Genomic DNA, 128,520 nt, shown 5'->3' with positions numbered 1-128,520 from the left:
CTTTAAAAAAATATGTATTTTATCCCTAACTGGTGTGGCCCAGTGGATAGAGCGTCGGCCTGCGGACTGAAGGGTCCCGGGTTCGATTCCTGTCAAGGGCATGGACCTTGGTTGCAGGCACCTCCCCAGTGGAGGCAGCTGGTTGATGTTTCTCTCTCATCGATGTTTGTAACTCTCTATCCCTCTCCATTCCTCTCTGTAAAAAAATCAATAAAATATATTCTTTAAAAATGCATTTAAAACATAATTATAATTACAAATGTGTATTAGAATGCGGGTTAGGGACCTCAAAGGGAACACCCCCTGGGAAAGCTAAACACCCAGCTTGGTCTCAGGGGGGGCGGTCCCTCTCCGGGCACCAGGCGGGGGATGGGGGGGGCACTCCAGGGAGGATGGGTCCCCACCACCCGCCCCCCGCCGCCCGCCCGGGGTGACCCTAAAACCAAGGAGGTATCTACTCACATGCACCCAGGCCATGGGGAATCTGGAGGCCATGGCTTCCCCTCCGACGTGTCTGGTGGGAATGGCGGTGACCTGAGAGGACAGAATAGGGGTGGTGTGAGGGGCTTGAGGGCGGCGCCCCGAGCCCCCCTCCCGGCCCAGACACCGCGGGGTCCGCCGGAAACGCCCCGAGGGGTGGTCTCCACGGGCTCCCACACACGCACCGGAGCGCCGGCTCCCGAGGGACCGGGCTCCCCGCACTGGATTCCGCCTCCGTTGCCTCCGGGCCTCAGCCAGCCCGCCCGCCCGCGCCCAGAGGCGGGGTGGGTGTGGAGGGCGTCGGCCCGCCCACGCCCGCAGGGAGTTTGCCTTCGGGCCCGGGACCTCCCAGCTACCCCCGTCCCCGCGGCGCCCCTCCCAGCCCCGCGGGCAGGGCCGGCGCCACAGGGTCCCCGACGGGCGGAAGTTTCCCTCCGAACTCACCCGCGCGCAGCGCACAATGGCAACCGTCGTTGCCCCGCGGCCAAGTGCGTCAGCGGGGGCCGGACTACAACTCCCAGGCACCCCCGCGGCGCGGCGCGCCCCGCTGCTCCCAGGCGGCGGCCATCTTGTCGGGGCCACTCGGGGCAGCCGACGAAGCCAAGGAGACCAGGAAGAGAGCCTTCACCCGCGTCACCCTCCCCCCACCCCCGCGGCGGGGCAGCAGGGCTAAGGGACACCTACGGGGGAAGGGAGAAGGGGGTCGGTGCAACGCCAGGCCGCAAAGTCCCAACGACCCCTGCGTGGGCGGCGACGCAGGCCAAGGAGGCAAAGGATGCCCGGCCGCCCCGAGGGCGTCCACGAGAGGGGTGAACCGGAAGTCGGAGCAAGAAGGAGCTGGAAGAAGACTGTGCCGGAAGTGCCCAGTGGGTTAGAATCGTTTGGTAGGAGACGAGACTGGTGATTGATTACTCCTTTAGGGAGAAAACTGGGCGCTTTGGGCCGGAAGTGAGCCGTGGCTAATTCTCCGGGGTAGGACGGGAACAGGAAGAGCAGCCTGTGGGGGGCGGGGCTAAGGTCCACCAAGTTCCTGGGATTGGAGGAGGGGCAAGCCGGAAGCTTGGGGCGGAGCTAACGTCTGTCTTCTGGTTGAAGGAGCGATAGGAGAGGGGCACGCACGCGGGGGCGGGGCTAAGTTGCGTCCACGGCAATTGGAGGCGGAAGGGGCGGGGTTTGTGGCGTGCTGGAGGCGGGACTAAACTCAGCCCAAGGTCTTAGGGGAATTTTCCTGGGAAGCCTAGGGTGCTTTGGTGAGAAGGTTGGGATTCATTGTGACCCTGACTCTGGCGAGGGTGGGTCTTGTCCAAGATAAACGGGAGCTGGATAGAAGTTAAATTGATGAAAGTAGGTTTTAAAAAATATATGTATTTTTGTTGTTTTCAGAGAGGGAGGAAGAGGGAGAGAGAATCACTGGGCTGCCTCCTTCACACCCTCTACTGGGGATGGAGCCCGCAACCCGGGCTTGCTGTGTCCTGTCCTGGTTCACAGGTCAATGCTCAACCTCTGAACCACACTGGGCAAGGCTGAAAATAGATCTTTATTTTTTTTAAATTGTAGCTGATGCTGGTTTTGCTCAGTGGATAGTGCGTCTGCCTGGGGACTAAGGGGCCCAGGTTCGATTCTTGTTGCTGGCACATCCTTGGTTGGAGGTGTGCAAGTGGCAGCTGATGGATGTTTCTAACTTTATCCCTCTCTTCCTCGCTGTAAAAAAAATCAATAAAATATATATATTTTAAAATTGTAGCAGGGGAAGGAGACTGCCTTATTGAACCTGGCTTAATTCTGAATACAACCAGAACAAGTGGGGGTTTATTGACAAGGACCAAGTTGGATTGGGGTGGGATGGAGTTGGTGGGGGGCAGTTTGTTGGTGGAAAGTTATAAAGAGGAGATATCTAGTCGTTTTAGGGGAGGTTGAGGGAGTTCTGGTTGAACCCACCTGAAAGGATTCTTGCAGGGTGGCCAGATGTCACCTGGGGGATAAGGAGGAGGAGGAGTCTTATTAGATTTCAAGGTTAGGGAATTCTTGACAAACGGGATTACCATGATTCTGGCTGAGAAGATTCCAGAGATGAGCCTTGGTGGGGAAAGGGCGCAGAGAGTTTTCGGAAGCAAAGAATCCTAGGACAGTGGTCAGCTATCTCATCAGTCCACAGAGCCAAATGTCAACAGGACAGCGATTGAAATTTCTTTGGAGAGCCAGATTTTTTAAACTTAGGCTTCTTCTAACGCCACTTCTTCAGCATAGACTCGCCCAGGCCGTGGTATTTGGTGGAAGAGCCACACTCAAGGGGCCAACGAGCCGCATGTGGCTGGTGAGCTGCAGTCTGCGGACTAGGAGCCCAGGTGCCCATGTCGCTAAGAAATGGAACAAGTCTGTCACTGCCGGGACATGACCTGTGTTCTTCCTTGGGCCCGGATGAAGCATTCTCTGGCCTTCCTTAGACTCCAGCATCCAGTGTTCTCTCATCTTTCTCAGGTCCCAGGTCTCTGATGTTCTCTCTCTTGGCACTCTGGGCTCTCCCAACTATTCAGGCCCAGGATCTGGGTGCGTTGCAGAATTTATTAGGTTTCATGGCTGCTGCGGAGAGCGTCCACTTGCAGGATGTGTGATCCAGGAATTCTGTTGATTTTTGCAGGTAAATATTTACTCATAGACCATCCAGATGTCTTTGATCCTAATAGCATTTCTTTGGATTTTTTTGGCCATTATGGATAAAACACCATCCCCATTCCAGGATCATTTAGGTTCTTCCATTTCCATAGTTGGACTTAAAATAAAATGGTTGATATTCTATTGCCCTAGGTAGTGTGACAGAGCCATGTTAGTCAGCCATGTTGTTTTATTGTGTGTGTGTGTGTGTGTGTTTTATTTTGTGGATGTGTCTGGGATGCTTCCAGTGGATCACCATCAAAATTTTTTAATTTAATTTAATAAATCTTTATTATTCAAGTTATTACAGTTGTTTCTCCTTTTTCTCCCCATGGCTCCCCTTCCCCCGGTTCCCACCCCACCCTCTGCCCTTACCTTCTCCCCACTGTCCTCATCCATAGGTGTACGATTTTTGTCCAGTCTCTTCCTGCACTCCCCCCCATACCCCTTTCCCCCTGAGAATTGTCAATCCACTCCCTTTCTATGCCCCTGATTCTATTATATTCACCAGTTTATTCTGTTCCTCAGGTTTTTAACTCACTTGATTTTTATGTTCACTTGTTGATAGATATGTATTTGTTGTTCCACCATCAAATTTGAGGGAAGCTTTTACTATCTTAAGGAAGCAAACCCCCTGGGAGGTGCTTTTACTAATTTCTTCTTACATAATATAGAATAAAAGCATGACTTTAGATTAAAAGGTGATTACAAATTAATATATTATTGAAGGTTGGTTTATTAAAGCCACTTTAATACAATTTTTAATGATTTGTTCTTTTTTCCTGCTGAGTGAATTAAGCATGCTATTTATGTTATCATAATTTTTTAAAATATATTTTATTGATTTTTGTACAGAGAGGAAGGGAGAGAGAGAGAAAGTTAGAAACATCAATGAGAGAGAGTCATCAATCAGCTGCCTCTTGCACACCCCCTACTGGGGATATGCCCGCAACCAAGGTACATGCCCTTGACCAGAATCGAACCCGGGGCCCTTCAGTCCCCAAGCCGACGCTCTATCCATTGAACCAAACCGGTTTTGGCTAAAGAAGCATTTCTGAACAAATATTAACTATTATGCACGTAAGATGTCAGAAATGTTTTGCACACAGGGACCCAAGCCCTTGTTGAAAACCTTAAGGGCCAGTAGTATTTTGGAATCCACAAGTGTTTGGATTTCAGCAGGATAGTAAGGTACAGACATTACTCAATATGTACATACCAAGAGGTCTGGGCCACCTCTGGCCATGAAACATGCGAATACATCTGTGGCAAAATATGTGAAGAGTCACACTAGGTTCGAGAAAGACAAAGGTAGCTTGTTAGTTCAGGTAAATTTTGCTGATACATAATACAGGAAGAAATTTTTCATTAGAAATGTATTTGGAATTTAGAATTGGAGCAAGGCATTGTGGATCATGTATGAAAATGAATAGATTATCAATAGTTTCATTCAATTGCAAAGTTTAAGTTGTACTCTTTTTTTTTTCCTTTTTCTTTTTTAAAATATATTTTATTGATTTTTTACAGAGAAGAAGGGAGAGGGACACAGAGCTAGAAACATCGATGAGAGAGAAACATTGACCAGCTGCCTCCTGCACAACTCCCTCATGGGATGTGACTGCAGCCAATATACATGCCCTTGACTGGAATCAAACCTGGGACCCTTCAGTCCACAGACCGATGCTCTATCCACTGAGCCAAACCGGTTTTGGCTACTTTTTCTTTTTTAATATGGTCCATGTAGTCAGACACATGTTTATTAAAATACTGAATTGTCAAAATATATCAGCATTCTTCATATGCTTTCTTTAATCAATAGTCCACTGTTTGTTTAATTTAAATAACATATGACTAAGAATAACAGATATAGCTGAAACCAGTTTGGCTTAATGGATAGAGCGTTGGCCTGCGGACCGAATGAATGGTCCCGGGTTCGATTCCAGTCAAGAGTGTGTACCTTGGTTGCAGGCATATCCCCAGTGGGGGATGTGCAAGAGGCAGCTGATCGATGACTCTCTCTCATCGATGTTTCTATCGCCTTTCCTCTCTGGAAAAAAATCATATATATATATATATATATATATATATATATATATATATATATATATATATAAAGAATAATAGATATAAAACTGTATACTGTCCAAATCAGTATGGTAGTGAGTGACATTCAGTTGAGTCATAAACCAGTCATGTGACCAAGTCATGAACTTGTGATTTGATCACCACTCACCATTATCTCTTATTTCATTGCACAGAGCATCTCAAATCTTTTCATGTGCAGAGGAATACATGTTTAAAATTCATTTAAAAAAAGAAGAAAGACACACCTTTCTGTCTTTAAACCATGAACCTCTAGGACACTTCCTGGGACTCCTCAGACCTTGAGAACTAAAGGTTGAAGAAGCGGGAATTAATTATTTGGCATTTCACCTGTACCTACCTATTGCCCAGAAAATATGCTCTGGGGTCTGTTTATTCTGGCCACACATTTCCTCTTCACCGGTTCTCCACACCATCAAAGATAAGATCAACGTTAAGGTCATCCAGTCCTGACATAGTACTTGGGGGAAGGTGAGGGATCTGAGCTCTGAGCAGAGGCAGACCACAAAGGGCTTCCAGAAATGGCGCATCTCCCAGAGGAAAACAGCAAGTACACAGAACTCTGGGCAAACCAGTCAGTCCAGTTGGGAATAAGCCAGTGCTTGCTTGCCTTTGTATCCTGTATCCCACAGTGTGTGTGTATTATTGAAAATAACTGAAAATCCAACCAATTTAAAGAACAGACTGTGTTCATGCAGAACTGGAAGTCTTTAAGTAGGTGGCTCCTGATACTGGTTACGCTGCCCCCCAATGTCACCCAAGGACCAGACGCCTCCTTTCCCTCTGGTGATCCTCCGTGTGGGAGTGACTCATACTTCTGCCACGGCAGGCGGTGTAGACAGAGGACAAGCTGGCCGCGTGCTCACTGCTGGTCCTGGGTGCGAGCCATGGCAACATTTCAGCCTTAGGGAGTCAACTTTCCTCTCTGATAAAATTCTACTCCCGTCTTCTTTTTTTTCTTCTTAGTTTTGTTTGTTTCTTCTTTTCTATCTTTCTTCTGGAGTCTCTCTTGTTTGTTCGCACCTCTGCTCCATATCCACGAATAGATACAGAAAATGAAATAAATGAAAGAAGGATCTGCCCTCAGCCGTCTGAATTGAAACGTTTCTGGACTTCTCGTTACCACAAATCAAATATAAAACAGATCCAAAATGCTTGCTGGAACTATCTGAAAGGTAAAATATATAAACAACATGAACACACTTTGCCGAAGCTGGTTTGGCTCAGTGGTAGAGCGTCGGTCTGCGGACTGGAGGGTCCCAGGTACGATTCCGGTGAGGGGCATGTACATTGGTTGTGGGCACATCCCCGGTAGGGGGTGTGCAAGAGGCGGCTGGCCGATGTTTCTCTCGCATCGATGTTTCTAGCTCTCTATCTCTTTCTCCCTTCCTCTCTGTAAAAAATCAATAAAATATATTTAAAAAAAAAACAAACATGAACACACTTGAAAACAATCTTAATATTTTATCAATCAATGAGATGCCAATAAAACCAGGCAGAATCGCAAAGATTCAGAAATCAACACACTTGCCTACTCACAAAAACATCTCTATAACCTTCACGGGTATGTTGAAAAGGAGATTTCTTTCACCGTAGACTCATAAAATTATAGGACGCCTGGGTTTGTGGGAAATGCAGGGGGCCTACAGGAAAATAAGTTTCTGGAAAGAATGGCAAGGGAGCTGGCCTACATGAAACAATGCCATGATGGGAAGGCCGGCGGTGAACCCTAAATCATCATTGCACTCAACACAAGAGCAAATGGGATTCTGTCAGACGCTTTGGGAGCCTGGCCCTCGGTCTTTGCTCTTGCTGCCTCGAATGTGAGGGAAGGAGATGATGGCCACTCTTCACAAGAGCCGACAAGTTGGATTCAAACTCATCTTGAGGAGAAACGTCCCCAGAAACTATTGGTTCGAAAGAAGGCTCCTTGTCTTTTTTGGCAATAAACCGGTTTGGCTTGGTGGATAGAGCATCGGCCTGTGGACTGAAGGGTGCCTAGTTCGATTCCGGTCAAGGGCATGTACCTTGGTTGCGGGCACATCCCCAGTAAGGGGGGGAGGTGCAAGAGGCAGCTGATTGATGATTCTCTCTCATTAATGTTTCTGACTCTCTATCCCTCTCTCTTCCTCTCTGTGAAAAATCAATAAAATCTATTTAAAAAAACAGAAACAAAGCCATCAGTGCTGTACAGTTACAATCACAGGATGGTTTTTTTGGAGGTGGCTGGGAAGATTCCTCTTGCATGTCAGCAGGTTGGCACAACTGTTTTGAACCGAGGTGTGTCATTTGTATCAAGCACCTTTTTATTTTTTCTCACCCAGAGAGGACTCTTACTGTCACCAGTGATGGAGGAATAGAGATTGAGGGCTGAAGCCACCCCATCCTCTTGGTCCCATTATGTATTTTTATTGTTGTTTTATTTCTTTTACTAGATGCCCAAAGCACAAAAATTCCTACAAGAGTAGGCCTTCCTTCCCCCGGCCGCCAGCACCAGCTTCCCTCTGGCACCTGGGACCTGGGCTGCTTCCCTCTGACCACCGGCAGGCACCTGGGACCCAGGCTTCACTCCTGCCCCAGCTTTGTCCAGGACTTCCGGAAGGACATCCAGTCTAAGTAGCATACTACCCTTTTATTATTATAGATTGATTTCCGAGAGGAAGGGAGAGGGAAAGAGAGGAACATTAATGATGAGAGAGAGTCACTGATCAGCTGTCTCCTGCATGCCCCCTACAAGCCTGCAACCCAGGCATGTGTCCCCCACCAGAATCGAACCTGGGACCCTTCACTCCATAGGTCAATGCTCTATCCACTGAGCCAAACCAGCTAGGGCATGCTGTGCTTATATATATATATATATATATATATATATATATATATATATATATATACATATATATATATATATTTTATTGATTTCAGAGAGGAAGGAAGAGGGAGAAAGAGATAGAAACATCAGTGATGAGAGAGAATCATGGATTGGCTGCCTCCTGCACACCCTCTACAGAGCACAGATTTATCATCTCACAGCTCTTGAGGTTAGACATCCAAAATGGGTCTTGCCAGCCCTATCAGGTGTGGCTCAATGGATAGAGCATCGGTCTGCAGACTGAAAGGTCCTGGGTTTGAGTCCCAGGTTCAATTCCAGTCAAGGGAACATGCCCGGGTTGAGGGCTCAACATTGATCAGTTGCCTCGTACACCCCTCCTACTGAGAGTGTTCCTGCAACCAAGGTACACGCCCTTGACCCGAATCTATCCCAGAACTCTTAAGTCCACAGGCCTGACGCTCTATCCACTGAGCCAAACCGGTTAGGGCTAAGTCAGTCATTTCTATGAGACGTTGTCGTTCAGGCCTAGACTCTGAGTCCCCTTGAATGGTGTCTCTGTGGCGAATCAAGGGGACACGTAGAACATAACTGTTCATACCTGCTCATCCATGATTGCAGGGAGCCACAGTGCAAAGTCTCTCTACAGCTTCGTTGTCATATCCAGCTAGAGGCCCAGTGATCGAGGCCTGACCAGTGATCGAGGCCTTCTGGGGGACTGGCCAGCTGAGAGGAGGGACCTTAGGAGATTAACTGGCCAGGCCCCCAATTGGGAGCTATTGCGGGGGTTGGCTAGCAGAGGAGAGAGACTGAGGGAGGTTGGTCAGCTAGCTGGGGGGCCGGCCAGGCAAGGGAGAGGCTGCGGGAAGTTTGTAGGCTGGGGGAAGAGGCTGCAGGAGGGTGGCTGTGGGAGCACACAGACCACCATGGGCCAGCTCCTGCATTGAGAGTCTGCCCCTTGGTGGTACATGCCCATATATATATATATATGTAATATGACTTTCTCTATTCTATATATGAGCTTCCTGGTGTCAAATAAGGTGAAAGTCAACCTTGAAATCCTGCCACATTGACCCTATGCGTCCTGTTGTCGTCCAGTATGAGTCCTTGTGTTGAAAAAAAGCGAGGACACCCCCTGAAATTTTTCCACACCGACTTCAAGTATAGGGCTTCTCCCAGTAGGAGTTCTCAGACGTCGCATCACAAGTGCTGAGCCGTGTTCGATGACCACACCCATGTTTCTCTCCAGTGCATGTTCTGTGATGTGGAGTAAGAAAGGCGAAAAGGTTGAGACCTCTCCCCGAAGACTCACGTTGTAGGGTTTCTCTCCTTGATAGGTCCTTTGGTGTGAAGCAGCCTCTCCTAGAAAATAACATCCTGAATTGACCGCAAATGTAATTTCTCATAAGTGTCAATTCTCTCCTACCAAGAAAGTGGTAATTTGTGCCTTTATGCTGGTAGGCTTTTTCTCCTATGTGAGTTCTGAAGCATACCGAAGGGCAAACTTTCTCCAACGCTACCCCACACTCAACACATCAGTACGATTTGTCTCCTGGCCTGGCTGGTGTGGTTCAGTGGGTTGAGCATTGTCCCATGCACCAGTTCGATTCCCGGTCAGAGCCCATGCCAGGGTTGCGGGCTAGATCTCCAGTGGGGTGGGGGGAATGCAGGAGGCAGCCAATCAATGATTCTCTTATCAATGATGTTTCTATCTCTCCCTCTCTGAAACCAATAAAAAAAATTAAAAAAAAAAAGGTAAACCAGTCCTAACCAGTTTGGCTCAATGGATAGAGCTTCCGTCTGTGGACTGAAAGGTCCCAGGTTTGATTCTGGTCAAGGGCATGTACCTTGGTTGCACATTTGGTATGGGGTGTGCAGGAGGCAGCTGATCGATGTCTCTCTCTCATTGATGTTTCTAACTCTCTATCCCTCTCCCTTCCTCTCTGTAAAAAATCAATAAAATATATATATTTTTAAAAAGAGTCCAGTTTTTTGATGGCTGTAAAGCTTGCGAGATCCAGCAGGCCAAGGACGTCGGGTCCATTGTCCTCCCAGTGCTGCAACCCTTCCCTGAAGGCTCTCAATAAAACAGAATGTTCCTAAAAATAATAATAATAATAAATAAAAATAAAAAAGAGTCCCAGGTTCGATTCCTGTCAAGGGCATGTACCTTGGTTGCTGGCACATCCCCAGAAGGGGGTGTGAAGGAGACAACTGATGGATGTTTCTAACTCTCTATCTCTCTCCCTCTTTGTAAAAAAATCAATAAAATATATTTTTTAAAAATTATAAATAAGATCAGCCAAAACCGGTTTGGCTCAGTGGATAGAGCGTCAGCCTGTGGACTGGAAAGTCTGAGTTCGATTCCGGTCAGGGGCATGTACATTGGTTGCGGGCACATCCCCGGTGGGGGGTGTGCAGAAGGCAGCTTGTCAATGTTTCTCATCAACGATTCTTACTCTCTATCCCTCTCCCCTCCTCTCTGTAAAAAATCAATAAAATATATATTTAAAAAATTATAGACAAGATCATATTTTTTTCCTGCTTAATTTCAAGCAACTGATTCATCTTGCTCTTAAGTATTTATCATTTTCTGGTAGAATATCCAGCTCTACTTGCTGTTGCCAAATAACAAGAAATACCAGCTGAGACCAGTTTGGCCCAGTGGATAGAGCATCGGCCTGTGGACTGAAAGGTCCCAGGTTCCATTCTGGTCAGGGGCATGTACCTTGGTTGCAGGCACATCCCCAGTAGGGGTGGTGCAGGAGGCAGCTGATTGATGATTCTCTCTCATCGATGTTTCTAACTCTATCCCTCTCTCTTCCTCTCTGTAAAAAAATCAATAAAATATATTAAAAAAATACCATAACTCCTTGATTATCTCTTTAGTCCCAGCATCTGGTTTGTTGACCAATTGCACAAACTCACTTGCACCCCTCACTGCTTCACACTTGAGTGCTATGCAGATGACTTCCATGTCAAGATTATTCATGCAGCCGAAACCAGTTTGGCTCTGTGGTAGAGCGTCGGTCTGCAGACTGAAAGGTCTCGAGTTCGAGTCCGGTCAAGGGCATGTACTTTGGTTGCCAGCACATCCCCAGTAGGGGATGTGCAAGAGGCAACTGATCGATGATTCTCTCTCATCGATGTTTCTAACTCTCTATTCCTCTCTCTTCCTCTCTGTAAAAAATCAATAAAATATATTTTTAAAAAAAGATTATTCATGCAGTCTAAACTGGTTTGGCTCAGTGATAGAGCATGGGCCTGCGGACTGAAAGGTCCCAGGTTTGATTCCAGTCAAGGGCATTTGCCTTGGTTGCCGGCACATCCCCAGTAAGGGGTGTGCAAGAGGCAGCTGATCGATGCTTCTCTCTCATCGACGTTTCTAACTCTCTATCCCTCTCTCTTCCTCTTGTAAAAAAATCAATAAAAATATATTATTAAAAAAAAAGATTATTCATGCAGGAGGCAGCCAGTCAAGGATTCTCTCTCGCCGTTGATGTGTCTATCTCTCCCTTCCTCTCCCTTCCTCTCTGAAATAATTAAAAAGGAGTATTCTCTCCCAACTTGCAAAGTTGTCTGCCAGGGCCAGCCTGACGGTTGAACTGGGCTGAGGTGAGGGAGGTGGAAATTGAGAAAAGAAAGAGAGACAGGAAAGCAGGGCCAGGAGGACTACAGGTAGCCATTGACCGACTGTAGCAAGTTTATTAACTGCACAATGCTTTTTATACACAAAACACAGAATAGGAGGTCTGTCAAGAGGAATGTAGTCTTTGTTCCTCTTAATCTCTAAGGGACAGGGCAGGAGGACAAATTCTTGGTACAGCAAATCTCAGTAAATAGTTACAGACTTCTTGGCACGCCATGAAAGGTTGCACTTATTCTACTGATAATCGCCATCCAAACAAGCCTGGGAACACAGTGTGGGTTGGGGGCCAGCCTTGCTACCCCCTCGAGTGCAAGGACGTTGTCGGCTTACACCCTGTCTCCAACAGGCAGTGAGCTTCTAAGGATGTAACTCGGATCATGTCACTCTCCGCGGTAACCACACCCCACATTGGCTCCCACTGCATCGGAATGAAGCGGGAACCCCTAAGGAGAGTACTCAAGGCCCGGTGCTTCTGAGCTTTTCCCCTTCTCTCTCTTCTAACCTGTCCCTCACCCACCTCACTGCCTGCCATCAGCTTCTTCCTTCAACAACAAGTTTGCACCCCTGGCCAGCTTGGCTCAGTGGATAGAGCATTGACCTGCTGACTGAAGAGTCCCAGGTTTGATTCTGGTCATGGATTGTATCTTTGTTGCAGGCACATCTCCAGTAGGAGGTTTGCAGGAGGCAGCTGGTCTGTTTCTCTCTCATCAATGTTTCTGACTATCTATCCTTCTCTCTTCCTCTCTGCAAAAAAACCAATAAAATATATTTTAAAAAATAAAATAAAATAGCCGAGACTGGTTTGGCTCAATGGATAGAGCGTTGGCTTGGGGACTGAAGAGTCCCGGGTTCGATCCCGGTCAAGGGCATGTACCTTGGTTGCGGGCACATCCCCAGTGGGGGGTGTGCAAGAGGCAGCTGATCGATGACTCTCTCTCATTGATGTTTCTAACTCTCTATCTCTCTCCCTTCCTCTCTGTACAAAATCAATAAAATATATTTTTAAAAAAATAAAATAAAAAAATAGAATAAAATAATTTTAAAAAAAGAATGGTAGGGCATATACATTGAGGGTTAGCGTGCCCAGAGCAATTCCAATATTAGGGCGTGCCTGAACAGAGGCATGCAATGGTGTGTTCACCTAGATTTACAGAAACAAACCAAGTCTTAGAAAAAAAACTTTAATGTGTTAGAAAACCCAGTCCTCTCACAGCCCTCTAACTATCCTGATTAAAAATAACGAAGGTGCATTTTGGAGAGTTCAAGTCTTTTGTTCTAAGTTTTGGAGTTAGAAAGCATCCGTGCAAATCTGAGACAGAAGCTTGTGTCTGAAACCATAGCCACTATGCCCTAGCTGGCTTGGCTCAGTGGATAGAGCATCATTGGCCTGTGGACTGAAGGGTCGTGGGTTCGATTCCGGACAAGGGCACATGTCTGGGTTCTGGGCTAGATCCCCAGTGTGGGGCGTGCAGGAGGCAGTCCATCAATGGTTCTCTCATCATGGGTGTTTCTGTCTCTCTGTCTCTCTCTCCCTTCCTCTCTGAAATCAATAAAAATATATTTAAAAACTAAAAATGAAACCATAGCCACTCAATCCCAAAATATACCTAATAATGGATTTGTGGACAGTGACAAAGCACATGTTGTCAAATGCTAAGTGCCTTATCTAGGGGCTGGGTACACAATTCTGATGAGGTTTCTGAACATTTGAAAATGTTCTTCTTCTTTTTTTAATATTTTTTCTTTATTGATTTCGGAGAGGAAGGGAGAAGGAGAGAGACAGATAGAAACCTGGGATCCGTCAGTCCGCAGGACAAAGCTCTATCCACTGAGCCAAACCATTTAGGGCTGAAAATGTGTTTAATAGAATGCTCAGGAAAAGTCAATCCAGTCAATGCAATTTTTTTAAAGGTTCACACATCTTTAGCTGAGGAAATGACTTCATTAATTTTTAGACAATCAATTCATTGATTCTTCTGTAGGGGGTGTGCAACAGGCAGCTGATTGATGTTTCTCTCTCATCGATGTTTCAAACTCTCTATCCCTCTCTCTTCCTCTCTGTAAAAAATCAATAAAATATATTTAAAAAATACTCTAAACTCAGGGTGATCACTTAAGTTATATAAATGTGCAATCACTCTGTTGTTCTCCTGAAACGAATACTGTATGCCAACTGTCATTGAAAAAATTAAATATTATTGAAAAATTCTGGTTAAAATACCTAGGGTGGCAGGAAGTACATTTCAGCCATGAGATAAATAGTCCTCTACTTCCCCCTATAGGCCATGGCTGGTCCTGCGTGTATAGCTTCAAAGTGTGAACCTGGAGCTATGGCTGCAGGGAACCCTCACCAACAGTTCTTGCTTTGTGAACTTCTCCGGGCTACATCAGGTCACAAATATTCAAGCTGAAAACAACCAAAACAAAACAAAACAAAACCACCAAAATTGAACTTCTAAGGCTAGAAAAATATACCGCGGATGTTTCTTCATCTTTTCTTTTTTGGCTCAAAAACATTGTACTTTGCAAAGCAAGAATTGGACCTAACCGGTTTGGCTCAGTGGATAGAGCGGACTGAAGGGTCCCGGGTTCGATTCCGGTCAAGGGCATGCACCTTGATTGTGGGCACATCCCCAGTAGGGGGTGTGCAGGAGGCAGCTGATGGATGCTTCTCTCTCATCCATGTTTCTAACTCTCTATCCCTCTCTCTTCCTCTCTGTAAAAAAAATCAATAAAATATATATATTTTTAAAAAGGAGTTTCTCAGGCAAAGACAAAGTCAGGAAAACCTGCCAATTGAAGCTATTTACCACAGGGACCTGGTACATTTGCTGGAAATTGGCAGTAACTTTTCCATGAGAGATTAGAAACCCATCTTGACATAATTAGGAATATTTCTCATTTATTTTTTAAAAGAAGTCCTTTATTTATTTTTATTTATTTTTTTTACAGAGAGGAAGGGAGAGTGATAGTTGGAAACATTGTTGAGAGAGAAACATCAATCAGCTGCCTCCTGCACACTCCCTACTGGGGATGCGCCCTCAACCAAGGTACATGCCCTTGACCAGAATCGAACCCGGGACCTTTCAGTCTGCAGATTGACGCTCTTATCCACTGAGCCAAACCGGCATTGGCTCCATTCCTTTTATTAAGATTAAAATTATAGGATACACCCATCTCCCCTAGGCAGGAAACTCCAATAAAAGCCAGTCAGTGAATTTAGGACTCACAGGTGGGGGCTGCTTCAACTACCAATATCTAGTAATTAGCTCTGACACTAGAGCAATTAAGGTTGACCAGCCCTCCGGATTCCCTGTCCACAGCTCTCTGTTATTAAAACAAAGATTGGGGTCCCAGGTTCGATTCCGGTCAAGGGCATGTACCTTGGTTGCGGGCACATCCCCAGTGCGGGGGGAGGGGGGGGTTGTTGTGGTGCAGGAGGCAGCTGATCGATGTTTCTTTCTCATGGATGTTTCTAGCTCTCTATCCCTCTCCCTTCCTCTCTGTAAAAAAAAAAAAAAATCAATAAAATATATATTTAAAATAATAACCAATATAAATACTTTTATTGATTTCACAGAGGAAAAGACAGGGTTAGAGAGATAGAAACATCCATGAGAAAGAATCACTGATCGGCTGCCTCCTGCACATCCCCTCTGGGGATTGAGCCCACACCTCAGGCATGTGTCCTTGGCCAGAATTGAACCTGGGACCCTTCAGTCTGCAGGCCAAAGCTCTATCCACTGAGCCAAACTGCCAAGGATTCATTCCACTTTTCAATAAAACTCATGAAGATAAAACAATAAAAATAACCCTGGCCGGTTTTGCTCAGTGGATAGAGCGTCAGCCTGCAGACTGAAGGGTCTCAGGTTCGATTCCAGCCAAGGGCACATACTGGGGTGTGGGCTTGATCCCCAGAGGGGGCGTGAAGGAGGCAGCAGATCAATGATTCTCTCTATCCCTCGCCCTTCCTCTCTGTAAAAAAAAATCAATAAAAAAAATATTTTTTAAAAAAAAGGAAAGGAAGAAAGAAAGAAAGTCTATTTGAAACAAACAGACAGACCTGACTGGTGTGACTCACTGGATAGAGTGTCGGCCTGCAGACTAAAGGGTCCCGGGTTCGATTCCAGTCAAGGGGATGTACCTTGGTTGCGGGCACATCCCCGGGTGTGTGTGTGTGTGTGTGTGTGTGTGCAGGAGGCAGCTGATCGATTGATCGATGTTTCTCTCTCATCGAAGTTTCTGGCTCTCTATCCCTCTCCATTCCTCCCTGTAAAATAAATAAATAAATAAATAAAAATATATTAAAAAAAAAAAAAAAAAAAAAGCCTGAAAGCAAGCCTGGTGTCTCAGGGCTTCTAGGCCCCTGGCTTCCAGGCCCCGCTGTTCTTTCTCCTGGCGGCCGCTAGGCGGCGCTCCGCACCAGGCAGCGGCGATCCGCAGGGAGAAGGGGTGCGCGCGGGTCCCTCCGCGCCGGTGCAAGCCCGTCGGCGCCTCTCCTCCTCGGGCTGCAGCGGGTCACAGCACAGTCCCCGGAGAAACACTCCGAACCTCACACCTCCGCGGGGGCCCTCACAGCACGCTGCGCGGCGGGGCCTCCGGGGACGCGCTCATCCGGGCCCCTGCGCGCGCACGCACGCACACGCACACGCACACGCGCGCACGCGCACTCGCCCCAACCGGGTGGCCGCCGCCGCCGCCGCCGCCGCCGCCGCCGCCGCCGCCGCCGCCGCCGCCGCCGCCGCCGCCGCCGCCGCCGCCGCCGCCGCCGCCGCCGCCGCCGCCGCCGCCGCCGCCGCCGCCGCCGCCGCCGCCGCCGCCGCCTTCCCGCCCGCGGTGAGTCCGCCGCGCCCCTCGCGCCTCGGGGTCCCGTTCCCTCCGCGGGGAGTGTCCGTCGGCTCCGCCGGGCGGTGGGCGTTGCGGGCGGGCGGGCGTCGGGAGGCGGTGGGCGCGGTCGGCCGGCTGGGCGGGGTGGGCTGGGCCCGCCCGCCCTGGCCTCAGGCGAGGACGCCCCCGGGGCGGGTGGGGGTGCTCCTTGGGGTTTGAGGGGACCCCCCCCCCAAATTCCCCGGCCTTCCTGTCCCTCGGGGAGCTCAGCCGTTCCCGCCTCAGGGACCGTTCGGCGCCCGCCGCCTGGTGCCCGGGCCGCGGGGGGACCCCTCTCCCCCTCTCCCGCCTGGGGGGCCGCGGGGGGACCCCTCTCCCCCTCTCCCGCCTGGGGGGCCGCGGGGGGACCCCTCTCCCCCTCTCCCGCCTGGGGGGCCGCGGGGGGACCCCTCTCCCGCTGGAGGGCCGCGGGGGGGACCCCTCTCCCCTCTCCCGCCTGGGGGGCCGCGGGGGGACCCCTCTCCCGCCTGCAGGGCCGCGGGGGGACCCCTCTCCCGCCTGGGGGGCCGCGGGGTGACCCCTCTCCCGCCTGGGGGGCCGCGGGGGGCCCCCTCTCCCCTCTCCCTCCTGGAGGGCCGCGGGGGGACCCCATCTCCCGCCTGGGGGGCCGCGGGGGGACCCCTCTCCCCTCTCCCGCCTGGAGGGCCGCGGAGGGACCCCTCTCCCCTCTCCCGCCTGGAGGGCCGCGGGGGGACCCCTCTCCCCTCTCCCGCCTGGAGGGCCGCGGAGGGACCCCTCTCCCCTCTCCCGCCTGGGGGGCCGCGGGGGGACCCCTCTCCCGCTGGAGGGCCGCGGGGGGACCCCTCTCCCCTCTCCCGCCTGGAGGGCCGCGGAGGGACCCCTCTCCTGCCTGGGGGGCCGCGGGGGGACCCCTCTCCCGCCGGAAGGTCCCGGGCGCCGGGCACCGTCTGTTCACCTGCTCCCCACCTCCCCCTCTCGTCCCCCTGAACGCCCCTGCGTGAGGCCTCGGTGAGGTTCCCCATGAAGGCCGTGTTTTTCCATCTGTTTTATGGCCCTTTTTTTGCGTTTTCTCATCTTTGGTTTTCGGGGTTCATTTCCTTAACTCCTTTCCCCGCCTGCAAATGGAAAGGGGGAAACCCTGGCGCCCCCTTCTACCCACCCGTGAGTGCCTCCTGTACTTGCTTCATCTCATCTACGGGATGTCCCCCCCTAAAAAATGGATACACACTTGGAATCATCATAAAGGCAGCATTGATTAAAATGCGTTCTATTTTATTTATTTTTAATTTTATTTTTTAAAATATATTTTTATTGATTTCAGAGAGGAAGGGAGAGGGAGAGAGAGAAACATCCATGATGAGAGAAAATCATGGCTGGGCTGCCTCCTGCACGCCCCCTTCTGGCGATGGAGCCAGCAACCCAGACATGTGCTCTTGATGGGAATCGAACCCGGGATCCTTCAGTCCGCAGGTCAATGTTCTATCCACTAAGCCAAACCAGCTAGGGTGCATTCATCTTAAAATTGTAGTAGAATAGCCGAAACTGGTTGGCTCAGTGGATAGAGCATCTCCCTGCAGACTGAAGGGTCCCGGGTTCGATTCCGGTCAGGGGCATGTACCTTGGTTGCTGGCATGTCCCCAGTGGGGGGTGTGCAAGAGGCAGTTGATTGATGACTCTCTCATCAATGTTTCTAACCATCTATCTCTCTCTCTTCCTCTCTGTAAAAAAATCAATAAAATATATTTAAAAACTAAATAAATAAAAATTGTAATAGAATAAAAAAATTGTAATAGAGCCGTAACCGATTTAGCCCAGTGGATAGAGCGTCGGCCTGCGGACTGAAGGGTCTTGGGTTCGATTTCGGTCAAGGGCATGCACCTTGGATTGCGGGCATATCCCCAGTGGGGGGTGTTCAGGAGGCAGCTAGTTGATGATTCTCTCTCATCGATGTTTCTAGCTCTATCCTTCTCTGTAAAAAATTAGTAATATATTATATATATATATATATATATATATATATATATATATATATATGTTTTTTTTTAATTGTAATGGAATTAGCTGTTAAAGTGTGTATATACATTTTTTGGGGGGGTGTGTGGAACCCGCTGTATTTCCCTGTCATCCATTAAATCTTTTTGGGGGGATACATTTAAATTAAGTGGCAGGTACCGTCAAGCTTTCCCCTTAAATATCTCATTGTGCTTAACATCGAATTAGAGTTCAATACTATTTTTAAAAAAATTTAAAAAGACTATTATTATAACTACCATTTCAGAGATAAACATTAACTTGTTCCGCTTATTTATGTATTCATTGGTAGATTAGAGTTCAATACTATTGTTTTTTTAAAAATATATATATTTTTTATTGATTTGAGAGAGAGAGAGAGAGAGAGAGAGAGAGAGAGAGAAACATCGATGATGAGAGAGAATCATTGATGGACTGCCAAAAACAGCCTCAGCAACCAGGAAAAGGAGACTGGTAGGGCTTTCATTGTGAGTGGCGAGTAGAGTTGGGATGAGGGTGACCTCACCTTGCTGGGGCTTTTGAGGTTAAAACTTCCTGCCAACTCCAAGGAGAAAGCATTCAGGCTTTGTTACAAGCCTCCCTAGATGTAGGGTGGAAGGAGGGGCTGGGTAGGGAATGGTGCTTGAAAACTGGCAGCAGTCAATCATCAAAAACGGAGTCAGACTTTATCACAACGTGTATTCGGGTGGGTAGCTTTGTTAGGACAGGGCTCAACTTGGTGGCCAACCGTTTATCTTTGTTAAAGAACGCATCATTTGAACAAGCCAACATTATCATGCTTGGTCCACAGAGATGGCAGGGACCATGGGAAGGACTTGTACAGCTGAGGTCTGGCAGCCTTTGATGTTGACCATTCAGGCACTGGGCCTCAGTGGATTCCTCTGCAGGGTCAGAGGCTGGGGATAACGCCCTGCAGAGATGAGTGCCTGGGAAAGGAACTTTACACAGTCTTGGCACATCCTATAAAACTGTTACTTTATGAAGTCTTAACGCACCAGAATCGGGCCTGGTGGGGTCTAGACCAGTGGTTATGACCCTGACGGATTCAAAACCTTTTTTAAAAAAAATGCAGATTTATTGAGATATAATTCACAAACCATTACCATTCACCGTCTTCTTAAGGTATAAAATTCAGTGGTTTTCACCGTTGCCAATAACGACTTTAGAATATTTTTATCATCCTCAAAATGAAAGCGTGTGCCCATTAGCAGCCATTCCCTCTCTCCTCTATCCTTTTCAGCCCATGGCAATCATTAATCTACTTCCTGTCTCTGTCTTTGTATATTCTAGACATTTTATAAAAATGGAAATACAATATGCAGTCTTTTATGTTGGCTCCTTTTGCTTAGCATAGTGTTCTCAAGGTTCATCCACCTTTGCAGTGTGTATTAGTACTTAGTTCATTTTTATGGATATACCACATGGTGTTGATCCATTCACCAGCTGATTAACCTGCCTAGCCAGTGTGGCTCAGTTGGTTATTATACTGTAATCAGTTGATGGACATTTGAGTTTCTTCCACTTTTTTTTTGATATTATGTATATCCATGTACAAGGTTTTTTTTTGTGTGTGTGGTGTGGACATGTTTTCATTTCTCTTGGACAACTAGCTAAGAGTGGAACTGGTTATAGTGATCCTAGTGGGATTGAAGTAGTATTTTACTGTGGTTTAAATTTTCATGCCGAAACCGGTTTGGCTCAGTGGATAGAGCGTCGGCCTGTGGACTGAAGGGTTCCGGGTTCGATTCCAGTCAATGGCATGTACCTTGGTTGTGGGCACATCCCCAGTAGGGGGTGTACAAGAGGCAGCTGATTGATGATTCTCTCCCATCAATGTTTCTAACTCTCTATCCCTCTCTCTTCCTCTCTGTAAAAAATCAATAAAATATATTTAAAAAAATTTTTTTTTTTCATTTTCTTGGTGATTAAGCATCTTTTGGTGTTGAGCATCTTTTCTAAAATGCAGTTATGTTGCCGGCACCTGTTTGGCTCAGTGGTAGAGCGTCGGTCTGCGGACTGAAAGGTCCCGGGTTCGATTCCGGTCAAGGGCATGTACCTTGTTGCGGGCACGTCCCCAGTAGGGGATGTGCAAGAGGCAGCTGATCGATTATTCTCTCTCATCGATGTTTCTAACTCTCTCTCTCTCTCTCTTTCTCTCTGTATAAAATCAATAAAAATATATTTTAAAAAATAAAATAAATAAAATGCAGTTATGTTTATTGGCAGTTTGTATATCTTCTTTGGAGAACGTTTATTCAAATCCTTTGCTCATTTATTAAATGGGTTATTGATTTTTTTTAAAAAATAATCTTTTAAAAAATATGTGTTTTTATTTATTTCAGAGGGAGGGAGAGAAAGAAACACTGACCAGCTGCCTCCTACGTACTCCGTAATGGGGATTGAGCTCACAACCCACCTGGGCATGTGCGCTGACTGGTAATCAAACCAATAACTTCCTGATGTTCAACCAGCTGAGCCACACTGGCTAAGCAGGTTAATGACCGTTTTATTATTGAATTGTAAGTTACTTATTTACTCTGGATACCAATGCTTTCTCAGGTATATGATCTGCAAGTATTTTATCCTATTCTGTGGGTGACTTTTTACTTTCTTACTAGTGATGTTATTTGAAGCACAAAAGGTTTTAATTACCTACTTTTTTTTTTTTTGTCACTTGTACTTTTGATGTAAACAAGTTTTTGAAGCTTTATACCTGTTTTTCTTTTAGGAGTTTTAGTTTTAGATCTTAAATTTAGTCTGTCATCCACTTTGAGTTAACTTTTGTGTAATGCTCACTCTTTATGATCAAGTTTGTAGTGTGCCTTTTACCATCCTGAAAGGAATTTTATAGATGACATTACATAGCCACATAATTAAAAAAATTCTCAAGCCATATGTGCAGGTAAAGAGTCAATGAAAGGAAAGTATTAAAATATATGTTTCTATATTTAAGTACTTGGGCACAGCTACCCTAGAAGACATAGGAGGCAATCCTGTGTTGGAGACTATTGGTTTGGATTATGAGAAATAGGACAGTCAGAATTCATTGTCTTCAGTGCAATTGAATGTGGTGAGCTATGGGTGGATGCTGCTGAAACAGTGAGTATCGAGGAAGTGGATCCAGACCAGGTGTATGGAATAGGAAAGGAGAAAGGCAGTACCTTGGTGGGGGCAGGTTCTAAGTAGTTTACTAGAAGGCATCCCAGGCTGTCCAGATGAACTGGGTCTTATCCACAGGCGAGTAACCTGGTACAGCATCAAGACAAGTTATCACAGAACGTTCTTCAGACCTGAGGTCTCAGCATGTGCTGAGGCAACACTCAGTGTGTCAAAAGCCTTTGATGGCCATGGGGAAGAGAAGGACAGACTGGGGAAAATTAGCAATACTGAATTTCAGAGAAGTGGTATGCAGGATATCCAAGGACAGGGTCAGAGAATGGGGGAAAATAGGGGTACTCACTGCCCTGGCTGGTATGGCTCAGTTGGATATCATTCCATGAACTGAAAGATTGCCTATTTGATTGCTGGTCAGGGCATACGGCAAGGTTGTGGGCTGCCTCCTGCACATCTCCTGTTGGGGATCGAGCCTGAAACCAGGGCACGTGTCCAGACTGGGAATTGACCTGGTGACCTTTCATTGCACTGGAGGACACTCAACCAACTGAGCCATACTGGCCAGTCCTATGGAAACATTTAAAAAAAAATTTTTTTTTTCCTACGGCAACATTTTATATGGTTTATACTGGATATATTTAAATACACATTTATCATTTCCTTTTCTTTCCTTTTTTCTCCCCCCTTTTTTTTTGGGGGGGGGGCAGTGGTATGTTTTCCTGAAGAACAATTTCTCTAATTATCATTTTTAAAAATTCTATTTATTGATTTTAGAGAGTGAGAGAGGAAGGGAAAGTGAGAAACAACAATTTGCTGTTTCACTTATTGATTCATTCATTGGATGAGTCTTTTATGTGCCCTGACCGGAGATGGAACCCATAGCCTTGGCATATTGATTGGGACAACACTCTAACTTACTGAACTACCCAGCAGGGCTTTACTTTTGAACAATTACATATTTGATAGTTTTCCCCCTCCGCACTTTGAAAGGAGCCTGCCATTACCTGCAGGTTTCTATTTTGCTGTGGAGGGTTCCATCACGATACTTGTTATTTCTTTAGCAGTGGTGAGTCTTCTCCATGCTGGTCTTTTTTTTTTTTTTTTTTTTAATTAAATATATTTTATTGATTCTGTACAGAGAGGAAAGGAGAGAGATAGAGAGTTAGAAACATCAATGAGAGAGAGTCATCGATCAGCTGCCTCTTGCACACCCCCTACTGGGGATATGCCCGCAACCAAGGCACATGCCCTTGATCGGAATCGAACCCGGGGCCCCTCAGTCCCCAAGCCAACGCTCTATCCATTGAGCCAAACCGTTCCCGGCCCTGCTGGTCTTTATGACTATCACCTTGCCCTGTCGTTGTGGCTCAATGGATTGAAAGTTCATGCACCAAAAGGTCCCTGAATCAATTCCTGGTCAGAGCATATGCCCACGTTGTGGTTTGATCCCCAGTGGTGGGCATGCAGGAGGCAGGCAATTGATATTTTTCTCTCTCTTTCTCATTTCGCTCTCCCTTCCACTGTCTAAAATCATAAAAAATTTTTAAATTAATTTTAGCCGAAGCCGGTTTAGCTCAGTGGATAGAGCATCAGCCTGTGGACTGAAAGGTCCCAGGTTTAATTCTGGTCAAGGGCATGTACCTTGGTTGCGGGCACATCCCCGGTGGGAGGTATGCAAGAGGCAGCTGGTCGATGTTTCTCTCTCATCGATGTTTCTAACTCTCTATCTCTCTCCCTTCCTCTCTGTAAAAAATCAATTAAAAAATATATATATATTTTACATATTTTATTGATTTTTTATATATTTTTTAAAATATGAAAAAAAAACATTTAAAAATTTTTAAATGTGTCACCTTAGTATAGAATAATGTGCACTTATGCTCGGGACTCATGCTTTCTGAGCCTAAGATGCCTGCAGGTGGATTCACTGGGTGAGAAATGTGCCCATTTTATGTTTTGACTGCTGCTAGCAGATCACCAACTGTTTAATCACTTCCAATGCTCACCAACTCTTCCTGCGTGACCTGCCCAAGTTTTATATTTTCATACCTTGTTTTATTTTTTATTTTTTCAATTTATTTATTGATTTTAGAGGGAGAGAGAAAGAAACATTGATTTGTTGCTCTAGTTATTTATGCATTCATTGTTTGATTCTTGTATGTGCCCTTGGATCATTCCTACAACCTTGACGTAGGGGGACTACACTCTAACCAACTGAGCCACCCAGCCAGATCCCTTGTTTTACTTTTACTAGTGTGGAATGTGCATATATGTGTTCTTTTTTGTTGTTGTTAATCCTCACAAAGGATACTTTTTTCCATTAATTTTTAGAGAGAGTGGAAGGGAGGGGAAAAGGGGAAGAGAGAGAGAAAAAGAGAGAGGAAGAGGGGGTGGGGAGAGATGGATTTGAGAAAGACATATGGATTGGTTACCTCCCCTGCATATAACCTGACCTGGGGTCAGGGATCAAGCCTGCAGTCCTCGACCCAGAATCAATGCATGGGCTAATACTCTAACCACTGAACCACCAGCTGTGATATATTTTGTGTTTTTGTAGTTGCACTTTGGTCTTGGGCAGTGTGACTTAGAGATTGGAACATCATCCATACATTCAAGGGCCATGGGTTTGATTCCCAGTCGGGACACATGAGAGGCAATTGATTGATGCTTCTCTGTCACATCAATATGCCCCTCTCTCTCTCCCCACTCCTTTACTCTCTAAAATCAATAAAAACATGTCTTTTAGTAAGGATTAAAAAGAAGTTGCAGTAGCCCTAGCTGGTTTGGCTCAGTGGATAGAGTGTCAGCATGTGGACTGAAGAGTCCGGGGTTCAATTCTGGTGAAGGGCACTGGCCTAGGTTGTGGGCTCAATTCCCAGAAGGAGCATGCAGGAGGCAGCCAATCTATGATTCCCTCATCATTGACGTTTCTATCTCTCTGTCCTTTCCTCTCTGAAATCAATAAAAATATATTTTAAAAGATTTAAAAAAAAGTTTCCTTGTATTTTCCCTTTAAAAAGCAAATTAAAAAAATGCTTTGTAGCTCTCTCTGACCCCATTCTTCTCTTCATCCCCTGATTGTACGCATATGAATTTGAAAAAGAAAACAAGTAAAAGAACACACCCATATCCCTGCCTGTCACCACTTTTTATTATTCTTGAAGACATAGCTCCATGTACTAAAGTCCATCTTTTTCCTTCTTCACCTTTCAGCCTGCAACGGGAGACTGAAAATGACAGCTCAGAATATTTCTGAGGAAGCACTACCGTGTGACATGGAAATGGAAGGATTTGCAAGAGAGGGTCCCCATTTCACCATCCCAGGTGACAGGTGGGACTGTAAGAACTGGGAGGGACACCTGAGACAATTAGCTTTAACTCAGGAAAAGCCAGGAGCTCAGGAAGTAATTTGTGAGTATCCTGGACTTGGGAGGCCTTTGAGTGCCAGCTCTGACCTTCCAATATCTCGGAGGATTCCTACAACAAATGGTTTTCATGTACATGACTCAGAGGTTAGAGGTTTGGATTGTGACCCAGCTTTACACAGTTCTCAGAGAAGTTGTATCACCACAAGAACTGGTGACAGTGCTTCCTGTGAAAAAGCCTTCTGCCATTCCATGGAAGTGATTCAACCACTGGGAAGAAATCAAATGAGAGAGCAGCTCTATAAATACCCTGAAAGTGTTGAGTCTTCCAGCCATTTTACCCCTCTTGGTGAACAAAAGCTAACAAAAAAAGGGAAGAAACTGTCTGAAGACAAGGACTTTGGGGATATCTTTACTTTGACTTCATCTCTTAATGAAAGCAGGAGAAGTCACCCTGGGGAGAAGCTATATAAATGTATGGAATGTGGCAAGAGCTTCAAACGGAATTCTTCTCTCATTTTGCATCACCGAACTCACACTGGAGAGAAACCTTATACATGTAACGAGTGTGGAAAATCCTTCTCCAAGAACTATAACTTGATTGTGCATCAAAGAATCCACACAGGAGAGAAACCCTACAAATGCAGTAAGTGTGGGAAAGCCTTCAGTGATGGGTCAGCTCTGACACAACACCAGAGAATTCACACAGGGGAAAAACCTTATGAATGCCTAGAATGTGGAAAAACCTTCAACCGAAACTCATCCCTGATTTCTCATCGAAGAACTCATACGGGGGAGAGACCATATCAATGTAACGAGTGCGGGAAGCCTTTCACAGACATCTCCCACCTCACTGTGCATCTCAGAATCCACACTGGTGAGAAGCCCTATGAATGTAGCAAGTGTGGAAAGGCTTTCCGGGATGGCTCATACCTCACTCAGCACGAGAGGACTCACACAGGAGAGAAGCCCTTTGAATGTGTGGAGTGTGGAAAATCCTTCAATCGTAACTCTCACCTCATCGTGCATCAGAAAATCCATTCTGGGGAGAGGCCCTATGAGTGTAAAGAGTGTGGGAAAACGTTCGTTGAGAGTGCTTACCTTATCAGGCACCAGAGAATTCACACTGGCGAGAAGCCCTATGGCTGTGACCAGTGTCAGAAACTTTTCAGAAACACCGCTGGACTCATCCGGCACCAGAGGATTCATACTGGTGAGAAGCCCTACGAGTGTAGTTGGTGTGGCAAAGCCTTCAGGGACAGCTCCTGCCTGACCAAGCACCAGAGAATTCACACTAAGGAGACCCCATACCATTGTCAAGAGTGTGGGAAATCTTTCAAACAGAACTATCACCTTGCAGTACATAAGAGAGTCCACAGCAGGGACCGTCCCCACCAGTGTCCTCAGTGTGGGAAAATGTTTAGAAGGAGCTCAGCCCTGGCTCGACATCAGAGGACACACCCTGTGGAGAAACCCATGGAAGCATAATGGACATGGGCACACTCATTTCCTTAGTGCCCTTGAAAAACCTGTGTGAGGGAGGGTGTCTTCAAGGGTGATTCCTCCCAGTCAGTACAAAATAATTTTTTTAAATTTGGGTGATGAAATCTTGTGTCTGTGTTTGTGTGTGTGTATTTATTGATTTTTTGAGAGAGAGACAAACAGACACTGGTTGTTCCACTTAGTCATTCATTGCTTGATTCTTGTTATGTGCCCTGACCAGGGATTGAACCTGCAACCTTGGTGTATCAGGATGTCGCTCTAACCAACTGAGCTACCTGGGTAGGCCCAAGAATTTGTTATTATTTTCTTAAGAAAAAAAAATCACCTGCAATGCCACCCACTGGGATAATCATCATTAGTATTCTAGTAGACACCCTTTCCCCCATCTCCTTATGTGTGTGTAATTTTGCATGTATGGAGTTCCATCACACATGTGGCTTTTAAATATAGAAACTTATTTTTAAGTGTTTCTCTTCCCTATCCAGTAAGTGGAACGTGAGGCATTCCTTACCCATATTATTAACTCCAGGAGGGAACCAAGGATGGTGGTAAATGTGGCAAAGGCTTCAGGGATGATCACCCTGTCCTGTACGGAACATGATACACTGGAATGAAACCTTTGGAAGTCAGGAAGGCGCTTCTCTGGAGACACTCGGCTGCTCCTGTGTTAACTGGAGAGAACCTGTGAATGTGTTCAATGATTAATCAGTCTGACGAATCCTTGAAATCGGGAGTGTCTGCCTGTTGTTCGTAAGCAAACTCTTGGCAGAATCAAGTGCTATCAGTGAGAGCAGCTTTCAGCAGGAGCTGTATTGACTCGTCTCGTTCAGCAGTGATGTTTGGTGAGAGACCCCCATGATGCTCCACACCACAGCAGGCACAGAATTCAAGGAGATTGCAGTTTGGATGTATCCCCATCTGCTGGGTGCTGAGGACTCATTTCAGAAGAGGCACTTGGAGATGGATGTTGCTTGTGAATGAACAGTGACATTACCCCTCTTAATCATTTGTATGCCATAAGTGTCTATAGATGAAAAGACGGACCTTTTTAAATTAAATTCAATATATCATGGCAGTTAACTGGTTAAGGAAAGACTGCGCACTAGTAACGGGCTGCCAGCTGCTGTAGAAATGTGCTTTAGTCAGTTGAATCAGAATGACTGAGTTGGTATGTTTACCTTTTGTTGTTTACTTAGGACACTTCTGATTTGTTCAATCCTGAACCATAATTTCGTTTTGTTGCCATTTTGAATGTTATAATGGGGCAGGCGACGACAAAAAATGGCATAAAGTAGGTTTGCCATGTGAAGATTTGTTTACATATGGATGTTGTTCATGGAGAAATAAATGTGGTTTCCTTAGGGAACTGCAATTGTGTGTGATATTTTTTTTCTCTATCCCTGTTACAAGTCCTACATTGTTGCTGTGATAATTTCAAAAAGAATACAAAGGCCCAGGACATAATAAGTTTCTTCTTAGGAACTTGGATTCTGAGGGGGTGTCACTGTGGAGGAGAGGGTGGGCCTCGGAGAATGAGGAGTTAGGAGGCTACAGAGAGGTGAGGGATGACTGAGAACGTCCTGCCTGTGGCAGGTGGCCAAGTGAGAGCCACTTAAACTGGCCAGAATCACAGTGAAGGCCCCTGAGGTCATTAAGGCTAAGGTAGCCCTAGCCAGTTTGGCTCCACGGAAAGAGCATCGGCCTGTGGACTGAGGGTCAGGGCATGTGCTAGGTTACGGGCTCAATCCCCAGGGTGGAGCAGCGCAGGCAGCAGCCAATGATTCTCATCACAGATGTTTCTCTCTCCCTCTCTGAAATCAATAAAAATGTTTTTTTAAAAATAAGGCTGGGATTGACTTGTGTGGTCATAAGCTGCTAAGTTTGTGGCCATTTGTTCCTGCAACAATAGAAAACTTACAGCCTTGAAGAAAATTCCCACCTGCCCTTTCCCCTTCCCTTCTGGCCCACCTTGCTCCCACCGACACTCCCATTCACGTCTCACTTTCATACGAACTAGGAAAGCTCTCCCTTTGCAGAGCCCACGCTTTGGAGACCCTAAAACTAAAGCACCAGGGCTCACAGCTGGAGCTGCAAGAGGCTCATGGACTGTGAGGGGCCCAGTGCCTCGTCCCACAAGCCCTTTCTGACTCATGATGCTAGTTTGTTAGTCCTGCTTGCTGGAGCAATGACATTTATTTTGGGCTTTTGAGCACATTGCTCACCCCAGTTGCTCCTCTCTTAAAATTTCCTCCATTTTAGCTTCTCTCTCTCTCTTTAAAGATCTTTTATGCTTCTGAAACCGGTTTGGCTCAGTGGATAGAGAGTCGGCCTGTGGACTGAAAGGTCCCAGGTTCAATTCCGGTCAAGGGCATTTATTTACCTTGGTTTTGGGCACATCCCCAGTAGGGGGTGTGCAAGAGGCAGCTAATCAGTGATTCTCATTGATGTTTCTAACTCTCTATCCTTCTCTCTTCCTCTCTGTAAAAAAAATCAAAATATATTTTAAAAAATAATAAAATCTCTACTTAAAAAAAAGATCTTTTATGCTATTCAAAGGAGATTCACTTATTTTTTGTTATTAATTCTCACTCGAGGATATTTTTTTCCATTGGTTTTTAGGGAGAGTGGAAGAGAGTCGGAAAGACAGAGAGGAACATCCATGTGAGAGAAAAACATCGATTGGTTGCCTCTTGCAGGAGCCTGTAACCAAGGTACATGCCCTTGATCGGAATAGAACCTGGGATCCTTTGGTCCACAGGCCGATGCTCTATCCACTGAGCTAAACCAGCGAGGGCGAAAATTTACTTTTTATTCGTTAATATTTTTATTTTAGTTTTCTGAGGATATTTTCCCATTGATTTTTAGAAAGAGTGAAATGGAGGGGGAGGGGAGAAACAGCGTTGTTAGACATAATTGTTTGCCTCTCACTCATGCTGCGGATCTAGCCTGCAACCCAGGTAAGTGCCCTCGACTGGAATCAATTCTGAGACCCTTCAGTCTGCAGCCAACACTCTATCCACTGAGCTAAACAGGCTAGGGCTTTAGCAGCTCTTGAAGTCCCCAGCATGGCTGGTCTTCAAACTTGATCAGTTCCCTGGATAAGCAGACTGGGCCCCCACATCTCTGTGTCACCACCTCCAGCTCTCATTTCTGTCATCTGCTGCTTCTGCTGCCTTCTCCATCTTCATTTCTTTTATTGACTTCAGAGAGGAAGGGAGAGGGAGAGAGAGAAACAGAAACATCCATGATGAGAGAGAATCATGGATCACCCGCCTCCTGTGCGCCTCACACTGGGGAGGGAGCCCGCAACCCAGGCACGTGCCCTGACTGGGAATCGAACTGGTTCAGAGATGGAAGCTCAGTCACTGAGCCACGCTGGCCAGGCCTCTATCTTCATTTCTTTTTCTTTTTAAAAAAATATATTTTGTTGCCGAAACCGATTTGGCTCGGTGGATAGAGCGTCGGTCTGTGGACTGAAGGGTCCCAGGTTCGATTCCGGTCAAAGGCATGTATATTGGTTACGGGCACATCCCCAGTAAGGGGTTGTGCAGGAGGCAGCTGATCAATGATTCTCTCTCATCGATGTTTCTAACTCTATCCCTCTCCCTTCCTCTCTGTGAAAAATCAATAAAACATGTTTTTAAAATATATCTTGTTGATTTTTTTACGGAGAGGAATGAAGAGGGATAGAGAGAAACATGGATCAGCTGCCTGGTCCCAGTCTGAGGGCTGATGCTCTATCCACTCAACCAAAACCGGCTAGGCCTCTATCTTTATTTCTAAGTCGTCTTATCTCCCCAGTTCTGGGTGTGACCCTGCCTCTGGGTCTCTATCCAGGCCTGGGTTTCCTCTCCTGAGTCTGTCTCTGTCTCATTCTCTCTCTCGCTCTCTGTCGACCTCTCTCGTCTGCGTATTTCTCCGACTCCGGAGACTCCGGGTGTCCAGGCCCTGCCTCCCCGTCTCTGGGTCCTCACGCCCCTGCCGCCCTGGCCCCCTGTCTCTGCGCCTCTTTCTCTGCGTGTCCCTTCCTGTCCCGCTGCCTGGCTCTCCCCAAAGAGGCTGCGTCTCTGGTTGTCAGGGCGATGCCTCCTCATCCTCGTTTACCGCGTTGCCGTGGTATCCATAGTGACGCAGCGCGCAGGGATTGGTGAGGCGCCGCCGCTGATTGGCTACCTCCAGACGCGCGTCGCGGAGGACGCCCGCTGCGTTCTGGGAGTTGTAGTTCGCGGCGCTGAGGTGGGTCTTCCCCGCGGCCGTGCGGCGCCCCGGCCTGGCTTTCCTGAATGGTTCCAGGGGGTCGGGTCCGAGGTGGGGGCCCGCGTTCCGGGAGGGCCGGGGCGGGGGGTAACGCCTGGGTCTGCGGGGGAGACGCGGGGGTGAGGGGGACGGGGTGGGGCGGGGAGTGCGGTTCCTCCCGGTGACCTGAGGGGGTCGGTTTGAGGTGGGGCCCGCCCGGCCCGGGGACCCGCCTGGCGAGGGAACCCCCGTGGGAGAGGGCGAGTGGGTGCTGCCTGTGGGGAACCACTGAGGTGTTCTTTATTTTTTAATTATTTTATTTTTTAAGAAATATATTTTATTGATTTAAAAAATATATATATTTTATTTGCCGAAACCGGTTTGGCTCAGCGGTAGAGTGTTGGTCTGCGGACTGAAAGGTTCCAGGTTCGATTCCGGTCAAGGCATGTACCGTGGTTTCCGGCACATCCCCTGGTAGGGGGTGTGCAAGAGGCAGCTGATCGATGTTTCTCTGTCATCGATGTTTCTAGCTCTCTATCCCTCTCCCTTCCTCTCTGTAAAAAAAATCAATAAAAAAAAAATATATATATATATACTTTTTAAAAATATTTTTTTTTTAAAGAAATATCGATGATGAGAGAGAGAAACATCAGTGATGAGAGAGAATCATTGATCAGCTGCCTCCTGCACGCCCCCTTCTGGGGATCGAGCCAGCAACCTGGGCAAGTGCCCTTGGCTGGACTCGAACCTGGGACCCTTCAGTCCGCAGGCCATCACGCTATCCACTGAGCCACACCGGCTAAGTCTGTTTTGTTTTTTTAAGATCATTTTTTTTAATATATATATATATTTTTTTATTGTTTTTTTACAGAGAAGAAGGGAGAGAGATAGTTAGAAACATCAATGAGAGAGTGTCATCGATCAGCTGCCTCTTGCACACCCCCTACTGGGGATATGCCCACAACCAAGGTACATGCCCCTGACCGGAATCGAACCCGGGACCCTTCAGTCCCCAAGCCGATGCTCAATCCATTGAGCCAAACCAGTTTCGGCTTTAAGATAATTTTTTAAAATATATATTTTATTGATTTTTTTTTTTTTTTTACAAGGAGGAATTGAGAGGGATAGGGAGTTAGAAACATGGATGAGAGAGATTTTGTCTACAAGAGTACAACCCTCTCCATCGATACTTAACAAGGCGATTGCATGAAAATAACCTCGCTGGGGCTCTGGCTGCGGAGGGTGGGGGCTGGCGCGTTCGGATGCCCCTGCGGGTTCTCGGCTGTGGGTGCCCCTCGGCCTGCTTCTCACCACCCACGCGGGCACGCCCTTGTCTGTCCTCTGCAGGTGCGGACTCCGCCGGCTGGCTGCCGTCTCACAGCCTCCCGCTCCTTGTTTTGTGTCTTCCTTGGAGCCATGGGTACGTGAGCCCGCCCTCCACGCCGCTGCCCTGCCCCCGGCTGGCACGGTCACGTTCCCCAACCCAGAGATGGGAAGATGCCTCCTTTGGAGAAGGCCTCGGCCCCCCCAGGACCTCCCCGACTCCCCCTGCACTGCCCGTGCCAGGATGGCGGCGGGAGACCCGCTGGAGGACCCCAGGACCACCTGCAGGAGGATGCCTGCCATCCCGGACGTCTCCCACCTCCTCCGGAACCTCGCCCGCCAGGCCCTCGCCAGGCTCTGCCCACTGTGCCGCCCGCCACGGCCGCAGCCAAAGGCGCGCTCCAAGGAGCGGGCGCTGGAGCGGGATTCCTTCTTGAAGATCGGGCCCAGCGAGGCCAGTCCATCGGCGCACCCTCCCCAGGGCAGCCAGGTGAGGGGAGCATGCTGAGTCATTTGGTCTGACCCTGCCGAGGCGTGAGGGGTGAGTTAATTAAACGTTGGACCGAATACAGCCGGCTCATGTTGACGTGGATGATTCTGCATGGCCTCTGGACGACGTGCTAAATGCCCCAAGGGCCCTCGCCAGAGGAAGGCTCCCGCCCCGGGAGTTCAGTTCCCCCGCGTGTGAGAGGATCAGAGGTGAGCACCCCTCAGCGGACGGCGCAGCTCTGCTGTCTGCAGGACCGGGTCCCACCACCCACCACCCTCGACCCTCGGTTCTGTTACAAAACTGTTGGCCTGGGCCCGGGGTCGGCAAACTGCGGCTCGCACGCCACATGCAGCTCTCTGGCCCCTTGAGTGTGGCTCTTCCACAAAATACCACCCCCCCGGCGAGTCTATTTTGAAGACGTGAGGTTAGAAGTGTTTTTCAACCTTTTTTGGGCAAAGGCACACTTGTTTCATGAAAAAAATCACGAGGCACACCACCATTAGAAAATGTTAAAAAATTTAACTCTGTGCCTATATTGACTATATATAAAGTAATTCTCTTGAATAGGAATCAAATAAACACAAAGAAAGTATTTTATAATTACTTTATTATGAAATATTAAGTAAACAAAATAGTGAAAAATTATAAAATTCTTGTCTTGTCTGCACCTACGGCACACCAGGCAACATCTTGCGGCACACTAGTGTGCCGCGGAACAGCGGTTGAAAAACGCTGGGTTAGAAGAAATTCAAGTTTTAAAAAAATGTGGCTCTCAAAAGGAATTTCAATCGCCGTCCTGTTGGTATTTGGCTCTGCTGACTAATGAGTTTGCCGACCACTGGCCTGGGCAACTGTGACTCCCTCGTGGGTCTTCGGTTGGGACAGCGCGGCATGTTCACTGTCTCTTTGAGCCTGAGCGTGAGATGAGCGTATTCGATGTGACCTTCCATGAGTTTACCAAGGTGCCCACCTTGGTTTCTGCCCTCCCCGGACCCTGGCGCTCACAGCCCCTGCCTGTGAGGCCTGCGGCTCCCGAACCCGGGCCGGCGTCGTGGCCTGAAGGCATGGGCTTTCCGGGCCTCCTCGGGGCAGAGACAGGGTCGCTTGGCCTTCCTGGGTCTCCCCTCTCCTGTGGACAGTAGGTCCCAGAACCCCCCTTCCTAGGAGGCTCCCAGGCTCCTGAGCTCCTCGTAGTTTTAATTTTAGATCCTTTTCAACGTGGCTTTCCTCTGGATTGCCACCACTTCCCACCTGCCCACCCCGAAATCTCTTAGCCCAGGGGTCTTCAAACTTCTCTCATTATGAGAATCACCTGGTGGAGGTGTTAAAACACAGATTCCTGATAGCACTTCTTATAGTTGGGATCCGGGAATCTGTGTTTTAACAACTCCACCAGGTGATTCTCATAATGAGAGAAGTTTGAAGACCCCTGTTTAGCCTGTCCATCCCCCAACCCCAAGCTGGGTGTGGCTCTGGTAATTAAAAAACAAACACAACAACTACATTTACTGTTTCAGCTCTTGTTGCTAGCCGGACCCATAGAGTTCCATTCTGCCTCAGGGAGATCCCCCCCAGAATGCATCCCACTCAGCTCTCAGGCCCACGGGCACCTCCTCTGTCACCATGACATCCCTCCCTCCCTCGGTGTCCTCAGCTCCCTACCCGATGTCTCTGTCCGTGCACAGCTGATGTGCGTGTCTTGTTTACTTTTTTATTTGGAAGTGACTTAAACCTTATAGAAAAGGCACAAAAATCATGACAGTACAGAGCTCACAAAGATTTCCTCACCCAGACCCACCTGTTCACATGTTCACACACACACACACACACACACACACACACACGGGGGTGTTCGAAGTCCACATAGCTCCTGTTGGTGATTCTTTTGTTGCCCAGTTTCTCTACCATCAAATTACTGCTTCTCCTCCCCCCCCTCCCCAGGCAACTAATAGTTGATCTATGAGGAGACCTTGAAGATAATGTAGATACCCAGTTTCTTACCAAAGTACACTAGGTCCAGCCTCCATTCATTCTTTTTTTTTTTTTTTTGTAATATATTTTATTGATTGTTTACAGAGAGGGAGAGAGAGAGAAAGCCAGAAACGTCGATGAGAGAGACATCGACCAGCTGCCTCCTGCACACCCCCCGCAACCAACGTACATGCCCTTGACCGGAATCAAACCCGGGACCTTTCAGTCCGCAGACCGACGCCCTACCACTGAGCCAAGCCGGTTTCAGCAAGCCTCCATTCATTCTTGCTGAATTCCTCCATTCAATCAGTCTTCAGCATTGAAGGCTGCAGGGTGTCCATGACCCAGTGCCAGCCCTCCCTCCCTGTTGTCGCTCAGCCCTGGGCACCTCTTTTTGCCCATTTACTCGTCATTATCAGAGGCATTCATGGGCTCCCGTTTTCTCAGTGGTTTGTAACTCACTGCCACCCTTACTGGTTTCGGTGCTCAAGTTGTGCCAGATGTCACGAGTCTTACAGGAAACCTGCACCCTGTGGCATACCCCCACCACTTTTGGAAACTTAAAAAAATATATATATTTTACTGATTTCTTTAACAATGTATTTTATTGATTTTCTACAGACAGGAAGAGAGAGGGATAGAGAGCTAGAAACATCGATGAGAATCATTGATCAGCTGCCTCCTGCACACCCCCAACTGGGGATGTGCCTGCAACCAAGGTACATGCCCCTGACTGGAATCAAACCCGGGACCCTTCAGTCCTCAGGCCGACGCTCCATCCATTGAGCCAAACTGGCCAAGGCTAAACCTATCATTTTTTATAACTATATTTTCAGTTCCCCGTATCTTTATGCCCCTTTAACGATGAGAACTCAGATCCACACAATTAACAAAAAATTTATGGATGCTCAAGTACCTCTAAAAGTTTCAGGCCTTGGCTGGTTTGGCTCAGTGGATAGGGCGTCAGCCTGCAGACTGAAGGGTCCCAGGTTCGATTCTAGTCAAGGACATGTACCTTGGCTGCAGGCACATCCTCAATAGAGGGTGTGCAAGAGGCAGCTGATCAATGTTTCTAACTATTCTTCTTCTCTGTAAAATCAATTAAATATATTTAAAAAAAATAAAAGTTTCAGAATTGCTTTTTCAAATCACTACAAACCTACCGAAAGGAAATTATTGCAAAATAATGCAGATAAGTAATTTGATTGTTTAAAATACACTGATACTTCACATAGGATTCAAATCTGTGAGACTGGTTGCCATGTATTTTTTTTTAGGTAAAATTTTATTTTATTTTAAAAATATTTCTATTATTTTGTCTTGTAAAGGTGGGGAAAAGCATCCTAGGTTTGTCTTGATGGGGCGAGAAACAATGCATAGATGCAGTCAGGGAAGGGGAAGTCAAGGGGAATTGTAACATCATCACTAGCATTCCGTGCTTGATCGTTCCCTACTTGGTACAGATATTTCAGGGAAAATTCAAACCTGAGATGTGTTCTTGGACCAGGGAAGTGATTCATACACAGACCAGAAGACTTTGTCATGAGATGGTGGTGATGCACTTGCATGTGGAACACTGTGTGTTATTTTTTTTTTCCTTTAAAAAATTTTTTTAATACTTTATTTTTTATTTTATTTATTATTTTTAAAATATATTTTATTGATTTTTTTTTTGCTTCCCTCCCTCCCTCCCTCCCATCTGCGTGTTATTTTTAGAGAGTATGACCGTCAGTTGGCACCACTCACAAACACTTCCCAACCCAAAGCATGTAATGTGAGTTAATGATCAGGTCGCACTGCCCTTGGATCTTGTATATGAAAGGCACCTGTTGGGTCTTCAACAGTTTTGTGAATCTGTGGACATAAGTCATGTCCAAACTCACTACATTTTCCCACTTCTCTCTTCTGTGGGTTCTGCAATGTTATTGGGTACTCATGGCTGAAGGACCTCCACCTTGGTCAGCTCCACATTTCCCTAGGATTGACCTGAAGAGTGTACTGTGTGTGAAAGCAAGTGTATGTCCTATTGCTCATCAGAACAAATGGGCTCAAGTCGGGAAGGGATGAACAATGGCTTAAGCTAGGGGTGTCGAACTCAATCAGAGAAGGGGCCAAAATCTAAAATCCAGCCTAAATCGCGGGCCGAATGGTTTACTGAACAGTCATAAACTGTCATTGTGATGGAAACGCAGCGGAGTGCAGTGATGACAGTGCGGTGCGGGCCACATTGCAAGGCCTGGCGGGACGGATTTGGCCCGCGGGCCTTGTGTTTGACACATGTGGCTTAAGCCATTGGCCCAGCCCCTGTAGAGCATACTACTAGTGTGTGAAGGTGTGTGCATAAGTCTGTGATATTGTCCCTGAGTATGACTGGGTCAAGTGTAGGAAGGGAAGAGATGAACGGTGGCTTAAGGCTTCCAATGGCCCAGCTCCTGTAGAGTGCCTCTACCCAGTATGAGTTCTCTGGTGCTTGGTCAGGGAGGAGCTTTGTGTGAAGGCCTTCCCTTAGTCCCTGCGCTCAAATGGCTTTTCTCCTGTGTGGATTCTTCGGTGACGGGAGAGATTAGTGCTCCGCCCAAAGGACTTCCCACAATCTGGACATTCATATGGCTTTTCCCCAGTGTGTGTCCTCTCGTGCTGGCCGAGGGATGAGCTCCGACTGAAGGACTTCCCACATACGCTGCACGTGTAGGGTTTTTCTTTGGTGTGGATCCTCTGGTGCTCTATGAAGCGGGAGCTCTTGCTGAAGGCTCTGCCACACTCGTCACACTCGTAGGGCTTCTCCCCCGTGTGGGTCCTCTGATGCTGAATGAGTGAAGACTGCTGTCTGAAGGCCCCGCCACACCCGTCACACGCATAGGGCTTCTCCGCGGTGTGGACTCGCTGGTGTTTGGTTAGGGATGAGCTGTATCTGAAGGCCCTGCCACAGTCACTGCACTCATAGGGCTTCTCCCCCGTGTGGATCCTCTGATGTTGAGTGAGGTGTATGCTCTGCCGGAAGGTCTTGCCACAGTCACTGCATCCATAGGGCTTCTCTCCAGTATGTGTCCGTCCGTGGTGCCTGAGTAACGAGTCATGGGTGAAGGTTTTTCCACACTCCTTGCACCTGTAGGGCTTCTCTCCAGTATGTGTCCATTTGTGTTGTCTGAGTAATGCGTTCTGGTTGAAGGCTTTTCCGCACTCCTTGCATCTGTAGGGCTTCTCCCCCGTGTGGATCCTCTGATGTCGACTGAGGTGTATGCTCTGCCGGAAGGCCTTGCCACACTGACTGCACTCATAGGGCTTCTCTCCAGTATGTGTCCGTTCGTGGTATCTGAGGGATGAATTGTGGGAGAAGGTTTTTCCACACTCCTTGCACCTGTAGGGCTTGTCCCCGGTGTGAATCCTCTGATGTTGACTGAGGAATGAGCTATATGAGAAGGCCTTGCCACAATGACTGCACTCATAGGGCTTCTCTCCAGTATGTGTCGACTCATGGTACCTGAGGGATGAATTGTGGGCGAAGGTTTTTCCACACTCCTTGCACCTGTAGGGCTTGTCCCCGGTGTGGATCCTCTGATGTTGAATGAGGAGTGTGCTATACCGGAAGGCCCTGCCACACTGACTGCACTCGTAGGGCTTCTCTCCACTATGTGTTGACTCATGGTACCTGAGGGATGAACTGTGGGCAAAGGTTTTTCCACACTCATTGCACCCGTAGGGCTTCTCCCCTGTGTGGATCCTCTGATGCTTCCTCAGGAGTGGACTCCTGCTGAAAGCCTTCCCACTTCTGTTGCCTGCGTGGGGCTCCTCACCTGTGTGACTTCTTAGGGGCTGGGTCGGTGGGTCCGTGTGGTTCGAGGACCCCTCACACAGCGTGCACTCCCAGGGCTGCTCGCCAGGAAGCACGCCCTGGGGTTCGGGAAGTGGAGAGCTCCAGAAGCCTTTTCCACGTTGGCGACTGTTGTGCGGTCTCCCTCCTGGCTGTGTTTGGTGCTGGTGGGTGAGTGAGGAGCTGTGACGAGAGGCCTCGGCACCTTCCTGACATCCATAGCGTCTTTCTGCCGCACTGGTTTTCTGTTGCACGTGTGAGTCCAGGTTCTCGCCTTTCCCCCGTGACCCACACCTGGGAGGGTCTTGTCCTTCAGGCGTCATGGGCTGACTTGGGACATGAGGGCTCAGAGTTACGTTTTCCCCAAACCCGATCCTGGGCTGCTGCCGCTGAACAGATGTCCTTGTAGGCGTGCAGGCCTCCTGCACCCCGAGGCCATCGAGGCTCGCGCGGCTCTGTTCCCTGTGCCCCTCGGCGTCTTCACCCCGAGAGCCCCACAGACCGTCCCACGGGAGCCTCCCCACCAGGACAAGGCTGGACAGTTCCTCAGAGGCGTCTGGCTTCGCAGCTGACAGCTTGTTTTTCAATCCCGTGTCCGAGCCTGAAAACAGAACAGAACATGGAATCGTCCCTGGATCCCGGTTCTGGGAAGGGGAGGTTATCGGTGACTGTGTGGATGGAGGAATTAAAACGACCATTTCAACAGGTTCAAGACTCCACCGGATGGGACCATTGAACCATGTGGCTTTCCAACCAGAGAAGGGACAGAAGAGGGAGGGAACGTACAGAAAACAGGGAGGGGAGTTGGCAGCACAGGCACAGATGGGGCTGCCAGGGGGCACAGAGAACTGGAGCAGAGAAGATGCTGAGGAGTGGGTGACCCTTCAGGGCACACAGGTCCACAGATGCCCATCCCGAAGGACAACAGTGGGCACAGGTGACCGCTGCAGCCAGGCCATGGCTGGTGGCCGAGAAGCTGCCCGTGGGAAGGAGCACGCCGCCCTCCTGCTGTCAGAGGGAGCCTCTTCCGGGGGCCCCTCGCCATGCACTACCTCCCCCCAGAGGTAAAGAGAAGCGTAAGCCCGGCCAGGGTGGCTCAGTGGTTGAGCAATGACCCATGAACCAGGAGGTCATGGTGTGATTCTCGGTCAGGCCACGTGCCCAGTTGTGGGTTCGATACCCAGTAGGGGGCGTGTAGGAGGCAGCCAATCAATGATTCTCTCTCGTCATTGATGTTTCTCTCTCTCAATCTCCCTTTCTCTCCGAAAACAATGAAACAAGTGTGTTTTATTGGAAACTGCTAAAACACCCGTTGCCCAGGGAATGGATGGATGGCTGTGTGTGGGTGCCTCTGTCTGTCTCTAACCAGCACCACCGGAGCCCCCTGCCTCCCGCTGCACCCCACCAACAACGGGGGTCCACACGCCTGCTGAGTGGGACACGTGTGCAGCCCCCCCTCCGTGCTGGCAGGACCCCTTTCGGCCCTGTCCCCGCCTCCACCCCACATAGAACCGGCCTAAGGCTGTGATAGGACCGTGTCTCCCAAAGGCGTCCTCTAGGAATCTCGGTGACACTCATCTCACCTGGGCACACACCTCGTGGGACCTCCTCATCCGGCGGCCACGGCGCTGCCTCCTGACCCATCGGGAAGGGGAGGGGCCGTTTTGGGATCTGACCTCCTGCTCAGGGAGACCCAGGGCGTGAGCATCTGTGTTGCTGGGCCCCTGCCAACCCTCCAGCCACTCCACCTTGGCTCTTCCAGGATCGAGTAGCTGGGAACCCAGGCAGGCCCCGGTAATGTCAGCTTCCGGGTGCTCCCCTCACCTCCGTCCCTAACCCCACCTCGGCTCTGGGGTGGACAACCCAAAGCTTTCCCTGGGCCCCATGGACACGGCTCACTCTTCCAGTTCGGAGGGCCCCTCTGCGAAGGTGACAGAGGTGCCGAGCAAGGGAGGGGCCTGCTGACAGCAACCCAGGTCTGACCTGGGATTCTGCAGCCCTGGGGCCCCTGGCCCCGTGATTCCCGCCTCTAGAACTCTCAGGTGGGATCTGTCACGTGGAGGCCAAACATCCTCCACGATGTTCCCCAAACCCAAACAGTCGGGTCCCTGGGGCCCGAGGCCCATGAGTGACCTGCTCTTCATTCCTAGACCAGCGGTTCTCAGCCTGTGGGTCCTGACCCCTTTGGGGGCCGACAGATGCCTTCACAGGGGTGGCCTAAGACACCCTACATGTCAGATATTTACATTATGACTCATAACAGAAGCAAAATCCCAGGTATGAAGTAGCAACAAAAGTAATTTTATGGTTGGGGGGGGTCACCACCACAGGTGGAATGGTATTAAAGGGTCGAGGCGTTAGGAAGGCTGAGAACCACTGGCCTAGACCCACCCCCACGGGGGACCCAGAAGACGGGGCTTCATTCCAGGGGAGGACTGTGAGGGGCACGGGAGGGGGGGAGGACTGTGAGGGGCTTACCCACAGAGACCAGGAGCCCCCACGTCTCCAGCATCACCTCGCGGTGCAGGGCTCTCTGGGCAGGTGTCAGCCACCCCCACTCCTCCTGGGTGAAGTCCACGGCCACGTCCTCAAAGGTCACCTCCTCCTGGAAGGTCACCCAGGAGCTTCCTCAACGGGCAGGCCCGGCCCTGGCTCCCACCGGGGGGAGGTGGGACAAGGCCCCGCTGGGAGGCAGGGGGTGGGGGGTCTCAAGGCAGAGCCCCTTGAGAGCGTGGGGGCAGGGTGCACTCACCGGGAACCACGCGTCCAGGGGCCCAGCCGTCATCCCCTCCTCCTCTGGCCTCTGGCAGGGACAGCCGGCTGCTCTGCGGGCGGTTCTTGGGGGAGAGAGGACGGGAGGCCCCGAGCAGGTGTCTGTGGGGACCGGGAGCGGAGGACCGGAACCCATGCCTGGAGGTGGAAGGAGCAATGGTGGTGACAGAGCCTGAGCCCAGCGCCCAGACGGACCGGACAGCAGTGACCCTCAGCTCGGCGTTTCCCGGGCCCCTGCAGGGAGCCGGGGCTGCTCCGGGCGCTGCTGGTGAACGCTCGCACAGGTACACACGCCCGTTCCACAGCCTGGTCACACAGACGACTTCCAGAGGGATGACGGTTCCTGTCCTGGATCCTCTGGGAACGGCTGGGTGTGCCTCAGGTTCCCGTTCCCCTACAGGGAGGGCGGTGGCGGACATGGATTTCGCCAGAATGAAGGTGCCACCACGTCTGGCCGTGAAGCGGACCCAAGTCCGTGCACATGGGTTTGACTGCTGCTGAGACTTTGCGAGCCATTTTATGTGTGAAATATATTGTAATTTAACAAATTCTTGTGAAAAATTTCATGACCTTTTAAAGGACAGCAATCTTCTAAAAAAAAAATTCACTCAAATGAGAAATATGCCAAAGAATAAAATAATGCTATACATACCGTATTTTCCGGCGTATAAGACGACTTTTGAAACGAAAAAAAGTCAACCGAAAATCGGGGGCAAAAGACCAAAATTGCACAAAAATTACCTGCAGATCTTGAAGGCAAAGTCTTTTTTTTTGAAGTGGGGGGTAGTCTTATACAGCGAATACAGGCCTAAACCTATGTTTTAACTGTAAAATTAGGGCGTCGTCTTATACACCGGAAAATACGGTAATTTTTTTATTTATTATATTTGTAAATTGTACTTAGGTTGAAACTTTAAAAAATATATTACAATACTACTTTTGCGTTCTATGAAAATTTTTGTAGCTCCATATAGACCAAATTTTTAATCAACCCCCCACCCCCACTCTATACACACACACACAGACACACACACGGTCAATGGTGTCCCGCTTTACCAATGTTAAAATCTGGTCATCATGCTACGGTAGAGCCTAATTTGGGCCTGTCTGCTTTCTTGGCACTTCATTGGTCTGCTCGGGTGGTGGTTGGGCACCTGGGACATTTCTAGCATTATTGTGGTTTTTCCCGGAGGGAGGTGATTCTGGCGACCGGATGAAGCGCCTAGCACGGAAATGGAGCCTCTGCCCTTTGACCCCCACCCTCGGCATCCGGTCCCTCCGAGCGCAGCGGGCAGCCTGGCTGCGGGCACTGCAGGGTCCGCTCGGGGAGCCTGTCTCTCCGATGGGGGCCCAGCGCCAGGAGACGCCCCGCAAACTGCCCCAAAGCCGGGACCCCCACACCGAGCGCCCCGAAGCGTGCCCCCCTTCCCAGAGGAGAGACCAGGCACGGCCGCGCGCAGGGGGGTGCACACCTCGGCCGGCGCCCCGGGGAAGACGCGGGGTCCCCTCCGGCTGGGCCTCCGCGCCCTCGGGGCACCCCAATTCGCTCACCGGACTGAGCGCGCAGACTGCACCGGCCGCTACTTCGCCTGCGCGGGCCGCGACGGGGTCCACTTCCCAGAGGGCTCCGCGCCCCGGTCCGGGTCCTTCGGGCTCGGCCCGACCCGCCCGGGACTGTGGAACCGCCGGTCTCAGCCGCCATGACCCTCCCGGGTCGCACTTCTGTCCACGAGGCCGCGGCCACCATCCGCGGGCCGACGAACTACAACACCCAGAAGGCTTCGCGCGCGCTCCCGGTCGTTCCACGTTCGCCCCGCCCGGAGCAGCCGCCTCACCTGTGAGGCTCACACACCTGCCCGCCTCGGCCTCACTTCCTACCCGAAACCTCCCGAGCCGAATTCTGCGGTCGTAACCCAGGGCTACGGCGACGTCCGTTAGTGAGGTCTGCGCTAGCGCCGGCGGGCACGGAACTACAACTCCCAGAGGGCCGCGCGCGAGGTCGGGACGCAGCTTCCCAAGCGGGTGAGATGATTCCTGAGGAAATTCCGATCCCTGGGGCTTGTCCCCCTGTCTCCCCTCCATATAAGTTCGCCGCCCGCTCGCAGGTAGTCGCGCCACCCCGGGGCGACAAAAAGCAGGGACGTGAGGAAGGAGGGGATAAGAAAGAAGGACGGGGGTACTGACCGGAAGGAAGGAAGGCTGGATTGTTCCCCGCGTTTCATTCCAGGAGAAATGAAAGGGACGGGTCTGGGTCAGCCGGGACGTACTTCATTACCCTCCCATTGTACGGAGACTCCCCGACAGTGACGTAACATTTAAGGTTTTTTTTTTTTGTTTGTTTGTTTTTAAATCTAATAGTAAAAAGCGCTTGGCGACATTCAGCTTCATTTCATCCCAGAACGGTGTGTTTGTCAAAGCGGCCGGTTTGAAATCGGCGCTGAGGAAAAAGGCAACACCCACCTGGGGGAGGCCGCCCACCACGCTGCCGCTTTTCCTTCTGGGAGTTGTAGTTCTTAACTCCGTGGTTCTGGGGCCCAGGCCTGTCACTATGGACTACAGCTCCCAGGAGGCATCTGTCCTCCCCGGCGCCAATTTTTAAAAAATGGAATTTAGGGTCCGATCACCCTGTGAGGTTCCATAGGCCCCCCCCTTTTTCGCCCACGCTTGCAGCTATGACACTAAGGGATTCTTCCCAGTAGTTCACAGGTCAGGTTCCTGTTGCTCATTGTGGCTACCCTTACGCTCCTGCTTCATCGACGGGCAAACTGAGGGGTTCACTGGCAAGACAGACACACGCACGCCGCCCCCCGGCTAGGGGTGAGGGAGGGCGCGCTGGCCCGGATGGCATCCGATGGGAGCAGCCCGAGGGGTAAGCTGCACTCCAGGCTGACATGCGCCTGACACCAGCCCACCCGGCGCCATTGCCCAAACCGGAAGTATGCCCCCTGGAACTACAACTTCCAGCAGCCCCGCGCGGGCGCCCCACAACCGGAATTGCGCCGCCCAGAACTACAACTCCCAGCAGCCCGCGCGGCGCGCCCGGGTCGACTCCGGGGGAGCGGTCGCCATTGTCCGCGGCCGAGGTGAGGTGGTCTCCGGGGCAGGCCCCGGGGGTTGGGAGCGCCGGTGGGAGAGGCGGCGCCTCCTTCGGGGTCCGGGGGCCGCCAGACGGGGTCCCGCCCCGCCTTTCCCGGCCCCGGGGCCCGCGGACCCTGCGCCCCGGTCGGTGGCCGCGCTCGCCGCTGGACGCCCCGGCCCCGGCCCGCGCCCGCCTTTGTCCCCGGCCGCGCGGGGCGAGCGGCGGGACAGAAGCCGCGCCCCCGGTTGTCGCTGCCGGCGGCGGCGGCGGACCTGGTGCGGGGCGCTCGTGGGGATCCGGGCGGGAGGCGCCCTGTCTGCCCCGGGGGGCGGAGGCTGGGGGGCGGGGCTGCCGGGCGGGGCGGCTCCGGGGCTTTTCTTCTCGGACCCTGAGCCCCGGGGGCGGGGGGCGGGCGGGTGGAGAGGCCCCTGCGCCCCGGGAGGCGGGTCCGAGCCGCGGCGGGTGCCTGGGAGGCGGCGATGGGTCCACAGTCCATGGAAACGTGGCGGCGGGTGAGGATGAAAAGCCAGGATCAGAGCTGGGTGTGCGGGGCGCTGGGGCTGCAGCGGGTTTTTTTTTTTTTAATTTGCAGAAAAGCAGCGGTTTTGATGTATCGATATTATAGTTTGGGGGCTTGTTGGTGCATTCAGAAGGCTGTGCAGTTGTCACTGTTCTTTGTGTCTGTTTATATGTCTGAGGGCACGTGTGTTACACATGCTCTGGAGGCCTGGGGCAGGGGTGGGTCCGGCCGCCGCCCCCAGCGGGCCAAGCCGGCCGAGGGGAGGGGCCCCAGGAGGTTGGTTACTTGGTGTGTATATGTGTGTATATATATATGTGTGTGTATATATGTGTGTGTGTGTGTTATATAATTTATGAACATAAGGTACAAGGGCATGTACCTTGGTTCCGGGCACATCCTCAGTGGGGGGTGTGCAGGAGGCAGCAGATGGATGTTTTTAACTCTTTATTCTCTCCCTTCCTCTCTGTAAAAAATCAATAATATATATATATTTAAATGTATTTTATTGATTTTTTACAGAGAGGAAGGGAGAGAGATAGAAACATCAACCAGTTGCCTCTTGCACACCCCCCACGGGGGTTGTGCCCGCAACCAATGTACATGCCCTTGACTGGAATCGAACCTGGGACCTTTCAGTCCGCAGACCGACGTTCCACCACTGAGCCAACCCGGCCTCAGCAATAAAATATATTTTTAAAAGAACCAATAAAGATTAAGAAAAATACCATCAGTGATGAGAATCACCGATCAGCTGCCTCCTGCTCACCCCACATGGGTATCGAACCCGCAGCTCAGGCATATGTCCTGACTGGGAATCAAACCTTGCCCTCCTGGCTCACAGGTCGGTGCTCAATCCTGATCCGCTTTGCAGAACACTCTCATCACCCCTGTACCCGAGAGGCAGCCCCCAGGCCCAGCCTGCCCTGAGCCCGGGAGCCTCAGGGGTGAGGTTCCTCAGGATCTCTCGGTAGTTCTCGTCGAACGGGGCTGGCTGCCTCTGGCAGTTCCTCCCTCTCAGCTTGTTCAAATCCCCTTTTCTCTCCAGAGATCCTCGCGTTTCTTTAAAGATGAATGTGATTGTTAAAATGTCTTATTTCTTGACTTTAGAGAGAGAATAAAGGGAGAGAGAAACGTCGATTTGTTTCTCCACTTGCGAGTTCATTGGCTGATTCCTGTATGTGCCCCGAGGAGGAATCAGACCCACAGCCTTGGCGCTCCAACCACTGAGCTACCGGCCGGGCAGGCCTGTGTGTTTGGATGTAAACTCTGTTTTCTTCCTGCTCCTGGGACTCTCTCTTATATATTTATTGATTGCAGAGAGGAAGGGGGAGGGAGAGAGACAGACAGGAACATCAGTGATGAGAGAGAATCACTGGTTGGTCATTGATGGGCTGCCTCCTGCTTGCCCCACACGGGAATCGAGCCCTGACAGGAATCGAACCCGGGACCCCTCGGTCTGCAGGCTGATGCCCTGTCCACAGCCCCCGGGGCCTCCCTCGCTGAGCTCTCTGACCGCCTGTCTCTCTGTGTCACAGGTGGCGCTGCCCTCGCCTCCGGCTGCACCGACTCCGGCCCACGCCTGGTCTGTCCACCCCGGGATGGCGGCCACCAGCCCCCGGGCCTCCTGGGGTGAGTCCCGGCCCGCTCCTCGGGGGCGGGGTTTGGGGCTCCTGGGGCTCGGGGGGGTCTGTCCTGGTGCAGAATTAGAACTGAGGGAGATTTTTATTTATTTTAAACACAAATGACTTTTTGTTTTTTAAAAATATAATTTTTTTTTTTATCGATTTCAGAGAGGAAGAGAGAGAGAGAGAAATGTCAACGATGGGAGAGAATCACGGACCTGCTGCCTCCCGCACGCCCCCCACTGTGGATGGAGCCCCCAACCCAGGCCTGTGCCCTGACGGAACCGGAACTGGACTCTGCCTCCTGGTTCCTCCTCCTGAGCCTCGGCGGGCGAGGGCGTTTGGGACGGGGGACGGGTCACGGAGGGGAGCTCCGCGCGGCGCTCCGGGTTGGCGAGCCGCCTCCTGAGCTGTCTCCCTGGCCCGGGGCCTCCTGGTCCTGGTGGGTGTCCTCGGCGTCCCTTCCCGCCTGTGTGAACATCGCTGCCTGCACTGCGCGCCGGCTGCACCTCAGCCCCGTCACACCCCGCACGTGGAGGGAGCGGCTCTGCTTCTCGTGTGTTTAACTCGGTGACGTGGGGCGTGAGGTCAGGCAGGCCGCGCTGTGCTGCTGGGGGCCGTGTCCTCAGGCTCCGGGCTCGGGCCGGGCTGTGCCCGCCAGGGGGCGCTCTGCTCGCGTGTCCCAGGATCGGTCACGCACCCTCCTTTCTGCTGGTCTCCGTGCAGGTGTCCTCGCCGCCCGGCCCTGGGCGACGGCCGCTGCTCACCCCCGGGCCTGCCACGCCGTGTCCTCGGCCGGCAGGCACCCCGAGGAGCCAGGTGGGCGGGCGGGCGGGGCCAGCGCGGGGGCGAGGGTGGGGGGGGCGGTGAGGGGGGGCTGGGATGTGGGGGGGGGGGCGGGGTGCCTCCGGGGCTGAGCAGACGCTGCTGCTCAGAGCAGGGGGCTCAGCAGGGCGGACGGTGATGGGGGCTCCCCCTGCAGCGGGAGGACAGGGCCAGCCGGCCGCTGAGCACCCCACAGGGCGGGGCTGGGGCGGGGTGGATCGGGGCGGGCGGGCGCCGGGCACACCCGCAGGGAGAGCCTCGATGCCTGTGCTTCCCTCCAGCTCCATGTCCTCGGGACCCGGCCCGGCGCGAGGAGGAGGCCCCCGGGGCGGGGAGCCGGCCGCCGGCCCCGGAGCAGGTGAGATGGGCTCCCTCCCCCGAAGGTCACGGTCCCCCACCCCGTACCGTCCCTCCCGCCGTGTGCTGGTTCCGTGTGCTGGTTCCGTGTGCGACCGCTCCTCGGGCAGAGCAGGAGCCAGTCCACACCTGTCCCTGCTGCACTCAGGACGGTTCAGCCTCCACCCCCTGAGCCCGCCCCCACCCCAGCCCGCTCCCCCTGAACCCGCCCCCCACCCCAGCCCGCTCCCCCTGAACCCCCGCCCCGCTCACCCTGAACCGCCCCCAGCCCGCTCCCCTGACCCGCCCCCACCCCAGCCCGCTCCCCCTGAACCCGCCCCCCACCCCAGCCCGCTCCCCCTGAACCCGCCCCCACCCCAGCCCGCTCCCCCTGAACCCGCCCCCACCCCAGCCCGCTCCCCCTGAACCCGCCCCCCCACCCCAGCCCGCTCCCCCTGAACCCGCCCCCCACCCCAGCCCGCTCCCCCTGAGCCTCGTCCCCACCCCAGCCCGCTCCCCCTGAGCCTCGTCCCCCACCCCAGCCCGCTCCCCCTGAACCCGCCCCCCACCCCAGCCCGCTCCCCCTGAGCCTCGTCCCCCACCCCAGCCCGCTCCCCCTGAACCCGCCCCCCACCCCAGCCCGCTCCCCCTGAACCCGCCCCCCACCCCAGCCCGCTCCCCCCGAACCCGCCCCCCACCCCAGCCCGCTCCCCCTGAACCCGCCCCCCACCCCAGCCTGCTCCCCCTGAACCTGCTCCCTCTGAACCCGCTGCCCCCTGAGCTCACTGCTGGGGGTTTGGTGGGTGAGAGGCAGCCCCTTGGTTGGCAGGCCCCCTTCTCCTGTCTCCCCACCCCCGTATTCCTCTGGGTTCAGGCTGGTGTCTCCTGGGCTTTGCTTGCAGGGGGAGGGAGGGTGGGAGGGAAGACAGACCAGTGGAGCCGTCCTGAGGCTCCCAGAGTGCTTTCCTTGCTCTGAGGCCTGGTCACCTGCTGGAGTTGGGAACAGAAGCTGAGGCGCTCCTGTGGGCAGCCCTGAGGAGCCCGGCCTGTTGGTGCCTTGAGGGTCGGGGTGCAGAGAGGGGAGGGGGGCCTGGGAGAGGGGACTTGCTGAGCCAGAGGACCATCGAGAGCTTGGCTGGTGTGCAGGGTCGGGCTCGGGTGGCACCCATGGTGGGGGCAGAGGAACAGCTGCCCCAGCACCAGTGCTGCAGGCCAGGCCGGCTCCATCCTAGTGACTGGGAGGCTCCGCAGAGCTGGGAGCAGGAGGGCCGGGGAGGGGGTCTGGCAGGTGTGGGGGAGGGGCCGTGGGAAGCAGCCGGCATTGCAGGTCAGTCGGCCGGGCCCTGGACCAGGACCTGAGGGAGGAGGGCGAGAATGGACTGTGCTGAGGGCCTCAGGCTCCTGAGCGGAGGGGGCGATGTGCCCAGCCCCTCCCCAGCCGCAGCCACTTAGAAAAAGTTTACACCGGGCAGGTGGCTCTGGTTGAGCATCCACCTACGAACCAGGAGGCCAGGGTTCGATTCCCCGTCAGTCAGGGCACAGGCCCAGGTTATGAGCTCCATCCCCAGTGGGGGGCGTGCAGGGGGCAGCCCATCCATGATTCCCTCTCATCAGTGGGGTTTCTCTCTCCCTTCCTCTCTGAAATCAATAAAAATATATTTAAAAGAAAAGGAAAAAGTTTGTTATAACAGCTTCATTCCCATACACAAAGTCCAACCCTGACAGTGCAGGCTGCAGAGGTTCACAGGGCTGAGAACCATCACTAGAGCCAATTGTGGAGCCTTTTCACCCCCCACAGGCCATCCCCGTCCCCATCCCAGCCCCCCACCCCGTCCCGGGCGCCCGGGCACTGGCCGTCCCGGACACGGGGCACGGGAGTCACACACGCGTGCCCTCTGGTCGTCGGCCGGTGTTCAGCAGCGTCAGCATTTTCTCTCCGTGATTCAGGCCTTTTACACGTCCTGCCTGTCTCCTGGGTCCTGTTCCCAGCACAGCGTGTGCACGCTCACGCTGACCTGACAGCAACAGGTCACTCATTTCTAAACTAAAAAGACAAAAGATGAGCCAGCAGATGTGCACTAGCCGTGGTGTCTGCTCAGGGCTGGGGCCAGGTGTTGGCTGCTGCTGCGCGGCCGTTGTCAGGGGCTGTGACGGGAGTGCAGCCGCCAGGCCGGGCGTGAAGGGGACAAAAGCCTGAGGAGCCTGCAGGACCCACCGCACTGCGGCCTGTGGCTCCTGAGAACTGGAGGCTGGTGCCCAGAAAGAAATGGAGTCAGTACTCCCCCACCCCCACCCTCAGGGCCTCTGGGCCCCTCCACAGCCTTCACCTGGGAGCAGCCCGGGCCGCCCCCTTCCCCCTCCCCCCTCTCCCTCCCTCTCCCTCCTAACAGTGTGGCCGGAGCCTGTGGGTGGGGAGGTTCCCGCCAGCGGGTGCTCCAGTCCATGACTGAGCATCAGGGAGAGTAAGGACACACCAGCCGCCCCCCAAAACCTGCATGGCCGATGCCCCTCCGGGTCTCCCCAGGAGCTTGCCCTGAGGTAGAAATAAACAGTGAAGCCCGGGGGCTCCAGAGGCCCAGGACACGCAGTCAGAGCTCAGGCAGGACAGGAGCCGCCCGAGTCCCCTGGGGCGGCCCGGTGGTGAGCCCTGCGGCTGGTGTGCTGGAGGCTCCTGCAGCCTGGGTGCCGGTGAGCACGCATGTGGGTCACGTGAGCAGGAGTGTGGGCCAGACCCCGTGGCATGTCTGCTTTCCCCCTGGCAGGTGCTGGAGGGGTCACCGTGGGCCGGGCCTGCTCTGTCCCCTGGTGCCAGGGGGTGAGCCTGGGGGCCTGGTCCCCACTCCGCCTCCCGGTGTGCACCTGGGCCTGCTTCCCTGAGGCCTCATGAGCTGTAGGCCCTAACGGGCCCGTTTGCCTGGGGTGGGCCTCCCCCCCCCCCCCCAACCATGGCCCTTCCAGTTTGACGCCACCTCCGGTTCCAGGTGTGCTTTAAGAATAATCGGACAAATTCCGCAGTTAGTGGACAACAAGTGAACAGAACATGGTCCTCATCTCCCGAGGTGACCTTGCTCATCCCGGGCCTCGCTGCCCAGCCCCCTCTCCGCATGGCGTGCGCCTTCAGGCTCACGTGCGGGGTGATGAGGTTTATTTAAACACATTGTTACTGATTTCAGAGAGGAAGGGAGAGAAACATCAACAATAAGAGAGGCATGGACCAGCTGCCTCCTGCACGCCCCACACTGGGCACCTAGCCTGCAACCCGGGCCTGTGCCCCCACCAGAGGGTCGAACCCGGGGCCCTTCAGTCTGCAGGCCGACGCTCTCCACTGAGCCACACCGGCCAGGGCTGCACACAGCCTTTCTGCAGCCCTGCCGTCGGCCAGCACTCGGCCCAGCGCGTGCGGGTGGAGGCCAGGTTTGCATCCACCCGATCGAGGGCTCTGAACGTGGGCACGTTCTCCCTGTGACTGGAGCTGCCGCCTGGCCTGGGGAGAGCCAGGACGGTCCCCTGGAGCGGCCGGTGCGTCGGGTGCCCCCTGATGGCCGGCGGGCGGGAGCCTCCCCTGTCCCCGTGCCGGCCCCTCGGGCTCCGCGGGCGTTTCACACGCTCCGCCTGCTGTCCGCCTCCGGCTGTTCTCAGCAGCTGATGTGAGTGGCCTGTCTGGGGGGCTGGCGGTGGTGCTGTTTTTGTATTTTTAAAAAAATATATTTTATTGATTTTTACACAGAGGAAGGGAGAGGGATAGAGAATTAGAAACATCGATGAGAGAGAGACATCGACCAGCTGCCTCCTGCATGCTGTGGGCACCTTCGCCCACCTGTGTGCTCCGCTCGCTCCCTCCCTCCCGCCTCCCCAGCCCCCGGCCTCCGGCCGGCCGCCCTGCCTCGGCCCGTGTGCTCCTCCCGGAGCGTGGACGCCACGGCCACGGCCCTGGGCTGGGATGCTTCTTTCACTGTGTTTGTTTTGTTTTTATTTGTATTTTATTAATTTTCCACAGACAGGAAGGGAGAGGGATACAGACTTAAAAACATCGATGAGAGAGACATCGATCAGCTGCCTCCTGCCCCCCCACACACACACACACTGGGGATGTGCCCGCAACCAAGGCACATGCCCTCGACTGGAATTGAACCCGGGACCCTTCGGTCCACAGGTCAGCGCTCTATCCACTGAGCCACACCGGTTTCGGCAAGACCTTTCCTTAATGTCTCTAAACGACTGGGGACCTGAAGGGAGGATTGGTCTCTTGTGGCCACTAACACCCTACAGTAGGGGTGTCGAAGTCAATCAGAGAAGGGGCCAAAATCTAAAATCCAGCCTAAATCGCGGGCCGAATGGTTTACTGAACAGTCATAAACTGTCATTGTGATGGAAACGCAGCGGAGTGCAGTGATGACAGCGCGGTGCGGGCCACATTGCAAGGCCTGGCGGGACGGATTTGGCCCGCGGGCCTTGTGTTTGACACAATGTGCCCTACAGGGAGAGCTCAGCGCAGCCTGCACTGCTCCCCTACGGGGTCCAGCCATCCCCGGGCCCAGCCGTCCCAGGATCCAGCCGTCCGGGGGTTCAGCCTCCTGTAAATCAGGGCGTTGGCAGCACGTCTCAGCCACCTGATCACCTGGGAGAGGCCTTCACACGGCAACCTCCCACCCACAGTCCCTGTCCCTGCTCAGTCCTCCCACCCACAGTACCGTCCCTGCTCAGTCCTCTCGTCCTCCCACCCACAGTACCGTCCCTGCTCAGTCCTCCCACCCACAGTACCGTCCCTGCTCAGTCCTCCCACCCACAGTCCCTGTCCCTGCTCAGTCCTCCCACCCACAGTCCCTGTCCCTGCTCAGTCCTCCCACCCACAGTCCCCGTCCCTGCTCAGTCCTCCCGTCCTCCCACCCACAGTCCCCGTCCCTGCTCAGTCCTCCCACCCACAGTCCCCGTCCCTGCTCAGTCCTCCCGTCCTCCCACCACCCAGTACCGTCCGTGCTCAGTCGCCGCTCTGGAAGCACCTGTGCCACGGTCCTGTGACTGCCCTGCATGACCCGGGAGGTGTGATTGCTGAGTCCTATCCCTGTGCCCGCCCTGCACTGGTGGCTGGGCCGGAGCTGGAGTGGGTTTGGGCTTCGTGTTTTTGCAAGAGTGCTTCCTAGCGGCGCTTGGTGCTCCTGGGGAGAGCGGGTGTCCATGGGCTCAGGGTGCCTGGCTGCCCCCCCTCAGGGGCAGATGGGGGGGACGGGGGTGTCTGTGGGCTCAGGGTGCCTGGCTGCCCCCCCTCAGGGGCAGATGGGGGGGACGGGGGTGTCCGTGGGCTCAGGGTGCCCGGCTGCCCCCCCTCAGGGGCAGATGGGGGGGCCGGGGGTGTCCGTGGGCTCGGTGCCCGGCTGCCCCCCTCAGGCTCCCGCTGGCGGCTCCTCTAAGGACCGGACGGACCCTTTCACTGTAAAGGTCCCCCGGATCCAGTGGCGCCTCCTGTTCCTGCCCCAGTGTGCTTCCCAGGTCTGCGTTTCCAACGTCCTCGGGGTTTGTCAGGACTGTTCCCGTGGCTGACTCCTGCCCCCTGGCCCCCCCGCCCCCGTCTGCAGGAAAGAGGGTCTGTGCTGCAGGACGGGTGTGCATGTCGACCCCAACCAGCTCCCACCTCCCGGGGCTCCCGGCTCCCGGCTCCCAGGCCCAGCTCCCACCTCCCGGCTCCCGGCTCCCACCTCCCGGCTCCCACCTCCCGGCTCCCAGGGCCGCCTCCACCCTGTCCGCCTCCCGAGTGCCTGTGTCTCCGGAGAAGGCGCTGCCCGGGCATCGGTCCGGGCTGTCTGTCCCGAGGACGGGCCGGGTCTCAGGAGAGGGGCCGTGTGCTGTGGTCGGTTGGCCCAGGGAGCGATCCCCTGAGTCCTGGGTGACCTGCCCTCCATGAAGGCTGTGCCTCCATGAGGTCATTGAAAATGCAGGTGCTCGCCGAAACAGATTTGGCTCAGTGGATAGAGCATCTGTCTGTGGACTGGGGGGTCCCGGGTTCGATTCCGGCCAAGGGCATTACATTGGTTGTGGGCACATCCCCAGTGGGGGTTGTGCAGGAGTCAGCTGGTCGATGTTTCTCTCTCGTCAACGTTTCTAGCTTTCTATCCCTCTCCCTTCCTCTCTGTGGAAAATCAATAAAATATATATTTTTTTAAAAAAAAGAAAGAAAAAAGAAATGCAGGTGCTTCTCCACATCTGGCTCCTCCGGCTGTCCGCCCCTCTGTCCTCAGAAAGCCCTGAGGGGCCCAGGCAGAGGGGTGCAGGCTGAGGGGGTGCAGGCCGAGGGGCCCGGGCTGAGGGGTCCGGGCTGAGGGGTCCTGGCTGAGGGGCCCGGGCTGAGGGGTCCTGGCTGAGGGGCCCGGGCTGAGGGGCCCAGGCTGAGGGGGCGCAGGCCGAGGGGGCGCAGGCCGAGGGGGCGCAGGATGAGGGGCTCAGAGGGATCGCAGGCCGAGGGATCCAGGCCGAGGGGCCTGGGCTGAGGGGTCCAGGCTGAGGGGTCCAGGCTGAGGGGTCCAGGCCGAGGGATCCAGGCCAAGGGGCGCGGGCTGAGGGGTCCAGGCTGAGGGGCCCGGGCTAAGGGGGCACAGGCTGAGGGGGCACAGGCTGAGGGGCACAGGCTGAGGGGGCGCAGGCTGAGGGGGCGCAGGCTGAGGGGCGCAGGCCGAGGGGGCCCAGACTGATGGGACGCAGGCTGAGGGGTCCAGGCCGAGGGGCCCGGGCCGAGGGGGCCCAGGCCGAGGGGCCCAGACTGATGGGACGCAGGCTGAGGGGGCGCAGGCCGAGGGGCCCAGGCTCAGGGGTCCAGGCCGAGGGGCCCGGGCTGAGGGGCTGTGCTCTTTCAGGAACCGCTGAGCTTCCGGGACGTGGCCGTGGACTTCTCCCCGGAGGAGTGGGGGCGGCTGGGCCCTGCGCAGAGGACGCTGTACCGGGAGGTGATGCTGGAGACCTTCGGGCACCTGCTCTCCGTGGGTGAGGCCGGGCTGCCCCGTGAGGAGCCTTCATCCCCAGACAGGCTGCTCCGGGCTCCGGGCTCCGGGCGCACAGCCTCAGGCCTGGCTCGGGGGCCAAGCGCCGACCCATGAACCAGGAGGTCACGAGGTCACGGTTTGATCCCCCATTTGGGCTCGGTCCCCAGTGGGAGGTGTGCAGGAGGCAGCCAATGGATGTTTCTCTCTCTGTCACTCTCCCTTAAAAACCAATAAGAACATTGAAAACATAGAGGCGGGCTGAGGTGATCTGGAGCCGAGGTTCCGGGTGAATTCCCTGTGCTTCTCCAGCAGGAAGGGGGGAGTCGGGCGGAAGGGGTGGGGCTCCCCAGGCGATGGACGGTCCCTGTCTCTCCCCTGCAGGGGCCCAGGTCTCCAAGCCTGCGGTCATCTCGCTGCTGGAGGAGAGCGCGGAGCCCTGGCCGGCGGAGCAGCCCCGAGCGCCGAGCATGAGTCCAGGTGAGAGCAGGCGCGCGGGAGGGTCCTTGTCCGTCCGGGGAGTCAGTCCTCAGACCCGCGGGCGCGGGGCCCCGGCTGCTGACGAGTCCGAGCAGACGCGCCTCCTCACAGGCTGCACGCCCCTTCCCCCCTGCCGCCCCGCAGCCTCTCACCTCCCTGGCTGTGCCTGTCGCTCCAGCCGCCTCTTCATTCTCTCACCTGCTCTTCGTCCTTAGTTTGCTCACTGCCACACCTGTAGCCTCAGCCTCAGCCGTGGCTTTAAAAAGCCAAATGAGGAAATAGGTCTTTAAGGGAGGTAACATGGTCACCTGGTGAACACACTCACAGCTGTGTGAATACGTAAGCTGATTGACACTCCTTCTCCCGCACGTTAATCTCACCCCAGACACACACATGCACACACACACCAAGAGGCGTCACACACAGGCACATGCACAGGTAACCTGTATTTTTTAATATGTGGGCGTTTTTTTTAGTTGACTTCAGAGAAGAAGGGAGAGGAAGAGAGAGAAACATCCATGATGAGAGAATCCTGGATCAGCTGCCTCCTGTACAACCCCTCCTGGGGATCGAACCCACAACCGACACTCTTTCCACTGAGCCAAACCAGCTAGGGTTCAAGTACACACTTTTGATAGTCCTTTCTCAGTGGAATTACAAATCACACACTTAATTTTTTCAGCAACAAATTATGACCTATGTGAAGTGCCATACACTAGGGGAAGCTTGCCTGGGGACCCAGGGTATTTCTTGCTCCAGCCAGGCACACACATGACTGGCTGGAGCAACCATGGAAACTCCAGACTCTGGAAGGAAAGAAGGTGCTCACCATAAACAATATTGTTTGCACAAACCATGTAGAGAAATTGGTACCCATGCTTCAAAGCCTCAAGCATGTAAAACTCTCAGAAGTTTGAGCATTCTGAGACCTCGCTTTCTAGGAGTTGGCCGAATCCCAGTCCCTAAGTAGGCCTTCTTGGGAACGTGCAGTTTGAGCAACTCATGGGGGTAGTTGTCTCTTTCCTGCACACCCTCATCTAGTCTTTCCTTCTTTTCATGGAAAAATGCTGAATGTATTTTATTAGTACTTAGCACACTTTATATTGTGGTCAACTGCTTCTGTTAACTACTATTTTCCCTTTTCCTGTTATGATGCTCCTCTTGAGTTGTGAGTCTATTTGAAAACTAGTTCACGCTTGCCCTCTCAATAATATGGACGAAAAACCCACCTTTTACACTCTGCTCTTAAACATTCTTCCTCATGACTCTTTTTTTCTGTTTACTTCAGAAATGGTGAGAAATCCTGAAAGTAGAGCGTTGGTCCCAAGGCGTCGCATTTTTGAGGAAGAACAGTCCCATCGCATGAAGTTGGAACGATACGTGTGGGATGATCCTTGGTTCTCCAGGTTAGAAATTTTGGGATGTGACGACCAATTGCAGATATACCGTGTGAACCAGAGTACAGCTAGGAGGCAGATGATCTTCATGCAGAAGCAAGTGCTGTCTCACAGCGGCTCTGAACTCTGTGAACTCGGAGCAGAGTGTGGCCAGAGCTCAAACTTCATTCCCTCTCAGAAAGTTTGTCAACTGGAACATTTCTATAAGCCTGATACACATGGTGAAAGTTGGAGGTACAAGTCAGCCATCATGTATGCAGATAAGATTACCTGTGAAAGTAACGATTATGACACAGCCTTCTACCAGTGCATGCAACCTGTTCATCCTGCAAGGATGCAGGCTGCAGATGCTCTTCTCAAACGTTCTGATGCTGTTAAATCTTCCAATCACATCCTGCATTTTGGTGATCATAAGGGAATGCACACGGGAGGAAAGCTCTATGAGTATAAGGAATGCCATCAAATCTTTAACCAGAGCCCATTGTGTATTGACTATCCAAGACCTCTTATTGGAGAAAACCAGTATGGTTACAAAGAATATGAGAATATCTTTTACTTCTCGTCCTTTATGGAGCGCCAAAATATCGGCGCTGTAGAGAAAGCGTATAAATACAACGAATGGGAGAAGGTCTTTGGGTACGACTCATTCCTCACTCAGCATACAAGCACTTACACTGCAGAGAAACCCTATGAGTACAGTGGATGCGGGACCTCTTTCATCTGGAGCTCTTACCTTATCCAGCACAAGAAAACTCACACCGGTGGAGAGAAGCCCTACGGATGCGATAAATGTGGAAAAGCTTTTAGGAACCGTTCAGCCCTGACTAAACATGAACGGACTCACACTGGAATAAAACCCTATGAATGTAATAAATGCGGGAAAGCCTTCAGCTGGAACTCCCACCTCATTGTGCACACGAGGATTCACACGGGGGAGAAGCCTTATGTGTGTAATGAGTGTGGGAAGTCTTTCAACTGGAACTCCCATCTGATTGGCCATCAGAGGACTCATACCGGAGAAAAACCTTTTGAATGCACCGAGTGTGGGAAGTCTTTCAGCTGGAGCTCCCATCTGATTGCCCATATGAGGATGCATACTGGAGAGAAGCCCTTCAAATGTGACGAATGTGAAAAAGCTTTTCGGGATTACTCCGCTCTCAGTAAACATGAAAGAACTCATTCCGGAGCAAAACCATATAAGTGTACTGAATGTGGAAAGTCCTTCAGCTGGAGTTCCCACCTTATCGCCCACCAGCGAACTCACACGGGAGAGAAGCCCTATAACTGTCAGGAGTGCGGCAAAGCCTTCAGAGAACGCTCAGCCCTCACTAAACACGAAATAATTCATTCTGGAATTAAGCCCTACGAATGTAATAAGTGTGGAAAATCCTGTAGCCAAATGGCTCACCTTGTTAGACATCAAAGGACGCACACTGGGGAAAAGCCCTATGAGTGCAATAAATGTGGGAAGTCCTTCAGCCAGAGCTGTCACCTTGTTGCCCATCGGAGAATTCACACGGGGGAGAAGCCCTATAAGTGTAATCAGTGCGAAAGGTCCTTTAACTGCAGCTCTCACCTGATTGCGCACCGGCGAACTCACACCGGAGAGAAACCATATAGGTGTAACGAATGTGGGAAGGCATTCAACGAGAGTTCTTCCCTCATCGTGCATCTGAGAAACCATACTGGAGAAAAACCCTACAAATGTAACCACTGTGAGAAGGCTTTCTGCAAGAACTCCTCCCTCATCATCCACCAGAGAATGCACAGCGGGGAGAAGCGCTTTATCTGCACCGACTGTGGGAAGTCCTACAGTGGCCACTCGGCCCTGCTGCAGCACCAGAGGAGCCACAGTGCAGAGAAAGTGTGAACTGAACCGATGAGAGGTTTCCTTTCCTTGTACATCTGGTACTTTGAAAAACGCCCTATAAATATAATCAGGAGGGGTTGTTTTTTAGTGAGAGTTCAGGGAGGCTCTCCCTCTTACTACTCAATAGAAACATCTAGAAGAAACGTAGGAATGAAAATGATAGAGGAAAGCGTAGCAGTTAGGTAGCCCTGATTTAAAGTCAGATAATTACAGTGAAGAAAGCAAGCCACAGTCCACCAGGATCTTGCTGGAGGAATGTGAATGTAAGGAATGAGACCCTTTTAGTAAGTGATCTCAAGGATTTGTGGATCAGAGTGCACTGATGGAGAAAAGCCTGGTACTAGGAAGTGTTTCAGCTGGAAATACGCTGTTTTGCATCAAGCTGGAGTATTGGATGGGAAGCTTTATAATAATGTTCTGTGCATAATTATGGAAATACAGATTTTGCTATTAGGGGGAGGGTCTGGGTGCCCTTCCAGGAATAGAATATGGAATATTGAGTTTGAATTTAAGGAAAAAAAAAGTGTTGAATTGGATATTTACTGTTAGTTAAGATTAACCTTAGAAAAATTAGGAAATGAGATTACTAATGGTAGAAAAGTTATTTTCTAGAAGTATGAGGCTGGTGTTGTTGGGACATAAAAGTGACATTTAGCATCACAGTGTGTCCATGTTCATGGTTTACTCAATGCTGGATGTTTGGAGTTTGTGTTAGGCAATCACTGTAAGGTATAATTTATAGACACTGCGTCAGAGTACATACCCTGAAGGAATACCAAGGACAGAGTTGTATATATGTGTCTACTATAATATCTAACATTGTGTATGGATAAAGGACTGGAAAGACCCCTGGATAAATTAACCCACTTAATTTTTAAAAGTTTTATGAACACATGCAGCACTCACCATGTGCTGACCTTTGTTTTAAATGCTTTTCGGTTATTCAGGTGTTCAATTCCCTTATGAGGTGGGTGCTATTATTATCTCAGTTTTACAAATGGAGAAACTGAGGCAGAGATGTTGAGAAACCGACCTGAGGACCCAGCTAGTCCAGAGTGGCCCTGGGATTGTTTGGTTCAGAGTCCATGTTTTTAACCACAGTTATGCCGACTCTCCAGCGACCACCCCCGCTGGTGGTTTTGTTATTGTTCAGTGTTTCTATGGTAGATATTTGCTAATAAAAATCCAGCAATTCCAAAGTGATGAGAACTGAAGTGACCTGGCTCTCTGTCCTGGAGGGTTCCTGGTAACACGAGGGCGGAGCCCCCTTCGGAGTGTGACCTCTGGGTCGGACGTTCAAACTCCCTGCATTTCCTGGAACCCGGGGCCCCCAGCCTCTCACCACCCGCAGCCCCGAGGCTGAGGCAGAGCAGCCGCCGGAGGACCTGCTGGAGGCGCAGACAAGTCAGAGACCAGCGTGTCCCTCCGCGCAGAGGGCGCAGCGCTCCGCATGGTCTCCCTGGAATTCCGGTTATGTCTCCGCATGTTCTCCAGACGGAGGGATTGCCCTACGGCTGGATTCACCCGGGGAGGCAGCTCACCACACAGAGCGGGGAAGGCGAGCCGAATAGGGCGCCTTGGTGCCTTCTCTCCAGGTGGCACGTTGTCCTGTGTCTGCCTAGGGGCTGTCCTAAGGGGCCAGCAGGCCTTCCTGGAGAGGCCCCGGGGTGTTGGTTGGAAACACCGGGCAGACGGTCCATCTGGGTGCTGACCCCCAGCGTGAGGAACTGGCCTGGGGCCGGAAGATGGTCCCTGCCCGAATCCGCTCAGGAGCTCCCACAGGTGGTGCCCCCTGACTCCCCACCTCTCAGGGCTCGCAGCCTCCTGCCCACCCAGCAAGGGCTGCAGGAGGGAGTTCGGGCAACTGGGTGGGTTTGCCAGGACGGGCAGGCACAGGTGTGGCAAGACACCACAGTCAGACCGGGGTGGGGGCGGGGTGGTGTCACTGTTGACTGCTATCCACAGCTCGAAGCTGGCAACGAAACCACCAGTTGTTTCCATTGCTTGAGGGTGTTTTATTTTATTTTATTCTATTTTATTTTATTATTATTTTCAAATATATTGATTTCAGAGAGGAAGGAAGAGGGAAAGAGATAGGAACATCAATGATGAGAGAGAATCATTGATTGGCTGCCTCCTGCATGTCCCCCAATGAGGACCAACCCCACAATCCAGGCATGTACCCTCAACCAGAATCGAACCCAGGACCCTTCAGTCCACAGGCTGATGCTCTATCCACTGAGCAACACCAGCCAGGGCCTTTTTTTTTTTTTTTTTTTAATGTTATAGACTGGATGGCTTAAACAACTGGAATTTATTTCCTCACAGTCTTTTTTTTATTTTTATATATAATATATTTTTACTGATTTCAGAGAAGGGAGAGGGAGAGAGAGAGGAACATCAATGAGACAGAGTCATTGATCAGCTGACTCCTGCACGTTGGACCGAGCCCACAACCCAGGCATGTGCCCTTGACTGGAATCAAACCTGGGACCCTTCAGTCCGAAGGCCGAAAATCTATCCACTGAGCCACACTGGCCAGAGCTACTGTGTTTTATTTTTAAAATATATGTCTGCTTTAACCAGTTTGACTCTGGCGAGAGCGTTGGCCTGTAGACTGGAGGGTCCCAGGTTAGATTTCTGTCAAGGGCATATACCTTAGTTGCGGGCACATCCCCGATGGGGGGTGTGCAGGAGGCAGCTGAGCGATGTTTCTAACTCTATTTCTCTCCCTTTCTCTCTGTAAAAAACAAAACAAAAAAACCCAACATATTAAAATATACTTCTATTGGTTTCAGATGGGCCCAGGTCTGTGTTGTGGACACACGGCTAAGGAGGTAGCCAAGGGCGGGGTATGGGGTCTGGGGTGTGGGGTGGGCCCAGGAGGGAGAACCTGGGGAAGGTTGGGGAGACAGAGGAGGGGCCGGGCAGGCCTGGGACCAAAAGCAGATGGAAGAGGAACCCCAGGAGGCTGGGACAGGACCTCACTCTGCTGCCTCCGTGATCAGTCCCGTCGTCATTCCTGCCCCACAATCCCTCTCCTCTCAGCCTCCCATTGGCTGGCATGGTTCCGTGGGGGGATTCCACATGGCAGCCTGGGCTGACCTCACACTGGTGGCTCCAAGGCAAAAAGAACCCAGGTGCTGGGCAGGAGGCCGTGCTTCAGGGCAGATGCTGGGCTCCAGCGGAACCGCTCCCTTCGCCCACAGGGTAACAGGCCAGCGGCACTGGCGTGATGGACGTGCCCCTGAGTTCCTTCTCCTTCCTGGTTTTGTTTCTGTTGGGATGGCCGTTGTGTGAATGCTTGCCTTATCCAGGTGAGTTCAGACCTGGTTGGAAAAACGACAGGCCTTTCAAAAAAATACCTATACATATAGCCCTAAGCTGGTTTGACTCAGTGGATAGAGCATTGGCCTGTGGACTGAAGGGCCCCAGGTTTGATTCTGATCAAGGGCATGTGCCTTGGTTGTGGGGACGCCCCCAGGAGGAGATGTGCAAGAGGCAGCTGGTTGATGTTTCTCATCAATGTTTCTAACTATCACTCTTCCTCTCCGTAAAAAATCAACAAAAATATATTATTTAAAAAAAAACTAAATATATTTAAAAGCCTAAGTGACCGAACAACCCATCAACCGGTTGCTTTGATGTGCACTGATCACCAGGGGGCAGATGTTCAATGCAGGAGCTGCCCTGGGGTAGTCTGCGATCCCACAGCCAACCTTCCATGGCGGGCCAGCCCCCCTCAGCCGCCCAGCTTCCCCTGATCAGTCCCCATTGCCGGCCAGGCCGAGGGACCCCCACCTGTGCAAGAATGTGTGCACCGGGCCTCTAGTATGTATGTATATATTTTTATTGACTTCAGAGAGGAAGAGGGAGAGAGAGCCTAAACCGGTTTGGCTCAGCGGTAGAGCGTTGGTCTGCGGACTGAAAGGTCCCGGGTTCGATTCCGGTCAAGGGCATGTACGTTGGTTGCGGGCACATCCCTGGTATGGGGTGTGCAAGAGGCAACTGGTCGATGTTTCTCTCTCATCGACGTTTCTAACACTCTTATCACTCTCAATTCCTCTCTGTGTAAAATCAATAAAATATATATTAAAAAAAAAAAAAAAGAGGGAGAGAGACCCCCTACTGGGATGTTCCCGAGACCAAGGCACATGCCCTTGAGCGGAATCGAACCTGGGACCCTTCGGTCCCCAGGCCGACACTCTATCCAGTGAGCCACACCGGTCAGGGCGTTTATTGTTTTCTGTTTCCAGGCAGTAGGAGGCATGACCCCACGGAGCCCGAGAAGGACGCCTCCGCGCATTCGCTGGCCGCCGGCCCCTCCGCCCCGGAGGCAGGTGGGTGGCGTGGCCCCAGGCTGCCCTGCGATGTCCTTCCGCACAGCGCGAGCCCCCTGGGCCCCTCAGGGCAGCCTCCAGAGGTCAAGCCAGGCCCCTCCCTTTGGGTGTGGGCGACGTGGATGGCAGGGGCCTCTGCCCTGGAATCACAGCCTGGCCGGCCTGGCCCAGGGACCCACTTCCCTACCGAGCAAGGGAGGCAGGTGGGAGGGCAGCCCACAAGGACGTGGGAACTCAACTGTCCGTACAGGTCGTGCAGTCTCGCCTCATTTATTTTATTTATTTATTATATTACTTTATTTTTTATTTTTATTTATTTTATTTTACAAATAGTTTTTTTTTAAATTGTAATAAAAATACAATTTGCTGCCGAAACCTGTGTGGCTCAGTGGATAGAGCGTCAGCCTGCGGACTGAAAGGTCCCGGGTTCGATTCCGGTCAAGGGCACGTACCTGGGTTGCGGGTACATCCCCGGTAGGAGGTGTGCAGGAGGCAGCTGGTCGATGCTTCTCTCTCATCGATGTTTCTAACTCTCTATCCCTCTCTCTTCCTCTCTGTAAAAAAGTCAATAAAACATATTTTAAAAAAATACAATTTGCATGTTAGCCTTTTTTAAAATATATTTTATTGATTTTTTACAGAGATGAAGGGAGAGAGAAGGATAGAGAGCTAGAAACATCATTGAGAGAGAAGCATCTATCAGCTGCCTCCTGCACAACCCCTACCGGGGATATGCCCGCTACCAAGGTACATGCCCTTGACCGGAATCAAACCTGGGACCTCTCAGTATGCAGGCAGACACTATTCACTGAGCCAAACCGGTTTCGGCCATATATTAGCCTTTTATTCTACAGGATATACATTGAGTGACCAGGTTATTATGTGTTCAGAGAGCATCATAATCTGGAAACTCAGTGTATATTTCTATTGATTTCAGAGAAGGGAGAAGGATAAAGAAACATCAATAATGAGAGAATCATGGATCGGCTGCCTCCTGCACACCCCACACTGGGGATTGAGCCACAACCCAAGCCTGTGCCCTGATTGGGAATAGAACTGTGGCCTCCTGAATCATAGGTCGACACTCAACCACTGAGCCAAGCTGGCCGGGCTAAAATGCTATTTTTTAATGGTATTCCCAATCATATCTCCCATTCCCCTTTGTAACAATAGTATAACTGACTAATATACACTGAGTGGCCAGATTGATGATCTCTGAATGCATAATAATCTGGCCTCTCAATGTGTGTGTGTGTGTGTGTGTGTGTATACACATTAGAGACCTGGTGCATGAATTTGTGCATGGGTGTGGTCCAGCCAGCCTGGCCAGGGGGGAGGGGACGTGGGCAGCTGGACGGCCTGCCTGCTGGTCGAACTCCTGGTCGAGGGGACCATTTGCCTATTAGTCTTTTATTCTATAGGATACACACTGAGTGGCCAGATTATTAGGCGTTCAGAGGTCATCATCATCATCTGGCCACTCTGTGCGTAACTGACAGGCCCAGCGACAGAGGAATTGCACGAGAACGTCATTTCTCTCCCTTTCAGCGTCGAGTCCAGGGAGACGCGCCTTCGTGTTCGTGGTCACCATCGCGTGTACGGCCTTGAGCCTGGCCTTGGTCTGCGGGGTCGCTGTTTCCTACGTGATCTAGTAAGTCCTTCGCCAGTAGCACGGCCTGAAGTCAGACACACGTCACCTGGGTTACTGTTTGGTGGTGGTGGTGGTGATGATGGCGATTCTTATCATCACAAAGTTATAACCTTTATATGTTTCAAGACTAGTGTTTTCAGCCGACTGGTGTGGCTCAGTCCTAGAGCATCAGCCTGCAGACTGAAGGGTCCCAGGTTCGATTCCGGTCAAGGGCATGTACCTTGGTTGCGGACACATCCCCAGTAGGGTGTGCGCAGGAGGCAGCTGATCGATGTCTCTCTCTCTCATCAGATATTTCTAACTCTATCCCTCTCCCTTCCTCTCTGTAAAAAATCAGTAAAAATATTTAAAAAAAAGAAAGAAATATATATATTAAAAATAATATGCCGAAACCGGTTTGGTTCAATGGATAGAGCGTCGGCTTGAGGACTGAAAGGTCCCGGGTTCGATTCCGGTCAAGGGCATGTACCTTGGTTGCGGGCATATCCCCAGTAGGGGGTGTGCAAGAGGCAGCTGATCGATGACTCTCTCTCATCGATGTTTCTAACTCTCTATCTCTCTTCCTTCCTCTCTGTACAAAATCAATAAAATATATTTAAAAAATAATAATAATAATAATAAGAGCTGAAATCGGTTTGGCTCAGTGGATAGAGTGTCGGCTTGGGGACTGAAGGGTTCCAGGTTCGATTCCGGTCAAGGGCATGTACCTTGGTTACGGGCACATCCCCAATACGGGGTGTGCAAGAGGCAGCTGATCGATGTTTCTCTCTCATCGATGTTTCTAACTTTCTATCCCTCTCTCTCTCCCTTCCACTCTGTAAAAATAAATAAAATATCAATAACAATAATAATAAGCAGCAGCAGCAGTGCAGCCCACATGGCTCAGTGGTTGAGTTTTGACCTATGAACCAGGAGGTCACAGTTCAATTCCTGACCAGGGAACATGCTCCATCCCCCGTGTGGGACATGCAGGCGGCAGCCGATCCATAATTCTCTCTCATCACTGCTTGTTTCTCTCTCTCTCTCTCCCCCTCTCCCTTCCTCTGTGACATCAATTAAAACAATATGTAACATGAAAATCAATAAGGACATTTGGGGGGTGGGCAACACAACTAGCCCAAGTTTATTAGCATCCCCCCCAAAAAGACGGGGGGGCATGTTGTGGACCCCGTGTTCCTGAGCTCTCCCGTGTCGCCCTCCAGCAGCCTGGGCCGGGACGAGGAGCGGGAGCAGCTGGCGGCGCTGTATGACGACATCAAGATGCCGCTGTCCGAGGACGAGGAGGAGGCCGTGGGGGCCGGGCGCCTGGGCGGGGCTGGCCACCTGCTCTTCGGGAGCCAGAAGGAGCTGGCCTCCTTCATCAATTCAGGTAGGAACCTCTTCCCCCTCCTCCCCCCAGGTCCTCTGGGCAGATAAAAAGGCACAGGAGAGCTGAGCTGGCCGTGACAGCTTGGTTCTCTTTTCTTTTTCTTTTATTTTTAAAATATATTTTATTGCCGAAACCGGTGTGGCTCAGTGGATAGAGCGTGGGCTTGGGGACTGAAGGGTCCCAGGTTCAATTCCAGTCAGGGGCGTGTGCCTTGGTTGTGGGCACATCCCCAGTAGGGGGTGTGCAAGAGGCAGCTGATTGATGACTCTCTCTCATCGATGTGTCTAACTCTCTCTCTCCTTTTCTCTCTCTACAAAATCAATAAAATAAAAATTTAAAAAAAAAAAAAAATGCACAGGAGAGCTGAGCTGGCCGTGACAGCTTGGTTCTCTTTTCTCTTTTCTTTTTCTTTTTTAAATATATTTTATTGCCGAAACCGGTGTAGCTCAGTGGATAGAGCGTCGGCCTGTGGGCTGAAGGGTCCCAGGTTCGATTCCAGTCGGGGGCATGTACCTTGGTTGCGGGCACATCCCCAGTAGGGGCTGTGCAAGAGGCAGCTGGTCGATGTTTCTCTCTCATCGAAGTTTCTAACTCTCTATCCCTCTCTCTTCCTCTCCGTAAAAAATTAATAAAATATAAAATAAAATAAAATAAAATAAAAAAGACTGAGTACAAACTTCTAGACACAGACCACAGTTATGTTGGTTACTGATGGGGAAAGGGTTTGGGGGGAAGTGGACGAGGGAATAGGGAGATCTATGGTGATGGGAGGAGACGTGTCGTTGGGTGATCAGCCCAAAATACAGTATAGTACGGATGATGTGATACAGAATTGAATACCTGAAACCTGCAGCCTGTGTTGCCAGATTATGATGATCTCTGAACAACATATATATGTTAGAGGCCCGGTGCATGAATTCGTGCATGGGTGGGGTCCGGCCAGCCTGGCCAGAGGGAGGGGACATGGGCGGTTGGCCGGCCTGCCTGCTGGTCGAACTCCTGGTGGAGGGGACCATTTGCATATTAGCCTGTTATTCTATAGGATATACACTGAGTGGCCAGATGATTGTGTTCAGAGAGCATCATCATCTGGCCACTCCGTGTGTCGTTGTGCTGATCAATGTTACCCCACTAAATAAATAAAAAAAATTATTTTTTTCCCCAATGGGGGGGAAAAAAATAATGCTTGACTACAGAAAATATGGGACAATCATTTAAAATTTAAAATTTTCACCTCCCATCCAGAACTGTAATATCATTGCTGTCATGTACACATAAAGAACTGTTTGACATTGAAATTGGTTCTCAAAAGAACTGGTGGCCCAGAAAGGAACTCTCTACAGACTGATTCATATGCCTCTCAGCATAACCATGATTGCTTGTCTCATTTTCAATTCTTATAAGTATTTTTCCAGTAGGACATGATCTCACTCATCTGGGGGAAATGGTGAACAACATAGACTGATGAACAAGAACAGACCCAGAGATAAGGAGCCATGGGTCAGACAGTTGGACCTGAGAGGGAGGGTGGGGATAAAAGAGAAAGATCAGCCAAAGGACTTGTGTGCACACATATGAGCCTAACCAGTGGTCAAGGACAATAGGGGGTGGGGGCATGAGTGGGGGAGTAGGGGATTGGAATGGGGGTTGAGGACAAATACGTGATACCTTAATCAAAGAAATTTTAAAAAGTAATTATTATTATTATTTTTTTAATTTCACCCTCCTTATCAAGTCACACGCCTCATGTCCTCAAAACCCCACCATTCATTTTCCCATCCTTTTCCCATCGGCCCTTTCCCTCCCTCTCTGTTCCTTCCAGTATTTGTACCTTAATGACACTGTGTCTCTATTTTAGCCATTCGATCCAAACGAAGACAGCGCCTTGACGGAGGAGAATCGGAGAGCGAGCCGACGCAGTAAAGGAAGCTCCACGCGGAACTCTGGGACGCCAGCCTATGGACCTGCGAACCCTCAGGGGAGGAAGCCGAAGTCTGTAACACAAAATAAACCCATAACCTAGTCCTCCTTGCCTCTCAGGTCTCGTGGTGCACGGGTAATTATCGTGTCATCGGCAAGAGGAAAGTCCAGCTTTGTACGTAGGAACGAGAAGTTGTATCTTCTTTCCTTGCTCCTGACCAGAACTACAAGTCCATGCTGGGGAACACCCCCATTTCCCTAACCCAGTCCGTGGTCGGCAAACTCCTTAGTCAGCGGAGCCTACTATCAACAGGACAAAGATTGAAATTTCTTGTGAGAGCCAAATTTTTATTTTTATTTTAAATGTATTTTATTGATTTTTTTACAGGGAGGAAGGGGAGAGGGATAGAGAGCTAAAAACATCGATGAGAGAGAAATATCAACCAGCTGCCTCCGGCACACACCCTACCAGGGATGTGCCCGCAACCAATGTATATGCCCTTCACCAGAATCGAACTTGGGACCTTTCAGTCCTCAGGCTGACGCTCTATCCACTGAGCCACACTGGTTCTGGCGAGAGCCAAATTTTTAAAAAATATATTTCTTTATTGATTTCAGAGAGGAAGTGAGAAGTGAGGAGAGAGAGAGAAACATCCATGATGAGAGAGAACCACCAATCAGCTGCCTCCCCCATGCCCCGAAAGGATGGAGCCCACAACCCCAGCATGCACCCTTGGCTGGAATCGAACCTGGGATCCTTCAGTCTGAAGGTCGACAAGAGAGCCACATTTAAAAATATATGTATATTTTATTGATTTTTTACAGAGAGGAAGAGAGAGGGACAGAGAGTTAGAAACATCGATGAGAAAGAATCATTGATCAGCTGTCTCCTGCAAACCCTCCACTGGGGATGTGCCCCCAACCAAGGTACATGCCCTTGACCGGAATCGAACCTGGGACCCTTCAGTCCACAGGCCGTTGCTCTATCCACTGAGCCAAACCGGTTTCGGTGGAACCAAATTTTTTAAACTTAAACTATATAGGTAGGTACATTGTTATGAACTTCCTTAGGCCTGAGCCAGACCAGCCAGGGCAAACACAGTCCTTTTAAATCATTGCCAATCTTTACCTGCCAATTGGCCTCTTGGGAGTGCATTTTCTGCATCGATAAAAATGAAAATGATAATCCTGATTGGTTTGGCTAAGTGGATAGAACATCAGCCTGCAAATGAAGGGTCCTAAGTTCGATTCCGGTCAAGGGCATGTACCTTGGTTGCAGGCACATCCCCAGTCGGGGGTGTGCAGGAGGCAGCTGATCGATGTTTTTCTCTCTCAGGGATGTTTCTCTCTATCCCTCTCCCTTCCTCTCTGTAAAAAAATCAATAAAATATATTTCTAGAAAAAGAAGTTAGAAAGTATACCCGCTTGATTCACATCCCCTGCCAGTCTGCCCTCTTCTCTTCACCACTTATTTAAAAACCTTAAAAAAAAAAATGATTTCAGTGAGGAAGGGAGCGAGGGTTTGCTGTCTCTTGCACACCCCCTCCTGGGTATGAAGCCACAACCAGGCCACTGGGATCAAACCCAGAACCCTTAAGTGCACAGGCAGACACTCTATCCACTGAGCACCACCCGCTCAGCCCCTCACCATTTAAAAAAAATATATTTTTTAATTGATTTATTTACAGGCAGGGAGGGAGAGGGATCAGAGAAATATTTATCACTGCCTCCTGCGTACCTGCTGGGGATGTGCCTGCAACCAAGGTACATGCCCTTGACCTGAATGGAACCTGGGACCCCTGAGTCCACAGGCCGAGGAGCTATCCACTGTGCACCACCCCCGGGCCCCTCACCCTTCCTCAGGCCTGCCCATTCCCTGATCCAAGCGGGAACACATTCCTTCTGGGGCCCCTGGGCTCTGGGAACTACATTACCCAGGAGTCTGTGCGCGAGAGGCCGCGATGACGAGCCAATGGGGCGGCTCAGGACGAGATCCTTCCGGTCTGCGGAGCCCGCCGAGGCGGGACTTCCGGCCTCCTCCGTGGCGGTCACTCTGCGCCTCCCGGACCCTTACATCGCGTCGGAGGCTTGCGGAGCGGTGGGCCCAGAAGGCCCCGCTGGCACCGGGGAGGCGCCGGAGTCCCGGTTTCCGCCGCGGAGACGCGGGGCCGAGGCCGGCGGCTCCTCCGGGGACTGACCGGATCGAGACCGAGGCCGCCCACCCGGGCCGCCCCCGCCCGCAGAGCCCGATGGCGGCGGCGGCGGCCGCTTCGCCGAGGCGCCCGGATGAGGTGAGCGCGTCCCCCGGGCCTCCCCGCCGCACCCCCCACCCACCCCTGCCGCCCCGGGGCGGGCGCCCGTCCCTCCTGCCGCCCAGGCCCCGCGTCCGGCCCGGTGTAAGGGGGGAGGGCAGGAGGTGTTGAGGGGCTGAGGGGTCGCCGGGGGAGCCGCGCAGGGGCGGCAGGCTGAGCCGGGAACATCCGGGAATCTGGGCGCCACTTTCCCGCGCGCAAGAGACAGACTGGCGTCTGGACGGGCAGGGCCTGGCGCCTCTTGGGAGTTTGTGACGGGAAGCGGGAGCGGCCTTTCTGTGTTCTTACCCAGAGGCCCGGGGTGGGGAGCGAGCTGTCACTTGGGGGATGAGGGGGGGAGCGTCTCCCTCAGTCCGGGAGCCCTTGGGGGAGGTGGAACCGCGCCCGCCCCCGCGCTCCCCCTGCTAATGGCCCAGCATCGCCCCCCGTGGGACCGCACTGACCACCAGGGGGCGGCCCCTGCGTGGAGCATCTGCACCCTGGTGGTCAGTGCGGGTCAGAGCCCAGGGCCCCGGATTGCAAGAGGGCGCGGGCCAGGCCGAGGCACCCCGCCCAGCCGTGCAGGACCAGGGCCGGGGAGGGACACGGGGGGTTGGCCAGCTGCGGAGGGGCTGCAGGCCGGCTCCAGAGGGGGTCCAGTCTGTCTCACTCAGTCCCGATCCGCTGGGCCCCAGCAGTAAGCTACCCTTCCAGTGGGAGCGTCAGAGCTCTGCCCCCTGGTGGTCATCGCGAGCGGTTGAGCAGCCTTAGCCTATTATTTAGCGTATTTTTATTTTATTTTTAAATATATTTTATTGATTTTTTTAAAATATATTTTATTGATTTTATACAGAGAGGAAGGGAGAGAGATAGAGAGCTAGAAACATCGATTAGAGAGTCATCGATTAGCTGCCTCTTGCACACCCCCTACTGGGGATGTGCCCGCAACCAAGGCACATGCTCTTGACCTGAATCGAACCTGGGACCCTTCAGTCCCCAAGCCGACGCTCTATCCATTGAGCCAAACCGGTCCCAGCTTGATTTTTTTTTTTTACAGAGATAAGGAGAGGGATAGAGAGCTAGAAACATTAATGAGAGAGAAGCATTGACCAGCTGCATCCTGCACACTCTCTACTGGGCATGTGCCCATAACCAAGGTACATGCCCTTGACTGGAATCAAACCTGGGACTTTTCAGTCCACAGGAGGTCGCTCTATCCACTGAGCCAAACCGGTTAGGGATATTAGCATATTTAAAAAATATATATATTTTTTTTACTTTTCACAGAGAGGAAGGGAGAGGGACAGAGAGCCAGAAACATGGATGAGAGGAAAACATTGATCAGCTGCCTCCTGCACATTCCCCTGTGGGCGGGCATGTTCCCTTGACCAGAATGGAACCTGGGACCCTTGAGTCTGGTGGCCAAGGCTCTATCCACTGAGCCAAACCGGTTAGGGCTATCATTAGCATATTATGTTTTGATGGGTTGAACGCCCAACCAGATGACCAGGCACTTAGCATATTAGGCTTTTATTATATAGGATTTTTTTAACCTACACTTGAGGATATTTTCCTTAAAATATATATTAATTTTTTACAGAGAGGAAGGGAGAGAGATAGAGAGTTAGAAACATCGATCAGCTGCCTCCTGCACACATCCCACTGGGGATGTGTCCGCAACCAAGGCACATGTCCTTGACCGGAATGGAACCTGGGACCCTTGAGTCTGCAGGCTGATGCTCTATCCACTGAGCCAAACCAGTCAGGGCAACCTGAGGATATTTTTCCATTGATGTTTAGAGAGAGGGAAAGACAGACAAATATTAATGTGAGAAAAACACATCAAATCCAGGACTCTTTGGTCCACTGGCCAGACTATCCACTGAGCCAAACCAGCTAGGGCTGTGACAGGCCTTTTAATGTTTTACAAAAGTGGCTCAGAAACAGGAAAAAAAGAAAGAAAAAAAAAGGCTGCTCAGAGAGAGCAAGTCTAGGATGGGAGTGAGCAAGCCCAAGGGGGATGCCCCGGTCCCGCCATTGCCACTGTGCTCGCCCAGCTACTTGGGTTCTTGCCCAAGGTCACAGCTGGCTCGGGCAGCACAGAGGGCACCCGACTCCAGGGCGGCCGGGGATTCCTTGGACACCTGCTCCCTTGGCACCAATGGGCTCTCATTTCTGGCAACCAGTGTGCAGAGGTGTGGGGGGTTAACCCAGACACCAGCAGGTGCAGATGCTTGGAGGAAGCCAGGAATAGGCAGTGCAGATCTCCATTTTTTTCCTTTTTCTATTTCTATTTTATTTTTATTTTAATAAATTGTTTTTCAGTCCTCATCCAGAGATAAGCTTATTGACTTGAGAGAGAGAAACATTGATGTGAGAAACATCAATCCTCTCCATGTCCTGACAGGGATCAAACCCCCAAACTAGGTCCGTACCTGCAATCTGTTGGTATACAGGACAATTCTCCAACCAACTGAACCACCCTGCCAGGGCCGGTCTCCATTCTTTTTAAGAATAAAGAGTAGGGGTGGGGGAGGCCTAGCTGGTTTGGCTCAGTGGATAGAGCGTTGGCCTGAGGACTGAAGGGTCCCGGGTTTGATTCCGGTCAAGGGTACATGCCTGGGTTGTGGGTTCAATCCCCAGTAGGGGGCATGCAGGAAGCAGTGGATCAATGATTCTCATCATTAATGTTTCTATCTCTCCTTTTCCCTTCCTCTCTAAAATCAATAAAGAAATATAGTAATCATACCTGTAATGTAGCTGCCTACGAAGTTGGGCATCTATTGTGGAGGCAGATGGAGGTTTGGACCAGAAGAAGGGTTTGGTCTCTCCGGGTTGTAGCAGCTTTTCTCTGGCTGCACACGGAGGACACACTATAGGGCTGAGGGAGGAGTCAGAGCCCAGGGCGGGCAGCTGCTCTCACCCAGACGGAAGTTGTTTGGCAGGAGTGGTGACGGTGGAGGTGGAAGAAGTTGGATTCTGGGTCCATTTTTAAAGACAGGCCGTGTAGAATTTTGGATGCTGTAGGTGAGGGGGAAAAGGAGGAGTTGGGAACAACCTCAGCATTTTTGGTGTTAGCAGCTGAAACAACAGAGGCCATCGATATTGATGGTTGACCCGGATCAACCCATGGTTTTGTGTGTTTGGGATTCTCAAAATAAATGTGCTTTTCTTTTTCTTTTTTTCCAAAATATATTTTATTAATTTTTTACAGAGAGGAAAGGAGAGGGTTAGAGAGTTAGAAACATCGATGAGAGAGAATCATTGATCAGCTGCCTCTTGCACACCCCCTACTGGGGATGTGCCCGCAACCCAGGTACATGCCCTTGACTGGAATCGAACCCGGGACCTTTCAGTCCGCAGGCTGATGCTCTATCCACTGAGCCAAACCGGTTTCGGCTAAATGCACTTTTTATCGCCAGTCACAATTCAATGTAAAAAAGACTTTCTTTCGTGCCGTTGAAGCAACATTTTACTGATGACTTTTTGGTTTTCCATTTGTCCTTCCTTCAGTTGATGTGGCAGCTATTTTCCTTCCTTTAAAATCCTTCCCATTGCTTGTAAACGATCGGAAATTGTTTGCTGAGCAACGTTTAATCTTTTTGCAAGTTATTTTTTATATTGCTTTCAGAGAGAAAGGGAGCGGGAGAGAGAGATAGAAACATCAATGATGAGAGAGAATCACTGACCGGCTGCCTCCTGCACGCCCTCCACTGGGGACCAAGCCCGCAATCTGGGCATGTGCCCTGACCAGGAATGGAACCTGGGACCCTTCAGTCCACAGGCCGACGCTCTACCCACTGAGCCAACCCGGCCAGAGCTGCAAGTTGTTTTTTGAGTTTGACACTCATCTTTATCCAATAACACTCGTCATTGTTGGTCTGAGGAGTTTCAGAGAACAGTGAGTGGAGGCCTGGAGATCTGGGGAGGGTTTCGTGATGGAGGCATGCAAAAGGCTGGCTCTGGTTGTGGAGCAGGGTGGAGCGGGGGGTCACCTGTGAGGAGGGGAATGCAGGTCGTGGGGGCAGTGCTGATTATGGGATGAGAAAGAGGAGGTGCGTGCTGAGGAGAGAAGTGATGGCGGGAATAGTGTGGGAGGGGGGTTGACCTGGCAGGGGGTGGGGGAGCCCAGGCTTCCATGGAATAGCCATGAAGACGGAGGAGGAATTAAGAGATGACGCTAGCCCCAGCCGGTTAGGGAGCGGCAGCCTGCGGACTGAAGGGTCCCAGGTTCAATTCTGGCCAAACGCACATATGAGGGTTGTGAGCTTGATCCCTAGTAGGGGGTGCCCAGGAGGCAGCTGATCTTCATCATTGATGTTTCTCTCTCTCCTTCTCCCTCCCTCTCTGAAATCAATAAAAATACTTTTTTTTAAAAAAGAGAGGAATGACCCAAGACGGCGGGGCTTCTGTTTATCCACTGCTTTATGGATTCACCAGACTTTGTGGTGAGGTATTTTTTGTTTGTTTTGTTTTGTTTTTAATATATTTTATTGATTTTTTACAGAGGGAAAGGGAGAGGGATATAGAGCTAGAAACATCAATGATGAGAGAAACATCGACCAGCTGCCTCCTGCACAACCCCCTGCACAACCCCCACTGGGGATGTGTCCACAACTAATGTACATGCCCTTGACTGGAATAGAACCCGGGACCTTTCAGTCAGCAGACCAATGCTCTATCCACTGAGCCAAACCAGTTTTGGCTGTGGTGAGTTTTTTAAAAAAATATTTTTTTAATTGATTTTTTAACATAGAGGAAGGGAGAGGGATAGAGAGTTTGAAACATCAATGAGTTGCCCTTGTTTCATGCCCTTGACCAGAATTGAACCCAGGACCCTTCAGTTCGCAGGCCTATGCTCTATCCACTGAGACGAACTGTTTAGGGCTGTGGTTGGCAAACTGCGGTTCTCGAGCCACATGGGACTCTTTGGCCCCTTGAGTGTGGCTCTTCCACAAAATACCACGCCCTGGGCAAGTCTATTTTGAAGAAGTGGCGTTAGAAGAAGTTTAAGTTTAAAAAGTGTGGCTCTCTGAAGAAATTTCATCGTTGAACTGTTGATATTTGGCTATGATGACTAATAAGTTTGCCGGCCACGGCCCTTGTGGATGATGAGCTTTGGGAAGAAGGATGAGGAGGTGGTGCTGAGAGACGCTGCTCATGTTCTGTTTGTTCAATCCTGACAGGACCGCGTGGCCTTTGAGGATGTGGCTCTGCACTTCTCCCAGGAGGAGTGGCGCCTCCTTCCTGAGGCTCAGAGAAGCCTGTACCTCGAAGTGATGCTGGAGAACTTTGCCCTTGTGTCCTCTCAGGGTAAGGCCTCGCTCTCCCCAGTGAGCCGGACTGGCCTTTGCATTTCCCCACGTCCCCCGCCCCCTGGGGGGATGCCCTGTACCCACATGTGGACTGTGGGCACTGCTTGTCCTCCGGTTTTCTGGGCAGTTGGTAGGGCCTGTGTGTCTGCACGGCCCTCCCTCTCCCTCAGCCTGGACACAGGCCGTGCTGAACGCGCACAGGAGCCTAATGACCCGCTTGTTTTCCCTTAGCCCCGCTGGGCCACGTATCCAGGCAGATGGCACTTCCGTTTTCTCCCCCTTTTTTAATTTGACCTTTTCTTGTGCTTGCCTATGCTGGCAATTACAGGCATCATCATGGTCATTACTTACCAGTCCCTTTGATTATTTTTTATTTTACTTTATTTATTTATTTTAGTATTTTTTATTGATTTCAGGGAGGGAGGGAGAGGGAGAGAGAGATAGGAACATCAGTGATAACTGCCTTCTGCATGCTCCCTGTTGGGGATCGAACCTATACCCCGGGCATGTGCCCTTGTCCGGAATGGAACCTGGGATCCTTCATTCTGCAGGCCAGTGCTCTGTCCACTGAGCCAAACCAGCTAGTATGGGTTATTTTTTAAGACTGCCCTGTTTGGCTCAGTGGATAGAGCGTCAGACTGCGGACTCAAGGGTCTCAGGTTCGATTCCGGTCAAGGGCACGTACCTTGGTTGTGGCCACATCCCCAGTGCCGGTGTGTAGGAGGCAGCTGATTGACGTTTCTTTCTCATCAATGTTTCTAACTCTCTCCCTTTCCCTTCCTCTCTGTAAAAATCAATAAAATATTATATTTTTAAAAAGACTCCCCTGGCCGAAACTGGTTTGGCTCAGTGGTAGAGCGTCGGTCTGTGGACTGAAAGGTCCCAGGTTCGACTCTGGTCAAGGGCATGTACATTGGTTGCGGGCACATCCCCGGTGGGGGGTATGCAAGAGGCAGCTGGTTGATGTTTCGCTCTCATAGATGTTTCTAGCTCTCTATCCTTCTCTCTCCCTTCCTTCTCTCTGTAAAATATCAATAAAAATATATTTTAAAAATAAATAAATAAATAATTAAAAAGACTGCCCTGTACTATTTGTACTATTTAGATATTTTTTCTGGCTTTTATTGAGGTATAATTGACAAATATGATTGTATATATTTAAAATGTATAACATAATTAATTGTACATATACATTGTGAAATGATTAGTGCAGTCAAATTAATGAATCCATTACCTTATATAGGGGGCTGGTACTCATGGCTTCTTGGAACGCATCACTCTTGATTGGAGCAGACTATTGTACTTACCTTTTTCATGTGCACTCTTAGCAAATTTCAAGTATGCAATACAGCATTATTAACTATAATCACCATGTTTTACATTAGAGTCTCAGAACTTAATTTTGTAACTCACCAATATCTCCCCATTTCCCTTAACCCCTAGTCTCTGGCATTCTTTTTGTGTTTTGTTTTTTTATTCAACCCTTTTTTTAAGATTCCACATATAAGTGATATTATACAATATCTGTCTTTGTCTGTCTGGCTTATTTCACTTTACATTATGCCCTTCAGGTTCATTGATGTTGTTACAAATGCATGATTTTCTTTTTATGGCTGAATAATACCCCATTTTGTGTGTGTGTGTGTGTGTGTGTGTGTGTGTGTGTGTATCAGACTTTCTTTATCCATTCAATTGTAGACAGGTTCTTTAGGTAATTTCTTACTATGGCTATTATGAATAATGCTGCAGTAAACATAGGTCTGCAAATATCTCTTTGAGATACTGACTTTTGTTTCTTTTGGATAAAGGTAATAGAAGTGGGATTGTTGGACCATATGGTAGTTCTATTTTGAATGTTTTGAGGAACTTTCCTATAGTTGGTTTTAGTGGCTGAATTGAGGTGCAGTCCTACAGTGTACAAAGGTTTCCTTTTCTTCACATCCTGGTTAACTTGTTTTGTTAGTAGCCATCCTAACAGCTGTGAGGTAGTATCTCATTGTGATTTGAATTTGCATCTTTATAGTATCTCTTCGCCATTTGTATGTCTTTGAATAAATGTCTGTACACATCCTTTGCCATTTTTAATTGAATTATTCTTTTGTTGAATTGTGTGAGTTTTTTATATATACATTCTGGATTTTTTTTTTTCCCCTTACCTGAGGACAGGGACAGATTCATTAATTCATTTCTTTAGAGAGAGAGGGGAAGGGAGGGAGGGAGGGAGGGAGGGAGGGAGGGAGGGAGGGAGAGAGAGAGAGAGAGAGAGAGAGAGAGAGAGAGAGAGAGAGGGAGAGAGAGAGAAACGGATGGGGTTGCCTCTCACATCCACCTGGGGCAGGGGATTGAGCCTGCAGCCCAGGTGTGTGCCCTGCCTGGGGATTAAACCTGACCTTTTGGTGCATGGGGTGACACTCCAACCAGCCCAGCCATACCGGTCAGAGCTTGAACCCCTTATTAGATACATCTTTTGCAAATGTTTTTTCCTGTTTCTTAGGTTGCCTGTTGTTTTTTCTTATACCTTAAAATATAAAGGGAGCCGAAACTGGTTTGGCTCAGTGGATAGAGCGTTGGTCTGTGGACTGAAAGGTCCCGGGTTCGATTCCAGTCAAGGGCTTGTACCTTGGTTGTGGGCACATCCCCTGTGGGGGGTGTGCAGGAGGCAGTTGGTCGATGTATCTCTCTCATCGATGTTTCTAGCTGTCTATCCCTCTCCCTTCCTCTCTGTGAAAAATCAATAAAATATATTAAAAATATATATATATATATAAAGGGAGTTTGTTTGAGATCATTCTTTTATTAAGGTAGGCATTTATTACTGTAACCTTCCCTCTGCTGCTTTTGTTGTATTTTGGTGTGTTATGTTTCCATGTTCATTTGTCTATGTATTTTTTATATCTTTGACCCATTGATTTTTCAGGAGTTTGTTGCTTAAATTTTACATAATTGTTATTTTCTAGCTTGCTTTCTCTCCTGATTTCCAGTTTCATGCCATTTTGTTTGGAAAAGATATTTGATATAATTTCAGCCTTCTTAAGTTTGTTAACACTTTAAGCTTTTTGTCTTCCAGACGGAAAGTATAGTGTCAGTCACCGATGACTGACTGGGCACTTAACATGTTAAGACTTGTTTTGTAACCTAACGTGATTTGTTACATTATATGTTTATTTTGCACTTGAGCAGAATGTATACACTGCTGAATGTTCTGGATATATCTGTTATTTTAAAATTTTTTATTTATTGATTTTAGAAGGGGCAGAGGGAGAGAGGGAGAAATATTGATTTTTTTTTGTCCCACTTATGCATAAATTCATTGGTTTATTCTTTTCTTTTTTTTTTTTTTTTAACATATTGATTTTTTTTTTTTTTTTAAATATATTTTATTGATTTTGCACAGAGAGGAAGAGTGAGAGATAGTTAGAAACATCGATGAGAGATAGACATAGATCAGCTGCCTCTTGCACACCCCCTACTGGGGATATGCCCGCAACCAAGGTACATGCCCTTGACCGGAATCGAACCCGGGACCTTTCAGTCTCCAAGCCAACGCTCTATCCATTGAGCCAAACCGGTCTTGGCTTAACATATTGATTTTTACAGAGAGGAAGAGAGAGGGATAGAAAGTTAGAAACATCGATGTGAGAGAAACATCGATCAGCTGCCTCTGATGTGCCTGCAACCAAGGTACATGCCCTTGACCAGAATTGAACCTGGGACCTTTCCGTCCGCAGGCCGACGCTCCATCCACTGAACCAAACTGGTTTCGGCCATTGGTTGATTCTTGCATGTACCCTGAGCAGGTATTGAACCTGCAACCTTGGCATATCAGGACCACGCTGTAACCAAATGAGCTCTCTGACCAGGTCCAGGGCCATTTGCTCTTAAGAAAAGTTCAGGTTCAATATTCTTTTACTGATATATGTGTCTGGGTGATCTATCCATTGTTGAAAGTGGAGTATTGAAGTCATCAACTATTATTGCCTTGCTGTCTATTCCTTTCTTCAGATCATTACTTCCTAAATATAGTTAGGTGTTCTGATACTGGGTACATTTGTACTTAAAACAGTTATATTTTCTTGCTGACTTAGCTGCTTGATCATTATATAAAGAAGTTCTTTGTCACTTGTGACAGTTTTTTACCATACTTAAAGTCATGCTGTCTGACGTAATCATAGTTATCCCTGTTCTTTTTTTGTTGAAGATTCACACATTGGCGGTTGGGTTGCCCCTTGCCAATAAAGTCAGTGTGTAACTTACCATCATTTCTTTGCACTTAGGCTGCTGTTGTGGAACAAAGAATGTGGAGGATCCATGTGAACAGAGCATTCCTGTGGGAGTATCCCAGGCCAGGACTTCAAGAGAATCTCAGTCTTCCCAGAAGATCCACCCCTGTGAGATGTGTGGTCCAGTCTTGGCTGATATCTTTCATTTGACTGAGCACCAGGAAACACTACACAGACTGAGCTGTGGGGCGTGTGGAAAACAATTTTCTTTCAGTGCAAACTGTCGGCATGACCAGGAGCAGCTCCGGGGAGAGGCACTCTTGGTGAGCACTGCGGATAGACCCTCGTTTGCAAAGAGCTGCGATTTCAGGAAGTCACAGAAGCCCTCCACCCGTGAGGGGGTTGGGAAGAACTGCCCGGCCGCCTCAGGTCATCTACAACAGGCCACTCACACCACAGCGAAGCCGAACAAAAGCTCCAAACGTAAGGGGACTTCTCAGCACAGAAAAAGGAACAGCACTAGGGAAGAGCGCGAGAAAGCCTTCAGTTCTAAGCACACGCACGTGCAGGACTCGGGAGCCAACAGTAAAAAGCAGGGTTTTGCGTGCCGTGAGTGCGGGAAAAGATTCAGGTACAAATCCTCAGTTGTTATTCACCAGAAACTCCACGATGACAGTGTTTTTGTATGTGATGACTGTGGGAAATCCTTTAGGGGAAGCTCAGCCTTCACTCAGCACCGAAGAATTCATGCAGCCGCGAGGCAGCTCAAGTGTGGCAAATGTGGGAAGTCTTTTAACCAAAAATTTGTCCTCATTTACCCTCAGAGAAGCCACACTGGAGAAAGTTGCTTCGTCTGTTGTGAATGTGCGCCATCTTTTAGGCAAAGCTCTGCTCTCAGTCCACAGCAACAGACAGTTTGTTCTGGGGAAACGAGTTTTGAGTGCGCCGAATGCGGGAAATTCTTTAAACGGAAAACTGACCTCATTGAACATGGGAGATGTCATACAGGAGAAAGGCCTTTCGAGTGTAGTGAATGTGGGAAAGCTTTTACGTCTTGTTCTGCCCTCCGCTATCATCAGAGAGTTCACAGTGGAGAAAAGCCTTATAAATGCAATGAATGTGGGAAGTTTTTTACCTCTAGTTCTGGCCTCCGTTATCATCAGAGAGTTCATACAGGAGAACGACCATTCGAGTGTAGTCATTGTGGGAAATGTTTTACTCAAGTAAACCACCTCATTATACACCGAAGAATCCACACAGGGGAAAGGCCTTATGAGTGCAGTGAATGTGGGAAATCTTTTAGCCACAAATCTTACCTGTCCCAACACCAGAGAGTTCACACTGGAGAAAAGCCTTTTGAATGTAGTGAATGTGGGAAATCTTTCACCTCTGGCTCTGCCCTCTGTTATCATCAGAGAGTTCACTCTGGAGAAAAACCCTATGAGTGCAGTGATTGTGGGAAAACGTTTACCAATGGACCAATACTCATTCGACACCGCAGAGTTCACACCGGAGAAAGGCCTTACGAATGCAGTGAATGTGGGAAATCTTTCACCCAAAGAAATCATCTCAATATACACCAGAGAGTTCACACAGGAGAAAGGCCTTACGAGTGTCGTGAATGTGGAAAATGCTTTACCTCTGGCTCCTCCCTTCGTTATCATCAGAAAGTTCATGTTGGAGAAAAGCCTTATGAGTGCAGTGAATGTGAGAAATCGTTTATCTCTAACTCTGCCCTCCGTTGTCATCGGAGAGTTCACACAGGAGAAAGGCCTTTTGACTGCAATGAATGTGGGAAATCTTTTAGGGATAGTTCCCAGTTGAATCAACACCAGAGGGTTCACACTGGAGAAAAACCTTACGAATGTACTGATTGTGGGAGAACCTTTAGCCAGAATTCGTACCTCTCTAAACACAGGAGAATTCACACTGGAGAAAGGCCTTATGAGTGTAGTGAATGTAAGAAGGCTTTTACTTCTGTCTCTGCCCTCGGATATCATCAGAGAGTCCACACAGGAGAAAGGCCTTACCAGTGCAGTGAATGTGATAAGTCTTTCACAAACAGCTCCATACTCATTCGACACCGCAGACTTCACACGGGAGAAAAGCCCCACGAGTGCAATCAATGTGGGAGGTCCTTTACCCAAAGAATTCACCTCACTATTCACCAGAGAGCTCACACAGGAGAAAGGCCTTACGAGTGCAGCGAGTGTGGGAAATCTTTTACTTCCCGCTCCACCCTCCAGTATCATCACAGAGTTCACACGGGAGAACGGCCTTTTGAGTGCATTGAATGTGGCAAATTTTTTACCCGAAAATCTAACCTCGCTCAGCACTCGAGAGTTCACAGTGAAGGAAGGCCTTAGATGTATAGGCCTTCTAAGGTGGTTTTGTTTGTTTGCTTGCGTTTTTTGTTTTCAGTATTAATAACACTGTAGGAAACTCTGAGGTTCCGTTTGCCTGAATTTAATCTCGGGCATAAGACATCAACAGTAGGGAGGTTCCCTGTAAGTGTTAGTTATGTGGGAAGCACGTGTGTCTACGTTGCACTTTCTGATCTACACACATCTCTTGCCAGATTTTCGTCACTACAGAGGCCTCTGGTCAGAGATGTTTCACCTATAACTTCTAGAAGATTCCCACAGTTTGCATCAGTCACCATACTAATGTGCTCAGGGCAGCTTACTCTGTTTCTTGGTTTGTTGGAGGAAATTAGGAATAGCCTGAGCTCTTAGGGGATCTGCATTCTGTTCATTCTGAACAGTTGGGGAATGGACCTGACACAGTGATAACCCGGAAAATGTCATCTGGCAGCCCGAGAAGGACTTCCTCAGGGGCCTGGCTTCCCTGGATACCTGTGACAAATATTCCCAATTTCCAAGTCACCATTGCAAGAAGTACCAGGTTCGTGTTCCTTGGGTTTGTAAAATAATGGGTGTCTTACCTTTTTTTAAGTACTCTTCGATCCTGGGGATATTAGTTAATGTGTGGCATAATTTATAAGCAAATTTGGGTTCTTCAAAAAACTTTTTATGTGAGGGGCCTCAAAATTTCTCTGTATTACAGGGGATGGCCTGAGCACAGAAACTAGCTCACCAGGTTTTACCAAATCTGCATTACTGTTCACATCTTTTGAGGAAAGATTGCAGGGCTTTCTGGTCATGTGAAGCTTAAATGCTATGAACTTTAGGAGCCTCAGAAATCACCCTAAAGAGGGTCACGGGTTGCAACCTCAAGTGCTTCTGGGAGCAGCATTAATTTGTACCTTGTTCACAAGGTATGCCAGTACTTTTGAAGGGAATTATCTTCCAAGTTCTTATAAAGAGCCATGTGCCCTTATGTCCACAATTATGTGGTTGATGGTAACTGGCTGTGGGATGTAGCGGTTAGAGGAAAGCTGTGCTTGCTACGGAATCACTAGCCTAATTGGTTTTGTTGAAGACTGCATCCAACTAAATGTGCCTCCTAAATGTGCATCCAAAATTGTTTCTGCGAAAAAGAATATATCAGTGTTGACACAAGTCTGAGGGTCTCCAGGCATGTTTACCTTCTGTGACTTATGATAAAAGATTTTTAGTCCTAGCCAGTGTTGCTCAGTGGTTGAGCATCGACCTATGAACCAGGAGGTCACAATTTGTTTCCTGGTCAAGGCACATGCCTGGCTTGTGAGCTCAATCCCCAGTAGGGAGTGTGCAGGAGGCAGCCAATCAATAATTCTCATCATTTTAATTTTTTATTATTTTGTTCTCACCCAAGGATATTTTTCCATTTGTGGGTGTGTGTGTGGGTATGTGTGTGTGTATTGACTGATTTCAGAGAGAAAGGAAGAAGGAGAGAGAAACATCAATGATGAGAGATAATTGCCGAAACCGGTTTAGCTCAGTGGATAGAGCGTCAGCCTGCGGACTGAAAGGTCCCAGGTTCAATTCCGGTCAAGGGCATGTACCTTGGTTGCAGGCGCATCCCCAGTAGGGGTTGTGCAAGAGGCAGCTGATCAAAGATTCTCTCTCATCGATGTGTCTCACGCTCCATCCCTCTCTCTTCCTCTTTGTAAAAAATCAGTAAAATATATTTTTAAAAAATGATGAGAGAGAATCATCAATTGGCTGCCTCCTGCACACCTCCCACTGGGGATCAAGCCTGCAACCCAGGCATGTGCCCTTGGCCGGAATCGAACCTGGGACCCTTCGGTCAGCAGGCCGATGCTGTATCCGCTGAGCCAAGCCAGCTAGGGCACCATTGATCTTTTTTAGAGAGTGGGAAAGACAGAGAAATATCAATGCGAGAAAAACAAATCTGTTTGCCTTCTGCATAGGCCATGGCCATCAGGAAGGAGCCTTCAACCAAGCTATATGCAGAATTGAACCCAGGAACCGTTGGTCCGCAGGGTGACGCTCTACCCACTGCGCCAAACAGGCGAGGGTTGATTATTATCATTGATGTTTCTATTGCAATCTTTTTCAAGAAATGGCCCGGCTGGCATGGCTCAGTGATTGAGCATCAATCTATGACCCAGGAGGTCATGGTTTGATTCTCGCTCAGGAAACCTGCCCAGGTTGCAAGCTTGATCCCCAGTGCAGGGCATGCTGAAGGTAACCCATCAATGATTCTCTAATCATTGATGCTTCTATCTTTCCCTCCTCCTCTGTGAAATCAATAAAAATATTTTTAAAATATATTTTATTGACTTTTTACAGAGAGGAAGAGAGAGGGATAGAGATTTAGAAACATCAATGAGAGAGAAACATTGATCAGCTGCCTCCTGCACACCCCCTACTGGGGATGTGCCTGCAACCAATGTACGTGTCCTTGACTGAAATCGAACCCAGGACCTTTCAGTCCGCAGGCCGATGCTCTATCTACTGCGCCAAACCGGTTTCGGCTAAAAATATTTAAGAAATAAAATAAAATGTCAACACTTAAAAATTTGTGTCTGTGTGTATGTGTGTGAATTTCTATAGTCAAATTATATAGAGTTCATCTCAAGATCACTGGCGGCCAGGCAGGAAATCAAAGATGAAGAAAAGGGGTCATGCCAAAACTGGTTTGGCTCAGTGGATAGAGTGTCAGCCTGCAGACTGAGAGGTCCCAGGTTCGATTCCGGTCAGGGGCATGTACGTTGGTTGCAGGCACATCCCCATTGGGGGGTGTGCAAGAGGCAGCAGATCGATGATTCTCTCTCACCGATGTTTCTAACTCTATATCCCTCTCTCTTCCTCTCTGTAAAGGGTCAATAAGATATATTTAAAAGAAAAAAGAAAAGGGGTCATATTCCAGGGATATGACATTGTTAGCCAGCCAGCATTCCTGTTGATTTCAATGAAAGCCCATTGTTTGATATACTTGTCACTAAGCAATACTGACCCCAAGAGGGTATGAGAACGTGGATTGAATATAGAGTTGCAAGCTATTTTTCAAGAGTTGAAGATGATTTTTTTTTTAATCTTGAGGCATTTAAAAAAATCCTTATTAGTATGGTATAATATACATGTGGTAAATAACATTTTAAGTATAGTATCTGATCAGTTTTGACATGTATTAAACTGAAACCATCATCAGTCATAATACTAACCGTATGTGTTACTATTTACTTCATATCCTTTTATAATCTCTCCTTGCCATTCATTTACTTTTCATTTTAATAGCTGACTTTGCATTTCATAGAATTTATATGATGGCAATAAAAGTGGATTTTCTGCCTTTAGTTCTGTTGCATAAATAGTTGAAGATGTATTTAGTGATGCATTAGTACCTCATCATTTTTTTTCCAGAGAAATATTATCTATGAACATATTACCTTCAAATATATAAACCATTAGTTTACTCATTTTGTACATGCACGTTGGGTTATTTCTAATTTTTGACTATTGAAAATAAACCTGTGCCCTGGCTGGGTAGCTCAGTTTGTTAGAACATTCTCCCGATATGTCAAGGTTGCAGGTTCAGGGCACATTGGGAATCAACCAATGAATGCATAAACATTGGAAAAACAAATATATGTTTCTGTCTATTACTGTCTGTCTCTATAAAATAGATTTCTAAAAATAAGAAAGTAAAGCTGGTACAAGCAAAAATGTATCATTATATAGATATGTTTTGTTTAGTTATGTCAATAATTCAGTGAATAGTCTTGAGTCCTAGACTAAATGAATATTTAACTTAACAGTATTAGCAAATTGTGGTATAAACTAATTATACTTTTTGCATTCTTCCAGCAGTATATGAAGGAGTCAGTTCCTCTATATCGTAGAGAATATTTGGTTTGGTCAATCATTTCAACCCTTTTTATATCTTTGATGTGATCCTCACTGTCATTTGATTGCATTTCCCAACAGATTTATGGACATTTTTTTCAATGTGTATTTGCTATATTTCTGTATTCTGGGTAAAATGTATGATCATGTGTTCAATCTAACTATCAAATTTGGCTATTTTCTCATGTATGTATTTGTTACCTATGTTTTTTTAAAAGAACAGTGAACCCTAGCCAGTTTTGCTCAGTGGATAGAGCTTTACTGAAGGGTCCTGGGTTGGATTCCAGACAAGGGCACATGTCTGGCTGCTGGATCCCCAAAGGGGGTGTGCAGGAGGCAGCCAATCAATTATTCTCTCTCATCTGTGAGAGAAAGTCTTTCTCTCTGCCTTCCCCTCTGAAATCAATAAAAATATTTCTTTTAAAAAGAGGAGACATATGTATATTGCTTACATGAAGTCCACTGCTAATAGATTAGGGGGACTGGAGAAAGCAAATTGAGGGAACCGGAAGGGCGGATCCTGTTGGCCAAAATGTAAAACGATAGACATTTTTTTACGTAGCCGGGTACGGGATAGTGAACAGTCAGCAATTAACAGTGAAGGGGTTTGTGGTCTTGCAGTGGTGCCTGTGCTTTGAGGACTCGGGAGAAAAGGGAAATTACATTGGCATTCCAAGATATGTTATTGTAGATGCAAAAAGGCAGCAGACAGGCTCGGGGAAAAGGTTGACCTTTGTCAGGGAAGATGCTGGCCTAGGATATGAGTACCCACCATCAAATGCTTTAGAAAAATGATTTTACTGAGAGGAAGGGAGGGAGAGAGAAACATCAATGATGACGGAATCACCCATTTTGCTGCCTCATACACGTGTGTGCCCCCCCACCTCCCTTTACTGGGGATTGAACCCACAACCCGGCACTGCTTCCGGTTAAAAAGTTAATTGTAGACCATCCTTTGTGGCTGTTTTAGGTCTCTGAATTTGCAAGGCCCCAGCAGGCCTTACCGGAGCTAGTCAGGTTAGCATTTGGCCACTTTTTCTCCACACTCTAAAGACCTCCGCCAGATCGGACATTGAAAGATGGCTTGAGACAAAAACCTCTGCACCTACTGCACTCTGAGAAACAAATCATTTTCAATTTTCAAATAGAAGTCTCGTTACAGGATCACTATTGATGGTGGTTGTTTTAAATATTTTTTAAATTGATTTCAGAGAGGGAGAGAGAAACATCAATAATGAGAGAATTTGATGGTTATTTTATTTTGCATATGTGCATACCCATGATTTGCTGCTAATTGTAATACATATGTGTTGTAAGAGAATTCTCATGTCATTCCCCGTCAGGGCACATGCCCAGGTTGCTGGCTCAATCCCCAGTGAGGTGTGTGCAAGAGGCAGCAAATCAATGATTCTCATCGTTGGTGTTTCTATTTCTCCCTTCTCCTTTCCTCTCAGAAATCAATCAAAAAATATGTATTTTTTGCCGAAGCCGGTTTGGCTCAGTGGTAGAGCGTCGGTCTGTGGACTGAAGGGTCCTGGGTTCGATTCTGGTCAAGGGCATGTACATTGGTTGCGGGCACATCCCCGGTGGGGTGTGTGCAAGAGGCAGCTGGTCGATGTTTCTCTCTCATTGATGTTTCTAGCTCTCTGTCTCTCCCTTCCTCTCTGTAAAAAATCAATAAAATATAGAATATATATCATATATATATTTTTTATTTTATTTTATTTTATTTTATTTTATTTTTTAAAGTGTGGCCCTAGTTGGTTTGGCTCAGTGTATAGAGCGTCAAGGGCACATGCCAGGGTTGTAGGCTCGGTTCCCAATGTGAGGTGTGCAGGAGGCAGCCGATCAATGGTTTTCTCTCATTATTGATGTTTCTTTCTCCCTCTCCCTCTCTGAAATCAATAAAAACAATTTTTTAAATATTGAAAAAAACTGAAAATTTGGCAGGTGAACCTGAGGGAAAAGTTTGGTTAGAATTGAATCCTCCCACCTATTCAAATAACTATTTTTTAAATTGACATGTACAACTAATTAGTCAACCTCCAATATGTATATTATGCATCTTAGTATTTTTTTATTTCAGACATGTGTCCAATCCCTAACCGGTTTGTTCCAATGGATAGAGCATCGTCCTGTGGACTGAAGGGTCCCAGGTTCAATTCTGGTCAAGGGCATGTACCTTGGTGGTGTGCAAGAGGCAGCTGATCAATTTTTCTCTCTCATCAATGTTTCTAACTATCCTTCCTCTTCCTCTCTGTAAAAAAAATAAAATAAAAAATATATATCAATAAAATATATTTTAAAAAAAGAAGTGTGTCCAACATTCTTGTGTTATGTTTGTCATATATGTGATGCAGTAAGTACGTCATTTGACCAGTAAAATTTTGCACACCCTGGAATGTAGGCATACCTACTTCCCTTTATTAATACTCACTGTGTGTATCCTGACAGGTAATATTTTTTGTTGTTGTTAATGCTCACTTCGGGCTATTTTCCCGTTGATTTTTACAGGGAGAGACAAACATCTGAGATGTTTGGCTCTACCCCCTGAGCAAACTGACTAGGCGAGATTATGCATTTTTATCAGCATGCACACGACCCATCACCAGAGAAAAGATGACGACTTTAGCTATTTTCAAGATTTTTTTTTTCTCATCCAAGAATATTTTTCCCTATTGATCTCTAGAGAGATTGGAAGGGGCGGGGGGTGGGGAGGGGGGCGGAGGTAGTGAGGGAGAAAGAAAAACAACCATTGGCTGTCTGCAGCAGAGGACCGACCTGGAGGGCTGAGGAACCTACAATCCAGGTAGGTGCCCTTGACTGGGGATCCACCCTGGGACCCTGGGGTTGAGGTGTAGATGCTTTTTAAAATTATATATAATTTCAGTGAGGAAGAGAGAGAGTGTAACATCAATGGTGAGAGATTGAGAGAGAATCATTGCTTGGCCGCCTCCTGCATGCCCCCTACTGGGAATCCAGCATGCAACCCAGACATAGGCCCTTGTTTCTATATCTCTCTCCCTCACCCTTCCTCTCTGACAGGAATCCAACTTGGGACCCTTCAGTATGCAGGCCTAAGGTCTATCCAACTGAGCCAAACCAGTCAGGGCTCAATGGAGTAAATTTGAAGATCTGATTGGCTTTAAGTGATTGATAAATGGGCAGCACCCCAGTAGCAAATTGAAGGGTATATTCAGAGTTGTAAAAATATGGAACATTTTTGTTGGTAGAAACGATAAAGATGGGGACTAAGAAGTTACAACAATGCCTGGTATCAGGCCATCACCCTCACTTATAATAGGAAAATGGTCGGCAAACTGCAGCTCGAGCCTCATGCAGCTCTTTGGCCCCTAGAGTTTTTAGCAAAGGCCAGCTTAGGAGTACCCTAATTAAGTTAATAACAATATACCTACCTATATAAGTTTAAAAAATGTGGCTCTCAAAAGAAATTTCAATCGTCGTACTGTTGATATTTGGCTCTGTTGACGAATGAGTTTGCCAACCACTGATTTAGGGCAGGACGGGTCTTATGTAAAACGTTTCACAGGAGCAAATTAGCTAAACTGAAAATCAGAGCATGTTGCCCTACCTGGTTTGGCAAAGTGGCTAGCGTCGGCCTGTGGGCTGGGGAGTTGGGGAGGGATGGTCCCAGTTTTGTTTTTTTTAACTAAGCTATAGAATTTATTTGGATTTCATCAGTTTTTCTACTAATGTCCTATTTCTGTTCCAGAATCCAGTGCAGGATCCCGCATTTCATTAAGTTGCCCTCTCTCGGTGATAGTTCCACAGTCTTTCATATCTTCTGTGACCTTGACCCTTTCAAAGAGCATTGGTTAGATATTTTTTAGAATATCTCTAGCTTTGGGTTTTTCTGTTGTTTCTGTATGTGTAGAATGAGGTTATACATTTTTGGAAAGAGTAGCACAGAAATGATGTGGTATTCCTTTTAAGGGGTTACATGTCAATATGCATTACTAACAGCCTTAACCTTTTTTGAGGGGATACATAATACTGATATGTATCGCTAATGATGTTAACCTTAATCAGTTGGTTGAAGTGGTGTCTGCCAGGAGTCTTCACTGTAAATTTATTATTTTTATTTACTTGTTTTTAAAACTTATTTGTATCTTTGGGTCCCAGTTTTGATTCCAGTCTGGGTTGTGGGCTGGAGCCCCATCGGGGCACTGTCAGGAGTTGGCTGATCGATGATTCTCTTGCATCATTTATGTTTCTAATGTTTCTGTCTGTTCCTCTCCCTCCCTGAAATCAGTAAAAATATATTTACAAAATTAAAAAAAAAATCAGTATTTTTGAAAAAAGGACACCTTTTCTATAGGGAACAAGACCTGGGAGAATTGCTGTCATAAGGCTGCCTCTTTTTCTATGGGGACGGACAGGGTTTGTGAGATGCATGTCCTTCCTGCTGCTTTAGCAGAACATTTTACTCAGGAAGATTAAGACTGTTTCTGGGAGAGGGGCAACTGCACTCCATCAGGCACTAAACTGGGTGAGATCCTGGGTTTCAACATAAGTGATGCCACGTGGGCCCCCGGATTCCTGTTGAAAAGCAGCCTGCTGTGCCCAGCTGGTGTGGCTCAGGGTCTGTGCGATCCCCCTCCACTCTGCAGCAGGACTTCCCCAGTTCCATTCTGCTGCTGGCACATGCCCAGCAAGTTCCCCAGGGGGGGCGTGCAGTGTTTCTCTCCCACTCCTCTCTCTAAAAGCAATTTTAAAAACATTTAAAATAAGTAAAAACTTATTAAATATATAGTCTGTTGTGCCCTAGCCGGTTTGGCTCAATGGATAGAGCATCAACCCGCAGACTGAAGGGTCCATGGTTCAATTCTGATTAAGGGCACATGCCCAGCTTGCAGGCTCGATTTGCATTCTGGGGGCACGCGGGAGGCAGCGGATCCATGATCCTCTCATCATGGATGCTTCTCTCCCTCCCTCTGAAATCAATAAAAAATATGTTGAAAGAGGAAATATATATCTATATATATGGCCTGTTGTACTGAAGCGCAAATACCATGTGGAGTTGCAATTGACATCTGAGGGGAGGGGCATGCACAGACTGTGGTGCTGAGCTCAGAAGCAATCTGCAGGTCCTTGGGGTCAGAATGGAGAGTTTGCTGCAGTTCACCAGGAGCCAGCCCTGCCCTCTCAGTAGCCTCAAGACTGTACAGGGTGCCCTGACTGGTTTGGCTCAGTGGATAGAGTGCCGGCCTGTGGACTGAAGGGTCCCAGGTTGGATTCCAGCCAAGGGCATGTACCTTGGTGGTGGACACATCCTCAGTGGGGCCTGTGCAGGAGGCAGCTGATGGATTATTTCTCTCTCATCAATGTTTCTAGCTCTTTCTCCCTCTCCCTTCCTCTCTGAAAAAAATTAATAAAATGTATTTTTAAAAATATATTTAAAAACAAAACAAAAACAAAAAAGACTTTACAAGGTGCCTCCAGGGGCAAAAATCCTTAGCTGCTCCCCAGAGAGCACCTTGCGGCCTTTGGAGCGCTAGGAACTACATTACCCAGAAGACCGTGCGCTCAGTTGAGAAAGTGGCGGATGAGGGCAAAAGCATTTCCGCCAATGGGGACGCGACTTCCGGCATCGTCCTGCTCGGGGCCCCATTCGCTGCTCATCCGAGTCTTTGCCGCCTTGGAGCCGCCGTGTGTGGATTTTCCAGCGGCGGGAGGCAGGAGGCGACACGGAGTCCCGGTCCCCGCCGCTGCCACACGCGAGGGCGAGGCTCGGCGACCCCGCGAGGGTCCCGCGTCTCTCCTCGCCCGCCGCCCCGCCCGCAGGTCCGATGGCGGCGGCCGCGCCGAGGCGCCCGGCTGAGGTGAGCGCGTCCCCGCCTCCTCGCCCCGCCCCGCAGCCCGGGGTGCGGGCCCCCGTCCCCTCCTGCCGGCGGGCCCCGTGGCCCCCCTCAGGCGGGAAGCCAGTCATGGCGGCGGCGCGGCTGGTCGGGGCGGAAGCCGGCCCGCGCCCCGAGGGGAAGGGGAGGCGGGCGGTCACGTGACCCTCGGAGGGCGGCCCGTGGGACGGGCGCCTGAGGCCCCGGGAGGAGGAGGACCGGGGGCTCCGCGGGCGGAGGAGGCGGAGGAGGAGGTGACAGCGGGCCCAGCTCCCGCCTCCCTTCCCGATCGGGGTCCCCGGAATGTGGTTGCGCTGGGAGGGGCGGGGCGTTTCCGGGTCCCTGTGCCCGGCGGGGAGCCCCTCAGGCCCGGGGCGCGGGGAGGGGGCGGGGCCTCTGAGCTGCGGGAGCTCCCGGGGCGGATGGGGACGCGGGGCCAGCGGTGCGGAGAGGCCTGTCCAGCGGCGGCCCCCCGAGTGCGTGGCTGCGGGTTCTCGGGCACAGAATGGTCACGGTGTCCTCTGTCCCCGTTCTCACAGGCCGCGGTGACCTTGGAGGACGTGGCCGTGCGTTTCTCTCGGGAAGAATGGAGGCTGGTGGACGAGGCCCAGAGACGCCTGTACCTGCGTGTGATGCTGGAGAACTTTGCCCTCGTGTCCTCTCTGGGTAAGACTCACGGCCTCACCTGGGACTCGGGCTGGACTCTCCTCCCTCCCCCTCTCGGCTCTCTCAGTCCGCGGGCCTGGACTTCAGCGGGGCTGGGTGCGGGGTGGCTGCTGTGCTGCTGGGCCTGTGGGTCTGCACTGCCCTCTTCTCTCCCCTGCGCTCCCAGTGCTGAGCCCTTTGGGCAGGATTCAAGGTCAGCCAGTCGCATTGCATCGAGCTTCACGGATGCTCAGTGTCTGGGCTGATGTGTCCGGACCCATCCCCCTCCGTCTCCTGGTGTGGTCCCTTCCCGTCCCTGTCAGTCCTCCTGCCGCCTGTGCCGGGACTCACAGGTGTGGTCTGTCTGGGTCGTGCTTATCTGAAGCCGGGCTCCTCTTCAAGGCTCTTCTGCACAGCGTGTCCTGTTTAGATCTGTTTTCCTTTTCTGTTTCCCAGCCTGGTTGCAATACAGACTTGTGTGTATTAAAGTGTACAGTGGGCTGAAACCGGTTTGGTTCAGTGGATAGAGAGCGTCAGCTGTGCACTGAAAGGTCCCAGGTTCGATTCCGGTCAAGGGCAGGTACCTTGGTTGCAGGCATATTTCCGGTAGGAGGTGTGCAGGAGGCAGCTGATGGATGTTTCTCTCTCATCGATGTTTCTAACTTCTATCCCTTTCCCTTCCTCTCTATAAAAAAAATCAATAAAATATATTTAAAATATTGGGTCGGCAGCTAAGTAATTGCGGATTTTTTAAAGAAAATAAAAGAATTTTTTCATGGAACTAAATAACTTTATTCTGTAATATATTGCCCATTTTGATCAATGACCTTTTGCCATCTTTCGGGCAGCATCATAATCCCACGTTCAAAAAACTTCTGGTTTTTATTAGCAAAAAACTGAATCAGGTACGATTTGACATCATCATCATTATTGAAATTTTTACCATTCAAGGAGTTTTGTAAAGATCGAAACAAAAAGTAATCAGATGGTGCAAGGTCAGGACTATATGGTGGATGTGGCAAAACATCCCAACCAAGCTCCATTAATTTTTGCCGAGTGACCAAAGATGTGTGTGGCCTTGCATTGTCATGATGGAATACAACACCTTTTCGATTTGTCAATTCGGGCCGCTTTTCTTCAACTGCATTGTTTAATTTCGTTAGTTGTTCAATGTAGACATCAGAATTGATCGTTCGGTTGGGTGGTAAGAGTTCAAAGTAGACAATTCCTTTGTAATCCCACCAAACTGATAACAAAACCTTCTTTTGATGAATATCAGCTTTTGATGTTGTTTGAGTTGGTTCACCTGGCCTGCTCCACGATCTTTTCCGCTTGATATTGTTGTAAACAACCCATTTTTCATCGCCAGTTATCAGTCGTTTTAAAAATGGATCATTTTCATTACGTTTCTTTAGCAAATCGCAGCTGCTAATGCGTTGCATTAACTGTGATTCTTTCAGTTCGTGAGGAACCCATGTATCGAGTTTTTGAACATAGCCAAGTTGTTTTAAGTGATTTTCAATGCATGTATGTGATACATGAAGCTTCTCTGCAATCTCACGTGTTGTACTGTGACAGTCCGAATTGATTATTGCTTTGATTAGGGCGTCATCAACTTCAACTGGACGACCAGAGCGTTTTTCATCTTTGAGTGAAAAATCACCAGAACGAAATTTGGCAAACCAATTTTGACACTGCCGTTCTTTTAAGGCTTCGTCACCATAAACAGCACATAACTTTTTATGAGCTTGCGATGCGTTTTTCCCTTTGCGGAAATAAAAAAGCAAAATATGACGAAAATGTTCCTTTTGATTTTCCATTTTTCAACGAACGCCAAACGAAAACTACAAAACATATCAAAAAACTTTTTTTACTGATTAACAGCTGAATAGCCAACTATCAAATAACAAAATGTGTTTTACATTTGTACTACGTCTGCAAACCTAAAAATTCAACTGAAGCCATATATGTGTGGAACCCGCACTTACTTAGTTGCCGACCCAATATAAATGATGGTTATAGTAATTAAACATGTATCTCCATATGAAGTTGCCTGATATTTTTATGCTGTGAATGCTTAAGATCTACTCTCAATACATTTCAATTATATAACACTAGAGGCCGGGTGCATGAAATTCTTGCACGGGGAGTGGAAGGGGGGAGAAGGGGTGTCTCTCAGCCCAGCCAGCCCCTCTCCAATCTGGGACCCTTCAAGGGATATCCGACTGCCTGTTTAGATTCTACCAGGCAGTTGAACATCCCTCTCACAATCCAGGACTGCTGGCTCCCAACTGCTCGCCTGCCTGCCATCCTGATCACCCTAACCACTCCCCTGCCAGCCTGATTGATGCATAACTGCTTCCCTGCCATCCTGTTTGCCCCTAATTGCCCTCCCCTGCATCTCTGGTCACCCCTAACTTCCCTCCCCTGCAGTCCTGGTTCTCCCAACTGTTCTTCCCTGCAGACCCAGTTGCTTTCAACTTCCCTCTGCTGGCCTGATTACCCCTAACTGCCTTCCCCTGCAGGCTTGATCAACTCCCAACTGCTCTCCCTTGCAGGCCTGGTCCTCCCAACTGCCCTCCCTTGCAGGCCTGGTCCCTCCCAACTTCCCTCCCCTGCTGGCCATCTTGTAGTGGCCATTCTGTGTCCACATGGGCCCAGGATCTTTGACCAGATGGGGGCAGCCACCTTGTGTGTTGGAGTGATGATCAATCTGCATATTACTCCTTTATTACATAGGATAGTCGCCTGGAGCATGGGTGAGGACTGGCTGATTTTCCCTGAAGGGTGTCCTGGATCATGGTAGGGATTCCCTTGGGACGTGGGGCGGCCTGGGCGAGGGGCCTGGGATGGTTTGCTGGCCGGCCATGCCCCCCAGCAACCCAAGTGGAGGCCCTGGGACCTGGGATTTCTTTACCTTCTATAATTGAAACTGTAGCCTTGAGCGGAAGCCAGGGCCGGCAGAAAGCTTGGCTTCCTCTGTTGCCAGGGAAACCCTAGCCTGCTTGCTCTGTGTTGGGTTATTTTGCATATTCGTTCCTGACTGGCTGGTGGGTGTAGCAGAGTGATGGTTAATTTGCATGTTTCTCTTATTAATGTAGATTACTAACTAGTCACCATGCTCTTAAGTACATCCTTAGAACTCTCTCATCTTGTAAAGCACACGTGTCAAACACAAGGCCCGCGGGCCAAATCCGTCCCGCCAGGTCTTGCAATGTGGCCCGCACCGCGCTGTCATCACTGCACTCCGCTGCGTTTCCATCACAATGACAGTTTATGACTGTTCAGTAAACGATTCGGCCCGCGATTTAGGCTGGATTTTAGATTTTGGCCCCTTCTCTGATTGAGTTCGACACCCCTATTGTAAAGGAACTCAGTACCCATTTTTTGTTTTGTTAACCCTCATTTGGGAAAAAGGATATTTTCCCATTGTTTTTCAGAGGGAGTAGACGGGTGGAGGAGAGAAAACATTGGGAGAGAGCGGAACATTGATGTGACATCTCACCTAGCCTGGTTTTCCTGAATATCCTCCCCCAGACCCCCCTGCTAGGGCTGGCACTCTAACCACTGAGCCACACCACCCAGGGCTGGCCATTTCCTAATTGGATTGTTTGTTGCTGTTCAGTTGGATGAACACCCTGTATATTTTAGCTCTTTCTTAGGAGACAGCCTTTACACATACTTTTCACACACTCCAAGCCGCCAGCTCTCCCGCTCTGCTCTCCACCTGGCCCCTGTGTATGCGAATTAACCCTCCGTCTTCCTTGGGTTAATTTGCATACTACTGCAGAAAGCATCGGCCTGCGGACTGACAGGCCCCGGGTTCGATTCGGTCGGGGGCCTGTACCTGGGTTGCGGGCACATCCCCGGTGGGGAGTGTGCAGGAGGCAGCTGATCCATGTTTCTAACTCTCTATCCCTCTCCTTTCTCTCTGTGAAAAATCAATAAAATATAAAAAAATAAAATGTTTAAAAAAAATTTTGCATACTTCTCATTGGTGGGCATTGTGGAAGTATGGCCAATTTACATGTTTTTCTTTTATTATATAGGATGCATGGATGGATGGATGGATAGATAGATGTAGATAGATAGATAGAATCTATATATAAAACAGTAATATACAAAGATCGAACAGGGGAACAAAGGAACAACCAAACAACCAGTCACTATGACATGCGCTGACCACCAGGGGGTGCACGTCGAACATAGCAGGTGTTGGGGGCAGGTGGCAGAGCGTGGAAGATGGCAGGCATCGCCGAGGCAGGATGTCGCCCATGTTGTATGTATTGTAGTTGCCCTGTTAGGACTTTCGGGGAAGAGTCCTCTCTGCATGTATCACAGGATGGTCTCTGTCTAGCCATGGCCAAGCGGGTTCACAGGGGTGTGGTCCTAGGGACCGGCTGTTGTAAAAATTGTGTTGTCAGGACGTTGTTCAGGTCATACCACAAACCTGTCTTTGCTCACCACAGGGTTTGTGTCATTGCCAGTAGCCAAACCCATTTCTCCACCTCTTCCAGCTTTGGCCCTTACCGTGTCTGCCGTGGTTTCTAACCCATGGATATTCCCCCTCCCTCGACTCCCATCCCACCTGCCCTCTGACCACTCTTCCCTCAGTGCTCTTCAACAGTGCCCTCACAGATTGTGCCGTGCGATGTTGAAAATTTCTGTATTGACCTCGGACGGCAGCTAATATATTTGAATGGTAATGGGCTTACATGCATACTTCTGCCCAGCTTTGCGTCAACAGCAGCAAAGGATATGCAGGAATCGGGTGGCACAGAAAATGCATTGTGTGCTGTGCCTCTCTTTTTTTTTGTCAGACCCATCCATATCCTTCCCCTGGTTGTGTCTTCACCAATTTCTGACCTTACAAGCCTAGTAGCACAAAGTAGTCAGCCATTCCTTCCAACGGAATTTCCTTCCTTTGCAAAGTGTTTCATATATAGATGTGTTTCTCCCTTCCCTTTAGTCAACATGTAATTCAAAAGCTTTTCCTTGCGTTCAGGTTGCTGCTGTGGAGCGGACGACGCGGAAGCACACGGGGAACAGAGGGTTTCTGAGGGCGTGTCGCAGGGGAAGAGTCCCAAGGCAGCCTCGTCTTCCCAGGAGAGACACCCCTGTGGGCGCTGCGGGCCGGTCCTGAGGGACGTTTTCCGCCTGGTCGAGCAGCAGGGGACGCAGCACGGCCAGAAGCTGCTGCAGTGCGGGGCGTGCGCAAAGCGGTTTTATTTCCGTGTAAACTGTCACCCCCCTGAGGAGCAGCCCATGGAAGAGGAACCCTTTGGAAGTAGTGCCGAAATGGCCATATTCACAAAAAGCTGCAGCATCCACATTTCCGGGAAGACCTTTACCTCTGAGCAGGGTGAGAGGGACTTCCTGCCCAGCTTGGGACAGCAGCAGCAGCAGCAGCAGCAGCAGCAGCTGACTCAGAAATCCAAGGAGCCAAAGGAGGGCACCCAGTGGGAGGCACCTTCACAAAGCAGAGCAAGTCCTGACCCTCCAGGGAAATGCAAAAAGGCCTTTAACCCCAAACGCCTGCTTGTTCCGTACCAGGATGTCGATCCTGCAGGACAGTGTTTTGTGTGCAGTGAGTGTGGAAAAATATTCAGGCACAGATCCTCATTAGTTAGGCACTGCAGAATCTACACTGGAAAAAGTACTTATGTGTGTGGCAAAGTTGGAAAAACCTTTAGTAGAAGCTCAGCCCTCAGTCAGCATCGAAAAATTTCTGCATGTCCAAGGCAGTACAAGTGCAGCAAATGTGGAAAATCCTTAAGCCACAAAACTGTCCTCTTTAATACCCAGGAACAACACAACGGGGAAGACAGTTATGTGTGCAGCACGTGTACACAACTGTTCAGTCATCGTTCAGTGTCCGTTGAATACCCGAACGTTCAAATGCGAGAGAAACCTTATAAGTGTAAGGACTGTGCAAAATCGTTTACCTCTGTCACTTCGCTTCGTTATCATCAGCGCTCTCACACAGGAGAAAGACCTTATGGGTGCAGTGATTGTGGGAAATCTTACATCTCTAGGACCGCCCTCCGTTACCATCAGAAAATTCACACTGGAGAAAAGCCACACGAGTGCAGTGAGTGTGGCAAGTCCTTTCCCCAGAGAAGCCACCTCCTTAGACACCTTGTAAGTCATTCAGGGTACAAGCCTTATAAGTGTGGCGAATGTGGGCAGTCTTTTACTACCCGCTCCAGCCTCCGCTGTCATCATAGAATTCACACTGGAGAAAGGCCTTATAACTGCAGTGAGTGTGGGAACTCCTTTAAGGATAGGTGGACACTTGTGAAACACCAAAGAATCCACACAGGAGAAAGGCCTTATGAGTGCAGTGAATGTGGGAATTCTTTTATCTCTGTATCTGCATTCAAGAGTCATCAGAAAACTCACTCAGGAGAAAGGCCTTGTAAGTGTAATGAATGTGGGAAATCTTTTATTAAAACATATCACCTCCTTTTACACCAGAGAGTACATACAGGAGAAAAACCTTATGTGTGCTCCGAATGTGGAAAATCCTTTACTTCTAGCTCCAGCTTCTCCTATCATCTGAGAACTCACGCGGGAAAAAGGCCTTATGAATGCAGCGAATGTGGCAAATCCTTTACATCTAGTTCCTCCCTCAGTTACCATCAGAGAGTTCACACAGGAGAAAGGCCTTATAAATGCAATCAGTGTGGGAAATCTTTTACTTTTAGCTCGAGCCTCCGGTATCATCACAGAGTACATACCGGGGAAAGGCCGTATGAGTGCAGTGAGTGTGGGAAAACTTTTAACGATAAGTGGACACTCATTAAACACCAGGGAATTCACTCAGGAGAAAAACCTTACGTGTGCACTCAGTGTGGAAAACCTTTTGCATATAGCTCGAGCCTCCGTCATCATCACAGACTACACACGGGAGAAAGGCCGTATGAGTGCAGTGAGTGTGGGAAATCTTTTAACCAGAAGTCGGTCCTCATTAGACACCAGAGAGTTCACACAGGAGAAAAACCTTACGTGTGCACTCAGTGTGGGAAATCCTTTCCCTTTAGCTCCGGCCTCTTCTGTCATGTAAGAACTCACCTGGGAGCAGGGCATAATGAATATGGGAAGTCCTTGGTGTCTAGTTCCGCCCTCAGTTACCACCGGCGAGTTCACACTGGTGCAAAGCTTTATGAGTGTGGTGAGTGTGGGAAATCCTTTACCCAAAAGTACCCTCTCCGTGTGCACCAGCGACTTCACGCTGGAGAAAAGCCCTATGAGTGTGGGGATTGTGGGAAATCCTTTCCCTGTAAGTATAGACTTCGTTTTCATCAGAAAGTCCACACGAGAGAGAAGCCCGAGTGTGGCGAATGTGGGAAATCGTTTACCACTCTCTATAGTCTGCACCGCCATCAGAGAGGACACACTCACAAAGAGCCATATGAGTGCAGTGAGTGTGGGAAATGCTTTCAGTATCGTCGTATGCTCCTTAAACACCGTCAGGTTCATTCTGGAGAAAAGCCTTATGAATGCGGTGAGTGTGGGAGACCTTTTACCACCGCCTATGGTCTTCGTTACCATCAGAGACTACACACAGGAGAAGGGATTTGCACCTGCAGCGAATGTGGGAAGTCTTTTACCAGAACGTCCCACTTTCTCAGGCATCAGAGAGTTCACACTGGGGAAAGGCCCTCTGAGTGCAGGGAGTGTGGGAAATGTTTTACCAGAAAGGCTGGTCTTCGTCGTCATCAGAAACTTCACACTGAGGAAAGGCCATTAGCGCAATGATGGTGGGAAAAGTCTGACCTATGGCTTTGGACTCCATTGTCATAAAAAATTCACACTGGAGAAGGAGCTTGTGAGTGCACTGATTGTGGGAAATCTTCTATGACGATCACTCATCTTCATGTACATCAGAGAACACACAGCAGAAATGCTTTTTGAGTAATATGAATGTGGTTCATCTATTAGCCAAAATTCTAGCCTCTGGGCACGTGAGATGTGTAGGATGTGTTAACACTGAGCTTCTGTTGTCTGACTTTTATCCCATAAATTCTGTCCTCAACAGTAAACAGCAGGGAGAGTCCTCCATAATTTTACTTCAGTGGGAAACGTACGACTTACGTTATACTTTCTACCCTGCCCAGGGCTGAATGCAGATTTTTTTGTTGTGTTTTTATTCTTTTTAAAAAAAAAATTAAATTATTATCTGTGTACATATCTTACCATTGCCCCACCCCCTCTATTTCTGGTTTTTATTTTAGGACCAGAAAATAACTTTAAACAAAAAAACTTATTAATCATGTATAATAGCTAATAATGAAATAATGAAATGATTATATTAAGTAGCAAGAGCACGTAGTTTTCTAAATATTGAGGAACTAGACAAATCACCTTTAGGTTTTAATTTTTTTATAATACTAACCATGAAAAGTATTTTAAAACTATCTCCAGTGCCATCTTCTATTTAAATAAAATATTCCTCCTCCCCCAAAAAATACAATATTGTTAAACATTATAAAATTAACTCACTGAATACTCTTTTAGAACTTAAAAACTAGGGGTTTAAAAAACAAGCATTTAAATAATTTTCATTTTTATAAACTATACCAAAGAGTTGACCTTCAAAGAAAAGGTATTAATATTCAGTTTAAAGCCCCCTTTAAGTCTATCAAGAAAAAATTCAAGGTGTTTCCCCTTTTATGCTTAAGGTACACATTTTCTTTAACAACGTGAGAGCTTTCAGAGCATAAATGTCACCAAAACCGGTTTGCCTCAGTGGATAGAGCGTCGGCCTGTGGACTGAAGGGTCCCAGGTTCGATTCCAATCAAGGGCATGTACCTTGGATGCGGGCACATCTCTGTTGGGGGGTGTGCAGGAGGCAGCTGATCTAAGTCTCTCATCGATGTTTCTGACTCTATCCCTCTCCCTTTCTCTCTGTAAAAAATTAATTAAAATATATTTTAAAACAAACAACAGTCTTAGCCCCAGTAGCATCCAGAAGCTAATATTTAAATTATATATATTTTATTGATTTTTCACAGAGAGGAAGGGAGAGGGATAGAGAGCTAGAAACATCGATGAGAAACATCAATGAGAGAGAAACATTGATCAGTGGCCTTCTGCACACCCCCTAGTGTCCACAACCAAGGTACATGCCCTTGCCTGGAATCGAACCTGGGACCTTCCAGTCCATAGGCTGACGCTCTATCCACTGAGCTAAACTGCTTTTGGCAAGACTGTGAGCTCTTTTTTTTTTTTTTTTTTTTTTTTTTTTTTTTTTTTTTTTTTTTTTTTTTAATATTGTATTGATCTTTTACAGAGAGGAAGAGAGAGAGACAGAGATAGAAACATCAATGAGAGAGAATCATCGACCAGCTGCTTCCTGCACACCCCCTACTGGGTTTAAAAAACAAGCATTTAAATAATTTTCATTTTTATAAACTATACCAAAGAGTTGACCTTCAAAGAAAAGGTATTAATATTCAGTTTAAAGTCCCCTTTAAACTGAAGGGGACTTGATTGGAATCGAACCTGGGACCCTTCAGTCCCCAGCTGTGCAGGAGGCAGCTGGTACCTTGATGTACACAACCAAGGTACATGCTCTTGACTGTAATCGAACCCGGGACCTTTCATTCCGCAGACCAACGCTCTATCCACTGAGCCAAACCAGTTTTGGCAAGGGCCTTTTTTTAAATTATTATTTTAAATATTGACTTTTTACACAGAGAGAGAGAGAGACCGATGAGAGAGAATAATTGGTCAGCTGCCTCCTGCACAACCCATACTGGGGATCCAACACGCAACTCAGCATGTGCCCTTGCCGGAATCGAACCCAGGACCCTTCAGTCCGCAGACTGACACTCTACCCACTGAACCAAACCGGTTATGGCCTGAGTTTTTTTCTTCCTGAACTGGTCAAGTCTCCACCTGGTGTCTGAGGAAAAGTCGCCACCTGGTGGAGGTTTGCCACCAAAGGTTCTAGTCAGTTAATTTAACCTGAGGATGGCTTCCTGGGATATATAGTATTTTGAAAATTCTTATTTATGTATTTTTAATTATTCATTTTTAGAGAAAGGGAGAGAAAGAAACATTGATTTGTTGTTAAACTTTGTTTTTTTAATCCTCTCCCCAGGATATGTTTACTGATATTTGGAGGCGGGAAGGGATAGAGGAATAGTGTTTTGTTGACTTCCCTCTGTGCCCCGACTGGGAATCGAACTCGCAAACATTTGGTGTTCAGGAGGATACTCCACCAGCTGAACCACTCAGCCAGGGCTTCTCACAGATGGTTCCTTGGGCGGTGCCTGTGTGTGCCCTGACCGGAGGTCACACCCACCACCTTGGCATAAGGGGATGGCACTCAACCAACCGAGGGACCAGCTACAGTGAAATTTTTACTTATTGACTTTAGAGAGAGTGAAAGAGAGAGACATCAATTTGTGGTTCCATTTCTTCATATTTTTGTTTTTAAAAAATATTTCTTGATTTATTTTAGAGAGGAAAGGAGAGCGAAAGAAACGAGAGAGAACCATTGATTGGCTGCCTCCTGAACACCCCACACTGGGGATCCAGCCTGCAACCCAGGCACATGCCCTTGACCAGAACTGAACCCGGGACCCTTCAGTTTGCAGGCCGACATTCTATCCACTGAGCCACACCGGTTAGGGCTATAGTGTATGTTTTTGATACCTTCAGTGAATTCATTCAGATATTTTAGGCAGGAAGGACTAATCCAGACTTATTACCTCTGTGCTCTCAATCCCTTTACAACTCAAGAATTGCAGGTTGGCCCTAATCGGTGTGCTCAGTAGATAGAGCATCAGCCTGCAGACAAAGGGTCCTGGCTTCGATTCCGATCAAGGGCGTGTACCTTGGTTGCGGGCACATCCCCAGTTGGGGGTGTGCAGGAGGCAGCTGATGGATGTTTCTCTCTCATCGATGTTTCTGACTCTCTATCCCTCTTCCTTCCTCTCTGTAAATCAATAAAATATATTTTTTAAAAAGAAAAGCAAATTATACTCGAAAAAAAAAATAGGTATGCCATTTGGTACCTGTGGTTTTCTATTTTATTTTTATTTTTATTTTAAATATATTTTATTGTTTTTTTTACAGAGAGGAAGGGAGAGAGATAGAGAGCTAGAAACGTCGATGAGAGGGAAACATCGACCAGCTGTCTCTTGCACACCCCCTACTGGGGATGTGCCCGCAACCAATGTACATGCCCCTGACCAGAATCAAACCCAGGACTTTTCAGTCCGCAGACCAACGCTCTACAGCTGAGCCAAACCGGTTTCGGCAGTGGTTTTCTATTTATTTTTAAATTTATTTTATTGATTTTCTTAGAGGAAGGGAGAGAGCTAGAAACGTCGATGAGAGAGAAACATCGACCAGCTGCCTCTTGCACACCCCCTACCAGGGATGTGCCCGCAATCAATGTACATGCCCTTTACCGGAATCGAACCCAGGACCTTTCAGTCTGCAGACCGACGCTCTACAGCTGAGCCAAACCGGTTTCGGCAGTGGTTTTCTATTTAAAAGGTAGCTGTTGTGCCCAGCTGGTGTGACTCAGCATTGACCTTGGACCCTTGTGTTAGGAGGTCAAGGTTCAATTCCTGGTCAGGGCACCTGGTCGGGTTGCGGGCTCCATGCCCAGAAGGGAGCCTTGCAGCAGGCAGCGGGTCCATGATCCTCCGTCATCACTGATGCTTCTCCCCCTCTCCCTCTCCCTGAAGTGAATAAAAAACATGCATGTTTTTAAAATCAGCCTGTGGTGGTCTGACCGTGCAGCCCAGTTGGCTGAGTGAGGTTCCCCAGTTCCAGAGACCCCCAGTTCCATTCTGGTCAGGGTGCCTGCCCCGGGCTCAGCTGGATCCCCAGGAAGTGGTAGGGAAGAGTGTTTCTGTGTCAGCGATGTTTCTACTCCTCTCTCTCTAAAATCAATCATTGATGCTTCTCTCTCTCCCCCCTCTCTAAAATGAATTAAAAAAATTCAGTGGAGTACATTTGAATATCTAATTGTCTTTAAGGGATTCAGAAATGGAAAGCAACCCATCTAGGACAATTGAAGGGTGATATTCAAGAGTCGTCTTTCTGAAGCACCGATAACAACTAGACTTGCAACTGACATTTTTGGGGAGGGGCGTGCACAGTCTTGTGGTCCTGAACCCGCAGCCCATCTCCGGGTAGATAGGTCAGAACGGAGTCTTTTTGTCTGTAGTTAACCAAGAGCAAGCGCTTTCCTGCAGGGAACAGCATCACTTTACAGGATCCATCCAGGGACAAGCATCCCAGGAACTCAGAATGGAGCGCTGGGAACTACATTACCCAGAAGACGTTGCGCGGAGTTAAGCCAATGACAGATCAAGATGAAAGCGTTAGGGCGGGACTTCTGGCTTCCTCCTTCTTGGGTCCAGACATCTGATGGTTGCGTTTGGGTTTTGGGAGGGTGTTGGTTTTTAATTTATATTTTTATTGATTTCAGACAGGAAGGGAGATGGAGAGAAACATCAGTGATGAAAGAACCATTGATCAGCTGCCTCCTGCACAGCTCCCAGTGGGGATCAAACCTGCAATCTGGGCACGTGCCCTCAACGGAATCTAACCTGGGATCCTTCAGTCCATGGGCCAAGGCTCTATCCACTGAGCACCCTGGCTCAGCTCACTGTGTGGGTTTTGAGGTGACACAACGGAGAAGGCCCAAGGAGTCGTGGTCCCAGTCATGCAGAAACGGGGGTGAGGCTCGCTTCACAGGAATTCACAGGACAACGTGATGCTGGTATCAGTGGTTCTCTCTGGAGATGGGCCAAGCTTAAGAGTGAAGGTTGCCGGAGGGGGACCTTACTAATTATTTCTGCTTCAGATCCTCAATTTCTTTATACCTCAGTGACTATGGAAGGGTGTTCTCAGGCAGGCTTCTAAATTAAGCAGCCAATAAATTAAAAGGAAGTATCTCAAGTTATAGTAAATTAAGGGAGACAGGTGTGGAACTATAAAAACAGTAGCACCCAGGAAGAACAAGTATGGGATCCTGAGGAATTGGAGAGTTCACATTTAAGGGAGATTATATATATATATATATATATATATATATATATATATATATATATATATATATTTAAAGTATATATATATATATACTTTAAATCCTTTCTTTGTGTGTTTTTTTTTTTTAATATTTTTTAATTGATTTTTTACAGAGAGGAAGAGGGATTGAGTTAGAAACATCGATGAGAGAGCTAATCATCAGCTTCCTCTTGCACACCCCCTACTGGGGATGTGCCTGCAACCAAGGTACAACCTTGACCGGGATCTAACCTGGGACCTTTCAGTCCGCAGGCCGACGCTCTATCCACTGAGCCAAACCGGTTTCAGCAAGGGAGAGATTTTATTCCATTGGGAGATGTGTCCTAGACAAGAAAAACTTAAAAATGTTCTTATCTGCAGTGTCAGACCAGGCCTATAATCGCAGTGCCAGAAGCAGTGTGCTGGAGACTTTTAATATTTTAAATTTACTTGTTATTGTTGACAGATGTCTCCCATACACCCCTGCAGACCCTCCACCCTGCCCCACCTCTACCCCCACCCTTATTCTAAGATCTGTCAAACTCCCCATGCATCAGAACACGTTTCCTGTTTATCAGATCCCACATATAAGCAAGATCATGTGGCACTTCTTTATTTCACTTAGCACCATAACCTCTAGGTCTATCTATGCTGGTAAGAGATTCCCCCCCCCCCCCCCCCCCGGCCCCATAGTATTGTATTGTGTAAATACATCACAGCTTTTTTACCCAGTCCTCTGCTGGTGGACACTTTGGATGTTTCTGGATCTTTATTGTAAATAATGTCATAAACACAACTGCAAATATTTCCTTTTTTAAAAATATATTTTATTGATTTTTTACAGAGAGGAAGGGGGAGGGATAGAGAGCTAGAAACATTGATCAGCTGCTTCTTGCACACCCCCTACAGGGGATGTGCCCGAAACCAAGGTACATGCCCTTGGACCGGAATTGAACCTGGGACCCTTCAGTCCGCAGGCCAACGCTCTATCCACTGAGCCAAACTGTTCAGGGCATATTTTTTTCTTGTTTCAGGATCCTTAGGAAGCATTCCCAAATATGGAACTGCTGTGTCAATCAGCAGGTTTTTGTTTTTTTAAAGAAACGCCATCCTATTTTCAAGTAACTGCACCGTGTGCAACCCCACAGCAGTGCACCAAGTTCCCTCCTCCCTGCCTCCTCACCAGCACTTATTCTGCTGATTTGTACAAAGCAGCCAGTCTAGTAGATGTGAGGTGATACTTCATTACAGCTGCCTGGACCACTTTTTCATGGATATACGAGGAGCCCAGTGCGTGAATCTGTGCACCAGAAAGAAACTGTGGGCCATGAGGCTGCAGTGACACAGGGCCAGGTCTCAGCCCACCCTCGTGCCCAGGCCCAGACCCTCCTGCTGCCACCTCTCACACCCACCTGTGGTGCAGGCCCTGCCTGCGAGCAGCAGCTACTGGGCCGGATTGCCCTTTAGGAGGAGGGGAAGATGGAGAATCCCTCAGGGGTGATCAGGGCCATCAGCCACCACTTGCACCCTGACAGCACTGATTGGGACCTGTGCTGGGAGCCAGCAGTGGGTACAAGGGGACCATGACACGCAGGAGCAATTATCAGTAACTAAGAGGCTCACCCTGACAAGTGACCAGTGCCCCATCTTGGTTTGGTGCAACGCTCACTTGCTACACCATCCCATAGCAGCAGACACCTGCCATGTTTGGAATGCGCTCCCTGGTAGTCAGTGTACGTCAATACAATGTTATTTTATCAGTCTATTTGCACAATAGCCTTCTATTATAAAGGATATTGGTCATCTTGGGATAAATGTCTAAGTCCTTTGCCCAATTTTTTAATTGGATTGTCTTCCTTTTGTTGAATTGCATGAGCTCCATCATTGCTGGGAGCAAGTGACCAGGGCTGTGAATAGACCCCCAATGGAGTAAGATTTTTATAATTTCTGGGAAATGTTTTGACATTTTTCTACTCCTGTCATACACTGCTTTAGTATTTCTCATAATAAAAACCCCATGCCGATAGGTTTGGCTCGGTGTATAGTGCCGGCCTACAGACTGAGGGGTCCCAGGTTCGATTCTAGTCAAGGGCATGTAACTTGGTTGCAGGTGCATCTATATTGGGGAGTGTGCAGGAGGCAGCTGAATCAATGTTTCTAACTCTCTATCCCTCTCCCTACCTCTCTGTAAAAAAAAATAAATAAATAAAAAATATGTATTTTTAAATATCCTCTCCAGAGGGTATTTTTTGCATTGGTTTTTAGAGTGGAGGGTTGGGGGAGGGAATAAAAGAGAGGACCATCAGTATGAGACACAGGGATTGCTTGCCCAAGGGGCCTCAATGGGACTGAAGATGGACCTGTATCCCAGATATCTGTCCTTGACCTGGAATCAAACCTGCTACCTTTCTGGTACATAGACCAATGCTTAAACCACTGCACCACACGGGCTTGGGCAACACAAGTTTGTTAAAATTGTTTGAAACATAATGAAATCGCACAGTTCATGGACTATAGTGATGTACTGTTAACATATTGTTTAAAAATATATTTTATTGATTTTTTACAGAGATTTTTTACGTACATGCCCTTGACTAGAATCAAACCTGGGACCTTTCAGTCCGCAGACCGACGCTCTATCCATTGAGCCAAATCGGTTTCGGCGTGTAAACATAATTTTTATGTGCACGGTGAACCACTAAACATGTGACTGTCTTTATTACAGCTGTTCTGGAATCAGATACTTACTGTCTTCCCGGAATACGTGTATGGCACACCTCTGATGTCTTTAACTTGTTCTCCTTTGTTTGCAGTGAATACCAAGTGGAGTCAAAGGCATTAGATCCAATCCTTGATTCTAGCCACACCGCTGCACAGAACTGAGGCTTCTGATTGCTTTAGGCACAGATGATATGAAGGACCAGTGTCATTTTTGTGTTGTGAACTTTGCATAGTGAGTTCAACTGTTAAAAGGTTTTTCATCCAGTAACATTTTTACCCACTGGAATTTTGTCTACTCTGCTAGCTGTCATTGAATACATGTGAAGTAATTGGTTGATAATTATGGGCGAAATCAATTATTTTATGAGCTGTTCAGACATGTCTGCACTCTATAAAACTTTATCAGGATGTTAGCACTTCAATAAAAATCATGTCTAAGTTTTCCTAACTTTATGTTTACCCAAAGTATATTTTATACATGAAGAGGAGAGCATAACACTCTGGTTTTGGTTTGCCATATTCAAGATGTCTTTTGGCCCTGGCAGTTCTGACTCAATTTTTAGAGCATTTCCCACATTCTGAATTACCTTAGGTTATCCTTATCAAAGTTACGTACCTGGGTTGCGGGTTTGGTCCCTGGCCCTTAGTTGTAATATGTGTGAGAGTCAACCCATCCAATCTCTCTCTCACAGTGATGTTTCTGTCTCTTCTGCCTCTCCCCTTCCACTTTCTCTAAAATCTAACAGAAAAAATACCCTCAGATGAAGATTAACAAAGAAAAAATAAGGCCTCAATTGTTTTACAAGGCAAAGCAGTAAGTTCAGGAACTGCAAGCTGGTAAATTTCATCACAAGTATCATGTGAGACCAACACATCCCTGGAACTGGTAGTCATTTCTCTGTAAGCTTGAAGCAGAAGTTGGGATACTGACTGAAATCCATGTCTAAATTAGTCATTAAGGGAAAGCTGACTACTGAGGGTTTGGTTATTCCTAGACTGCTACAATATATGAAACCAGAGGTCAGCTTCCCAGAACACATTAGGCCATGACTGTTGCAAAAAGTCTTAAGCACATTCCAGTGGGAAAATTAAATAACTTTAGCCTCATAAATCTAGGAAGAGTCCCGGCCAATCAGAAAGTATAACGTATTTACACACGCTTCTCTTAAATGAAACTTATGGGAATCTATCCACTGTACATACTCAGATGCGAGTCTCAATTCAGACAAATGAGTTCTGAAGGAATTTCCTCCAGGGCTTTTACACTGAACTGAAAATTGATTTCTCTAGCACTTCTAAGGACTTTCCCTTATGTGAACTCTCTGATGTTGCAAGAGCGTAGATTTCCGTATAAAAAGTTTCCCACATTCATTGCATGCGTAAGGCCTTTCTCCAGTGTGACCTCTCCGGTGTTGACTGAATTGGGAACTATCCCTAAACAGTTTTCCACATTCACTGCATTCGTAAGGCCTTTCACCAGTGTGAACTCGAAGATGATAACGAAGTTTGGAACTACAGATAAAAGATTTCCCACATTCACTGCACTCATAGGGCCTTTCTCCTGTGTGAACTCTCTGATGGTAACGAAGGGTGGAACCGGAGGCAAAAGATTTTCCACATTGACTGCATTTGTAAGGCTTTTTTCCTGTGTGAACTCTCTGATGATAAGACAGTGTGTCACTACTGGCAAAAGTTTTCCCACATTCCCTACACTCATAAGGCCTTTCACCAGTGTGAACTCTCTGGTGTCGAACTAGTATCGAGCTGCTGGTAAAAGATTTCCCACATTCAATGCACTGGTATGGCCTTTCTCCCCTGTGAAGTCTCCGATGATAACCAAGACCAGAGGTAGAGGTAAAAGATTTCCCACACTCACTACACTTGTAAGACCTTTCTCTATTATGAATTTTCTGGTGTATTGAGAGGGAAGATTTGTGGCTAAAAGATTTCCCACATTCATTACACTCATAAGGTCTCTCTCCAGTGTGACCTCTCTGATGTTTAGTGAATTGTGATCTATCCTTAAAAGTTTTTCCACACTCACTGCACTCATACGGCCTTTCCCCGGTATGTACTCTGTGATGATAACGGAGGCTCGAGCTAAAAGTAAAAGATTTTCCACATTGATTGCATTTATAAGGCCTTTCTCCTGTGTGAACTCTCTGATGGTAATTGAGGGTGGAACTAGATGTAAAGGATTTGCCACATTCGCTGCATTCATAAGGCCTTTTTCCCGCATGAGTTCTCAGATGATAGGAGAGGGTGGAGCTAGAAGTAAAGGATTTTCCACATTCAGTGCACACATAAGGTTTTTCTCCTGTGTGAACTCTCCGATGTTGAATGAGTGTCGACTTATTGTTAAAAGATTTCCCACATTCACTACACTCATAAGGTCTTTCTCCTGTGTGTACTCTCTGGTGTAAAATGAGGTTATTTTTTCGAATAAAGGATTTTCCACATTCATTACACTCATAAGGCCTTTCCCCTGAGTGAGTTTTCTGATGATACTGGAAGTCAGATCTGGAGATAAAAGATTTCCCACATTCATTGCACTCATAAGGCCTTTCTCCTGTGTGAACACTCTGATGATAACGGAGGGCAGAGCTAGTAGTAAAAGATCTCTCACATTCAGTGCACTCATAAGGCCTTTTCCCAAGGTGGCCTCGCTCATGATACTGAAGCGTGGAACTACAAGTAAAAGATTTGCCACATTTGCTGCATATATAAGGCTTTTCTCCTGTGTGAATCCTCAGGTGTCTAACAAGTGTCCACCTATTGTTAAAAGATTTCCCACACTCACTGCAGTCATACGGCCTTTCTCCAGTGTGAACTCTGTGATGACAGCGGAGGCTCGAACTAAAGGTAAAAGATTTCCCACATTCACCACACTCATAAGGCCTGTACCCTGAATGAACTCTCAGGTGTATAAGGAGGTTATTTCTTCGGGTAAAGGACTTCCCACATTCACTACATTCAAATGGCCTTTCTCCAGTGTGAACACGCTGATGATAACGAAGAGCTGTACGAGTGATAAAAGATTTCCCACATTGATTGCACGCATGAGGCCTTTCTCCAGTGTGAACTCTCTGATGATAACGGAGATCAGACCTAGAGATAAAAGATTTCCCACAATCACTGCACCCATAAGGTCTTTCTCCAGTGTGAGAGCTCTGATGATAACTGAGGGCAGCGACAGAGGTAAACGATTTTTCACAGTCCTGACACTTATAAGGTTTTTCTTGCAAATGAACTTTCGGGTATTCAATGGACACTGCACAGAGACTAAAAAGCTCTGTACATCTGCTGCACACATAACTGTCTTCCCCGTTGTGTTGTTCTTGGGTATTAATGAGGACAGTTTTGTGGCTTAAAGATTTCCCACATTTGCTGCATTTGTACCTCCTTGGACCTACATGAATTTTTCGATGTTGCCTGAGGGTTGAACTTCCACTAAAGGTTTTTCCACTTTTGCCACACACATAAGTACTTTTTCCAGTGTGGAGTCTGCAATGAGTAACAAATGGGGACTTGTACCTGAATATTTTTCCACACTCACTGCACACAAAACATTTTCTTGCAGTATCGACATCCTGGTCCGGAACAAGCAGGCGTTTGGGGTTAAAGGCCTTTTTGCATTTCCCTGGAGGGTCAGGACTTGCTCTGCTTTGTGAAGGTGCCTCCCACTGGAAACCCTCCTTCGGCTCCTTTGCTTTCTGAGTCAGCTGCTGCTGCTGCTGCTGCTGTCCCAAGCTGGGCAGGGAGTCCCCCTCACCCTGCTCAGAGGTAAAGGTCTTCTCTGACATGTGGATGCTGCAGCTTTTTGTGAATGAGGCCGTGTCGGCACTACTTCCGAAGGGTTCCTCTCCCACGGGCTGCTCCTCAGGCGGGTGACAGTTTACACGGAAATAAAACCGCTTTGCGCACGCCCCGCACCGCAGCAGCTTCTGGCTGTGCTGCGTCCCCTGCTGCTCGACCAGGCGGAAAACGTCCCTCAGGACCGGCCCGCAGCGCCCACAGGGGTGTCTCTCCTGGGAAGACGAGGCTGCCTTGGGACTCTTCCCCTGCGACACGCCCTCAGAAACCCTCTGTTCCCCGTGTGCTTCCGCGTCGTCCGCTCCACAGCAGCAACCTGAACGCAAAGAAAAGCTTTTGAATTACATGTTGACTAAAAGGAAGGGAGAAACACATCTATATATGAAACACTTTGCAAAAGAAGGAAATTCCGTTGGAAGGAATGGCTGACTACTTTGTGCTACTAGGCTTCTAAGGTAAGAAATTGATGAAGACACAACCAGGGGAAGGATATGTATGGGTCTGACACAACAAAGAGAGGCACAGCACACAATGCACTTTCTATGCCACCCGATTCCTGCATATCCTTTGCTGCTGTTGATGTAGAAGCATACGTGTAAACTCATTACCATCCAAATGTAATGTATTAGCTGCTATCTGAGGTCAATACAGAAATTTTCAACATCTCACAGCATAATCTGTGAGGACACGCACTGTTGAAGAGCACTGAGGAAAGAGTGGTCAGAGGGCAGGTGGGATGGGAGTCGAGGGAGGGGGAATATCCGTGGGCTAGAAACCACAGCAGACACGGTAAGTTTCAAAGCTGGAGAAATGGGTTTGGCTACTGGCAATGACACAAACCCTCTGGTGAGCAAAGACAGGTTTGTGGTATGACCTGAACAACGTCCTGACAACACAATTTTTACAACTGCCAGTCACTAGGACCACACCCCTGTGAACCCGCTTGGCCATGGCTAGACAGAGACCATCCTGTGATACATGCAGAGAGGACTCTTCCCCGAAAGTCCTAGCAGGGCAACTACATACAACATGGGTGACAGAAGGAAAGAACACGTGAATGGAGAGGTCTGTTGCAGAGTAACTGAGCACACAATGTACCCAGAAAGCACATCTAGGTGAGGAATGTCAGCAATGTGGTAGAGGAAACCAGCTTAAAGGAGAACAAAGACACAAAAAAATCACTGGGAACACCAGCGTAGTGAAGACACCTGGAGAAGAAAAAGAAAGAAAGGCGGGAGCCATGTGTATCAGCCAAAGGGTAAATGCCATCCCGTGCCAACGTCCTCCTCTGTGGAGGAGGAGAAACCTTTTCCAGAAAGACCCTGGACAGCCCGCACAGCAGAGCTGGCTGAGTGACCACAGGCATGGATCCCAGCTGACTGCTCTACAGTGGCCACACCGCACACCCCACCCAACCCCAGAGCCACAACTGTCCCTGAAATGCCAACATTAGATAACCTGACCCCATTGCTGTCACACGAATGCCTGCTTCTCAGGCACCAAAGCCATGGGCAATATGGATGGCTGACTCCTCAGATATTAGCTCCTTGTGTGTGTAGCTGTGCTCTGCTCACAGGTTCAATCACTGATCAGGGTGTGACTGCATCTCACACAGCAAAGTGAACGCCACTGGGGGTTTTAAAATCAGATACAAATTCCATCACCACCATGAGGACACCCTGCACTCGACATCTAAAGGGAACAACTGGGCCAAAAACAGTTGTTCCCTTTGGAGAACAGAATCAGCACGTCTACAGCAATCTTCTTCACTGATGTGAGCACAGAAAGCCTTAGCTATGGAGGACACCTGCGATGTCACTAACACTGACTCCAGGAAACACAGCTACCGGGAGTAGGCGGTTTGGGTTCGGCCTTGTAGTCAGAACTGCAAGACCAGCCAAGTCAGCACAGTGACACCTTCCCAAGGTGAAGCTCTTCCCACTGAAACCTTTCCAGAAAGTCAAAGTAATCCACCCTCTGAAATGTACAGGCATCACACAAGGCTACAAATAAAAAACCCCCCAAAACAAAGCAAAAACCAAACAATGAAACAAAACAGTTTAAAAAAAAAAATCAAGGAAACATGACACCCCACCAACCAAAGGAACACAAATTTAATAATCACTCCAAAGAAATACACATCTGTGTATGGTCAGAAAAGGATTTTAAAATAAATAATTTACACAAGCCCAGCAACCTACAAAAAAAAGAAAGAAAAAAAGAGAGGGAGGGAGGGAGGGTAGGTGGGAGGGAAAGAGGAAGGGACATACAATTGCCCTGGCTGAGATAGCTGAGTTGGCTGGAGTCCCAATCACAGGAAGGTACTGGGTTTGATTCTCAGTTAGGGCACATACCTATGTTGTGGGTTAGCTCCCCAGTCAGGGTGCATACAAGAGGCAACAAACCAATTTCTCTCTCATATCAATGCTTCTCTCTCTCACTCCTCCCCTTCTCTCTCTCTAAAAGTAATTTAAAAAATAAAAATTTGCCTAAACCGGTTTGGCTCAGTGGACAGAGCGTCAGCCAGTAGACTGAAGGGTCCCAGGTTCCATTCTGGTTAAGGGCATGGACCTAGGTTGTGGGCACATCCCCAGTGGGGGGTGTGCAGGAGGCAGCTGATCGATGTTTCTCTCTTATTGATGTTTCTAGCTCTGTCCCTCTCCCTTCCTCTCTGTGGAAAATCAATAAAATATATTTTAAAAAAAGAAAACCAATCGATGTGTCTCTCACATGGATGTTTCTGTCTTTCCCCAACCTTTCCAATCTCTCTAAAATTCAATGGAAAATAACATCCTCAGGTAAGGATTAACAACTGTTTTGCAGTTGAAGTTGGTAGCTTAGAAAGTTTTAATTTTAAGATTTTATATAAGCCTCTGCAATCACAAAGCAAAATGCAATAGTAGATACACAAAAGGCAAAGAATAAAAACATCCCACTGCCATAGCTGGTTGGGTCTGTAGATAAGAGCACTGGCCTGTGGACTAAAGGGTCCCAGGTTCGATTCAGGTCAAGGGCATGTGCCTGGGTTGCAGGCTTGATCCCCAGAAGGGTATGCAGGAGGCAGCTGACCTATTCTCTCTCATCACTGATGCCTCTATCCCTCTTTCCCTTTCCCATTCACTCTCAGAAATCAATAAAAATATTTATAAAAGATATGTTATCTATCTATACATACATACATACATACATGCACACATATATAGATATAGAGATGGAATTTTTAAAAGATAATGACATTACAAGAAAAGACTGTAACAGACTAACATTCCTAATAAATATAGATATAAAAGAACAACAAACCCTCAACAAATTAATAGCAAACAAATTCAACAGCATATTTAAAAAATCATAAATTGTAATTACATGGGATTTATCCCGTGAGTGCAAGAATGGTTCATCATAAACAAAATCAATAAATGTGCTTTACCACATTAACAGAACGAGGGGGGGAAATCTTATGATCATCACAATAGATGCAGAAACACATTTAAAATAATTCAGAATTCTTTCATAAAACCTCACAAAATATTAGATGTAGAGGCCTGGGACGGGAAGCTCAATTGGTTAGTAGGGGTGTTGAACTCAATCAGAGAAGGGGCCAAAATCTAAAATCCAGCCTAAATCGCGGGCCGAATGGTTTACTGAACAGTCATAAACTGTCATTGTGATGGAAACGCAGCAGAGTGCAGTGATGACAGCGCGGTGCGGGCCACATTGCAAGGCCTGGCGGGACGGATTTGGCCCGCGGGCCTTGTGTTTGACACATGTGGGTTAGAGTGTCAGCTAATAATCCAAGATTGTAGGTTTGATCTATAGTCAGGGCACATTTAAGAGGAATAAAAGAATGCATAAATAAATGGAACAATAAATTGAAATTTCATCATCTCACTTTCTCTCCATTCCTCTAATTAAAAAAAAATATATATTTTATTGATTTTTTGCAGAGAGGAAGAGAGAGGGAGAGTTAGAAACATCGATGAGAGAGAAACATCCATCAGCTGCCTCTTGCACACTCCCTATTGGAGATGTGCCTGCAATCAAGGTGCATGCTCTCGACTGGAATTGAACCTGGGACCCTTCAGCCCATAGGCCAACGCTCTGTCCACTGAGCCAAACCGGTTTTGGCCCCCTCTCTCTTTTTTAAATAAAAATTAAGAAAAATCACCCTGGCCCATGCTGTTTAGTGTTAGAGCCTTGTCCCTGGAAGAAGGGGTCAAAGGCTCACCTCATGGTCAAGCTTACAAGTCTAGTTTGTGGGTTCATGTCTCACCAGTGCAGGAGGTAACCAGGTCACCGTGTCTCTCTCACATCAATGTTTCTCTGTCCCCTCCTCTCCTTCTCCGTCTTTCCCCCTCATTTTTAAAATTAATTTATTTTATTATGGCCTCACATAATTGTCCTTATCCCCCCATTCCCATCCCAAATCCCTCCCTACATATGTCCCCAACCCCCTGTTGTCCATGGACACTGGCCAGGCCCATATGTATGCACACAAGTCCTTTGGTTGATCTCTTCCCCTTACCCCCACCCTCTCCTACTTTCCCTCTGAGGTTTGAGAGTCTGATCACTGTTTCTCTTTCTCTGGGTCTGTTTTTGTTCATCAGTTTATGTTGTTCATTATTTCCTCTAGGTGTGTGGGATCATGTGATCCAAGAAATACCCTTATAAGAACCTAAATTGCAACAAGCAATAATGGTTATGCTGAGAGGCATATGAATCAGTCTGTAGTGAGTTCCTTTCTGGGCCAACAGTTCTTTTGAGTCCCATTTCAATGTCAAATAATTTCTTATGTGTACATGTCAGCCATCCTTCACTGTCTTTACAAATCAATGGAGAAAATATCCTTAAATGAAGATTTAAAAACATTTAAAATGGCCTGACCAGTGTCACTCATGGTTGGGCGACAATCTAGGAACCAGAAGGTCACGGTTTGAATCCCAGTCAGAGCATATGCACAGCTAACAGGCTTAGTCCCCCTTAGGTGGGGATGCAGGAGGCAGTGAACAATGATTCTCTCTCATCATTGATATTTCTCTCTCTCTCCTTTCCCTCTTGCTCTCTGAAATAAAATACCCACACACATATTAAGGGAGTAAAGCTGCCTGTGTTTGCAGATGATATTATCTGTCTATCAATCTATCTATATCTTTATCTATAAAATAAAGCGGTGATATGCAAATTATCTGTTATGGTGTCACATTCACAATGGTGGGTGGGCGTGCACAACTAGTCACCAGGAGATAGGTCAGCCTGCTCCACCCCCCACCCGCAGGTGGTGCCAGAGGTTCCCTCCACACCCCCGCCTCCCGCCTCCTTCAGAATCAGTTCGGGTCCCTCCAGGCCCCCACAGGAGCCTGTGGCTTACTCCTGCCTCCCTTGGAAGCAGCAGGGCTCCCGGTGGCAGTGCTGTGACTCCAGCCCGCTCCTGCTGGAGTGGTGGGAGGCTCACTGGACAAGATGGGACTCTAGTCTCATATAAAGAACATCCTAAAAACTGCAGCAAAACACCTCCCGCAGAAATAAACAAGCCCAATAACTTTGCAGAATTCCAGATCCACATACAACTTAGTGTATCAATACACTAACAATAAAATACCTGGATAAGAAATTTAGAAATCAATCTCATTCATAAAACCATTACAAACAATAAAATATTTAGCAACAAATTTAATAAAGAAGGTGAAAGATCTGAACTCTGAAAACCATAAGACAACTGATGAAAAGACCTGAAGATTCAAATTAATGAAAACACATCCTGTGTTCTTGGATTGAAAAAATTATTAATGTTAACACATCTCTCCTAACAAATGCAACATGATTCCATGCGTTCTCTACCAAAATCCAGTGGAATTTTTACCAGAAATAGAAAACAAATCCTAAAATTCAAACAGCAAATGATTTCTAACGGTCCAAGCAATTTTGATAAACAAGATCAGTAGAGTTACAGACATGAAACTTCATGATTAAAACCATATTACAAAACAAATTAGTCAAAGCTAACATAGACACACTGGTGTAAGAACAGAATACAGACAGCCCAGAAAGAAACCCACATATGTGGTCAAGTACTCTTTGACAAGGACACCAAAAACACAAAATGGGGGGGGGGGGGGGGGGAGAATAGTATCTTCAATGAACAGTGATGGACCCTAGCCAGGTAGCTCAGTTGGTTAGAGCACTGTCCAGATAAATAAAGGTTGTGGGTTCAATCCCTGGTCAGGGCACATATAAGAACCAACCAATGAGTGTGTAAATAAGAGGAAGAGCAAATGAATGTTTTCCTCCCTCATCCACTCCTCTCTCTCACTTGTTCTCTGTCTCTACAAGTGAAAAACAATGTTGAGAAAACTGGATATGCACCTACAATAAATAAACTGGGCCCCTACCTTATACCACTCACAAAAATTAATAAGAAATGCATTAAAAACTTCAATGTGACATAGGAAAATTTAAAACTCCTTGGCATTGTTTTTGGCAATGGTTTTTAAATGTCACCAACAGCAGACACAACAAAGACAAAGGTGAAGGAGCTGAGCTACAGCAAATGAAAAGGCATCTGCAAAGCAAAGAAAGCAGACATGAGAAATGAAAAGCATGTGTAAAGGCTGTCTCATAAGGGAGAGCTAAAATATGCAAGGTGTTCATACAACTGAACAGCAACAAACAATCCAATTAAGAAATGGCCAGCCCTGGGTGGTGTGGCTCAGTGTTTAGAGCGTCAGTCCTAGCACAGAGGGATCATGGGGGGCATATTTGGGACAACCAGTCTAGGTAAGATGTCACATCGATGTTTCTCTCCCCACCTCCCACCCGTCTACTTTCTCTGAAAAGCAATGGAAAAAATATCCTCACGCGAGGATTAACAAAACAAAACAAAAAAGAGTACAGACATGCCTTTACAATGGTGTTCTCAACCCCCTTTCACAGAGGTTGCCTAAGACATCCTGCATTATCAGATATTTACATTTCGATTCATAACAGTAGAAAAATGACAGTTATGAAGCAGCGACGAAATAAGTTTATGGTTGGGGGTCCCCACAACATTTTAAGCTGTTTTAAAGGGTCGTGGCATTAGGAAGGCTGAGAACCACTGCTTTACAAGAACAAGTGAGTTCTAAGGACGGACTTAAGAGCATGGTGACTAGTTAGTGATGTCATGTAATTGAAATGCATGGAGAGTAGATCTTAAGCATTCACAGCATAAAAATACCAGGCAACTTAATATGGAGAGACACGTTTAATTAACTTTACTGTGGCCTTTACTTTGGTGATAGACACTCCCTTCCCCCAGCAGGAGGCAGAGTATAACCTAACCTGCACCTGAGGCCTGGACATTCCTGAGCACCTAACCAGCACCTTCTATGGACCATACACTGAACCACCAATCAGCACCTGCCAAATACCCTAAGCCCTTTTCCCAAGTACCTGAGTGACTATGTACCTTATCTGGACCACACATTAAGCCACCAACGAGCCCCATCCCTAGCCCTTCCTCCCCTCAGAGGCATGTTCCCCTCTGCATGGGCCACTGTTCTCCCCTGCGAGACAGTAGGCAGTACCTTCTCCTCGAATAAAGCCCATATTCCCGGTTTTCCGCTCTGTCTCATTGTTCACAGCCCACTGTACACATTATTTTTTTTAAATATATATTTCATTGATTTTTTACAGAGAGGATAGGAGAGGGATAGAGAATGAAAAACATCAATGAGAGAGAAGCATCGATCAGCTGCCTCCTGCACAACCCCCCACTGGGGATGTGCCCGCAACCAAGGTACATGCCCTTGACCGGAATCGAACCTGGGACCCTTCAGTCCGCAGGCCGATGCTCTATCCACTGAGACAAACCGGTTTCGGCCCACTGTACACTTTAACACACACAAGTCTGTATTGCAACCAGGCTGGGAAACAGAAAAGGAAGACAGATCTAAACAGGACACGCTGCGCAGGAGAGCCTTGAAGAGGAGCCCGGCTTCAGATAAGCACGACCCAGACCACACCTGCGAGTCCCGGCACAGGCGGCAGGAGGACTGACCGGGACGGGAAGGGACCACACCAGGAGACGGAGGGGGATGGGTCCGGACACATCAGCCCAGACACTGAGCATCCGTGAAGCTCGATGCAATGCGACTGGCTGACCTTGAATCCTGCCCAAAGGGCTCAGCACTGGGAGCGCAGGGGAGAGAAGAGGGCAGTGCAAACCCACAGGCCCAGCAGCACAGCAGCCACCCCGCACCCAGCCCCGCTGAGGTCCAGGCCCGCGGACTGAGAGAGCCGAGAGGGGGAGGGAGGAGAGTCCAGCCCGAGTCCCAGGTGAGGCCGTGAGTCTTACCCAGAGAGGACACGAGGGCAAAGTTCTCCAGCATCACACGCACGTACAGGCGTCTCTGGGCCTCGTCCACCAGCCTCCATTCTTCCCGCGAGAAACGCACGGCCACGTCCTCCAAGGTCACCGCGGCCTGTGAGAACGGGGACAGAGGACACCGTGACCATTCTGAGCCCGAGAACCCGCAGCCCCTCTCCCCAGGCATCTACCCCCCACTCCCCTCCAAAGCTCCCCTCCGAGGAACCCCACAGGGGACACAGGAGCCAGGGGGTACCCCCCTTCCGATCCTCAGGGTCCCTGCATGCCTGCGGGCCTGCCCTCAGCCACAGCGGGCAGCAGGGCACAGAGGTGGAACCCAGCTCGGTCCCGGCCGTGCAGGGCCCCCATCATGGCATGCATCCCCCTCGGGGTCTCTGGAGTGAGACAGGGCACCGCCCAGCCCGGGCTCAGGCTCCACCTGGCAGACCCCCATGCTCGGCCCCGGGACCCTAACTCCCACGTCCCCGCACTGCGCACAGCCTTCTGCAGACCGCACCCCGCCCCTCCCGTCCCCGCGGCGCCCCCACAGCCACGCACTCGGGGAGCCGCCGCTGGACAGGCCTCTCCGCACCGCTGGCCCCGCGTCCCCATCCGCCCCGGGAGCTCCCGCAGCTCAGAGGCCCCGCCCCCTCCCCGTCCTCCCTCCCCGCGCCCCGGGCCTGAGGGGCTCCCCGCCGGGCACAGGGACCCGGAAACGCCCTCGCCCTCCCAGCGCCCCCACATTCCGGGGACCCCGATCGGGAGGGGAGGGGGAGCTGTGTCCGCTGTCACCTCCTCCCCCGCCTCCTCCGCCCGCGGAGCCCCCGGTCCTCCTCCTCCCGGGGCCTGGGGCCGCCCGCCGGGGGTCACGTGACTGCCCGCATCCCCTTCCCCTCGGGGCGCGGGCCCGCTTCCGCCCCGACCAGCCGCGCCGCCGCCATGACCGGCTTCCCGCCTGAGGGGGGCCACGGGGCCCGGCGGCAGGAGGGGACGGGGGCCCGCACCCCGGGCTGCGGGGCGGGGCGAGGAGGCGGGGACGCGCTCACCTCAGCCGGGCGCCTCCGCGCAGCCGCCGCCATCGGACCTGCGGGCGGGGCGGAGGGCGAGGAGAAACCCGGCCCCGCCCTGAGGCGGGTCCCTCGTGGGGTCGCCGAGCCTCGCCCTCACGTGTGGCGACAGCGGGGATCGGGACTCCGTGTCGCCTCCTGCCTCCCAATGCCTCCCGGCGACTCCAAGGCGGCAGACTCCGACAAGCAGCCGATATGGCCGCGAGGAGGACGATGCCGGAAGTCCCGCCCCAACTGGAGGAAATGCTTTTACCCTACTCTGCCACTGGCTCAACCCAGCGCGCGTGTTTCTGGGTAATGTAGTTTCTAGCCCTCCAAAGGCCACAGAGTTCTCCCTGGATAGCTGCTAGGACTTTTGCCCCTGGAGGCACCCTGTAAAGGGATGCTGCTCCCTGGAGGGCAGGGCTGGCTCTGGTTAATTGCAGCAAACACTCCATTCTGACCCCAAGGACCTGGAGATTGGTTCTGGGCTCAGCACCACAGTCTGTGCTCGCCCCTTCCCTCAGATGCCAATTGTAAGTCCACATGGCATCTGCGCTTCAGAACAAAATATATGTATCAATTTCAGTCAAGGGCAGATGGAGGTGTGGGGGAGACAGCGATTCAATGATTATCTATCATTATTGATGTTTCCATCTCCTCTCTGAAGTCAATTAAAAGAATAAATAATATAAAAATGAAAGAATACAAAATGAAAATATTAAATGAAAAGGCACGTGACCCAATTTAAGACCTTAAAAAAAGAGCAATTTCCTTCAAATGCATTGGCATGAGTGTCAGACCTTGCTTCAACTTTTTTGGGTGAGATTCCCTATCAATTGTACATACTTGGGTTGCAGGTTCAATTCCAGGACCATGTTGGGGCACATGGAGAGGCAATGAATGGATGAGTCTCTATCTCACCTGGATGTCTCTCTGTCTTTCTCTCTCCTCCCTTCACTTCCATTATCTAAAAATCAATGAAAGCCTCAAGCGGTTTGGCTCAATGGATAGAGCGTCGGCTTGGGGACTGAAAGGTCCCGGGTTCAATTCAGGTCAAGGGCATATACCTTGGTTGCGGGCATGTCCCCAGTAGGGGGTGTGCAAGAGGCAGCTGATGGATGACTCTCATCGATGTTTCTAACCCTCTATCTCTCTCCCTTCCTCTCTGTACAAAATCAATAATATATATATATATTTTTTTAAATATATTTTTATTGATTTTTTACAGAGAGGAGGAGAGAGGGATAGAGAGCTAGAAACATCAATGAGAGAGAAACATCAACCAGCTGCCTCTTGCACACCCCCTACTGGGGATGTGCCCGCAACCAATGTGCCCTTGACCGGAATCGAACCTGGGACCTTTTAGTCCCCAGACCGATGCTCTACCACTAAGCCAAACCGTTTTCGGCAATAAAATATATTTAAAAAAAAAAAAAAAAAAAGAAAGAAAAAAGAAAAAGAAAAAATATCCTCAGGTGAATATGAAGACAAACAAAAGTAATGGCATACCCTGTGTGCAAAACAAAATTCATGCTGATCCTAGAAGAAGGTGAAGTTGTCACCCCAGCTGTTTTGAAAGTGATTGTCTGGGTCTTCTAAAACTCATAGTAGCATTCAGGCTTCCCACAAGTACTCTTACAGGGGTCCTCAAACTTTTTAAAGTGGGGGCCAGATCACGGTCCCTCAGAGAGCTGGAGTATATGAACTACTAATTCCTACTGTAACACCTCAGCTGCGCTCACTGCCCAAAAAACCTGGCGGGCCGGATCAGACTCCTCTGCGGGCCGCATGTGGCCCGCGGGCCGTAGTTTGAAGACCCCTGTTAGAAGGAAGTGAGTAGCAATGCAAATTTTGTGGAAAGTGGTGAGCTAATTTCTCCAAAGTACTGTACCTCATAGGCAGAGAAAGGTTGAACCCTGATAAAAAAAACTTTACTTCTTTATGCTTGTAGAGCTCTGATAGGCTTATAATCTATGCCACAAAGAAAACATCCAAAATGAAAAGGACTGAAACAAAAAGGCTTTTATTTTCAAAACCAAATGGATATGTAACCGACCAGCCTTCTGATGGTGACTTCAGCGGTGGAAATATTCACCAGAGGTAGCTAGGGAAAAGATGTCTCTGATAAAAGTTTTTATCTAGAAGATAGAGCTGAACTCAAAGAATGTTCTCTGGGGCCAATAATGGGTCATGTACATGCCCCAAATAGAGCAAATGAAATGCAGATCACCTGCCAAAACCGGTTTTGCTCAGTGGTTAGAGTCGGCCTGCAAACTGAAGGGTCCCAGGTTCGATTCCAGTCAGGGGCATGTACATTGGCTGTAGGCACATCCCCGGTAGGGGGTGTGCATGAGGCAACTGATTGATGTTTCTCTCTCATGGATGTTTCTAGCTCTCTATCCTTCTCCCTTCCTTTCTGTAAAAAATCAATAAACTCTAACCAGTTTGGCTCAGTGGACAGAGTGTTAGCCTGCGGACTAAAAGGTCCCAGGTTCGATTCTGGTCAAGGGCATGTACCTTGGCTGCAGGCATATTCCCAGTAGGGGGTATGCACAAGGCAACTGATCGATGTTTCTCTCTCATCGATGTTTCTAACTCTCTATTCCTCTCTCTTTCTCTCTGTAAAAAATCAATAAAATACATATTTTTAAAAAATCAATAAAAATATATATATTAAAAAAATGCAGATCTCCAAGGGCTCATGTTATTCCGAATTTCCTCCAACTAATAAGAGAACAAAGTCAGATTCCCTGAGGACTTTAAGATGGTGACTGATAAAAAAAAAAATTAAAAAAAAATGGTGAATGATGAAAACTGTGGAGACTTGCTTAATGGTGGTTCAGGGGAGATGGATTCTGTCACAGAACTTTTCAGTGACACAAATCTGCACTATAAGCTCTGGACAGGCAAGTATAAAAGAAGTACAAGCCCTAACTGGTTTGGCTCAGTGGATAGAGCATCAGCCTGTGGACTGAAGGGTCACAGGTTCAATTCAGGTCAAGGGCATGTACCTTGGCTGCTGTCACAACCCTAGTAGGGGTGTGCAGGAGGCAGCTGATTGATGTTTCTCTATCATGGATGTTTCTAACTCTCTATCCCTCTCCCTTCCTCTCTGTGAAAAACAATCAATAAAATATATATATTTTTAAAAAGTACATATGCTTCCCACATAACATTATGGAAAATCTCCCTACTCTTGAGGATGGGATTTATGAAAGTCAGATAACTGAAGCCTGAGTTTCCTTCAGTGTTGTTAACACTGAACAAAGAAACTACAGTTCCTACACATCTAAAAACTTCCTCTAGCATGTATGTTCATTTGTCCTGAGGCTAGAATTTTTGTTAAATTTATCCACATTCATAGCACTCAAAGAGCCTTTCTTTTGTGTGAACTCTGATGAGTATGAACATGACAATTCCTGATAAAAGATTTCCCACAATCAGTACACTCATAAGGTCTTTTTCCACTGTGAACTCTCTGATGATAATGGAGTCCAGAGCTATGGGTAAAAGATTTCCCGCAATCATTGCACTTGTACGGTTTTTCTCCAGTATGAACTCGCTGATGTTTATAAAGGTCACTGTTCCTGAAAAAAGATTTACCACAGTCATTGCACTCGTAAGGCCGTTCTCCAGTATGAAGTTTCTCGTGGTTGTGAAGGTCACAGTTCCTGATGAAAGATTTCCCACAATCAGTGCACTTATAAGGTCTTTCTCCATTGTGAACTCTCTGATGATAATGGAGTCCAGAGCTATGGATAAAAGATTTCCCACATTCACTGCACTTGTACAAACTTTCTCCAGTGTGTAATCTCTGATGATAACAAAACAGAGATTTCCTCTTAAAAGATTTTCCACATTCATTACACGCATAAGGCCTTTCAGCAGAGTGAAGTCTCCGATGACGACGAAGGCAGGCTATTCTGGTAAAACATTTTCCACATTCACTGCAGTCAAAAGGTTTTTCTCCTGTGTGAACCCTTTGGTGTTCAATGAGGCTGGAACACTGAGTGAAGGTTTTCCCACACTCACCACACTCATAAGGCTTTTCTCCAGTGTGAGCCCTTTGGTGGTGAATGAGGCTGGAATTTTGGCTAAAGGATTTCCCACATTCACCACACTTATATGGCTTTTCTCCAGTGTGAACTCTCTGGTGTCTACTGAGGCCAGCACTTTGGCTAAAGGACTTTCCACATTCACCACACTCATAAGGCTTTTCTCCAGAATGAACACGACAGTGTTGAATAAGAATCCAATGTTCTTTAAAACATTTTCCACACTCACTGCACTCATAGGGCTTTTCCAATGAGTGAACTTTCTGATGATAATTAACTTCAGAGATTTCTTTAAAATATTTTTTCTTTTCAGTGCCCACAACACACTGCTTTCCAGTATCGATGGCTTTTTTACATTCTTTCTTGCAATGGCAACTTTTTTTGTTTTGAGATGTCACCCCAGATCCTGATTTATCCCTGGTATGAGAAGTCTGGTGCTGAAGTTGTCCTGAGACAGTAAGGATGCTGTCTCTGACCTTCTGATCGGTAAAAAGCTTCTGGGACACACTGAATGTGCAGCTTTTCGCAAGTGAGGCCCTGTCCACACCTCGTATCAAACGCTTTGCTCTCATGTGCTGCCCATGGTGCTGGTGACACTGTGAACTAAAATAAAATGACTTTGCACATGCCCCACACCTCAGCAGTTTCGTACTATATTGTGTTCCCTGCTGCTCAATCACCTGGAAAATGTCCCTCAAGACTGCACCACAACCCTCACAGGGATGGCTCTTCTGGGAAGATGAAGCTACTTTGGTCCTCTTTGCCTGGGACACTCTTATAGAAACGTTCTGTTCAATGGGTGCCTCCAAATCCCGACTTCCACAGCAGCAACCTAGGACAAAAGGAAACGCTGGTGAATTACATGTTGGTCTTACAGCAAAAGGTAACCTTGCCGGGCTGCAGTGGTTCCACCTATGGACCAGGAAAGGATTTGACTCCCAGGCAAGGCACATGCCTGGATTGCATGCTTAACCCCCTATAAGGTGCACGTAGGAAGCAGCCAAACAATGATTCTCTCTCATCCTTGATGTTTTTCTCTCTCCCTCTTCGTTACACTCTGAAATAAATGAAAAGATATTTTAAAAAGAAAAAAAATAATGGAAATCTCATCATAAATGTTCATCTATCACACCAAGGTGTGGTTCTATGGAATGATGTTCAAGAAACTTGTCTTAGAATCTGAGAAAATGGCTTTTATACATTAAATGGTCCCTAAATAGGGGGAGGGGAGGAATCCACAAGGAGAGTAACATGGTCTAGAATGATACAAAATGAGGAAGGATCTACTACCTGTTCCTCTGCAAAGGGCTTCCTACAGGACGTTTCTCGCTAGTTCCATGAGACTTTGTACAAGAATGTGAATGTGGCCCAGCCAGCATGCCTCAGTCGTTCATTGTATGCTGAGCTATGAACCAGGAAGTAATGGGTTGATTCCTGGTTCGGGGACATGCTGGGGTTGTGCTAGCGATCCTCAATGTGAGGCCTATAGGAGGCAGCCAATCAATGATTCTCTCTCATCACTGATGCTTCTATCTCTCTCTTCTTTCTCTTTTTCTATCTGAAATCAATAAAGAAAAAAAAAAAAAAAAAAAAATATATATATATATATATATATATATATATATACTTTAATATATTTTAATGATTTTTTTACAGAGAGGAAGGGAGGGACAGAGAGATAGAAACACTGATGAGAGAGAATCATCAGCTGCCTCTTGCACACCCCCTACTGGGGATGTGCCCACAACCAAGGTACATGCCTTTGACCAGAATCGAACCCGAACTCTTCAATCCACAGGCCAACACTCTCTCTACTGAGCCAAACCGGTTTCAGCAATAAAAAATATTTTTAACAAAAGAATGGCAGAAACCAATAAAAATTAACTGAAAAGAGCAGATGGTGTTCTGGTCAATACAAGGTATGGGTATATCCAATGTGGATCAGGCAAGGACCAAGATTGGACAGCAGTAAACAGAGTAGGAAGATAGGCTGACTAAGTGAGCAAACCTACATGGAAATGGCAAGGGTCAAAACGAAAGGGTTGAAGATGCCCTCGTTGTTTGCAGAGCATGCACTAGTGTGACCCTAGTGGCCTGTTCTGTGATGGACCTTGGGAAACTTTGCTCTTAGAATCCACAGCAGCCGCTGCAACACTGCACTTTACACCACAGAGAACCGTATAAAGCACATGTGTCAAACACAAGGCCCGCGGGCCAAATCCGTCCCGCCAGGCCTTGCAATGTGGCCCGCACCACGCTGTCATCACTGCACTCCGCTGCGTTTCCATCACAATTGACAGTTTATGACTGTTCAGTAAACCATTCGGCCCGCGATTTAGGCTGGATTTTAGATTTTGGCCCCTTCTCTGATTGAGTTCGACACCCCTACTATAAAGTATGGTGGCAGAAATTCCGATAAAAATCCCCTTGGCCTCAACTCACCCCATGAATATAACAAAAATCAAGATGGCAGTAAGAAATATGCACCCAAGTTCAGAAAAACTAAGTACACAAAGCAAATAATATCAGATCTGAAAGCAGAAGAAAATATGTTAGTAAAGAACTTCAATATTTCTTTTTCACGTTGTTTAGATCAGTGACCCCCAACCTTTCGGACCTCGAGAACTACCAGTTACAACTTCTGGTCTAGATCATCCCATCTGATATGAATACAGAAATACTGAAGTTTAACTACACTTTAGAGTAGGGGTGTCGAACTCAATCAGAGAAGGGGCCAAAATCTAAAATCCAGCCTAAATCGCGGGCCGAATGGTTTACTGAACAGTCATAAACTGTCATTGTGATGGAAACGCAGCGGAGTGCAGTGATGACAGCGCGGTGCGGGCCACATTGCAAGGCCTGGCGGGACGGATTTGGCCCGCGGCCTTGTGTTTGACACATGTGCTTTAGAGCAACTCTAATCCTGAATATAAATAGAAAATTGAGAAAAGGCATTCTTAAAAAAAAATTATATATATATATTTGATTTCGGAGAGGAAGAAAGAGGAAGAGAGAGAGAGAGAAACATCAATAATGAGAAAAAGAAAATCATTGATCGGCTGCTTCCTGCATTGCCCCTACTTGAGATCAAGCCTGCAACCCCAGAATCAAACCTGGGAACCTTCAGACCGCAGGCCCAAGGTCTATCCACACTGAGCCTAACCGGCTAGGCGGAGAAGAGGCAGTCTTGTCAAGCCACACATGAAATGATCTCTAGGTACATCCAGTTGTTACTGAAAGGGGACCAGGCTGAAGCAGATCTGCCTCAGGCCAGACTATACTGGGTGGGGTTTTTAATTTGAGTGAGCAAGATATGTCAATAGGAGTCCAGGTGATTTTGAGAGTGCATTTATTAAAGCTAGGGACA

The 128,520-nt window shown here is 48.9% G+C and overlaps 9 protein-coding genes across 28 annotated transcripts in view; 5 read left to right on the top strand and 4 right to left on the bottom strand.

The window, feature by feature from the left end:
- ZNF274 (zinc finger protein 274) overlaps nt 1-1,410 on the bottom strand; it is a 21,242-nt gene extending 19,832 nt beyond the window's left edge. Inside the window, exons 1-2 of one of the 3 annotated variants that reach the window (XM_045577382.1) lie at nt 925-1,410; nt 463-534 (exon numbers count right to left, since the gene is read on the bottom strand). In XM_045577382.1, coding sequence (XP_045433338.1) covers nt 463-495 — 33 coding nt within the window. In that variant the 5' untranslated portion in view covers nt 496-534; nt 925-1,410. Of the gene's footprint in view, nt 1-462; nt 535-665; nt 817-924 lie in introns of those variants that run through there. The other 2 variants (XM_036426025.2, XM_045577381.1) reach the window with 2 other exon arrangements.
- Nucleotides 1,411-16,525: 15,115 nt separating this feature from the next.
- ZNF329 (zinc finger protein 329) lies at nt 16,526-26,739 on the top strand. Of its 2 annotated transcripts, none has more exons than XM_045577384.1 (2): nt 16,526-16,547; nt 24,918-26,739. In XM_045577384.1, exon 2 carries the CDS (start codon nt 24,938-24,940, stop codon nt 26,555-26,557), a length of 1,620 nt encoding a protein of 539 aa, XP_045433340.1. In that variant the 5' UTR covers nt 16,526-16,547; nt 24,918-24,937; the 3' UTR covers nt 26,558-26,739. The 2 variants fall into 2 exon arrangements, with proteins under 2 accessions (XP_045433340.1, XP_036281954.1); XM_036426061.2 differs by lacking the exon at nt 16,526-16,547 and adding an exon at nt 21,524-21,660.
- A 10,041-nt stretch (nt 26,740-36,780) lies between these two features.
- On the bottom strand, nt 36,781-43,503 carry LOC118712372 (zinc finger protein 135). The gene is made up of 5 exons (XM_045577376.1): nt 42,727-43,503; nt 41,156-41,313; nt 40,882-41,008; nt 39,987-40,082; nt 36,781-39,004 (listed from the first exon to the last, which is right to left on the bottom strand). Exons 1-5 carry the CDS (start codon nt 42,920-42,922, stop codon nt 37,098-37,100), a joined length of 2,484 nt encoding a protein of 827 aa, XP_045433332.1. The 5' UTR covers nt 42,923-43,503; the 3' UTR covers nt 36,781-37,097.
- A 548-nt stretch (nt 43,504-44,051) lies between these two features.
- Nucleotides 44,052-59,481, top strand: ZNF606 (zinc finger protein 606). 3 transcript variants are annotated; one of them, XM_045577374.1, is made up of 7 exons: nt 44,052-44,258; nt 46,310-46,403; nt 47,123-47,215; nt 47,503-47,579; nt 54,403-54,529; nt 54,910-55,005; nt 56,294-59,481. In XM_045577374.1, the coding sequence occupies exons 1-7, from the start codon at nt 44,067-44,069 to the stop codon at nt 58,270-58,272; spliced, it is 2,658 nt and encodes an 885-aa protein (XP_045433330.1). In that variant the 5' UTR covers nt 44,052-44,066; the 3' UTR covers nt 58,273-59,481. The 3 variants fall into 3 exon arrangements, with proteins under 3 accessions (XP_045433330.1, XP_036281940.2, XP_045433331.1); XM_045577375.1 differs by lacking the exon at nt 44,052-44,258 and adding an exon at nt 44,267-44,529; XM_036426047.2 differs by lacking the exon at nt 47,123-47,215.
- Nucleotides 59,482-60,753: 1,272 nt separating this feature from the next.
- CUNH19orf18 (chromosome unknown C19orf18 homolog) lies at nt 60,754-67,588 on the top strand. The gene is made up of 5 exons (XM_036426023.2): nt 60,754-61,589; nt 62,529-62,612; nt 64,161-64,263; nt 65,466-65,632; nt 67,491-67,588. The coding sequence occupies exons 1-5, from the start codon at nt 61,508-61,510 to the stop codon at nt 67,553-67,555; spliced, it is 501 nt and encodes a 166-aa protein (XP_036281916.1). The 5' UTR covers nt 60,754-61,507; the 3' UTR covers nt 67,556-67,588.
- A 1,977-nt stretch (nt 67,589-69,565) lies between these two features.
- LOC118712383 (zinc finger protein 345-like) lies at nt 69,566-83,082 on the top strand. The gene is made up of 3 exons (XM_036426046.2): nt 69,566-69,843; nt 75,030-75,156; nt 79,433-83,082. The coding sequence occupies exons 1-3, from the start codon at nt 69,802-69,804 to the stop codon at nt 81,742-81,744; spliced, it is 2,481 nt and encodes an 826-aa protein (XP_036281939.1). The 5' UTR covers nt 69,566-69,801; the 3' UTR covers nt 81,745-83,082.
- Nucleotides 83,083-91,118: 8,036 nt separating this feature from the next.
- The window catches only part of LOC118712381 (zinc finger protein 551), a 135,813-nt gene continuing 98,411 nt past the window's right edge, over nt 91,119-128,520 (top strand). For 2 of the 9 annotated variants that reach the window (XM_045577326.1, XM_045577325.1), the window contains exon 1: nt 91,181-91,475. In XM_045577326.1, the coding sequence (XP_045433282.1) occupies nt 91,443-91,475 (33 nt within the window). In that variant the 5' untranslated portion in view covers nt 91,181-91,442. Of the gene's footprint in view, nt 91,476-92,029; nt 92,477-92,591; nt 92,731-97,140; nt 100,957-128,520 lie in introns of those variants that run through there. The other 7 variants (XR_006740788.1, XM_045577330.1, XM_045577321.1 and 4 more) reach the window with 6 other exon arrangements.
- The window catches only part of LOC118712380 (zinc finger protein 154), a 280,454-nt gene continuing 259,343 nt past the window's right edge, over nt 107,410-128,520 (bottom strand). For 2 of the 7 annotated variants that reach the window (XM_045577315.1, XM_036426032.2), the window contains exon 3: nt 107,410-112,024. In XM_045577315.1, coding sequence (XP_045433271.1) covers nt 109,191-112,024 — 2,834 coding nt within the window. In that variant the 3' untranslated portion in view covers nt 107,410-109,190. Of the gene's footprint in view, nt 112,025-124,455; nt 125,986-128,520 lie in introns of those variants that run through there. The other 5 variants (XM_045577317.1, XM_036426018.2, XM_045577316.1 and 2 more) reach the window with 4 other exon arrangements.
- Nucleotides 119,491-121,599, bottom strand: LOC123651038 (zinc finger protein 586-like). Its single transcript, XM_045577367.1, has 3 exons — nt 121,096-121,599; nt 120,038-120,164; nt 119,491-119,871 (listed from the first exon to the last, which is right to left on the bottom strand). The coding sequence occupies exons 1-3, from the start codon at nt 121,126-121,128 to the stop codon at nt 119,633-119,635; spliced, it is 399 nt and encodes a 132-aa protein (XP_045433323.1). The 5' UTR covers nt 121,129-121,599; the 3' UTR covers nt 119,491-119,632.

The sequence above is a fragment of the Pipistrellus kuhlii genome, unplaced genomic scaffold (assembly GCF_014108245.1).
Source record: "Pipistrellus kuhlii isolate mPipKuh1 unplaced genomic scaffold, mPipKuh1.p scaffold_m20_p_89, whole genome shotgun sequence".
Lineage (NCBI taxonomy): Eukaryota > Metazoa > Chordata > Mammalia > Chiroptera > Vespertilionidae > Pipistrellus > Pipistrellus kuhlii.
This window is presented reverse-complemented; position numbering and strand designations above follow the sequence as displayed.

Bases quoted from the DNA above. Each gene is read 5' to 3' on its own strand.
- ZNF606 (XM_045577374.1), top strand. From the start codon at position 44,067: ATGCGCCTGACACCAGCCCACCCGGCGCCATTGCCCAAACCGGAAGTA. The intron at 46,404-47,122 runs GTGAGTCCCGGC...GTCTCCGTGCAG, and splicing joins CAGCCCCCGGGCCTCCTGGG to GTGTCCTCGCCGCCCGGCCC. The intron at 47,216-47,502 runs GTGGGCGGGCGG...GCTTCCCTCCAG, and splicing joins CAGGCACCCCGAGGAGCCAG to CTCCATGTCCTCGGGACCCG.
- CUNH19orf18 (XM_036426023.2), top strand. From the start codon at position 61,508: ATGGACGTGCCCCTGAGTTCCTTCTCCTTCCTGGTTTTGTTTCTGTTG. The intron at 61,590-62,528 runs GTGAGTTCAGAC...TTCTGTTTCCAG, and splicing joins TGAATGCTTGCCTTATCCAG to GCAGTAGGAGGCATGACCCC. The intron at 65,633-67,490 runs GTAGGAACCTCT...TCTCTATTTTAG, and splicing joins GGCCTCCTTCATCAATTCAG to CCATTCGATCCAAACGAAGA.
- LOC118712383 (XM_036426046.2), top strand. From the start codon at position 69,802: ATGGCGGCGGCGGCGGCCGCTTCGCCGAGGCGCCCGGATGAG. The intron at 69,844-75,029 runs GTGAGCGCGTCC...CAATCCTGACAG, and splicing joins CGCCGAGGCGCCCGGATGAG to GACCGCGTGGCCTTTGAGGA. The intron at 75,157-79,432 runs GTAAGGCCTCGC...CTTTGCACTTAG, and splicing joins TGCCCTTGTGTCCTCTCAGG to GCTGCTGTTGTGGAACAAAG.
- ZNF329 (XM_045577384.1), top strand. From the start codon at position 24,938: ATGACAGCTCAGAATATTTCTGAGGAAGCACTACCGTGTGACATGGAA.
- LOC123651038 (XM_045577367.1), bottom strand. From the start codon at position 121,128: ATGGCGGCGGCTGCGCGGAGGCGCCCGGCTGAG. The intron at 120,165-121,095 runs GTGAGCGCGTCC...CCGTTCTCACAG, and splicing joins CGCGGAGGCGCCCGGCTGAG to GCCGCGGTGACCTTGGAGGA. The intron at 119,872-120,037 runs GTAAGACTCACG...CTGCGCTCCCAG, and splicing joins TGCCCTCGTGTCCTCTCTGG to TGCTGAGCCCTTTGGGCAGG.
- LOC118712372 (XM_045577376.1), bottom strand. From the start codon at position 42,922: ATGGTGGCCGCGGCCTCGTGGACAGAAGTGCGACCCGGGAGGGTCATG. The intron at 41,314-42,726 runs GTGAGCGAATTG...TTCCACCTCCAG, and splicing joins CAGTCTGCGCGCTCAGTCCG to GCATGGGTTCCGGTCCTCCG. The intron at 41,009-41,155 runs GTGAGTGCACCC...GTGACCTTCCAG, and splicing joins CCCTGGACGCGTGGTTCCCG to GAGGAGGTGACCTTTGAGGA.